The sequence below is a fragment of the Anopheles coluzzii genome, chromosome 3 (assembly GCF_943734685.1).
Source record: "Anopheles coluzzii chromosome 3, AcolN3, whole genome shotgun sequence".
In the NCBI taxonomy this organism is placed as follows: domain Eukaryota; kingdom Metazoa; phylum Arthropoda; class Insecta; order Diptera; family Culicidae; genus Anopheles; species Anopheles coluzzii.
The window spans coordinates 55432716-55568926 of NC_064671.1; the positions used below are offsets into that span (position 1 = coordinate 55432716).

At 39.7% G+C, this 136211-nt stretch overlaps 9 protein-coding genes across 25 annotated transcripts; 5 read left to right on the forward strand and 4 right to left on the reverse strand.

Moving 5' to 3' along the window:
* The first annotated feature begins 12308 nt into the window (after positions 1-12308).
* LOC120959470 (carbohydrate sulfotransferase 11-like) lies at positions 12309-13944 on the forward strand. The gene is made up of 2 exons (XM_040382879.2): positions 12309-12839; positions 12922-13944. Exons 1-2 carry the CDS (start codon positions 12644-12646, stop codon positions 13659-13661), a joined length of 936 nt encoding a protein of 311 aa, XP_040238813.2. The 5' UTR covers positions 12309-12643; the 3' UTR covers positions 13662-13944.
* A 2519-nt stretch (positions 13945-16463) lies between these two features.
* On the reverse strand, positions 16464-19364 carry LOC120957256 (carbohydrate sulfotransferase 8-like). The gene is made up of 2 exons (XM_040379353.2): positions 19011-19364; positions 16464-18945 (listed from the first exon to the last, which is right to left on the reverse strand). The coding sequence occupies exons 1-2, from the start codon at positions 19261-19263 to the stop codon at positions 18209-18211; spliced, it is 990 nt and encodes a 329-aa protein (XP_040235287.1). The 5' UTR covers positions 19264-19364; the 3' UTR covers positions 16464-18208.
* Positions 19365-27409: 8045 nt separating this feature from the next.
* LOC120959618 (uncharacterized) lies at positions 27410-31656 on the forward strand. 2 transcript variants are annotated; one of them, XM_040383139.2, is made up of 2 exons: positions 27410-27632; positions 27708-31656. In XM_040383139.2, exon 2 carries the CDS (start codon positions 27736-27738, stop codon positions 30862-30864), a length of 3129 nt encoding a protein of 1042 aa, XP_040239073.2. In that variant the 5' UTR covers positions 27410-27632; positions 27708-27735; the 3' UTR covers positions 30865-31656. The 2 variants fall into 2 exon arrangements, with proteins under 2 accessions (XP_040239073.2, XP_040239072.2); XM_040383138.2 differs by having other exon boundaries at positions 27410-27563.
* Positions 31657-32761: 1105 nt separating this feature from the next.
* Positions 32762-66103, forward strand: LOC120959617 (putative uncharacterized protein DDB_G0289263). 16 transcript variants are annotated; one of them, XM_040383127.2, is made up of 9 exons: positions 32762-32897; positions 35131-35598; positions 43359-43382; positions 58573-58892; positions 59348-59658; positions 59731-59862; positions 60068-60565; positions 61372-64020; positions 64599-66103. In XM_040383127.2, exons 2-9 carry the CDS (start codon positions 35493-35495, stop codon positions 64939-64941), a joined length of 4383 nt encoding a protein of 1460 aa, XP_040239061.2. In that variant the 5' UTR covers positions 32762-32897; positions 35131-35492; the 3' UTR covers positions 64942-66103. The 16 variants fall into 16 exon arrangements, with proteins under 16 accessions (XP_040239061.2, XP_040239067.2, XP_040239064.2 ...); XM_040383133.2 differs by having other exon boundaries at positions 35194-35598; XM_040383130.2 differs by having other exon boundaries at positions 32766-32870.
* Positions 66104-66265: 162 nt separating this feature from the next.
* On the reverse strand, positions 66266-69194 carry LOC120959619 (general transcription factor 3C polypeptide 3). The gene is made up of 2 exons (XM_040383140.2): positions 67537-69194; positions 66266-67481 (listed from the first exon to the last, which is right to left on the reverse strand). The coding sequence occupies exons 1-2, from the start codon at positions 68992-68994 to the stop codon at positions 66321-66323; spliced, it is 2619 nt and encodes an 872-aa protein (XP_040239074.1). The 5' UTR covers positions 68995-69194; the 3' UTR covers positions 66266-66320.
* A 1113-nt stretch (positions 69195-70307) lies between these two features.
* LOC120958843 (serine palmitoyltransferase 1) lies at positions 70308-77100 on the forward strand. The gene is made up of 7 exons (XM_040381894.2): positions 70308-70498; positions 73597-73784; positions 73863-74350; positions 74427-74754; positions 74849-75084; positions 75174-75303; positions 75378-77100. The coding sequence occupies exons 2-7, from the start codon at positions 73734-73736 to the stop codon at positions 75552-75554; spliced, it is 1410 nt and encodes a 469-aa protein (XP_040237828.1). The 5' UTR covers positions 70308-70498; positions 73597-73733; the 3' UTR covers positions 75555-77100.
* Positions 77101-77153: 53 nt separating this feature from the next.
* Positions 77154-80964, reverse strand: LOC120958841 (1,4-alpha-glucan-branching enzyme). Its single transcript, XM_040381892.2, has 4 exons — positions 80420-80964; positions 79724-79893; positions 78544-79234; positions 77154-78469 (listed from the first exon to the last, which is right to left on the reverse strand). Exons 1-4 carry the CDS (start codon positions 80503-80505, stop codon positions 77368-77370), a joined length of 2049 nt encoding a protein of 682 aa, XP_040237826.2. The 5' UTR covers positions 80506-80964; the 3' UTR covers positions 77154-77367.
* Positions 80965-81271: 307 nt separating this feature from the next.
* LOC120958842 (succinate dehydrogenase [ubiquinone] flavoprotein subunit, mitochondrial) lies at positions 81272-85644 on the forward strand. The gene is made up of 4 exons (XM_040381893.2): positions 81272-81445; positions 81956-83701; positions 84099-84461; positions 84677-85644. The coding sequence occupies exons 1-3, from the start codon at positions 81392-81394 to the stop codon at positions 84276-84278; spliced, it is 1980 nt and encodes a 659-aa protein (XP_040237827.2). The 5' UTR covers positions 81272-81391; the 3' UTR covers positions 84279-84461; positions 84677-85644.
* Positions 84678-89807, reverse strand: LOC120958844 (sodium channel protein Nach-like). The gene is made up of 6 exons (XM_040381895.2): positions 87659-89807; positions 87137-87572; positions 86723-87068; positions 86530-86644; positions 86342-86451; positions 84678-86102 (listed from the first exon to the last, which is right to left on the reverse strand). Exons 1-6 carry the CDS (start codon positions 88153-88155, stop codon positions 85933-85935), a joined length of 1674 nt encoding a protein of 557 aa, XP_040237829.2. The 5' UTR covers positions 88156-89807; the 3' UTR covers positions 84678-85932.
* Between the last annotated feature and the right edge of the window lie 46404 nt (positions 89808-136211).

The window sequence follows — 136211 nt, forward strand, 5'->3', positions numbered from 1 at the left end:
GCATGTAAAGTAGAGGTGTGCCAAATGAACCATAACCGTACGGTTCATTAAGCGCGAGGCCACGGGAGTGACAAAATTCTGACGATTTTTTTCAAAACGTTAGGTTTTGTAAATATTTTATAACCTAGAGCAGCCAAGAAATGAAGTTGTCAAAAAGTGACAAAATTTGTCGTTAGCGAAAAAGCGTTCAAAAGCAGTTATCTGGCGCAGTTGTGATTAGTGCTAATGGGATAAGGTATTATTGATAAAAAAACATGTTTCTGTTTAGTACTTTATAAACAAAATATCGATCGATATTAAGAGACTTTTCTGTCGTGAGGTATAGCCTTTTGTCGTCCAAGGTTTGTCAAGTGTGTAGATTTTTGATGCGGCCACGAGAAAAGCTTAAAAAGCAATTTTGATAAAGTGGTCAAAATTTTAAGCGTTTTGTTACTCCCGTGGCCTCGCACCATTTCAGTTCCCGCGAAAAAAAAATGCATGAACCGGTGTTACAAGAAGAGAACGCTAATTCTTTTCATGCATAAAAACATAAAAAAGAATAACAAAATTCGTGCAAACATTTGTGACCATTTTGAATAAGTCAACAGAAAAAAAACTTGCAATATTCGCTAATTTATATACTTTGTTATTTATTATTTATTTGTTATTTATTCATTAAAATTCAACGGAATTTTACGAGTGGCCGCGAGTGGCCCATTTGAAGCGAATTCGCTTACATTCATTACATTAAGGTTCGTTTACGTTTTCATTTCATTTCAGGTTTCATTACGTTTCGGTCATCCATTTGTCACGCTTAGTCTTAAGTAAAATAATTAACACGTAAAAGGTCGCACGACACGAATACTATTCAGCAATGCGGTGCGCGACATGTCAGACATGTTGATGTCGATCACAAATGACATTAAACTCACGGCACATACGAATAAACGGATCAGAGGAGCCAAAGCGAGTGCGGCGTTCCTCCACGTCAAGTAACGATCTAGCTTGGAGCGATCTCAGCGGGACATACATGTTGAGCTTCGAAAGAAGCGCGGGCGAGTCGATCCGATTGTCAAGAAGACTCGCGACAAACAGCCTCTGAGCGTTGCAGTTCCGTTGGTTCAATGTCTCGATTTAAAGCAAAGCACAGCGTCCCTCATAGTCCAGTTGGACACTCCAAGAGCGCAAAGCGAATCGCGTGAATTTGCGCTGGATCGACTCTAAACGAGCTAGGGGGCGAGCAGCTGTAGGCCACCATACTACCGAAGCGTATTCTAGCACTGGCCGCACCAAAGCGCAGTATAACATCTTGATGCGGACCGGGTCAGTGATGTCTCGTCCTATTTGTTTTAGTCGATCAATTGGTTACCCTCAGTGACAACGTGATCTAGCTGGTCGTGGAAGCTCAACTTTTCGTCAAGGAGCACTTCTAGATCCGTGAAACAGCTTTTGCGCCCAATGGTAGATCCATTTAACGCATAGCCATACACTAAGGGGCACCGCTTTCTCGCAAACGTAACGACAACACACTTCTCGACGCACAATTCAAGACCATTCAAAGAGCACCTTCAAAGAGCGTCGTCCACATACAGTAGGTGGCTGTCAGGAGGGAGCAACCGTGTTACGTCATTCAGGAAAATGACAAACAGCAGCGGTCCAAGGTTACTCCACTGCGGCTCCCCCCAAGAAGCATCGATATGGCGCGACGTATGGGGTCCCATCTTCACGCAGTATGGGCGACCAACAAGATAGGAACGCTTCCAGGCAAAGTAACAAACAGTCGATTTTAAACTTGTTGTGTGAATCGCGTTCTAGGGACAAATGATATATAGTCAATATTCGATTATTTTTCATGCGACCACCAAACCAACGGATTAATCTGTAGTTTTACCAATTTACGAATAGTTTACCTATTATAGACTGTACAAATAACAATTGTAAAACAACGAAAGAACCGAAATCACCTTCATGTTCACGGTAATGAACGATTCGGTTCATTCACGTTCACTTAAAAACTCCGCAATGCCCACCTCTAATGTAAAGGTAGTTTCTGTTTATAATAGACGCTAGCAAAAATTTCGAAATTAAAAAAAAATGGGTGCGATTAATTCCAAGTGGCTAATTTTGCTAACGCGATTGAAGTCGTGAACGCATGTAAGGATGCTCTGGTGACAAACTGGATTATTACGTCCTGTCTGTGGTGACTTGAATCCGTTATATTGCTAAGCTGTTGGAAGTTTAGGGCACTGATGATTCCAGATTCAAGTGTCTTGAAGTACACTTGCGCTATCAATATAGATCACGTTGGGTTCACCTCTGCACCACTGCTATTGGAATGCTTGTGTACTGATCTGTAGGTGTAGATGGTTCTTGTTGTGGACAGACCGCTGCCTCATCCTGAGGGCTCACTGTTGACAGCAAGGCTGTCATCCTGTGACGTCCTCAGTGAGGATCGCGGCGCGAGAGAGATCAGTCGTCCTCTCCCCGCATTGCGTGCGTTTGTTGTATTACACATACCAAAGATTAGTTGTTAAAATAGATATTCTGTTTGTGCCGTACACACCGTGTTTACGTTTCATTTGTGCGGACACAACCGTTCTAATATTTTTTCTAATGGCGATTGCTAAGTAAGTATAGTGATGGCGATGAGGGCTATTACAACGAGCCCAAAGCTGATTGCTGAAGGTCCAATTTATTTGTGATTGGAGGCAATACCAAGGGCAGATTAGTCTGAGTTTCTGTTTCCGTTGAAGGTAAATCCGTCAGCCTATAAGTTGTTAGGTAATTTTTCATCAAGTCAAAATTCAACTTTTTTACCTTCGTAATCCCATATAATCTCTTATCTATTCCTGAATGTTGCCGTATGAATGCCTCTTCTTTTTATTCATTAAAGTAGTCCAAGTCGTGAAAAGATTTTGTGTTTCGTGAATGAGGCATCATCAGCGTCGAACGAGTAGGTAATATAACGTCTTTTTCTCTTCTTGGCCTGCTCATGTATGAGCACGTCTCGTAGACATGGCCAGGTCGCCAATTCGTTTCCAGAAAACTTGGCCCTGGGCTGCAGTCCTCCAACCACGGCTGCATCCGATCCCCGACAGGTTCGACTCCACCTTATCCAGCCAACGATCTCGCTGTGCTCCTCTACACCTCGTGCTGAACGGGTCACTGCGTGCCGAACGGGAACGAGCACCTTCTTGGTGGGGCATGAGTCCGGCATCCTCATCACGTGCCCTAGCCATCGTATCCTTCCGGCTTTGATGACCATCAGGATATCTGCACCGTCAAACAGCTCAGCTAGCTTGTGGTTCATCCTCCTCCACACGCCCTGCTCGCACACACCGCCAAAGATAGTCCTTAGCTCACGCCGTTCGAAAATGGTGAGTGCATTAGCGTCCTCCGTGAGCATAGTCCAAGACTCGTACCCGTAGAGGACTACCGGACGAATCAGTGCGCGATATATGGCGCATTTTGTGTGTTGCTGGAGTCTTCTGGATCGCAGGAGTTTGTGGAACCCGTAGTAGGCTCGATTTCAGAAAACAAGATAGATTTAGCTTTAATTACCATTATTTCACCAGGTTTTAGGGTAATAGTCACGACAGCTCATTTAATCAATATAAACAATGCAAGTTACAGAGATTAAAATCCCAGAAGATCCACAAGGGTGCGCACGATTGGAAATGTGTTTGGTTGATGAATTTAATCAATTTGGCAAATATCATGCCAACAATGTTCTCAAATGTATTTTCATATAGTTTGAATGCTACATTGTTGAGCTAGCCAATAATGACTTTTATCGTGTATTTATGAGACGTGTATATCTTTCCCCCAGTATCCGTCTTTACCTATCTTCCTTAATAATATCATCAGTATTTAATTTAGCAATATTTAATTTTATAAATCATTTGATGTTACTATTCTCACGTCTAGAAAGAGAGATTCTAGAGAGTAGGAGAGACCCGGAGTAACACATGAGATGCCCCAACCATCGTATCCTGCCAGCCTTCGCTTCCATCAGGATGCTCGGTTCGCCGTAAAGCTCAGCAAGCTCGATACACATTATCCTCCACGCTTCATGCTCGAACACACCGCCAAAGATGGTCCGGAGGATGCGTTGCCCAAACACGGCCCGAGCGTATGCAATCTCCGCACGGATGGTCCAGGACTCGTGTCCGTAAAGGACCACCGGGCGAATCAATGTATATCTGACAATTCGTGCGGGCGTATTTATTAACAAACCGGGATTTCAACGTTCTCATTAGATGAAAGTAACTTTAAAATAACCCTGAACTGCGTTATTTGTGAATCAATGCGGTCCTTGAACTGAAAAGCTTGGAAACCCCCTTCCCTAGTAGATGCAGGTTTGAAGTTCCAACGAAAACTTTCATGGTACTGTCTGAAAGGATGCTATAAAGATACGCTGTAACACGTTCTCCGTAGCCACGTACTAAGCTGTTTGAGCATTGCATGGCGCCAGATTCTATCAAAGACTTATGATAAATCGAATATTTCATAGTCAATCGGGTGGTCTTTGGTGTAATGATATTCAATTAACACATTAAATTTAGCAATACATATTTTATTACTGTCCCACAAATACGAAATACTTGCTTGTCGGAAGATCATTAAAAGATGGGTTGGATCGAGAATCCATCCGGCGGCATCCTCGAAATTGTGTAGACCAGTAATTTTCAACTCCTTTTGAGCGACATGGAGGACGAAAATGGTGTGTGTGCCACATTGACGGTGAGTGTAGGGCGGGGGAAAAGGGAGAGTGCTTTAATTTGTAATCGCTTTCTTTTGGGACCCTTAAATAAAGTTTGACACTACTATCCTTTAAGGTATAAAACATAACACGTTGTTTTTTCATTGCTTTACCTTAACAATTTAAATTCATTTCCAAACTAAATTCTTAATGAATGATGAATTTATAATTAATGACTAATTATTCGAAAAAAAAGGTTTATTTTGAATCCTAGATTACCGCCAGTTGGGAAGGTTCAGCTTTGATGTTTTCTACCGGTATTTTGATTTCCGAAACTGAAGTCAATTACAGGCTGTTCCCTCGAGAACATACTGTACACACACTATAGTCTTGTTGAATGTCCAATGTATTGCCGTTATGATGAAAATCCACATTCCGATAGATAGGTGGAGAGGAATGGTAGCAAAGCTACGACTCGCTGATTGATCTGTAAGCATCTGTATATTCTTACTTTTCAGCATCAGCAATTTTTCATAAATTTTATTGTTTAATTAGAATAAAGAAATATTTTCCAACTTTTTCTTTCGAAGATAATAAAGGAAATGAATACATATTTTTTGCCAGTTTGCCTAAAAACTCTTAGGAATGTAACATGGAAACTAACGATAAAGTATGATATCAATATGTAATGTAATTTTAGAGTTACTAAAACAAGAAATCCAAACAACCCTTCCGATTAATTAAATTGTGTTTTGATTGAAAAGGCTGAAAAATCCTTGGTACAGCTAAACTTCTATGCTTTGTGTTGTGCATCGTCGTTCTTTTAATCTGTGCCTCGATAGGCCATCTCCACAATGCCACAATTGTCTAATGATTGTGATGCTATTATTCAGCGGTACACTGTACACGTTCATAACCAGCCTACGTTTACGGCAGACTCTGCAGTTCATGTGCAGTAAAATCCAACCTGGTATAGAGAAATCGGTAACAGAGTTTTGAGATTGTTTCGAACCAGAAGATGAATTTGCATGCATCGTGCTCACACTGCAAGAAAAATACGATGCGTTGAAACACGTGCACACTTCTAACTTTGGTGTTATCCGATACAAAAGGGTTCATCATGGTGTCCAGTGGGTGGTCAGGACGGTGGCTTTGAGCCGAGAAGGAGAAAGGGAGGTGTGGGTGCTGGTGCAGACATGCAACAGAAATCGGATACAGAAACGACAGATGACGTTCAGAAGTCGGATTGGATACTAGCGATAAATGGGCATGCACTGAATAAGTAATGGCATGACACACATGCTTCTCAATTTTTCGTCCATCCAGCATCGCAAATTGGGTGTTGGGTATGCTCATTGTCAGTGCACCGGAGCATTGCCAGTGTCGGAGTGATGTTCAACTTTTATGAACCAAACTAGTTTGCGACTTTGAAACAATATTTGTACAAAAAATGGAAATTTCAAAACAATTAAATGGTAAAATAGGCAAGCCAGGAATACATGGAAGGTGTAAAACCCGGACGGTGGACAAATGGACGCTTGTGGTACAGCTCGGTCAATCCTTTGAATATACACCAGGCAAGGTTGATATCAGATTACCATCTCGGAAAATGATTGAAAATGACAGAAGCAACTTCAATCGTATCTTATAACACCGTTTTTACGTTCATCTGTGGAATAATGACACATTTCATTGTTATCTGTGGCTTGCGCATTTTGATTTTCTTACATTGGTCGTTTTTTGTATGTTAGTAATCTTGTGGTTGTGTTGGATACGTAGATCGGTTGGAAAACATTTGAGAATCATGGAGCATAGATATTGTTTAGTAAATCCAAGTTTGAGTTTATATTATTATCCAACGTGTTCAAGCTCAACATTCATCGATTTTGCTTTGCTTGCGTATTTGTGTATCGTGTATTTTTCTTACATTTTCGAAGATATGTAGATAAGGACGGGCACAGCGTGAAAGATGGACATTTCTCATGAACACAGCATAAAAGCACTTGTAGTCCCCGAGATACGCTGATTTGGAGATACGCGGTTTTCTAAATTTGAAAGCTCCTTGCGCAAATTATACTGATTCGACACATCAATTGTCAAAAGCAAATTATTTCCCTTTTGTTCGAATTTAAAAAATCATTCAAAATGGTTCAAAATTGTAATATTCAGTGAGAATCAAATCAAATAATTAATTTAGTGGCTAACACCAAGTCGATTCACGCGTATATTCACGAGATACGCGGTTTCTTCTCGATCCGCATTAATAGTGTATCTCGGGAACAACATGAAATTATTTAAAAAATCAACAATGTATTATCCAATTTGAAGGTGTAACAAAACATTAGAGAACCCTTGTTTGGGATATTACACGTAGATGCATTTTGACTACGGATTTTACGCACTTTACTTTGCATCTTGCCACCAAAGTGGGGAAGATGGACGGACACTATCGTAGGGGACTGAAGAAAGCATTGAAATCCGAGAGGGACTGAACTCCTGTGAAAAGAGTAGCCATACAATGTGCCAAATCATACGATTACTGTTTTATCTATCTTTTTCGGTTTTTGAGTAAATTGTCAAAGTTTCAACACATTTTTTGATCAAATATTAAAGCTAATTATTAGTTAGTAGGTCAAAACCAGCATCGCGCATAGAAACGAATAAAAAGCTTAATACAGTTTAAGCTGATTGGCATAATTACATGGTCAATTCTATTTGCTTTATTTCATTTCATTTCATTTCAGCTTTAAAAATGCAATAATGGATGAGTAATGAAGGCATGAAGTGGACGCATTATAACAAACAAAAGGGTGCTTATCATACACTGGTGTAATAGAATTTAGAATAAATAACCACAAATTGGCTATTTAGTATAGAGCTACTCCAAAGCTTTCATACTTGTTCCGTACTACCCTCACGCTCAATGCATGTTCCTGTTATGAACCTACCATAATGTGTGCACTAAAACTTCACAAACCATCATACGCAAAAAGCAGCATTGCACAGCTTTGTTGTATTTGAACTACCAAACAAAAGGAACTGGGTGAAAGTCACAGAAAACTACCTCCCCCGGACTTGACCAACTTGATGGGCAGCGGAGGGATGTGTGTTTGTTTTTTTTTTGCGATACGCTCCACCAAATACAATTTGCGAATGCAGGAACAAAAACTTGAATAAAGTTTGTGCCTTGTTGAGCATTTATGAGGTGAATGAGAGTGACGAAAAACGCACACAACAGAGCCGTGCTAGGTGCATAACCAAAAACTAAAGAAAAAAAACACATAATAGATGAAAACTAAATCTACCACCCAGCGGGGCCGGGGAAGTGAAAGGGAAACACAGCTAAGCTTGCATCAGAAGTCCAGCCTCATGAATTTGTTTCCTGCTACTTGCCGTCCGTGTTTGACGAATTGCGAAGGAAAACTGAACGAATGTGGAGCGCGGAAATGAAAATTGGACAAAGTTTTCACGATGCCGTCATGTTTTACCCCCTTTGCTCTTCTCTTCTCTCCACCGCTTCGCTCCGTTTCGCTCCGTCTAGCCATTGCGTTGCACCTTTCTCAGGCACGATTTGTTTTTTCCTATGTTAATTCATTCTGTACGATCACAGCTTTTATAGAAGGTGCATGCTTCTTGCATCTGCTGGCTCAGTTTTCATGGGCTTTGAATATGGTTATGTAGTAAACTGGCAAACGAATCAAATAGTACAACAGTGAAGCGTAAGCAACGGAACAATAGGGATTACTTGAGGTAAGTAATGCCCTTTGCGCAAACAATCGCAAACAATGGTGGCACTATGAATAAGAAGAAATTTAGTGGAACGTTATAACGACTATTGTTGTATATTACGGCTTTTTTACAAAAGAAAGTATTTGTTAATCACGTTGCTACACAACATAGAACTATAATTTAGGAGAAGTAATAAAAAAATGTGTTGTAGATGCACTGGCTCCTGTGCAACATTCGTCGAGGTTTGATGCCCTCGTGGTTGGGATCATTACCCCCAAGGCAAGGATTAACTTACGGCAAAAATTAAGCCAAGGCCTCATGCAAAATTGAAGCCCAGTAAACACACGAACGACTTAAACATGATTTTGTTTATTTATTCTAGCGTTGTTATACGTTTCTATTCATATGTTCTGCATTTTCACAACTAGTCTACCATATTTAAAAAAAACAGTTCTCTTTTTGAACCCATTGTTCTACATATCGGTATTGCAATCAGCACCATGCATAATTAAATAACAAAGTTTGAAATAATGTACCATTTGGGGTCAATACGGCATATGTCAGGCGGTGGTAAAGAGAGACACAACGCGTACAGCCGAAACATTGTGAAATTTCAGCACGTATAATGTGAAACGTATTCTGAAGTCAGACAGCGGAAATACCGGATGATATCAAAAGCCATTAGTGTATTGAAATTGGATCTGGATGATGAAATAATTGAACGTGCAATTGAATGCACGGCCGGGAAGCGAGGTTTAGTGTGGTAGTTTCGCACGAACGACACAGCTGTGCAATAATGACTCGGGATTTGGATCGGAAAGCAGAATTGGGATCGATTGGTATCGGTGGTTTTCCGTTTCGATACAATTACGGTCGATCAAAGCTTTAAAGAATTAGAATCTCAATAGATCATCGGTGACAAAAAGAAGTAACCTTTTAGCAATAGTAATGAGATTGAATGAGATTATTTATTTGTTTTTTTTTTCATCGAAATATTGGTTTCATTTTGTAAGCTTGTAGGGTAGAATGTATTGAAAAAGAACCCGAAGATCTGTCTGTTTAATAGCTTATAAGATCTAATATTTTAGATATAACATAAACAATACGTCCATGGACGTTTGACCCATATAAGTTATGCATTCTTTTGTTCGATGGTTGTTATCATTTCACGTAGAAGCTTGGTTTAATAAACCAACTTACACTTTTTGTTTTATTCAAACAGCTCAAAACCACTTTCTACAAGCTCAAATTTTAAATTAAATTATTCTTGGCATCCACACCAATCCGTTTCCTACCTTCTTCCCAAAGCGTTGGAGAGCTTGTCGTTCGCTAAACTCTTTTTACACTTGTTGGGTGATTTTGTAGCACAAGAACTCATCTGCTTTATCTCTGCATGGTTTTTGTTGAGGTTCTGAGTCGTTTTATTTTTTTTTCTCTCATCTTTTTAGATACCATTTCCATTAGATGGATACTATCAAAACAACAATGCAAATGAGATTATGTACAGTGTATCATCCATGTTTGTCTGCATTCCCGTATTGCCCCGGCCATCTTCCCTGCATATCCCATCGTAATGAGTTTGTTGTGCAGTGTCGTGCTGTCGGTTTCTTGTGTGTTTTTGTGTGTTGAAGAGCTTCCACCTTGCTGTTGATTACGATAATAGATTTGCAAGCAGTGAGTGTGTAGGAACGTAGGACATGAAAACGATTGCACTGGACAAGGCTCTGTTTCAATCTTCAGGATAGTCTTTGTTCGTCCAAAGCAAGCCAATGTGCCGGTCTATTCCATCGTTCATCATTTTCATCGTTTAAGTGATCATTGCTGCTTCACAAGATGAGTTGCGCTTTTGAGTGTTGCCTGCTTTGCTTGTGAATCTTGCCATTGGTTTCGGTTTGCTAGCTACTCAAACTATAGGCATCTGATTTGAATCAGTAGGTTATTATGTTCAACTTATTCCACTTTGCAACCGGCACTCAACGGTGCAGAAATATGGAAAAGGGTATGTGTGTGCTGAAAATTATGCCACTCAGGTAATTTCTGAAAACTGAAAAGATGATTTAATACAGTCGTTGCCGCCTAAGTTTGGCTCTGAGTTTGGCATCAATTGTTTTCAGTTTGCATACATTTTTGACAACGCATCAGTTGTCAGTAAGTAAAAGAAATGTTGACTCTTGTAAGAATCATGATCAATTTACAAGGTATTTGAGCAGACTTATGACAACTGCATTTTTAAATCACAAAAACAATACAAAAAGCGTATAATTTTGTTTTTGTTTAAAAATAATTATATGTAATAAATTCTAAAGCCATTGTTTTCACCATAAAATACATTTCAATTTCACTTTCACCCATTAACGGTTTCGAAAAAGGCATAACACTTTTAAAATTTAAAATTTGATTAATGAAATTATTAACTTTTTCTTCTTTGGCACAACTACTGTTGTCGGTCGAGGCTACCTGCACTACTTATGGGTTTGACTTTCAATGACTTATGTATGACCACGATAGGCAGTCCTATGTACAACCCGGATTACAGTTCCAAAAGAATTGAACGTGAAATGTTGGGGTTTTCTGCAACAATTTAGACTATAAAACATATTGAATTTCACGTTCACTTTCACGCAAGGCGATCTTATGGCGGCACGGTGCATTCGGGGTTTAAACCCATGATGGGCGGGCATATTGTTAAGTCGTACGAGTTGACGATGGTACCACGAGACTAGTCCAAATTATTTATTTATTACTTTACTTAAATCCAATGACTTTGGAACACACAATTTTAGACATAATATTAAATTTCAATAAAAAAGCGATAAATAATGCGATTAATTTACAGTAAAAAATTGATGTCTTCGAGACAGAAATTGATGCCTTACATGCAAAACTTATGACACGCTACCATAAATGGGTGCCTTGGAGACAAAAATAGGTGAGTTAGAGCCAAAATTTAGTGGCAGCGACAGTAAATTTGAACAATATTAATCAAATTAAATAATTTGTATTTTTCTTATTTACTGAAATTAATAAATATGAGGCAATTTTTAAGATCATAAGATAAATTCGGATATCAGGTTATTTTTTTTTTCTCGCCGTAGCTGTTTCCTACCGGCATTTTTTCTGGTTTTCCCATTCTGGATTGATCCCTAAGTGTGATAATCTCCTGTTATGTCAGATAATCGCTAACCTATAATACTATAGATAATATCGATAGTTTAGAACCTATAACTATCTACTATACTTCTCTACTCTTGTTTCAACATAGAACCAAAACACTGCCATGATATAAGCCTTTTAGAAACGCTTTTGGAAAATTTATCCTATAATTTATAATAATCTTTATCCATTTATTCCTCGCAATTAGAGGTGAATTATACTATACGCCAAATAAGCAGCTCAAAATCGTTTCGCAATCGTATTGATACGAAATTACAACTTTCAAATTATCAATTTTCCCAAATGATGGCAAAAACGAGGGAGAATGTTAACCAATATTTAACATAATTCACACTCAAGCTAACGAATCGTTGTAGAATATGCGAAGCATGTGTAATATCAGGTTCAATTGCCTTCCGTACATTTAGTACACATTTAAGCGTGTTTGCTTATCCAAATACACATACCAGGTACCGGGTACATTTTTTTTGCATAGGCATTTGGAAAAAAACTGCACAAAAATTATATTTTGTTACTTTTCTGAAACCGAAAAATCCGACAAACGTAGTTTCTTTACGATCTGCATTAGATCGAGCGTCGTATCTCGAGGACACGCTGTACCAGTGAACATAAAACAAACAATCGATCCATTCGATGATTGGTTTAGTTTATTAATAGAACAGTCTAGATCGGGATTGGCCGTTGTGTTATTTTTTAAACCCAACAATGTATTCCGGTAGTTATTAAAAAGCTCTAGATGTCAAGTTAGAATTGGCCTTAAAAGCACAATAACACATAATAAAAATGGTTGTTTCTATTGTTTACAAGTATCATTAAGAAACGTGAAATGTTTGTCTTTTGATTTACGCAAAACACAAGAAAAGTATTTCTAGCGGGCTATCTAAGGAAGATCAATTGATACAGAGTGGGTGTGTGTGTGTTTGTATGTGAATAAGATGAGCCTAAAATGTTGATCCAATTTCTATCGTCAACCATACAGTAACTGTGTAAACTGTACCATTTCTGCCATACGATGCTGCGGCTCGAGCGTTTCGGTTCAGTTCTATTACAGCTGTCGCAATGGGAACATTAAACTCGTCGTTTTTATTTCGTTCACAGCTAAGACGTGTGATAAGTATTGCTATCGTTGGCATGCTGATATGTTTCTGCATCGTGTTGTACGGTTTCAAACATGCAGATAGAACTGTGGAGAAAATAAATCGTGATCGATTGTTCCACCTACGTGAAGCATGTGAACGTACCAATAATGGAGGAAGTATGTGATGAAGAGGGTGGTAAACAGTGCACGATACCTAACCAAATGCTGATCAAACTTGTATTCTTTGTCTAACTTGTAGAAAACACAATCGAAACTTCATTCTACATCCACGTGAAAAACGAAAGCTTGCTGTACTGCTTGGTGTTTAAATCGGGCACTACTTCCTGGTTTTATAACATCAACCGTTGGGCTGGGATTAGTGAGGAAACAATATTAGACGATAAAACGGATAATTTTAATCTGGCCCGCCAAAAGTATCCATGGGAAAATCCGCGAGTGTTACTAACTAGTATGAAAAATACCTACTCCTTCATTGTGGTGCGTAACCCTTTCGAACGTCTGATCAGTGCCTACGAGGAACGCTTGCTCGGACAGCTGCATCCGTACTTTAAAAACCTTTCGCATCAAATCTACAGACGTTACCATGACGATGGTAATCATTTTGGTATTCCTTCCTTTGAAGACTTTGCGCGATTCGTCGTGGAGCAGTCTCGAAACAAAAAACCATCTGACCTGCATTGGCGACCGATAAACGACCTGTGCACACCTTGCCTGGCACGATACGACTCGATCTTAAAAATGGAAACGTTTGCACAAGACATCGAATACCTTACAAACCGTACCCAATTGCATGGAAAGATTAAGCCGGTGCAAATGAACCGTTCGCGTCGCGATCGAGTTGATCGGTTAATAGAAAAGTATTTTTCTCAACTGACCAAACAGCAGTTTGATGATTTGTATGATGTGTATCGAATAGATTTTGAATTATTTCAATATTCAGCGGAAAGGTTCTCAAAGTATGTAAAGCAAAAAGAATAGCGTCAGTTGTAAATAAACCTGGCAAAAATGTGTCACTTTGGAAGGAATTAGGAACGTATAAGTTATAAGAAAAGTTAGCTGCTAATTGCAATTCCTGATTTGATATTTTCTTAATGGGGTTTCACAAATGTAGATACCTTATCATGGTTTGAAAAAAAAGCTAACACTGAATGGAACATTCAAAGTAGTAGTAGTATTAGTAGTAGTAGTAGTTTCTTCATATACGTTATGTTTCTGTGTGTACAAATGACTGAATAAAGGTATACATTCATTCTAATCGAAATATAGCCTACTGGATTGTGGAAAACCCATATTGATAAGGAATCATCGTAGTTGTTGTGTTATTGGTTGCTTTTCGAATTCGGTTCGCATCGATCGCATAAACAACCATGAACCACCAACAGTGTAGGATTGACGTAGCTTTCATCGTACAGTATTTGTGATTGATCAACAGTCTTGGCGTTGAATCGTGCTATTGATATTTTCAAACCCGGTGGCTCATAGGGCATATTTCGAAACACTTGTCTCATCAGAAAACATTTGAAAACTATCACCAAGGTTGGGAAGAAAAGAAAAAAATGTAATTCTTTGTACATTAGCTTTCAAATTAATTTGCGAAGAAAACAGCAAATGATTGAGTTTTTATAGTTTGTTTTTTATTTAAATTTCATCGCGAATACACGTGTTACAGTTTGTGTAAACATTGTTTCAGTAAGTTTTACTTGTATAGGAGAACATAACTGATTTACTTGTATCATTTTTTAAGACATTCGAAAATCATTTTTGGCATTATTTATTGCAAATTTGTCTATTTAAGAGATACAACTTATTTTCAATCGTTTGCACGCTTGTAGATCCAACACCGGATCTTAAGCTTTACAACTTCCATTGTTTATATTTTCGATTATTATGTAAACAACTTGTGAAATAATAGCTATAAAAGCAATTAAAACCCATGTTTTCTGGTGATTTAAGCATCATGACACCAAAGTGTCATGACATTCTATCGTAAGGAAACATGGCCACGAAAATTTTAAAATATTTTGCTTATGCTATGAATTGTTCAGTAACAGATGTTATCAAATAACCTTACATAAGAGCAACCCGAAGTCTTGAGTAGAGTCACGGAAGATATATCCAACCAACTACTAGAGAAATCATTAAAACCTGCAAAGAACGTAAAATCAATCAAAATAGCAACCAAACATTATTGTGTTACATTATTTCCCCACTAGGTACACCAAACTCGCGGACTTGAATAATTTCCTAGAGGAAAATTATAAGAGTTTTTTTTATAATTTATTGCAACATCCCGAGGTAGATTTTCCTATAAGCTTACTGAGCGGCCGCGGAGTGCCCCGGTCTAAAGGGGACCCAAGTTAAACCTCCACGTGTTAGTTTGCTGTTATAACTGATTGATTTTTTTTTATTAATGCACGTATTAACAATGACTCACTCGTTATGCGAAAAGCTCGTTATGCGGAAGGCTCATTGTCATATAATTTGTATGAAAAGTTAAATAGTTCCAGGTCATGAAAAGTGCAGTTGTATAGGGATTATAACCATCACAACGATACGGAACACCCCCACGTGGCAACAGTAATTCATCAATCAATTCCCCCCTCTCCCACCCCCCGCCAGCAATCCATTAAAGTGTCCAACCAGGGTCCTCCACTGCTTTTAACGCTTAGGGCCCCCAACGTCCTAAATCCACCACTGCATCTTAATATTGAAACTCTCGAAATGATCACGCTTTCTTATCGGGAACCAAAATGAAACTGCTCGTTATGCGAGATTTTAGTCGTTAAGAGGGTTATTTGTAGAACATTTAGATTTGCTCGTTGTGCGTAAAATTCGTTATAAGGGGTACTCGCTATGAGGTACAGTACTGAAATTTTGAATGTCTGGAATTTTAGTAACAACGGTTTCACTATTTGATTCATTTCCATATAAAATACTACTTACTTCGAAAAACGACCAAATTGTTTTGAAAAACTTTTGTAGAAAAAGTAAATTTTGTTACATTGAATAATATTTGAAAATAGTTTTGAAAAATTTGCACTACCGAAAAATAACGACGATTTGAAAAATTAGCACATCCAAAAACATTGCAAAATATGTAATCCTGATTAAACGAAGACTATAGATACCATTTAAATAATGTCATAACTGGCATTTCAAAAGACAGAAAAACATTAATCCTTAACAAATTCAGGGTTATGTATTTGGTATTCGTAAAAAGATATTCATTAAAGTACGACTAGTGTAATGTTTGTTGATATTTATACATTTTGAGGACTTTTATGGAAACTAGGGACCCCATTTAGATTCCCGAGATGGATAAATCCGCCTCTGGCAATTTTAGCTGTTATCCCCGATATTTCAATAATGACTTAGATTCTGTATTTCCTTAATGTATATATCTTTTCCTACCTTGATCAAATTATAATGCTACAAATGAAAAATAACAAGTCTACTGGTTTAAGGCTGGTTGGCGACAGACGTAGCATTTAAAGAAACAAAACAAAAAAACAGTACAAAAACCAACATTCAATTATTTCCAGATCGTGTTTTATTCACTACACAAGAAATAAATAATAAAAATAATAATGATAATAATAATAAAAATAATTATAATAATAATAATACTAATAATAATAATAATAATACTAATAATAATAATAATAATAATAATAATAATAATAATAATAATAATAATAATAATAATAATAATAATAATAATAATAATAATAATAATAATAATAATAATAATAATAATAATAATAATTGTTGTTTATATTGTTTCTTTTTCTTCTCCTTCTTCTTTGGGTCAACAACTGTTGTATGTCAAGGACTACTAGCACTAGTGGGCTTAACTTTTAGTGTCTTATTGATCCACATATGGCAGAATAGATAGGCCTATGTATGGGAGTCGCAAGGTTCATTCGGGGTTTGTACCCTTTAAGGGTATGCTGTTATGTCTTACGAGTAGACGACTGTACCACGAGACTGGCCACTCGCTATTTGTTATTGTGTAGCTTTGTATTTAAAAATCTCATATTCTTTATTATTAAAAATGGGATAAACAAGCATTCGATTAACTACCAAATATCCTATAATATAAACTACAAACTACTACGAGTTTGAGCTTCTTCTATTCGTCTTGGCGTAACAACCTACGTGGTCATTCCAACCTATACAGGCATTCGAGTCTTCTTGGTACCACGCAGCCGGATAGTCTGTTTTGCTACGGGGAAACAGTCCATGCGAGACTTAAACCCACGACGGGCATGTCTTGCAAGTTAATCACTGTACCATAGGATCACGCAAATTCAATATTTTGACAATTTTACATGTCTAATGGTTCATGAAATCCTGGAGATTTATGATTCTTCATGAATTCAATTTTTGAGATTCACGTATCTTTGAAGATTCGTGAACCTTTAGAGATTCGATTCGAGATTCGAATCACTCATCACATCATATGAATGAATCTCAACAAAGAATTCATGAATCCCAGGAACACTAGATTATACAAGCACGAGGGATTTTTTTGTTCTTTGCATACAATAGGCGCGAGGCCACGGGAATGACAAAATGCTGACATTTTTTGTTAAGGTTATGTTTTTATCGATCTAAAAATATTTTATTTTTTTTTTTTTAAATATGTTTTCCATCTAAACAAAATCGATAATAATTGCTTGTCTTTTTGTCATGTAGTATAGCTTTTTGTCGTTCAAGTTGCGTCAATGTGTAGATTTTTGATGAGGCCACGGAAAAGCTCTTTTTTGCAATTGACAAGCAATTTTGACAAAGTTCACAACATATTCAGCATTTTGTGGATCACGTGGCCTCGCACCAACTCCTTTGGTCTAGAGTCAAATTACGGCAACAAAAAAAAAATATAGAAGATTCTCATCGAATTGTCCTTATTCGAAAAATGGTAATATGCATAGTCATCAACAACTGTAAATGATTTTTGTTTTATTTGAATATAAAATACATAACCTAATCCAAGCTTTAGCCTCACATTTTACCATGTTAATTAACAACTTATTTAAATTTAAGGTATTAATTTAATTTTCTTAATTTTTACATATTACACGATTGTTTCATGTTTTAGTTTAACGTTTACACACAAAGCTGTAATTGCTTCTTTTCTACAAATTTTCCCGATTCTCTTGCAATATAACTACAGTGAACCCTCTCTTATTTGACACCTCTCCAATTTGAAAAACCTCTCTTATTTGAACATTTTGCACAGTCCCTTGATTTCCAGTACATTTTTGTTCCTCTAATTTGGAAAACCTCTGAAATCTGTGTCCCTCTTATTTGTGTATGGTGTTGCCATGGTTATTGAAAGATGTATGCTCAAATTAGCGATTCTGTTCGCAGTTTCCTATAGCAACAGTTAAGGCTGCATACTAAATGTTCTGTCTCTTTCTTGTCTTGTATGGACCTTTCATTCACTTTCAACCTCTGTAATTTGAAAACCCCTCTTATTCGAGAGTCCCATCGCCTCTTAAATAAGAGAGGGTTCACTGTATTCACGTCACGGCTTTTGGTATTTGAAAATATTTGTCAGCAGAATATCCGAACAATTCGAAATCGATCTCGTAAATACTGTACAATATTTCTAATTGTTTCTGCGTTATTTGTGAAAAATATTTCATCATCAGAACTTCGACAGGTTCCTTTCTGACGTGGTTTAATTGCATTAGTTTCACTTTACCTTGCAATTTTGCCGCTTTTATCATCACTTCCACATCTTGCTCGTATGTTTCCAGTTTGATTATATAATCATATCTAGCTAAGCAAGGTGTGCAGATATTGTTAACTGGACACCAGTGAATATCTAACCCCATTGTGCTGTTGCGATATTCGACATCATCGATAATGTACTGCACAAAGTCACGGAATGTAATTTTGCCGCTCCCCGTCGGGTGATAGCGGCGATAGATGGCTAGGGATACACGCGAATAGTACGCATTTTTCATACTCACCAGTCGATCTTCAAAAGCGCTTATCAAACGCTCGAAAGGATGCCGTACGATGATAAACGAGAATGAATGTGCCATCGATTGCATTAACGTGACGCGATTTTCTATCGGGTAGAACTTACGCGCAAGAAACAGATTGTCGTTATGCATGATCTCGTATTCCGTGAATCCTGCCCATGTATTAAAGTTGTAGAACCACGTGCTGGTGCCTGCCTTAAACACTGGGCAATAAACCAAACTGTAATTTTTGCTGTGCAGATAGAACGCCGGCTGAAGGTTTGTATCTGAAAGTGTAACATTCTGTGTTAGAGAAGTGTCCTGTGTGCTATACAAACACTGCGCCACGTACGTCCTCCATTGTTTAATCGTTGGCAAACATTTGTCAGGTGTGACAGCCTCCACTTATTGATATCAGTGGCAAATTTTTCTCCAAATTCTGTACGAATCAGTTCGTAGTTTACAACACATATCATTAGCAGTGTGATTATGAATATGCCTCCGATGCACGCCTGAATGTTCGATATGTTTAACGTAAAGAGTCTACATGTAACGCGTCTTTTTACTTTACGATACAAATGTATGACACATGATATACCCATCATAATCAACCCGATACTAATGGACCACTTCGGGCAAGTTTATTTCAGCATGACTTTCTACTATTACTTGCCCGAGTGATGAATAACATGAACGATGAATAACTTCCCTTAGACTAACAAGCATTATAGAAGCATCCAACACACGTGGTCAAACAACAACGTTATAAATTGAGCTTTATTGTTTAAATTAGGATCGTTCGTGCATTTGCATTTTGTTTAGCGGCACGCGCTAGGCTTCACTTAACAATTGGGCAATTGATACAAAAATGTGAAACTCATGTTCACGTCATACGATAACTAAACAGCACCAATTCATAAATGTTGGTTTTGTTTTACTGTTGGCGTTATTATCGTTTAGTTAAAAAAAAGACCGATTTGTTTTGAAATGGCTTTTAGAAACCAGTACAAACCAGTTTGTATCGCCATGTTAAGATCACATGTAACAGTTGAATTTATTTCAATTTAAACAAGGTAATTAAACACATTCTTAAAACGAAAAAGAATGTGAATCTCTTTTGTTACAATAAAATATTAGTAATCTCTATCTTCTTCTGGTATACAGTCAGAATTCAATAATTGAACAATTTTTAGTTTGCATGCTTTTTAGTTGAACGCTCAATAGTTGGCTGACATTTCAATAAAAAAAGCATGCGTTTGTATTGGAAACCCGGTTTTTGAAAATTTCACAAAAATCTCATGGCCTACCAAGAAAAATTTCAGAATTTTTTGTATGGACAAACGAGCCAACTAAAAAGCTCATATTTAATAGTTGGCAAGGAATCGAAGTTCAACCAGTGGCTGGTATTATTGAATCCGTTCGTAGCGGGGACGTACGGCGCTCACAAGAAATTCTAGGGATAGCAACACATTTCTTTAGCCCGGTCCTACAACGCCGCGGTAAATAACTGTAGCAACCATCTAGTACGTAAGGAAAATGAGCGTCGGGACGTACGCCGCTGCTACGAACGGATTCAATCAGCCGTACCGGCAAACTCGTTCGTTCCTGGGAACGTTCGCCGCGACGCTCATTTTCACTCATTTCATAGCCTTCTAGATCAAAAATTAGAAAACCGTATAGATTTTGTACTAGCCAACCTAGTGGTACATCCCTGTCCACTCATGAGCGACGAATGTTTCTCGTCGAACGAATTCACCGGTACGGCTGAATAATACCAGCCAGTGAGTTCAGACTGTCAGCCGTACCGGCGAACTCGTTCGTTCCTGGGAACGTTCGCCGCGACGCTCATTTTCACTCATTTCATAGCCCTCTAGATCAAAAATTAGAAAACCGTATAGACTTTGTACTGGCCAACCTAGTGGTACAACCCTGTCCACTCATGAGTGACGAATGTTTCTCGTCGAACGAGTTCGCCGGTACGGCTGTGTATAAACATTCTAACGCATCAAGGTGCGTTGCGCTTTAGCAGTAACACCGTGGAAAATTTTAGCAATTGCATAGAAACGCGCTTGACAACAAGGAAGTGGTTGCTATAGGCTGGTATTATTGAATCCGTTCGTAGCGGCGGCGTACGTCCCGACACTCATTTTCCTAACGTACTAGATGGTTGCTACAGTTATTCTCCGCGGCGTTGTAGGGCCGGGCTGATGAGATGTGTTGCCATCCCTAGAATTTCATGTGAGCGCCGTACGTTCCCGCTACGAACGGATTCAATCAGCCGTACCGGCGAACTCGTTCGACGAGAAACATTCGTCGCTCATGAGTGGACAGGGTTGTACCACTAGGTTGGCTAATACAAAATCTATACGGTTTTCTAATTTTTGATCTAGAGGGCTAAGAAATGAGTGGCAATGAGCGTTACGGCGAACGTTCCCAGGAACGAACGAGTTCGCCGGTACGGCTGAATAATACCAGCCATAGACTACACCTCTAAAGTTAACATCCCTCTCCTTTTCTCCGTTGCTGTGGTGAAACATGAAAAGTGCTTTTTTCGGGTTTCAGGTTTTGCCGGAAATTCGTGACAATTTTGTTTGAGCAAAAATATATTTCCACTAATCAATACATTTGATTTTATATCCTGAAATTAAAACTGATTAAATTCAATTATATTAATCTAACTAGCTATGAAATATAGCAGTCAATTCAAGAATTTCGGTTGGTCTGTTGGATTTGAGCTGGTCTTGTAGTGAAACCTAACAACATTATAGTCATGAGTTCAGGCCCCGTATGGATCGGGTCTTACGTAGGATGAACTATCCTGCAATGAGCACATCAATGTGATACCAGATAATCAAGGCTAATATTGGCCTAAACGAACATCGTTGGTGGTAAACCAACATCAAAGGAGACAACTTTATTTTGAATGAAAATACGTTACACACCAGCGCCATCTTTTTAATTATTCGCTTACTACTTTGACACTAGCGAAAAACTGCTGGACCTCCTTTTTTCCTCCTAAAACTGCAACGCAAAATGTTTCATCCACTTCGGACATCTTTTGTTGTTATTTGAAAACTTATAAAATGATTTTCCTGCATGTTTTGTCCAATTATTCTCACAAAATATTGCCTCACACTTCCTTCGCAATTTGTTTTTGGAAAAGTTAATTAGCAGCCGTACCGGCGAACTCGTTCGTTTCTGAGAACGTTCGCCGAGATGCTCATTTTCACTCATTTCATAGTCCTCTAGATAAAAAATTAGAAAATCGTATAGATTTTGTACTGGCCATCCTAGTGTTTCTCCTCGAACGAGTTCGCCGGTACGGCTGATTGAGGCGATCACTTCTGCCAAAAAGAGCTCTGCTCGCGGCTGCTTAGATATACAGCCGTACCGGCGAACTCGTTCGTTGAGAAACATTCGTCGCTCATGAGTGGACTGGGTTGTACCACTAAGTCAGGCAGTACAAAATCTATACGGTTTTCGAATTTTTATCAAGAGTCTAGATTTTTATTCTAGAGTATTTTTTTATCTAGAGTGCATTTATCGTTTGTTCCCGGGAACGTTCGCCGCGACGCTCATTTTCACTCATTTCATAGCCCTCTATGATCAAAAGTTAAAAAACCGTCTAGGTTTTGTTCTGCCCAATCTAGTGGTACAATCCTGGGCACTCATGAGCAACGAACGTTCTTCGACGAACGAGCTCCCCGATACGGCCGAATATGTCAGCAAAATTGACCCAAAAGATAATCTGAAAGTAATTTAACAAAAAACTGGTGAAAAAAACACTTAGTTATGAGATTTAACATGAGGTGATGTAGGATATCTATCGCGTTAAAATGAAAACAGAGACTAAAACCGAGGTTAAGATTTAGAAAATGAAAAAAAAAGTTGTCGTAATTTGAATCTTAATACAGTAGAACAACCCGAACGTAGGCAAGAGGCCATGGATTCTTCTTCTTCTATTTGGCGAATGACCAACGTAGTCATATCGGCCTATACAGATGATTTAGAGATTTAATAAGTACCCCCAAGTCGAATACTCAGTCCTTATTGTGAGGTAACGGTTCATAGAGGCTTGAACCTATGACGGGCTTTTTTTAAACCCGTTTGAGTTTACGACTGTACCACGAGACAACCCTATATATTTGGGATATATGTAAACATAGCGTTGTATTGTTTAAAACTTAGTTTCTTTATTTTAAACGCCACAGATGAAATTCACTTTAACAAATATTAAGCGTAGCACGCACGTCTGACCCTTATCGCGGTCCGTAGGAGAGAGCCTCCGTTCGTGTATCGATCTCTTGCATCATGCAGAAGACCGATCACCGATTATCTCTCCCGATCGGCACTCATCCTGTCGGCTTCCAGGGGTAGGCAACCTCTTTTGTCGCACACAACACATAGGATCTTCTCAAACAAATCAATCGATCTTAAAGTGTTTATAAGCTCTCATTAAGTATTAAAATTATGTCCCTGTCCTTCGAACGAAGTACAATATGTCATAGATGTGTACATTCCTGACATTGCTTAAGTCCCGAAGATCTCATACAAATTACAGTTAGAATTCAATAATTGTACGTTTTTCCGAGGTATTTCGAGATTTTTCAGTACATGGGCCTAATATTTGGATTAAGCATAACTAAACAATGTCCTCTACGACGTGCAAGTAAAGTTTTCCAATAAGTGGTCCAAAGAACAGGATCCGGATGTATGAAAACAAGCAACTGAAAAAAAATCTTTTAGGAGTAACGGATCATGCCAGCCTATATAGACTTTCGATGCTTAGTACCACTTAGCCGGATAGTCAATCCTTGCTGAGGGCGACGTTCCATGGGATGGGCATGTTATTAAGATGTCCGAGTTAATGATAGTACCGCAGGACCCCTCGATGCAACAAGAAATAAAAATAGGCAAACTAGACTAGATGTTTCCATTAGTGGTTCAGGTGCTGGTACTATTCAGGTCCCGAAATATAAAAGGAAGCAGTATCAGGGCTCGGAATCAGGATCTGTTCCATGACTGACATGGAATCTTAATCAGTTCAACTATCAGTATGGGGTTCAGTTCCAGTACCGAAAGGTATATGTTGCAGGATCTGCAGTTCAGTTCCAGGACCGTCATGGGTTCATTTTAATACGGACATCACACAAAGCGTGAACTGTGGCGTAAATTGGATTTCAGCCACACAACCCTATAATCTTTTGACAGGAAGTTTACGTTCTTTCATACAAATCAAGTGTAAACTTTTTGCTTTAACGCATCGTGTAAGGTCCCCAATAACCAAAGAAAGCGTCAATAAAGTGCCCCACGGCTATAAAAAATCCTGGAAAACCCTGTATCCTTTACCAAAACCGCCAACGGAATATCTACCAATTCAAATCAAATACGAATGAAAGCTCTTGCCCTCGATAGCTTTTCAAAGCGTTCGTGAAGCATTTCAAGATAAGCTTGAAAAGAAATATTGAATTTCCGTTCGTTTGCATTTTTTGTCAAATGAAGCACAATACCTTGGCTCTATAAATCTTAGCACTCGCTTCGGTCACATCCCGCAGGCCAAAAACTGGTTTTCGTGAGCTCGCCAACGCTCCAAATCGGTGCGATTTTTCCTCGCTAGCGAGCCTTTTTGTAAGTCGTTATGAGGGTTTTTGAGAGTTCAAGATGGTCGCCAAAAAGCTCGCGCTGGTGTGCGATTTCTAACATTCCGAGTAAATATCTATGCGAATGGTCGTGTGGTCAGATACGTGAGTATCATAACCAACGACCATTACTCTAATAACGCTTGCTTCAGTGCTGGTGGTTTACATTGGGGTTTAGTATTTAAACAATCGTATCGCTGAAACCATACAACAGTACAGCGGGTAGGAAAAAGCTCTCCTCCAAGCGAGGAAGCTCCACGGGTTGGGTATCCCACCAACAGATGGCGCCACCAGCATTTGACTATTTTCAGAATGCATGAGTGGTTTGCCGTCTGCTAAACGAAGTATTTTTATATTCCGTTTATGTTGAGAGCTTGAGTCGTTTAGAACCCGCTTAGTGGCCGTTTAGTGGATTTGTCCAAAGCGCCACAGATTAAGCTTAAACGACTGGAAACTCAAATATTGGGGCCCTTTCCATTTGAAGTTCGTAGGCTGAAGTTTCAGTCTGTCAGCTGTTTGCATTGTATACAAGGTGTTATAAATGACAAGGTGAAGTTGTTCAGAGCAAAATGACGTTTCTCGACTTGACACATCTCTTCCGGGGGCTCCGGTATAATAATCGGGGAGGGCTGGTGCGCGGTAATGAAATTTGTATGCAGAGAGTGGCAGATGTCCCCCACAATGTCGCCCAGCAAAAGCGGTAAAAATCAACCTTCTAAATACATTATCCTTGATTCTATAGCAGTTTTCGAGCAGCTATCTATGTGAGTATAATATACAGGTGGGCTTATCCCAAGGTGTATGAATTTAGAAGGCTGATTTTTATCGCTTCTGCTTCTGAATGAAGATTTTAAGAGTGTTTTGAGTATTCGTTAAGCCTCCAGAAAGCTCATTGGAGCAAAAGTTTTCACTCGTTGTGTCAAAAAGTGATGTTCAAAATTGGTTATAAAAAAATGCTATGAGACCACCTGGACTACATACACTTTGATTCCAGATTCCACCACCTGATCTCTTTAATGCACCTTGGGATAATTGTAAACAACACCGTGTTTTCGAGCAGGTACTCGAATCTTATTCTAGCTTTGTGGCTATAGCTATAGCTCTATAGAATAATCTAGACTGAAAATTGCAGGCTAGTTTGTTTGTGTGGTTTTGTATGTAGTGTTTACATGATTTCAGCCTCTAACTGTCAAACTCCATACAAAAAAACTAACTAGAATCGTGAAGGCAGGTTCATAGAAAAAATGAAAGCTCCACAGCTTCACTGATTTGCTCAACAGATGGCGTATTATAACTCATCATTATATTGCTGTACTTTTCTTGCAATGTGTTTCGCCTAGCTTCATCTTATCATGACCTATATAGCCTTCTAACCTAGTATTTAATTTTCCAGTCGTTTAAGCACAGCATCTCATGTTGTTTTTCTGCAAGGTGAAGAAGAGCACGCCTTGCTTCAAATTAAGCATTTTTAACAAATATACCCAAGCGTCTTTTTAGGCCGTCCACAAGGACAGAGGAGGTGTGGTAGGCCCAAATTGAGGTGGCAAGATGGCGTGGAGGCGTCCGCCATTAAGGCCGGGATAACGGACTGGCAGACGAAGGCGCGAGACCGTGAGCGGTTTCGGACACTCCTGAGGCAGGCCAAGACCGCTAAGCGGTTGTAGCGCCGGATAAGTAAGTAAGTAAGTATACCCAAGCAAAATTTTTCGGGAATAATGAACACAAACTCATACCATCTCTTTCTATTCATCAGCCCTACTCTCTCACACGCATCGATGAACTTTTACACATCTCTTTGTTCATTCCCAAGTGCCACAAATCCACTAAACGACCACTAAACGGCTTCTAAACGACTCAAGTTCTCTACCTAAACGGAATATAGAAAGACTTCGTTTAGCAGACGGCAAACGACTCATGCATTCTAAAAATAGCGAAAAAGATGGTGGCGCTCTCTGTTGGTGGGATACCCCAACCAGTTGAGCTTCATCGCTTGGAGGAGAGCTTTCTCATTTCTTCTGTACTGTTGTATGGTTTCGCATTGAAGTTATGCATCGCTAGAACTAGAACGGCGATACGATTGTTTAAATACTAAACTCGAACGGAAACCACCAGCACTGAAGCAAGTGAGATTTGAGTAAAGGTCGTTGGTGTTGATACCCACGTATCTGACCACACGACCATTCATATAGATTTTTGCTCAAAAAGTTAGAATGCTATATAGGTCATGATAAGATGAAACTTGTCGAAACACATCGCGAGAAAAGGATAGCAATATAATGATGAGTTGTAATACGCCATCTATTGATCAAACCAATGAAGCTGTGGAGCTTTCATTTTTTTACTATGGATATTCAATTTTCCAGTCGTTTAAGCTTAATCTGTGGCGCTTGGGTTGTACTATATTTGAAGCGTTTCAAACTGAAAGATAACGATTCATGTTCATGAAGTAGATATGGTGAAATGGTAATGGTGTAATGTTTGTACCACGGTTGACATGAGTTCAATTCTATTTTTACTATTTTCATTGATGATTTAAAGTTTTCTTTTCTTTTTAAAACATCCATTTAGTATCAGTACCCCTTCATACAACAAAACCAGCAAATAGCACGATAATGAATAATGATATGGTGGCGCAACTGGAAAAGTGATTCGAAGTGGAATTAGCGATGTGGTTGGTAGCATCAAGGATGTAGCATGAGCGTTAATTGGAACATGAGGGGAGGGAGTGAATCCGAATGGTTCATTTAATTTAAACCCAGTAATTTAAACCTTTCAGCTATTAATAAAATAACACGCTTACCCATTTTCTCTTGATTTTTGTTCAAAATAATCAACTAAATTGAGCACTTCTATTTCGCTACTATTTCTACCCACCAAGTTGTTTACATTTTTCACGCGACCATGTGCGAGAAAGAGATGGTACGACAAATCTAACGAGAACATACACTCCTCGGTATATGATGCGCGTAGATTGTCACCAACACAACGAAAGGCTTATGGACAAATATTGAGGAAGTTTTTTGAAGTGAAGTGGGAGAGAGAAGCACAGAAGCTCACCTCGAAACGAGCACTGTAAGCGAGTAAAGGACGGTTAGAGAAAATGAGCGAGATGCAGCGATTTTTGAACGTCAAAATCCTTCACCTTGCTCAACGGGAATTCGGGCCATGCGTTTGGCGGGTCAGAAGTTCAATTCTTCTGATTGTAAATAAAAAATGTCGATCTGAAAGGAACGAAACGAAATCCCCTCCCAGTGGTGTTTATAATGGTAAGTTGTGTCGCGTAATGCAAACGTATTCGTGCGAAACAAGTTTGTGCATAGCTAGTATCCACCCAGGTGCGGGTTTGTTTGGCTGGGAAATTCCTCGCCCACACGGGACAAATTAACTTACCCTCTGCTGTTTTCTTCCAGCGCTGGTGTTGTAGTGCACACAACCACGATGAGCGCTTCCGAGGGCCACTGGGAACCCTTAGCCGAGATTTACCTGTCGCATCCATTGGTGAAGGATAAGAAGAAAAGCATTTATTGCCTATGCAGCCGTGTATTCATCAAGAATTATTACGATGTGTACGTGTCCACCTTGGAACGAGGTGATTCCGTGCCCTTGATAACATCGATGGATCCCATAACACAAGCAGAGCAAGGCAATGCTTCATCAGCAATAAAATCGGTGGAAGCGAAGAGTGCGGAAGGCGCTGTAGTCGCAGCTGCACAGCAGCCAGCTGGGGGTGGTGGTGACGAAATATTAGATGTGCTGGACCGTGCCGAAGTGGACGATGTGTTCATTGAGGAACCTTTGGTTAAGCAGCTAAGCTTTGGACGAGATGGTGCACGTAAACTGACGTCCAAATGGGGCGATCGCGATCCGGGGACGACCAGTGACGCCAGTTGCTACTTCAGTGCTAGTGCAAGCCACTCCGATACGAACTACTGTAGCACGGATGAGCATGAGCATGTGCTCTATGCTTCAGGGGGTGGATCGCAGAACATTGTGGCAGGGTTGACGACAGGCAACAGCAGCGTAAGAAACATTGTCACATGCGGGTTGCATTCCAGTGATAGTGGAGCAGACCTTTCGGAACGCATCCATGAACGGAAACTGTCTCTCAAAGATGAATTACTCGAACGCAGCAAAACGAACGCAGAAGACGGCGAGCATGGCCGTGGAAGCGGCGGGCCTATCCCTTCGCTTGCGTCAATGGAACGGAACAACAGTCTTCCAGAAGCGTTCGGGCGGGAAGATTTACACGAAGCATGGGAAACGTACTGGAACAAGCACGGCGAAGCAATAATCTGGGCGTCGTGGATTGAAAAGTACAGCGACTACATCAATCCGGAGTATTTAGAGCCGGGAGATCAGGGCCAGGCCACCGGTACCAATACGCCGCACGATAAAAGTGAAGCAACACCCGGCACGGCCACCGAAGTAGATAAAGATTTTTCTTTCGATAACGATGCAATCACGGCTGCCAGTGCCATGGAAATAGTGGTGTCCGCCTGTTCCCCTCATCCTTACACAAAATCAACGTACCAAATGGCACATTGGTCGCTACCTTTTGGTGAAGGTGCGGGTGGCAGCGGAAGCGGTATCGGGGATGACGCACTTTGGAGCACCCACCGCTCGGGTAGCTGCGAAAATGAAGCTCTCTTAAGCCCACGTTGTGATTCGGTTACCTCAAGCATACCGCTTACGGTGGGCACCACGGACTCCATGACCAATGTCACGCGGATGACAATTTCCAGTTACGATTTTTGCAGCTCGAAGGTTAGCTCGGAAAGCTCGAACCTGTCCGAAAGTCTTAGCTCGGAAATTTCCAACGAAAGCTCGAACAGCTCCGACATGCTCGAAACGGAATACTTGGTCGGGGCGAATCGAGCGACCGGTGCCACGTTACCACCAGACGAAGAGGCTGCGATGGATGGGGAGCAGTACTGGCAAATCTTATGGCAACAGCACTTCCAAGAGCTGTATGCCAAGCAGTATCATCACTTTATGGCCGAACACGCACACGACGAAGCGAATACGGGTTGCGGCGAGCGAAACAGCAGCTCAAAGTACTATAAACGAAAACGCAACAGCAATAATGGTGCATGCAGAGGCGATGCACATTCCTACCAGCTACCACAGCCAGAGCTGCAGCTGCCGGAAATGGTGGCGGAAATGCGCTTATCCCAGGCCGAGACTGCGAGTGAGCCCAAGGATGGGAACGACGAGACGAGCAATAAGGAAAAGAGCGATGGAAAGACTGTGGAATCAGCCGAAGATCTGTCGGCGGTGCTGCAGTCGTACGGTTTGCCGACGGCATTCGGAAAGCAAACGCAGCAACCGGCCGGAGATGGGGGTGAAGATAGACCTCCAAATGAAAAGCCCATCAATCTGAAACGTAGCCACGAGAGTGACAACGAAGAAACGCCGAAAGAACGCTTGAAAGCTGCATTCGAGCTGATGGGGTACTGCTTTTCGGACCCGGCGAATGAGACCGAATCGATCATAAATATCTCCGGAGAGGTTGTGTATCGCAAAAAGCACATTCGCCTGCACAATCGGGTGCTGAAAATGAAACACCACAAACCCAAGCACTCATACTTCGATGACGAAGGCAACGAGCTCCAGACTGCTAGCGGTGGCGATAAGACGGATGCTGCCACCTCGGCAGATGTACTGCTGCTACACTCTTCCTCCGACGACGATGAAGCTAATCCGGGAGCGGTGGGCAGAGCGAGTGTACGATCGAGTACAATCCTGGAGATGAATCAACTACCACCGGCTGTCGTTGGGAAGGAAGTGGACTCGCTGGAAAGTGGCGACGGTACCGAGAATGTGTTGGAAACGCCAGGAATCGCGTCCAGCGAAAGTGGATGCAACGTTCCGACCAGCACGACGAAGAAGGAGAAGAAAAAGAAGCGCAAAACGAAATTTGTCGCCAGTCTGCCAGCAGACATTGCCAACGATAGATCGCTGCTAAAGTATTGGTACAAGCGGTTTTCGCTGTTCTCGCTGTTCGACGCTGGCATCAAGCTTGATCGGGAGTCGTGGTTCTCGGTTACCCCGGAGAAGGTGGCAGCACACACGGCCGAACGGTGCCGCTCGGACCTTATCATCGATGCGTTCTGTGGTTGCGGTGGAAACACGATACAGTTTGCTTTTAGCTGTCAAAAGGTAATCGCGATCGATATTGACCCGCGAAAGATAGAGATGGCCAAGCACAATGCGGCGGTGTACGGTGTGGCCGATCGAATAGAGTTCATCGTCGGAGACTTCATGCAGCTGGTGGATCGGTTACAGGCCGATGTTGTGTTCCTATCACCACCGTGGGGCGGTCCAGGCTATCTGAAGGATGAAGTGTACAATCTGGAGCAATCGCTGCTGCCCGTACCGGCTACGCAGCTGATGGAAGCGGCTCAACGTGTGAGTAAAAACATAGCCCTCTACTTGCCGCGCAATTCGAACACGCAGCAGCTGACGATGCTGGCCGGTCCAAACGGAGCAGTGGAAATCGAGCAGAATTTCCTCGACCGAAAGCTGATTGCGCTGACCGCATACTACGGAGATTTGATCAACCAATAGATTACGGCTTTGGCTTCCATTATGCATTTGCTGTTGACGTGTGCGCTTCGTACTGATGATATGCGCCAGAAACACCAAGCAGAAACGCCGCCGACATGTGCTGTAAAGCGTAGCATTGTATCTGCATTCCGCCATTTTCAAACCCTTACCGTTGATGTTTACATTTCGTTCAAAAATAACTGTAGTGTAGCGTATCGCACAAATGCTAATTATTTGATTCTTCAATTCTTATCGCAAAAACAAAGTCTCGATAAACCCGATGGCAGGTGAAATAGTTTCAAAACCCGAATAGTTTTAAAATTCTTATTTTAGCAATTGATGCAGCCGAAGATCAGTTTTAACACCAGTGTGTTGTCTTGAACCGCGTGTTTTTTAGATTTATGTGGCTGGAAGATATGTATACATTTTGCGTTCCAAATGCTTAGTTTGTGATGTCGCAAAATGCTAGCCTATTTTCGTTAGGACAATCTTGAGCATAGGTGACTTGACAAACTACTAGGTACTTACACTATCGATAGAAAGGTTTAGAAGGATTGCGTTTGCTTTCATTAGGATGAAGTGTTAGGTAAGATGGTTGTGTTCGTTTCTACACCTTCCTTCGTAAGTTAGGAAAGCATATTCTTAGATAAATTCAGTTTTGCGTGTGTTGTTCATGACTTTCTGTTTACGCCACTGCGAGGAGTGAATGATTAAAGTAAAGAAATAATAATATTAAATAAATGGGCAAACCTAGAGGAACTTACAGAAATTTAACACTATTAATAATAAAAACATACTTTATTTGAAATCGAACGCGTGTAATTGTAGTTTTACTGAAGTGTAGTTTACTGCTGCATCACAACCAAGCATGAGTTCGGATTTTTATTTCAGCAGATATCGTTGTAGCGCCTCTCTGTAGTTCTTGTGATTACCGACGGCAAAGAACCATCTGGTGAGGATTGTCGTGTGAAGGAAGTTCATGTTCAAGGTCGAAACTCTTCGCCGATTGGGAAACAGGTTTTATTGGCGACAGGTACACGACACGGAATGAGGACGAAAAGAATGCCTGCATTGTGTGTTTGTTGTTCCTCAGTTCATCAACACCTTTAATTTTTGTGTTGTACGACGATGCTGGTGTTTTATATGTAGAAAAATGCATAAAAAAATTTCAAAATATTTACAGATTATGGGCGTACATTCTGATTGGTGCTGCAAATTATCGATGGGAGGTAACAAACACGATTTACCCGCCGGTCATGCGGGTTGATGTGTTTAAATTGATTCTCGTATCATGCAGATTCAATGCAACTACGAGCTTCAAATGTTGCCGTTAGCGCAGAAGGTCTTCTTAAAGGTTAACGTTCTACTTCTCTAGTTGCAACAGTATGACGAAATCCAAATATATAAGAAATGTGACATCGTTTTCTCGAATTGAATGGAGTTGAGAAATATATATCCTCTTAATATTTTGTTATGTAAGAAATACATCCTCCTTTTTCTATTGGACTAATGTTACGATTGATCTTATAAAAAGTACTGTTGCATATTTTCCCTCCATACAGATGGCAAATAATCGTCTCTGGACGTGAGCGAACACGTTGCCATGGTGTAACAATTCCTTACAATTTCCAGCTACCAGACGCGAACCGCCGTCCCCAACACAAACGGGTTTTGCCCGACCATATCCAAACACACACACACACGTTCGTGCTGTACATCAAACGCACTGGGTACTAAAATCACCTTGCGCATTGATCAATGGGTCATGAAAATGTTGGACGTTCACAAACATAAGCGCAATGGCAAAAAGGAGCTGAGGGCTAGGGATTGAACCCAGCACGCGATTGATTAGAGCACACAACCGTGTGTATACGCGATGGTTGTTGTGGTCGCCAGGCAACGTCGTCGCCATCGTCGCCGTTTCGGTCCGGTTGTCAGTCAAAAGGAAACATCTGAGCGATACAGTCTAACCGTGTGGTCGTCCGTTGTGCTCCGACAGTCATATCGGGAAGGTGGAGAAGAAAAATGTGAACAATATACTTTTTGGTGATAATGTGTGTAAAGTTAAGGAAAATAACCTAGAAGGATAGTGATATCATGATTAAATATTCAATACACACAAAAGTATTTTGAATAGACCTGCGATTTGCTTCTTCGTTCGAGTTTTTCGGTGCGGTTGCAGAATGCGTTGTATGTGAAAAATGTGTTTTACCAACTTTTTGAGAAACTTTACATTTCAATGATTCTTGTGGAGGCATTGTGGATGAAAAATAGATTATTTTTGAAAATATTCGAACAATGTAGTCGGCCACCTGAGAATGGAAGTGAAAAACGTTAATCTACGATTATCCTTCGGTAGATTTTGAACTATGTTAATTTAATTAGAGAGTCTACCTGTCGTGAAACAATTCCTAACCCCAGAAGGGTGCGTTCACTGGCACATGAGTAGAAAAAAAAAACAAACAAAAATTAAATGCAAAAACTTAACGAACTCGAACGTAGTATTGGTAGTCACACGTGTGATTCAGTGCTTGCTACACTCTGTGACACTGAAACTACAAATCATGCATGGAAAAAATGGATATGATTATGACCTTATGGCATGTTATTGATATAATGGGAACCGTGACTATAGCGTCGCCTTTGGCGGAAATACAGACGTCATCCCAAAGTAATTACTAAAGTTCCATTACGTTCAAGTGACACAAGTTTAAGAAAAGAATTTCTAAAAAGTGGAGACAATACTTTAACTTTGCCATAACCACTGTCCATTTTCATGGTACACATATATTATTGTTTATGTATAATTTCCATTAATAATTTTATAAACAATTTATTTTTTATTACTTCTGAAAATATAGCGTGTTCTAAGGCTTTTATAGGGATTTCGCAGCATAGCGTGATGGAATTGTAAACTGCTCTACTTGCAATAACATTTAGCACGCAATAGTTAGAGCCAAACTTTTACGTCCTCTAGCAAAAGTTTTCTAAGCTTCAAAACAGACCGTAGTGAGGGGGAATGTATTGATTGTAATCATTTTTACCACGCTTTCTGTAGTTAAAGAACAAAACGAAAACGTATGCTATCGATCAAACCTAACTGACTTTGCACCGAACTGAAATTCAACACCTTGGAAACGCAAATTGAAGGGCTGTAGGAGGTCCTTCCTCAAAGCACCGCGAACTATGCAACGGAAAGAACAATCCAGTCTTCGATGCGATGGCCCATTTTCCATTGCTAGGTTAACTGAGGCAAGCAGAAATGTTTTGAGTAGCATATTGAGTGTTTCATTTTTTTTCTCCAAAAATTCGTTATATTTTTGATTGGAAATAGTGTCTAACCAGGTGAGATGACGATCTGTTTTGAACAACTATCCTACATATATATTTCCTATATTTCTTAGCAAAAATACCAGAAATAATTCTTGTTTTACTAGCTAAGTTTTTATCCATCAACCCACCACCACCACGACGTTGTAAGCGAAACCAAATCCCACGCAGTAGTTGTTCCGCTGCTAGCATAGCAGAGGGAGAGAACAGTGTTTAGTAAACTGCATCGATTTGGATGGATCTTGGGTGTTTTGTTTGACGTTTGCTATTACTTCACACCGTGTGGGCGGCCGTTCAATCGACCCAAAGTCTATCGGGCAAGATGGATTGAGCAACAATCGTGCAGTATGCTAGTATGAGATCGCGACACCTTTACACGGACGTAGGGACGGGATTCTGATACCGAATGATGATATCATACGTCCGACAGGTACATACCTGTCGCGCATATTATTTTGTGGTGTCCCTCGTGTCTTTTGATGGTATTAGTGATGATGATGATGATGGTGGCTATGTTCATGGACATTATGACGGGTTTTTGGCCCAATCAATGTATGCGTGTTGGTGTGTGTGTGTGTGTGTGTGTGTGTGTGTGTGTGTGTTTGTGTGTATGTGCGCTTGTGGACTGGAATGCCTCCATCCGATCGATCTCTGGCAAGGCGACAAATGGCCAGGTGGAAGCGAGCAAGAGTAAGTGCAGGAAAGAAAAAAAATGAATCACACCGTCACCTTTGTGCGAGAATGGGAAGCAACTATAACCATTCGAGTGAGAAAACTCCATTCAATACTCGTTTGTTCGCTTCACTGGGCAAGCCCAGGGCTGTGTTTTGCTCCGGCAAACAGACCACCGTCAAGCGCGCTTATCCGCGGTCGCCTCGCGATTAGGGCTGTACACGATGTACGAGGATCGAGCAACAAAGTTTAAGAAAAGTTAAAACAATACATCGCATTTTACAGTCATTATACAGACCACCGGCGAGTAGCGATAGTGAAAAAGGTGTTTATTTGTCCACAATATAGGAAGTGTGCGTGATGAGCGATGCAGCCACGACTGTACGCCCGAAAAAGTGAAATGAAATGAGATTAAAATCGAAAAGTGTACCCTTGTGTATCAATGGTGAAATGATTGAAATTGTGCAATAATGTCATTAAAATAATTACTTCACTGTGTGTGGCAAAGTGATTGGAAGCGCGTACCATGTTGCATAAGTGATTAGTGTACGAAGCAGTGACAACAATAGTAAAAAAGCTCAAAATCAATCACCCGCTATCGGAAATTGTTTGATCTAACAGTGAAAACACGACAGTGTGACGCCACGATGGATAGCGATACTGATTTCGAGAGAACCATCAACAACGCCATGGATGCGCTAGAAAACGCCATCGAGAACGGTTTCGACGAAGACTTCAAGGAACGATACGACCGTAAGTTTCTTATCATAAAATTTTCGTTTCCTACGACCTATCGCAACACATTGGTTAGATAACCGGCGAAGGTAACGATGTTGTCTGTTTGGAAAGTAAACAAAAAGATACCGGTTTTATATTTAGTTGTTTGCAAGAAGTATAAAATTTCGATCCGCTATCTATATTCATAGCAATTTTGCCATCAAATCGATAGCGAAAAAAGTAACTTTGCATGTGCAACGATTTCGCAATAACTGATAAGGTGAAATAAATCGAACCATGGCGTAAGGGATAATCCCTTACGATAAGACGGGGGCTTTTTATGTTAACATATGCATTTTGATAAATGCACTGAACTAGAATCTTCTATTGATTTTGTACGTAAATTGCTTATTAAAGAGAGATTAAATGGTCACAAATGTCCAATAAATAACATCATTTATAAAGGCCAGATGATGTTATGATGATGGCTGTTACAATGATGACTACAATGTTATAATGTTATGTTGAAGGCTACAATTTTTAATGTTGTTAAATAATAATGTTGTGATGATGGCTACAATTTTTTTGGTAAAACTGCTCACAAGTGTTGGAATGATTGTAAATTGTGACATATTCGTTTAATAAGGAGAATTTAATTTTATTGCAAAATTGTTAAATTCTAGTTTAAAAAAATAATTAAGAATTAAGTACTGATTTCTATTACTTCACAATTAACTGAATTTAATCCTAAAACAAGTAGTCAAACTTAATGCCAGAAAATGCATTGGAAAGCTGATATGCGCAATATAATATTGATTCCAGAAACGAATTTGGCACTGTGTTGTTCTTTACAGTTTGAAGAAAAAAGGTGCAAATAGATTTATTTAAATACTACAACAGATTGAGGAATGTGTCAAACTTTGTGGGGAATGTATTACATTTGAATTTGTTCTGATCGTCATTTCTGGAGGATAACATTTTCAAATTATCTGTTGATGGTGTTTAAATTAGTGGGCGAAACAATCAATCAGCTTGGTCAATTCAGATGAGACGCTCAGGGCTCGTTCGTTTGGCTAGGTCTCGGATTTTTCAGAGACCAAATTAGGGTAGTCCAAGGATAAGCGAACAATGATGAAATAAGTCCACACCATCGCACGTGGACCACCACCATGGGTGAGGTCTACTTATGTGTTGTGGAGATCGTGCTGTTACTGTTCAACTAAATGGTCCTTAGCAGCATGCACATACCTGTGGCCAAGAGCCGCATGTCCCATAAATGGGAACCGTATTTGCTTGCCTGTTGATATTGCTCACGATTCGGTCGGGCAGTGTTTAAATATGTTTAAACTTACCAGTGTATTGAAGCAAACAAAACACGTTATTCTGAGTTGGTAGAAATATTGACATAGAAACAGACATAGAATCACGGGAAGGTGAGAGACGCTCGTATTTATGAGTCCATTAAATTCAATTGAAAAAAAGAAAATAAGTGACAGGCAAGATTAGGTGATGTGATTTGATTACCGTATGCCTGACGCGTACTAGGTCACATTTGTTTATATTCAACAAAGGCCACTGACTTTACCCAATCAACATCTTGTTCTAAGGATCATAAAACTGGTGAGAAATGCTTTCAGCGTCATGTCATGTAGGCACATATGAAGTACAAAAAGTACGCACGTTTCTAACAAAACAAAAATGGTTGTAGTTATCCTATCTTTGCGGGGCTGCTACACGATGTGTTTCCAATCTTTGATGCTATTCTGTTAGGAAACGTGTATAGCCCTCTAAAGCACACATGCTGGGGACTGCGCGCAATTTATGCTCATATCGTTAGTGGTACTTCAAATCTAGGTTGGAATGCCATTCGTTAAGCTTAACCGTGTTGATCATGGATCGCGTAAGTTCTCTTACCACCTATGTTCGGATGATATTTCACTAACGGAAGAGCAGCCGGTCCGTGGGCACAACTCTGTACGCTCGTGCAAAATAAACACACCACCATTCAAACAAAGACGCAGAAAGCTGGCTGGAATTCGCATTTAGTGGGTGTCAGCTGTGCTAAAGACTTTAACTGTAAGATCTTGCGCCCATGGCGTTCCCGTACGCCCATACAAACTCGCTGCCGTGCTAAACCCCTCCAACACTAGTAAGGGTTATAGCTGTATGGCGCAGTAAATGCCACGCCGCCTCAAAACTTCCATGACAGAAGGAAGAAAAAACTGGTATGAAGAAAAATAGCTTGTTTGGGTGTTATATGGGGCTAATTTATGCACACTAAAAAAATTGACTGGCTGGAACAAAATATTTACCATCGCATATAGCCCCGAACTAGATATACGCGGCAAACATTATCGTGAAATCGTGGAGAAACTTTCAATTCAGTGTCTACCTTACGTAGGAGAGAGTGAATCTTACTCTGACACCTTGTGTGGATTTTAAAGATTTTCGAAATTTATTTCATACAATTTGTATGTAAACGAGCATGAAATTTATATGCGAAAAACTAAATCTGTACTTAAGCTAAGTGTCCATCTGTGCATGAAAGATAAGAATTTTCGAATCTGATTGAACTAAATTTTTTGGAATTAGATTTCACTCTATTCTATTACGAGCTATAGAAATTATTTACAATGTTTTTTTTACATAACTCGTGACCATGCTTTGAACAATGCTTATAAATGAATTTAGTTTCGTCCGAAACCTACACTACATAGCGTCAATCTTCTGAACTCATCTCGAAGAGCTGGCAAAACAGGCAAACGATAGGACAGAGGTCGAACAAATAAGCATCATCGTGGCCAAGGAGAGGTGTGTTTGTTTGCACTTTTCGTAAGATAAGATAATTCATCCGCAACTCGACTACGAACCGGCGCAACCGTTGGTGTTTTGTTAAACGAACTGAAGTGTCATTTAGTGAATTCGTTTTTCTAACCCAAACTCACCAATCGACCGTGTCATAACCCGTCTGTTGGCATTGAAAGATGTCTCTAGCTAGAATTAATTACCAATAATTACCACCACAACTGTGACATCATCTGTTTGCACTGTAACTGCTCACAGCAACGACGTAATCGTTGGAGGTACATGGTATTGCCAAGGGTCGTTGTCAGTGTGTTGCATTAGAGGTGCTAAATAAATCTAATCTTCTATAATAAAAACTGTTAACTTTTGTTGAAAATCTGTTATTCGAAAAAAAAAGTTCTGGAATATTATATCTGAAATATTTATTTGCAATATTTACCGTACGCCTTGTCCTAAAAACCTGCGAACACAGCCGCCTTGCCGCAGCGAGTAGCTTGATGTTTGGCTTAACCATCCATTAACCAACCGCTCGTTTGTGCGTCTAATGAATATTTCAACAGTAATGTTCCTCGAAATTGAGCTCGTCGGTGGTGTATCGCTTCTAGGGAATGCGGTTTTAGCGTGATCTTCGGCGAGGGGTTCCGGTTTGAACGCAAAATGTGGCGGTCAACAATCACGATCATTCATTGACTTCAATCAGAGGAAGGCGAAAACGTTTCATTTCACATCTTTTGCAGCACCTCTCAAACAGTATGCTAATGAATGCGAAGTCAAACAATGCCTGGATGGAGGTGGAAGAATGTGCATCTCATGTAAAGGGGATCAATACTCTGACACAAAATCAGGGGATATGTTTATTTTTGCCTTGAAGCAATGAAGCATTTTCATGCCGTTTGAATACATTCGTTAGTAGAAATAATTATGAATCAATCTAAGCAATGGAAGTAAGGAGCTAAGCAATACTAACTTCTTGATAACACAACTTTTCCACTATATTGCGTAACAGTTGAGAGTCATACTATGGGGCGTATTTAACGAACGTACAGTAAACAAGCCTGGAGCCATGAAGCCTCATGAAGTTACTGTATAAAGGGTATGCATGATGTCAGTAGTAATTTGGTGTTGTAGTTAGCGACCGTAGACATTTACCTTGAATTGTAAATACGGAGGAAAACGTGCGACCACAATCCCCGTACACGGATACTACTATCAATGGTTTGCAAATTCAATTAGCTCATGTAACTCTTTAGCCCTTGCTTTGTTTGGAAAGCTATTGGATATTATATTGGAACCAGGGATTTCTACAAAAATACTGTTCAATAAGGTCTCTTCATTTGCGCGTTCGTTTCATCGCGTATTTTCTCAATATTATTCCACACAAACTTATATGACTATCATACTATTCTCAATCATGGTGTTATTAAACAATGTCCTAGTTGGGATCATTTGACGAGTAAACTTTCTTGAAATTCTGGTTCAATAAATCAATTTGTCCACTTTGTAACATGTAAAACTTATCACAACCCCAAGTACGGTCGCCAATAATTGTTTCTCGCGGCGTTGTTGCTTTGACATTTTAATCGAAATTGGCTTTCTTTTCGCATATATCTTGCCAACAATGGAAAATGTGGCCCGATTGTTTGCCGAAACCAGCCGGCTGCAGTGTTGTCAGCATCCCACAAATATAAAACTCTCGCCCCACTACGGCGCACGCAACCGCAAGAGAAACGCACCGATGATCGATGCAACGATATTGAGCCCGAAAGCGTAATAATCGATCCTACGCAATTCCCCGATTATGGCAAGACTGGTTCTGCCATTAATAGCCGCTTCTTGCGGGTGACTGGCACGTACACAAAAGTGACCACATTGCTCGCGAACGTTTACTACCCCAACCGGATAGTGGCTGTACCGGTTTCCTGTGGTTTAAAATGGTCGATGGGGAAGCGTCATTCGTTCAACTAGCCTACATTTTGTGCGTGACACCGAATTTAGGAGTGAGAGCAGTTTCGGATATTTCCGTGCCTCCCTCTCGCACCATCATCGACGGCATTCACCACCATTGAAGAGTTCGGAGAACCGGAAGCAATAGTTTAGTAGATTAATTAAATTATAAGCTTAGAGCGTGTCCGGCACAGTGTTTAGTTCGTGTCACCGGGTATAAAAACATTGTTAGATTATAGTGTAAAGCAATCTGAACTATTTGGATACCTCTACGCAGATGTGATCGCGCAGGTCTGTTATGTACATGGCAATCAACATATGGCGAATGGCAAACTAGGCCAACGCTGGTTCGCATGTGTTTTTTCTTTTTTCATTTTCAAATCGAACTAGTAAACGTGAGTTGTTGATACAAACAACTTTAAGTTTAGTTCGTTTCAACTGTACTCAAACGATCGAAAGGTGTCGATATATCGAGTTCCATTCGCTAATTGTCCTTCCCGCCAGCAACACCACTGTTTGCGTTGACGAATACATACCCTACGCCAACCGAAACTAATGCTTTTAATTATTACCCTATTGTGAGTCGGTTGATTAAAGACCAAATACAATTGGTGACATGCTTACTTTACATTAATCGTGTGATTAGACGAGTTCGTTTGGCCCGTCAAGCTGTCGGTCGTTCGAACCAACTGCGTGCGACGTCGTCGCAGAGCCGTCAGGGCATTTAGACACTCGCGCACTAAAAGGTGCGGTGTCGGCGTGCTTTTGATCGTGCTGTAACTGTTCAGAGACGCAGTAAATGCCTCGTGACAGCTTGCAACGCTGGGTGGGCCTCTTTGGAGCTTTGGATTATGCTTGCGTTAACGCGCCGGAGCTGTAAGTTTTACGACGAGTAATGTCAAGGTCGGTCTACCGAAACATCGAACCGAATCTGAGACGAATAAATGAATGGTAGACAAGGGTTACATTTTGGTAGTTCAAATATACCATTATTTTAAGTGTTACTATATTTAAAAAAATATGATTATAAATCCATTTAAATGAAGAGGTCTAAAATGCGAGTAAATAAATTCAAACATGAAGTCTTCGTTTTAAAAATACATTGAAACGCGTATTCCTTTTGATCTCAAGCCTTAAGCTGGTCATTCTGAATGAGCATCAATGTAACAAAAGAAATACATCAACCTACACGTTAGCATAAACAAAAAGACAACAAGAAACTTCAAGATACATTTCGTCATCTGGTTTTGTTTATGGGAGCATCGCCGATTTCCGGCCTTTAGCGGTGATTGATGGAGTTTAGAAAAAAAGCAAGATTGACTTTTCCTTCCACGATGCTCTCATAGTGCACTTCTCGCAGAAGTGAAAGTTTTTTTTTCTATTTTTAACTACTAACTGGTTATGTAGCTAAATTTTAGTTTAGTCACATCTCTTGCTACCCAGAGTATTCATTTATTTATTGTGTTTGCGTCTTTGAGCGGTCCCGTGGTACAGTCGTCAACTCGAACGACTCAATAACATGCCCGTCATGGGTTCAAGCCTAGAAAGCCTGTATAGGGCGGCATGTCCGCGTAGGACGTTACAAATAGAAGAAGAAGCGTGTTTGAGCATAATAAGGTTTACAATTTATGTTTAAAATAATAAATATAAGCAAATGGGATTTGATTATTTGAAACGAAGATATAGGTATAATTTGTAATCGTTTTAAATATGTCAATTTGTTTTACAGTCCAGCCGACTCTTTGACCTATTGCATGGACGCGAAGACTCCTACAAGGCTGTACGTGATTCGATTCCCTTCCGGATGGTAGTGTACGCTGCCCGTATACTAAATAAGGTACACGCAAAAACGGGTGCGTGTCATGGGCAGGTTTCATTTACAAAATTATCAAAAGGATGCTTTCAATGTTGGTCACTAACAGTCTTTTCCGACGATAAAAATCTGAACCATGTATGTTTATTTAACTGCGTGCAGTATCTATATTCCAACCAACTAGTGTAAGATTATTCCATAAATTTGTCTTGCCCTGGTGGCCTTCGATACACCATTCATGTGATAATGTATGTAGGCGATTAATGAGTGTTATACTGGTTTGCATGCTAGGTCGCAGCCGCCTCAAGGGATGCTGCTGAAACGTGCATCATTTCCGCCCACTCAATCACCGGTACCGGATTGTCAACGCCGGTTTGGAACTTTAAAACTCTGTCCCGAGCCGTGATCCGCCCGGTGATTCGAAACAGTCGGTTAATGAGTCCTAAGATTACGTTTTCGCTGCGCGCGTATGGTTGAGGTCCCATTGCCGGAGTCGATTCTATTTCGGGGTTGCACTCTTGTTCCGTTCGATAAAATCGCGTTTGAAGTGAGGTTGGCGAGATGGGTGCACCTTCACTTTCCATTGCCGAAGGTTACGCCCGGGAAGAAAAGTGCACCGTCAATGGGACGTAGAAAGTGTCTGCTTGCGCAACGAGCGAACCACAAACAAAAAGTGACATTTTCTATGGAGTTTGACGACGACTGTCACCAGGGACCTGCAGAGTCCGGGCCCGAAATCCAATTAGTTCTTTCTGGGAGCCTACAAAGCGATGCGCTCTGGATGTCAAGCGTTGATTGCAACGGCATAGCTAAAAATAGCGAAAACGTCCGATATCTAGTTTGCCGGCGGGATGAATGTGTGTGAGCATTAGACCGCGGTAACTTGCCGTCATGGAGGCAACTGTTTGATGCTCGCAATTAGTCCAGCCGTGGCATGCGCTGATCGCTAAGGTTGATGTCGAACGAAAGAGTTTCACGGTACCGAAATAGTTGGAGGTAATTTTATGTCTATCTGTGTTCTTGTGTGAAGCAACGCTGAAGAAATCCGGTGTCGCCATTTACCTATTTTAGGGTTTTGTATGTGACAATCATTCTTAAGTGTTCCACCAAAGCTTATTTATTGTAGAAATTTAGTTTCGTCTTCTTAGGTACATTGAAATAAGATGCTTTATGTAAAAATATGTTCAGTTTTGTACAACATATAATAATTATGTTTATTTTTATATTCTTGCAGATCGTTTTGAGGGCAGCTGGTCAGGTAATGTAATATAAAAACAAAATATTGAATAGCATTAGACGTATAGTAAAGTACTTGCAAAAAACAAGGTATTTTCAATAACAATTTGTCAATAGAAATTGATGTTGAATTCCATTTGACAAATATTGTAGTTATTCTCACGAAGTTTTGATATGCAGTTAGCATTTTATCTCAACCACACACCCAGAAATCATCACGTGACTCATAAACACCACATAAAATCTGTCGAAACGACAACTAGGCCAACCTGATTGGCCACCGGGAATTGCACCCATGCATTTGCGGGTAGAAAACGCACTCGGGACTTATAAATAGCATCAACGATCCCTTTACGATCACTTGTAACTTGAATTAGAATAAAATTGTGTGCACAAACGGTTTGTTTTTTGCTTAGCAGAACTAGGTCTCATTCTGTTCTGATATTTATAGACAACGTTTGATGCCTTTGCCTCACTGCTGTTCGTGAAGCCCCAACAGCCGAACAATTTCATCCATACTGTATAATAATCGTTGCAAAGCTAATGCAAACCCATCAAAATGAACGGTAGGCGGCACGTGAGTTTCTTGCATGGTCAATGATTGTACGTGCGGTGCGTGAGATCCATTTCGTAACGTGGGGCTTCCGGTGAGCGGAGGATCGTGTGAGTCGTCGCTTCCTACATTGTTTCCATTGCATCCTTTCTCTTGCGTTCAGCAAGTACCAGTTAGTATTTGCATAGTCACTGTGGGCACTGTTGCAAATTGGCAAACGATTTTTTTTTCTCACCCCCGCAAAACACACGCATCGCGGATGGAAAATTGGAAAGGGCGCAGGAAAATGGAGGAGAAAATGGGGCCTTCAACCTGCGGCCGCGACACCCTTACGCTATCATTATGCGCTGCTACCAACACCCCTATCAATCGTTCACATCGAATCAGATCCGGTCGGACGCGTCTGCAGTTTGGCTGAGGCGATGAGAAAATGTGTTTCGGGCAGCGAACGAAAGCGTCAAGGCTTTAGCAAACTTTCGCTATTTTTCACCGTGCCGTAACCGGTGATCGTTCGCGTGAGGCAAGGTGGTAAGGTTAGGTGTTGTGTTTTGTGAGAAGCATCTTTTTTCACCGGCTGAGAGTCTGTTTGCTTGGCCTAGGGTCTGTAAATACTTACGAGTGACGTTCTCCGGTGAACTCTTGAACTTGCACAACTCATTAAGCGGATTGTTTATCATCTGGAGCACGGAGCAACGGCGGCAATGTGGCATATTTTGTAACTCATTTCCACTAGGCGATCTTGTTCCAGTGAGTGAGGAAGGATTGTTACTAAACGCCGATAATTGTGTTACATGCACCGTGCATGGGGTCGCAGTGCCGTCTGCCCTTGCGTTAGTTCTCGCTTCCGTTGCAGTTTTTGTATCCATGCAAGAGAAGGAAAGACGTCGAAATTCACGATGCTTGGTGGTGGCTTGTTAGGCGCAGCGGGAATGGAGCGTCCGGGGTATTACAGCACCGTTAGCATCCAACGAGCGGCAAATGTGACAAGATGAGAAAACAAACAGTAAAGAATAACCTGCACTGCATCAAACATCCGCTCAGCATGTTGTATACCGGCTTCAATGCAAATTAATTTGGTACGAACGGAAAAACATATGTTTTGAGAAGCATGATGATTTGTATTCGGTAGTAAAATACACTCTTCTGTAGGGGCGCTACGTAAGTAAAACGATTATTTTCTATCATTGTTTAAGAAAGCAATTTCATTTACAAGTGCTAGTTGTTGAAGGATTTTCTCACAAATGTTGTCTGTGACGTTAATAATTTCATGAATTGTTATGAATTCATGTCATTTCATGATTTTTTTTCATTTTCTATATTGACATTCTTGTTTACTGCTATTACTCCCAATAAAACGAAACATTTACACGGCACAAAAAATGATGATCATACATTGTATAAAAATAAATTGTAAAAAAATATGATCATGTAGTGTATAATGATAAATTGTAACATAAATAAGCAATACGGCAAAGCCGTTCCTCCCGAATAAAAAAAAAAAATAGCATAGTGACTACAGTTGGTAAATCAAGAGGACACAAAAATACATAATTGGTAGTTACGATTGCGATTGATTTTAAATAAAAAAAAAATCTTATTTTGCAACCGGTTTATTGGCCCTCAACGAACAATCAAAGCATAGAATCGATTCATTGGACCATCTATCTGTCACGAGTGATGCATAACATGAGCTACAAATTGTGCAATGGAGCTTTACCTCCGGACTTACTTCACTTATGGCGCCACCAATTGTATTTCATGTTTGCGGCATCCCATAAGATCGAGTCCGCAAAGATTTGCAATCGTTGAGATATGTGTTCCGCTTTCCGAACACCGTTCACTGCCACTGCGTGCAAGCCGTTCGTGTGCGATAGTGCAAGTCCATCGGGCCCAAGTATTTTTTCAACCCAACACATTCTTCATATGACAGAAGAACAATTTTCATCAGCAAACTCTGAAGTGTTTAGAACGTACTTTTTATCATAAGTTAGATTGATTTAAAAAAATAACCCATGGTGCATAAGGTAACGTCTTCCAATGAGCACCGTCTTTGTAATTTGCCCACAATCTGCTTAAGAAAATACGCCTCCTCCGGAAGAATATTACTGCATTGGCAGCGCGTTTCTATTTCTGAATTTGTTGTTATGAATCCCTTCTTAATATTCTAAGCCGGCAAAACTGTACGTAAGCCGGGATCGAGTGCAATCTACATCCTATTGCGCTTTGCTAATGCAACATCGTGCATGCCTCTGTGTGGGAGCCTTACGGGAAGTATTTCATTGTGTTAGAAAGGCGCGTTCTAGAATTTCTTGTACTGCCCTTTTTATCCACATGATTTCAGAAACGTAAAGAAATCGAACCATTCCAACGCGGTTGAACGGCAAAATTAAAGGGAGACACAAAAATCAAAACACAACATAAACAAACGGGAGCGCAGCTCACTGAACTGCATCCTCAAAATGCTGAAGTAGCGCGTAGCGCCCGGAGGGTGAAAGAAATGTGAGCAAACGCGTTACGAAAATAAAACGACATCTCCAACGGGAACACTGAGCCAAGATTGCCTCAAGAATACGAGCTGTACGAGAATGGTGCAAAGACATTTTCAGTCAAAAGGTTTTGCTACTTGAGAGGAACGGAGCTTCAAGATTATGTCCGGGATAGTCGGGTCGTTGATTCGTAGCTTTCTAGAAACGAGGTGCAATCTGATTTGTTTAACGTTATTGAATTGTTTGTACAACATCGAACTATGCTCAGTTGACACATGTCTTATATTGTGTAACAAAAGTTAATCTGCTATATTTATGCATCTAAACGCACCCTCGTACAGTGCAGCTATATTAATCGTTTTGCCTTAAAAAAGTTGAACCAATCCATTCTCGTCTTTAGCGATTCTGACGCATCATCGTGATGATGTTTCTTGATATGGAATCGTGCCTACGAACGGGACGGTTTCAGTTGAGAGAACAACACTCCAACTCCAACAACCAGGGGCTGCTCTGTAGATGTGTAATACGAGCGTTTTATTTACATCACTCAACCATAGAGCCATATTCTGTGCAGATGATCGTCTCGTGAACGGTTCCCAATACCATGCCTTGCGCTGGATCGTACTTAAACGTATGTGGACGTCGTTTGCCTGTAATGATCATTAGACATGTTTGCAAAGTGTGGGATCCATCTTGCGAAGAGCCATCATTCGTGTGGGTAGCATGATGTGGATCGTATGGAGAGTGAAAACAGAAATAATGCAACAATTTCAGAAAATAATCTACTGTTACTAAAACAATTATTAAGTTTTTAATTATTATCAGACAGACATGTATGAAAATTTTGAATAATTTTCGTACTGTTCCCTTATTTACCACAAGTTCGTCAACGAAAATCTGCTCATCTGCTTGTTGGAGGTGCGTCTCTTGTCTTGTGATAATCTTGAAAACCGAACGCACCCAGAGAGCTAGTATTTTGCAGACTGCTCTTGAGATTCCTGCGTAGCAACTGAAAATAATCTCTCCATTTGTTTCGCGTTTGGAGATGGTACCCTTTTATGAAACGCCGCTAGATAGAGTAGGAGAGAATGAGGGGGAGAGAGAGAGAAAAAATCAGACGAAGAAAAAGAGAGAGAGAGAGAGAGAGAGAGAAGGAGAGAAAGAGCCCTTTTCTCGAACAGCAAGTCCACGATGCGCAACACGAGCAAGCCAAGAGAGCACGAGTGGGATGATTTGGATCACAAACTGACGAATTTAGTAGCATCGCGACTTCTACGGCAGCAAGATCACCACCGATTTTGACAACGACCACAGTGACGGAAGCAACAGCTGTGGCCCATAACATGTATGGCTTTGATGAGCCGGTTTCGGGCACATAGTTTGTATGTTCGTAGTGTTTTGAGTTGGTGATGGTGATGAACGATCAATAGACCGTGATTTCCCCATGCTGACAGTCTTATGCTAGGATGAAGTGTTACTAAGATATAGTTACTTAACTTCTGGTAGGCTAACAATGGAGAATTCCCACTGTATAGTTTGTCTAGAGCAGGAACCAGCTCGATCCGTGGTGGAAAATAGGTGCATTAAGATAATGCTGCAAATTTCCCAAGTGGTTTGAATGTCGTTTACATTCAGCGATATGTGTAATGAGTGACTAGGTGCAATTGATGGAAAGTGCCAATGTGTTTGCAAATGCGAGGCATGTTAATTGAAGGCTTGATGAATGGTGTAAGCCCTGGTCGCTGTGGTTGAACGGTGGTTGCGGAAGGAATCAAATTTCTCCGCGTCCAGTTATTTAACTTTGGGTAAAAGTGTGTTCAGCTTCCAGCACGGTGAGAACGGTACGGTGTAACGTGGCATTTACATAGGAGCAGCATCCGGGAGATTAAATTTCCCTGCAGCCGGTCGCTCATCAAAGAGCTAGCTTAACTTGTGCAACAATGTTCCCCGCACATAATGATCCCCGTGTGAGAGTGTTTTAGTGATTGATTGTGAATATATGAGGAAGCGTACGTTTGTGGAGATGCTCAATGCTAACCACAGCAAAGGTTCATGACATTCCGGTGATGAATGATCGTTAGCTTAAGTTCATTCTCATGCACATTTGATTGCTGTGCGTTTTTCAACCGACAGAGGATATTGTTTCTCATTCGTCAAGCCGAAAATGGGCTCCTAACTGACCGGTCGTGACAGGTCGCGAGCAAATAAATACCTCAGCAATCCACTACGGGTTATTTTACTGCGCGTTCAAGGCTTAACATGGAAGACCATCGCGTAACAAGCGCAAGGTGTTGATTAACCACGATTAGCGCCGCAATGAAAAGAGTACATTTTGTAATTCTTTAGTTTGAAGTACTTAAAAATTCAAAAAAAAAACCAAAAACAGCACTACTAAAATAAGATTACTTTACAACACAAACAAATTTATTTTGTTCTATAGCTTCATCCAACCAATAAAGCAAATCTTTTATCTTAAGCTGTTTCGTTTCATGCTTCAGTAAACACAATAATCTATATGCTTTCTAACATCTTTTATACGGCTAATGGAAACACGAAAGGAAACGAAAATATCTATTAGGCACCACCGCAAAAACCCATAAGGAAATTGATCGAAAATGCGCTATGCCATTTAGGTTGGGCCCGCCTTTGTAGGTCCGATGGGTGACGGCACTGGCCACTGGGTTACAACGGAGGGAGGGAATTTCTATCCGCTTCCGAAACCAAAAAACCCACCAACAAAAAATGAAGGGTAAAATGATCAGAAAGTAAAGGGAAACTATCGGTTTCGTTGAACCTAAGTGAAGGTAGGGTGAAGAAATTGTGAAAATACGGTAGAAAAACGGCAGCACAATAGGGAACCAATGATGGTAATAGAAACAACACTTAATTATCAACTTACTCTGGTGACAGGTGCCTGGACTGCAAGGGATTGTTTGTCGAGTTCTTAACACGAAATTTGCGTTGTCCCGTTAGAGCTTTGTTGTAGACGAAAAGATAAGTGAAGTGCAACACAGAATGATACTGATTCCTTTCCAAGATCGGCGTAAAGTGATGAAAGTATAAAATTAAGTTAATAGACAACATGACTTGTGTGATTTTCGAAGATTGGCCTGTTCAAAGGAAAGGAAACAACAAGAAAGTGAAATTTTGACCTTTACGCGGATGTGATACGCGATAAGTGAAGGGTGATATTCTATAACAGAAATGTGTTCGTTGAAGGTTTTACTGATTTTTTGTTTGTTTTGTTTAAAGCCATCATTTACATAAGCAGTGCGCGTTATAATATTTAGGCGACTGTGAATCATCTTGTTATTGTGCAACTGTGCGAAGTGTATAGCAAGTTTCTCCACATTATAGTAAATTGTTGCAAATATGTGGAACAAATTGTTTAAGAGCAAGTCAAAATCATCAAAGAACCTGTCCAATCGTTCATGTTCCTCTGGATTGGAAACCTCGTCACCAAAACCTGGCCCATCGAAATCTACATCCAATGGGCTAAATCTGGTATCCCAGTACGAACAGTATGGCAGCAGCTTTGAAGACATGCCAGAACCAGTACGCATGCGAATGCGCCCTGATACACACGATTCAAATGTTCTGGATTTAGCCAGTGCAACGAATCATCGAGATTCTATCGGCGTTGAAATGTGCGGCATACCGATGCGTCGGTCGAAGCTGTCTAGTGCATTTAAAAGCCTAAGTCTGAAGCGAAATGCTTCGAAAAGTCGTCTCAAATTAGTCACCAGCCCCGAGGAGATTTCTTCAGTGCCCGGTTCTGATGGTTACCCCGAAGGACCACCGAAGAAGGATCTTAACGACTACGAAATCCTAAGTGCCAGTAAACGGGCATCGCTGAGACCGTGCAAGTCAGGTATGTTTCGCGGGTAACACGAACGTGTCGATACGAATACTGCAAATGGTCATAAAAGTGCCCAAAGCAGAGATTGCAAATTAAAGCGTAGATAAAAAAAATATAACAGCTGGGATTGGAAACCGCACAGTAGTTGCAGGGAAGTGCCTATCCATTATGTTTAGAGAAAGCTCTCGCCATCGATTTTAAAATACATCAATCACTCGATAACCGACAGCGGGTTAATTAGATTGGTTTATAACTAGAAACTAATAATAATATGTATATAAAACACTGGAAACTCAAATTGTGTGGCCACTATGAGAATCTTTTACTCAACTCTTTTTATAGCTTTCACACGTAATGGAAGAAATCAGTAATATTGCGAAAATGACATCAGAGATAACTCTTATCAGCCGGCGAAAACAACCCCTGATTCATTGGACTATCTTGGAGTGAAAAAAAATGCAATATGGCATAATTAATTTCACGAAATAGTCCACAGTTCAAGACTGATGTTGATACCAACACATAAACCTTGAAACCTTGAATGACACTAACGTAGATTTGCTCAGTGAGCTTTTCTGTTCCCTTCCATCGGTTAATTGCAAAGTAAAACCTACTCGTTAAAAAAACGGTCAATAAAAAAACCTCTAGTAAACACATGAACTCAATCGAGAGAGACTACAATCCATCCCTTTCATAGGCAATTTCGTGCATACTTTTATCTTACCGACGTACTGTCACTGGCGTCAGTATTTGCGTTGCGGACGGACGCGTGTTGCACATGGCTTGTATATGTCAGAGTTGTTTTTTTTCTCACTTATTATCGCCTTATGAATGGTTGAACTGCAAATGTATTCGTTGAAGTTGCCAGGACGGGTGTGATCGAAGGAAATGGGTCAGGACAAATGTATACGATGATAAATCAATCCCGTGTACATGCGCGGTTAAATGCGAGGTACCACAAAAACGTCAGTTTTGTGGCACCCTGCAGCTTTGTAAAGGGGAACATGATGAAAGTAAATATGACTAAAATAAATTTAACATGATCCGATTAAAGCTCACTTCGTTGAACGGTGGAGTGCGTTGAGCATGGAGCGTAGTGTCTAGGGATGAAAAATAATAACAACAATCTGGGAATCAAACACAGGAAAATGGTAAACACTAATGAATAATCCATATGGCACATTTACGTTGGAGATTTAGCCTTTTTTAAGGTTTTAAGTCGAATATCGTAAAAGCAGCCCAATCTCTTATCACACTAAAATCTAGCAAATTAAATAAGGAAACAACTATGAAAACACTATGTCTTGCCACATACGGTTGATTTTGTGAAGGTCGTCACGAAAACAGAGGAATGAAAAAAAACAAATTCCAATACAATCGTTTGGATACTTAACCATAGAATGCAGATAAAGAACATCATTTGGAAGGAAAGAAAAACAAGCCCAAACTGGTTTCGTTCAAGATTTAGTAACAGGTGTACATTATGCAGATTTGGAAACAAAATTCGTTTAAGCGCTGGTTTCTAGCCGGTTCTTCATATCCAATATTCACCAATTTCATACCACAACATGAATATCTTAAATGATCGTTTCATTTAAGCTGAGATTAACCGGTTTGCTTTTTTTAACGTATAATGAATTGCGAGATGAGGATGATTATTGTTATTTCGTTATTGGAATTGGTAAACCTTAAGCTGCATAATTATTTGATATCTTCAGTATGCAGAAAGAAAACAAAACGGCTCTTCAAAACAGGTTGTTTTTTAGCTGTTTTTTCTGACATGAATTAATTGCCTTGTTTGGCAATTTAAGGAAACATTGGCATCGTTGGATTTGCAACAATAAACCGATTTATGTAAATGACCTAAAACCTGAATTCCAGAGACCAGAAAAATTCATACAAAGCATTGGCAGAAAAGTCAAATTTGTTCTTATTGACAAAGACTGTATGATACGGCTTAAACAATTCTAATTGAATTGGTAGATTGGATATACCAGAGGGGCTCGTAATCCTGCCCACAGTCTAAATGCGGCCCGCGAGCTGATATCTTCAGGCCCGCTGTAACATTTTGCTACATTATGTTTTAGTTTGATCTCATATTTTAATACAAAAAAAACTCTCGTTATCTTCACTATGCAACAACTTCAGCAGCTGTTTGATTACTTTTATTAACATTTTACAATAGCTTTTCAATGAACTTAAGTAAGAAGTTTGATATTTTTTTGTAGATTTGTATTTTTATATCGTAATATATCAAGAAAAGCGAGCATATTTTATAAATTTGGCATACTGTCTCTGTAATTCCTTTGAATTATTGAAAAATGTCAAAAATTGTATCTGTACTTGTAAGAAATAATAAAAAAATCATTTCTGTTCTAAGCAAAATACATATTTATTGCTATTAAAAAAACATTTGGACCTTTACTCTGGCTTTGACGTGTGGACGGCTAGGATAGAAAGCATACAAAAAAGATTCTCCAGAATAGCAATACACCGATTACAATGGGCTTCATCACAACATTTAGATTACCTGTCACTGTGCATGTTTCTTGGTCTGCAAACCTTAGAACAGGTATGTCAAACTGGCGGCCCGCGGGCCGCATGCGGCCCGCGTCGATTCTGGATGCGGCCCGCAAGAGTATTTTGAGAATTGCTAAAAGCACTGCAAACCCTAAATCTGTTATTACTATTTGTCAAAGTGTATTAAATTTTCCAGAGAAGGACAATCCTTTTGTTGGTATATGGAAACTAACATGAATGTACCCATAACATCTCATAAACTTATTTTACACTAACGTACATATCAATCGAGACCTTTAAGAATCATTGAATCGAATGCAAGCTCAGTCGTATTATGTTTCGATTAAATTCTGAATATTAGCATAGTTTTGTGCACATTCGATTGCGCATTCTGTATGGAAAAATAGATTTGCGTCAACTGTCTACAAACGAAAAAGAAATGAAAATAACTTGATACACACACTAGGAAACTTCGCAACAACTAGTGATGGATTGTCGGAATCGCATCCACGGCTCAAAACCATTTCCGATTTTAGCTATTCTTACTCCGAATCCGGCCAAAATCAAACCAACAGTTCCGTTCGGTGCCGTCCGAAGCCTATCTTCTTCTTTTCTTTGGCTCAACAACCGATGTCGGTCAAGGCCTGCCTGTACCCACTTGTGGGCTTGGCTTCCAGTGACTAATTGATTCCCCCCATAGCAGGATAGTCAGTCCTACGTATGGCGGCGCGGTTTATTTGGGGATTGAACCCATGGCGGGCATGTTGTTAAGTCGTACGAGTTGACGACTGTACTACGAGACCGGCTCAATCGGCTATGGTCCGAAGCCTATAGAGCCGTTTAAAGCCATTCGGAACCGTTGGAGTCATCGGTTGTCCCACCGAATTTGACAATCTCCATGCCCCCGACTGCCGAGTAAAGGATTCATTCGGCTTCGATTTTTCCGACCTTAGAATGTTACATCATTGATATTCGATTGGAGCCACTTCTGTTTTTTGTCATAATCATGCCACCATAAATGTTAATAAAAATGATTGTAGCCAAGTTGGAATTATTTGTACCCAACATTCTGCAAGACGAATTAATGTAATTTCCAACCTCCTCAAAAATCAAAACCAAAATGATATGATTACGTTTAAGCCTAAAGGATTAAGATTAAGGATAAAAATAATCTAAATGCCGAAGCCATGCAATACAAAGCTTATTAATAGATTAGCTCACACAGTCCTCAATTCCTCAATTCGCGAATCATCTCCCTTCAAGTGTCAAAAACAGATTTGCCGATCTGTATGGGAACACACACCACGACTCTTCGTCAGATAAAATTATCGTAATTTAAAAAAAAAAACTTATTCGTAAAATACGGGTTCTTGTTATAAGAAATGAATATATCACCAGAACACTTGGAACTTGGAAATTAGCAAAAAGTAATGTTTCAACACGTGTTATTACAATTTTTCTCTTGATCTGTCAAAACATTGCAAGCAAATATTTTTGTTATTCATCCAGTGATGGATAGCTCGGATTGCTTGAAAAAGATTCACTACAGGCTGCTAGACTTCTCCTACTTCAGTGAAAAAGTGTGTTTAACAGATATTTTCTAGCAGAACTGCCGTAAGAGAACGCGAGTAATGTAAAATGTCCTTTTTTAGTAATAACGTTGAAAGTACATTAAAAAAATTTTCTCATGTAAAAAGTAGCACATATAAAAATAACATCGCGAATTTGTACATAACAAACGATTCCAGATAAGAAGCGAGGAGTACACAAAAAGTCAATTTGTTTAACAATAAAAATGTAAAAAAGTATTTTACATAAATATTGGGGTATATTTTCCATTCCCAACTTTGCGGCCCGCGAATCACTGAAATTTTGTACTTGCGGCCCTCTGATGAAATGAGTTTGACACAGCTGCCTTAGAATATAGACGTCGGGCATTACAAGCTACTTTTGTCGCGAAGTTAATCAGCGGAGACATAGACTCTCCCTACCTGCTAGAAAAGTTGAATCTTTATGCTCCTGAACGACCTCTCAGGGTACGTGAGCTGTTAAGACCTACGTTCTCAAGATCTGCACATTTTTACAATGCGCCTATTAACCAAATGATATATAGCTTCAACAAATATCAAAGATTCTTCGATTTCAATATTTGTATAGCTCAGTTTAAAACAAATTTTCTCTCATTTCCTTATTGATAGCGCTGTAGCTATGTTTGTAGATAAATTAAGGATTTATTATATAAGTAAGTGTCCCAGCAAATCTATTCAAGATACTAAATGACAAATAAATAAATAAATAAATAAATAAATAAATAACAAGAATGATTGTTGAAATTTTGTTTGTGATACTTAATTTTTAACAATTAATAACTGTTTGTTTGCTTCATTACCAAACATTACAATACGAACGTTTGTATAACAAGTTTGATTGAATTCCTGTATCTCATGTTATGAATCGTAGTTCATTACAATTTACAGAATAAACCGGTTGGCTTGATTAATGCCAAATCTTTCAGAGTTGCTGTAACCATATTGTGCTCTTAAACAGCTGGCACATAATGGAAACTGCAAAACATACACGAAACTCCTGTATCGACGATTCACGTAGATGCCCTTATTTGATGTACGAGTATGTACACAATTTCGGTGGCTCGGCACAGTAGAAAGATATCTCTCTTACTCTTTGGTGAAGCAGCTTTTTATATGAAAATGTTGAACCAAAGATGGTTGGTGGTGGTTGCTCGAGCACCCTTCCATGCATCAATGGAAAAAGATAACAAATATCGATCTCGTCACGATAAGACGAGAACGTTGGACACGTTTTGGGACAGAAACCTGTTGCGAGTTGCATTATGGTAAACTAGTTTTCGGTAGTAGTGAGTTGTCGATTTCAGTTGCGAGTGTTCAGTTGACATGGAATGAGCGAGGAATTGAAAATTCGATTGAGTGTGCTCTATAAGTGAGAGACAAATATTTTCTGTGATGTGTTTTTCTGTGAAAACATCCTCTTTGAAATCAACCTTATTGTGGACTCTAACTTTAAAATGCGGTTTGTAATGTTTTGAAACTCATTTGTTATATAAAAAACAGCATTTTAAAACCAAATGAATGACAAGTGTATGAAAACGACCTGACGCTCTGTGTCAGTTTAACGTGTGTCGTGTGTTGCTGCTTTTGCTCTTAGTGAAAGATCTTTGTTAGAACAGTTATGTATGGCTGTTAACCAAACAATTTTGTGAGACAAGTGAGCAATGATTTCGATAAATGTAGTTAAGGATAAATATGTTAGACGACCTATCCATGACACATAAATACTAGCAGGCAAGTGGAGTTTTACATATACTACCTCACTCGTGATGAAGTGGTAAGTGTTCTAGTAATTGAAAGTTTTAATTACATTGGACAGTTTGGAGCGGGTTTTGCTCGTGGTGGTGAGTTTTAACGTAAAGTGTGAAGAGTAACGCCAACAGAACATCCGTGAAGTCACACCAACGCCACCCCATAAACAGGAAAATAAAGTTGTGTGCAATATTTGTTAGAGTCATTTGATCTTTGCCCGAGCGAAACAGGGAATAGTGGCGAAGTGTAATTAACACCATTTGAAGCATTAACAAACTGATCGTGTATCTTATGGTGATCAAAACACAAAAGTGCACACTTAACAATCGATGTGGGTTATGGAGCTAAAAGTGTTTCGAAAAGAATCAATATCTTCATTAATCATTGGACCAGAGGCTATGGATCTAAATACGAAATATTTGTGCATACAAAAGTACAGTCGCCAACTACGACTTAATAACATGCTTATCACAAGTTAAAATCTGGTATGAATTCAAGCCTTATCATACACAGAAATGGCCATTCTAATGCAACTGATTATATCGAAAGTTCTAGATAACCCTGTTCATTAGTGTCCTAATGATAGGAATACATCCCCGATAAAAGATATTGAGATATCAACCGAAATGAGTACAGGATTCTCCAAATTAAATTGCCTTTACTTATACAAGATAGTATGTTATCGATAATGAACCACTTACTTGGGATTATTGTGCCAAATATATACACAAATAAACATTGAAAGAGTAAACTATAATGTTGACTTAATTTCAACATTACTACATTGAACGACTTTGAAAGTGGAAAAATAAGGCCTTTTATATACCGTTGGAACGAGTTTCACACTTTGAACAGTAAACAAAAACATGCTGCAAGTGACTTTCTTGGAATACTAATCAAACGCCACTCTGAACATGTGATCCAGTGGTTTAAATTCGTTAGCACGTGTCTGGAAAATGAGTTGGTATGTGGAGCGTAACACTATGTTCGTTGTTATTGCAGTCAGGAAGTAGATCAGGTGGAATGGCTTGCCAAATGAACATTTCTATTCTGATAGTGTGATAGATTAAAATGATTTTGAGATTTTTTCGTTAAGTTTCTGGTTTGACATACGTAGTATATGCTAGAGAAGTTATTGTTATATAATGTCTAATATTTAAACGCTTTTCTTCTATCCTTATCAGATGGGAATTAAATATTGATCATAAAAAGCAAACAATGTTATTTTAGTTATATTAATGTTATAATTAATAGTATTCGTTTATCTATCCCTGACGAAAACATGGGTTTAAACGATCTAAAAAATAATTTTTTTTTTATAATACAGCGTGCTATTAGAGCATAGCTATTTTGACACACATTTCCTTTTTCACCATTTTATAGATAAATTACTAAAATAAATTTAACTTATATGAAAGTTTTATTACAATGACTGTAGCGATTTTTTTATACAACATATATGCACACCGATTTGTGGTTGGCCTTATTAATAGGAATGATTACAACGGGTAACGGTTGTGTAATAAATTCGATAATACTAGAGCCCTGGGATGCAATAAATAGTGAAGAGTTGCATTAAATAGAGCAGCACGATTATCGAAATAAATGTTTTCTTATCAGTGGTTTATCGTTGACATATATTAAAGGTTAATCTGGCGATTTTCCCAGCCGAAATGCTGATAACTGATTAAAGTAATTAGCTTATACTCATTTTGAAGTTGAAATGCTGATTAAATTATGTCATCACTTTCAGATTATGTATTAGTCTCAATTGAAAGTGCTTTAGGATAAAAAAGTGATGAAAAAATAATTAATCATAATCACCCACTGCAACAAATAACAAGTGAAACCATCATTCCAACCAGTGAATGGTTAAAGTAATTAATCCTCAACAACAAAATGAAGCTGAGGTAGTTTGATCTCTAAATCGAAATGGCTACGAACAACCGGTCCCGTGCTCGACATCTACATTTGTCTGGTCTCCCACAGGCGAGTAGCAAAATCCACAGGCATTCGATTGCGATAGCTTGTCTTTGATTGAAGCTATACGATATCAAATAGCCTTCGTCTTTGTGTTCACTTACTGTAACAGATGGACAGGCAGGCAGCGACCGAGACCACGATGTCCCGACATGGTTGACTGATGTTTTAATCATTTGCGCCAGGGTTGGTTGGCATGATTAATAATTCTAGCAACAGCACCGAATATAGATCACAGCGTTTGGAATGGAAATAGCAACATACACAGAGAGAAAAAATAATGCTATTAAAAATGCACTACAACAGATTTCTCAGATATGATAATCGAGCTATAGAAAGATGCAGTAGCTACATCATTTTTTTTTTCATTTATAATGTTTGTATGTTGGATAAGAAAGGTTTTATTCACTCATTTCTACAACCTTTTTCTATTTGAGTAAAACAATTCCCGTCTGCTACTGTTACATTTTTTCCAGATAATAATCTCAACGAAAAACAACTATACACGGAAGCCGAAAAGGAAGAGCCTGTCTACATTGAAGAATGCAAGTCTTACGAAACATTTGACCCGTCGTACGAACCACCACCGAACCTTGAACTGCAGCCATGTCCCATCTGTTTGAGAAAGTTTGCACCGGCGTCGTTATCCAAACATACCGGTATTTGTGAGCGAGTTCAAACGAAAAAACGGAAACCGTTCGATTCCTCTCGCCAGCGACGGGAAGGGACCGAGCTTGCGTCTTACCTGCCGAAGAATTTTGGACTCCCTCAAAAGACGGTAAGCTCCTCAAATGAGGTGAGTTTAAAAAAAAATGTTTTTCTTGCTATTTCCGCGACGTTGAAAAATGTGTTATACTTGTATACGTACAATATATAAATGTATAAGTGCCAAAGAGAAACATGAATCCCGGTAAAGTTTGCCAATATATGCATGTTGTCATTTCTGTGTTGCAATATTGCACATTATTGATTGCAGCATTTGCACATAAACATTAATTTTGTTTTCTTTTACATGTGTTGGAATATTTAAAGCTAACATTATTTTTACTATTACTTGTTCCTACCATACTCTTTGTGACTTATGACTGCAACTAACTGTTAGCTATTTTAGTATGCCACGTGTTTTGCTTTATTTGAATGTTTTAAAAATCATGAAACAGTTTTTAATGCTATCCCTGACTGCTATCATTTGTGTCGCATAACCGTCGTGCTACATTTTAATAATGTAATAATTCAAACTACTCATTTCAGGCCATACCCGTCAGGAAACTAAGCCTCAGCAAAACACCTACTTTTGAGCGCAAAGAGTTCAGCCCCACAACGATGTCTACATCAATGCCTAGCGCGAGTACACCAAAGCCGGCTTTAAAGCGTAGCATGTCACAGCAGAACGAACCATGTCCATACTGCGAGCGATGCTTTGGCATGAAAGCATACGATCGACATGTCGAGTGGTGCCGTGAGAAGGCAATACTCAATCGAAACGTTAACAACAACCAAAGCATTTCGGCAGCAAAGGAAAGACTTCAAGCAAGAATTCAATATAAAGCCCCGCAAATACGGTAAGTGCGCCAAAAAGTGACAAGATCAAGCGGAAGTAAATACGTTTTAATCCCCAATAATTTCGACTGTAGATCAAAACGTGCCTTAAACCGGGAAAAATATTCAGGAAGCTTGAGTTGCAGTGGTTCAACAAACAGCCTTGCCGAGTTAGATCTACACATGCCACGCCACAATTCGATGAGTTCATCCGTCTCGAGCGATAAGTAAGTCTGGAAGTGAAAACATATGTACCAGGAGTACAAACGTTCATTTTTGACATTATAATGTTTTAGCGGTTTGCGCAATACTAATTATATGGAATTTAAAAAAAACTAATTTTCATTTTTCATCGCTTTTCTATTGATCTATCTCTTTATTTTCGCCGCATGTTTTTCCCCTTCCACCCGTTACCTTACATCCCATTCCCAGTAGAAAGTTCCATCTATCACCACATTCATTGCAGCATAGCTCCTTGGGCATCGGTGTGAGCATCACCAAGAACCCTAAGAACACTAAACGAGAAGACGCCGACAAGGCTACGAAAAGAACCAAGACATTTACTCTTAGTAGTGAACGACTACTGCCTAACGATACTACGAACAATAACACCAGCATCCACAATAAAAACAATACTTATTGTAATCACAGCAACAACAACATCACCAACAACAACAACAAGAACAACAACAACATCAGTAACAACAATAACAATAACCTTAACAACCGAAATGAACCCGGTTGCCGTACTCAACTAAAAAACCTACTCAACCGTTCCGCGCAAGAGAACAACGGGCTGGCAAACAAACAGCATAAATTTCGGACAGCTGAGCGAAAAGTTGAGAAGTTCGAAATCATTGGTCACAACCATAGCGAGCGAATTGCCCATCGGCCGATCATCACGCAAACCGTACGGTGTACGAGCAACAGGTTCGTTGGCCGTTTATCCGTTTCATTGGCCAGGGTTAATAATCGATTGTGATTAGATCTAGTGGCTATCCAATCCTTACACGAGCCTTCATTGTAACTTGTACAAGAAGTAGTAACGGTATCAAAGGTTGTGTTTGCGCTATTAAAATTCAATTGTGGTTGATTGTACACTCACTTGTGAAAATTAGGCTAGAATAGGATAGTAGGTAATATTTACTTCACGGGAGAAAGATGAAATCTTTTTTTTATTGCACTTAGTATATACTGACGCACTGTTTTATAGTTCTGGGTCCTAGGTTGCGATGTTCAATGGTAGACAGAAGAATATCTTCCTCAAACAGGAATCGGTAATTTTTACTCTTTAGTTATTTTTGTGTATCGATTATTTTTTCTGTTTTTTTAAACTAAAATGAATGTTGTTTGGTTTTATTTTATATACATGCATTTACAATTTTACATTCTGTATGTTGTATTTGCTATTTTGCATTCACTGACACGCTGTTTTGAGTACTAGCACGACATTATTTGCAAAATGTTTTATTGTTTCTTATCATCTGCACTCAAAATGCTATGCACCCAAATTACTAAATGCATTAAACAAGACATTTACGACAGACCTTACCAGTTGACCAACTATTCATCCCATTTGTCCCATTTCATCGCTAACAAAATTGTAAACATTAACAATTCCAAAGATAATTAACTGTATATCGTGCATAATCTGGTTTGGCACTCAATTGGATCAAATTCGAACTACGATTGTTGTTTATTCTTTTTCTCCCCCATACCACCCGTTTCACTACCAGTGGATACAGCCCTGACCGTTACGATCCATTCCTGTCTGCCAGACGACAGCTCGAGGAATTATTTTCCCCTGCCACTTCTTTGATCCATACCAGTTCTCCAAGCAGTACTACCAGCACGTCACGTCTCAATCAAATGAGCCCGAATGGTGGTACTGCAAACGACAAATCAGCGAGTGGCAACGCAACGAAACATACGCCCCACAACTCGAACTTCCGGCGTGCGTACTCCCTACGAATGCCGCGCAAAGTATCTCGCCCAATGTATGTGGAGAAAGCTAAATCAAACATACAGAAGGGCATAACCGATGACGGCCCGGTGTCACCGAATTTTCTGAAATCCTCCGAGTATGACGAACTGCCGATCAAATCGACGTTTAACGCACTGCAGATGGCGGAGCCGAAACCGAAACTGCGTGATTCCAGCACAGTTCGAAAGAATCTCAAGCTGGAGATTAGGGATCCGAACAATCCGGCTGGCGGGGAGATACCGCTGTCGAAAACAGACTCATTAGCCGTGTTTCTGAAGTACGAAAACGAGCTAGCATTAAGTGAAAAGGACATGAAGGACAAAAGTAATAGTCTCAGTAAGCGGACATCATCACTCAGTGCCGAGGTAAATCAGCAAAAGAAACAGGAGGTTTTGAGCGTAGCTCCTAGTCCAGTGAAAGCTAACGAAACAATTACAGTCGACGAAGAGCAGCAAAAACACAAGAAAAATGTCCAAGCGATCGAGGATGAAACAGCGAAAAAGCAAACACAAAAGCTAGTTCCAATAAAACTGGAACCGATCAACATTACCTACAACAGTAACAATGCAAGTGAAGTCACTGATATTAAGCCAGTGGTCATATCACTAGATGCAATTATTGGAAAGCCTAGTATTAAAAAACAGAAAGAACCACAGGTGGACAGTGACAATCGTGCTGATAACAGCTATATCGATCCAAAGCTTATAAACAAATGTGATAATTTACCGATAAATCTTGTCATGCCTTCTACAAAAGATGCTGATGGTAGTTGCAGCAGTAGGAATAGCAACACCATTGGCAACATTTGTTCGGATGGAAACCAGCTCGCTTTAAAAACTATCGAGCCGAAAGTGGAACGATCTGCTGTAATATCGCCACCTCCCAGGGCCTCGCTCAGTGTGGCTCCAAAACCACCAGAACGAACGCGAAACGAAACTTGTTTCGATTATCGAAAAAGCAACAACGAACCTAGCAGCAGCGAACCTAGCACAAGCAATAACAGTAGTCCCACAACGAGTCATTCCTCCAGCCCAGTGGATCATAGGATAAGCAAGAATAGTACAAACTGTGACAAACGGCCGCAGCTCAATCGACAAGATCGAGAAGATTCGGGATACCGCACAGGACAAGAGTCTGGGCAGTCGGATGTGCATGAGCAACCCAAGAAGCCTTCCCCATCGCCGTCAGCATCCAAGAACAATGAGGATAACATGCCCAAAAATCCCGCGTTCAAACCGACGTACAAGCTAAACCGGTTGATATCCCCATCGTCAGCTTTGAATAATTTTAGCAACACGCTACCATCGTCAAACAGCACAGCGCCGTCCACCCCTGTTAACCGTGACCGTCCAACGATATCTTCGGCACTCGAGCAATTCGATGTTGACGAATTCATGCAATCGCTGGAAGATTTGCATAGACAATCACCAATCAGTGCGAGGGAGTACAAACATTCGTTGTTTGTCCATTCCAACAGCTCCGTCACCAGTCGGAGTGTAGCCTCCAGTCAATCCGATCATACTAATAATAACAAGCGAAGCAACAGTCTCGACAGTGGACATGGTAATTCGGTTGCCAACTCGATCCGCTACGTACGCAAACACGAAAGTAGTGGCGTGCCAAGAATGGATGTGTGTGTGCGGAATGGTAGTGGCACAGCCAGTAATAATAACAGTAGCAATAGTAGTAGTAGCTTTAGTAGTCCTAGCCATTACAGTAATAGTAACAACAGTAACTCTTACTACAACAGCAGTTCGACTAATAACAACAATTCACATAATCACAGCACCAGTGCTAGCAATGCCAATGATGCTGCAAAGTGCGCTGAAGTTGTTCATCCGCTGGGCCAGCAAATGAATTACGCTCGAAACTCTCCAGCCATCGCCCATCGGCGGAGAAGCGAGGATGCAGCGGGCATATCGCTTCCTGCTGTACCGCCATTGCCTAGTAGTAACACCGGTGGAAGCGGTGCCTTATCCAGCTTGCAGAACTTACCAAACATTCATAAAGCAACAGCGGCGGATACATTGCTTAATGGAAATAATAAGACTATGCAACAACCCGGAACGCTTCCTTACTACTCATCGCCGAGTCCAGTCAACGGTAGGAAGAACAGCTACAGTAACAAATCATATCACGCTAATAATACCGGTACGTCCGCATCGACTCCGGCATCATCTCACCTAACCGGAAACGTACACGAACCGCGCTATCCAGCGGAATCGTTCGATCATCTTGAGCGCGATCTGCTGAAAAGCGTGCAAGAACTAAATCGCATGTGCGGCTCCTCGTCCTCGGTATGTTCGATCGATTCCGAGGAGTTGTACAGCGTGGAAGACTACCCGCTTAACAAACGATCGTCTGAACGATCGCAAGCCAGTGCTGATTCAGCCTATCGCAGGTAGGTTTTCCTATTAATATGTCAATATTAACAGCATTTTTATAGTAATCCAAAATTATAACCTTAACAGCATTTTATGCTAGCACAAGTTGCATAAGCTGTACCTTAACGTCGATTATTAACTTAAGTTATGAGTTTACGATGTTAGTATCAACTGTGACGCTGGAAATTAAACGATACTCAGAAACTATTGAAATATCTGGCAATACAACATTTTCTCTTTATCATTGCAAACCAAATACATAATCAAAATATAAAACATTGATTTTTTTCTATTACGAAATTAAACAATTCCCATCTACCTAAAGTCAATGCAAAAGTTAATAGAAAACGAAACATTTTGAAAATTCTCAAATAATTGCAATTGAGAAATATGTAATTAAGACGTGCAAAGGTTTGCTATATCTGTGCTTTAGCTATAACTGATTTCGTTTCCAATTGCATTTGCTATTTGTGTGATACAACGTGATGTACATGCGCATCTCAACATAAATTGTATCGCCAACGATTGCCTTACTAACTGCTTTCTCTTATGTCACTTATTTTTGGATTCCCATCATCACTTCGACAATTCATAGCAGTCTATCTACGCAGTCACCACCAGACTACGCACCCCCTGTGCCTATACGCCAAGCACGGCCGAATTCTCGCAGCTCAACTACCAGTCAGAGCCAACCGGCGCAGTCAACGAACGAACCGTTCAATAGCCTTTCGTTACACACAGCCCTTCCACCGATCACGACCGCTATTATCAAGGGCCACAGAATGGAGGCCCATCTCATGAAAGATAGTCCAGAGGGGGGCCCGAATCTGATCATGAATCCAATGTCCAAATTTTGCCATGAATGTGGCGCACGCTTCATGATTAGTAGCGCTAAGTTTTGCATGTCGTGCGGCGTACGACGAATTATGCTGGATTAGATTGAAATATCATTTCTTATATGTAATACACGACATTTTTATTTAAGATTCTGTTAAAATCAACCATCTACTCGAGTCTCGCTAACAGATTAAAAGTTGTACTGACAAGGATTGTTTATGTTACCACACCAAATTATTAGATAATCCATTTAAAACTACTCAAATATATGCAAACAATAAAACAGATACGTGGTAATTGAACTTTTTAAAGCACCGCATATTAACAAAGACTGAACACTGTTCTACCGATATTAAGTAGACCACCTGCTAATGAGAACGCTATGTTGATACAATTATCTGTTTCCGCATTTACTACCACTCTTCATGATTTAGCATTGTTAAGTGAAGAAATGTAATACACTCACACTTAAAACAAATTTAACATTCACCATAAATCACCAAGATATTAGACATTATAATTAACAATGCAATTAAGTTTTAAAATCTGTATTTTTGTTTTTATAATTTAATAATTCACTTGCTAATGATAATACATGGATTGGAAATCGTGCATTAAACAAACCCGACAACTAAAGTGAACATAATTGTTGATTATACGTGCTACAATGGTATTAAATGATATATTAAATGATACAATCATACAATTGAAAAAATCTATCTTCCTAAATTATTTAAACCATTTTAGATCAGCTTTTTAATAACTTCAAATCTAATACATACCAATATAATTCCTTGCAATCTTTCATGTCCTGTTGTTTTTTTCTCTACAATACTAAGCACGGATGATCGTCAATTACATCACGGTGAAATCAAAACATTTGAGAATATATTGCTGTGAGGAACATTACTAATTTCACTTCACATTTCTGCTGAAGTGATGGTAATAAACTACTTTTGCAAATACAAAGTCGTTTGAATAGATCATGATTCATGAAACTAATAATGCTTTCAGCGTGTTACAGTACGGTGGGAATTGATGTGGAATCAACAGAAAAACTATTTCTAGACCTTTGTTGTTAATGACTAATCAAAGTGAGATAACTATACAAGACAAATACTGTCGTGAAAATGATCATACAAAATGAAATGTCATGAATGAAATAACGTTCTGTGGAAAATACTGAATAATTTCGAAACTGGAACTTCTGATAGATAAATCAAGTGTTAATATTTTAACGAATTCAATAAAAAATAACAAACAGTTTTTGGCGGTATTATATGGCAAAAATATCCGAAAATTAGATTAAAGAAAAGAGACAGCATGAAACAAAGGATAATGCAGTGCGATCGTTGCGATGAGAGATTTAGCTTGTTGAAAGTAATCAATTAATCGATAACCGATAGCAAAATCAAACTACACGAATACAAATATTGGAGTTAATATATTTTTCTATTTACAAAAGAAATAGTTGTAACGCTTACACTTGTATGTATTCATATAGATATTTACGAGCTAGCTCATAATTTCCACTTCGCTTGTAGATGAAGCTCAAATTGAACGCTGCCTCGGCCTTTAAATCTAAATACTGCGGATTTTCCTTTACAACTGCACTGTCAAAGCTCAGTACCCGTTTATAGTAATCGACCGCTAGATGCAGCAATCCCAACTGGTGATACATACGGCCCAAGTTGTAAAAGGCTTCGTGGCGTAATTCTTCCGGTCGGCCGGTGAGATACTTTTCCATAAACACGTTTGCCTGTGCGATCAACGATTGCTTCTTGTTGGTGAACTTTTGACACGCGATCTGTGTCAACGTAACGGCGATCATCATCGCGTGCAGTGGATCGTTAGTAACGAGGTATATTTTGTTGTACTCATTTAAGGCATACTTGTAGGTAGAGCAGTTGAGATGATAGTTTGCTATCAGCACCTTCGGATAGACGCCGATGCCCACTGAGCGAAAGAAAACCCTTGCCAAATAGCGATGGTACCGTACGTCGCCACTGATAAAGATGACTAAATTGAACAAATTCCAAAGCTGCGGATGGTTGATCTTTGCTGCGAATGCATCGCCTTTCAAGTTGAACAACGGACGAATTTGGTCACGAATAATGTTTAACCCGAAGGTGGGATCGCGATTGTAAATGCACGCCGTCAATGCAAGCTGCTGTAGTTCCGGTCGATAGTTGTAAAAACGCTTCGAGGTCTGCAAGGTAAATACCAGCTTCATGTAGTAGGTATAGTCGCGAAGCTCGTCAGCCACGGTCAGTAAGCGCAGCACAAGTTCCCACTCAGTCTCAACCGACAAATCGTTCCCGGTTACGAAATCTGGCACACCCTCGCCAGGAGTGCGATCTTTACACTCATGATATTTCACGTGCGATAGAACCGCAATATCTTGACGCTTCCGGATCTGATAGCAATGACGCGCCAGTAGCATAAAACCGGCCGCTAGAAACTGTTGGTAGCGGCCTACTTCGTGCAGCAGCAGACATCGTTCATGCAGTACCTCGGGATCGAGATATTCTTTGTCTGGGTCTTGTTCCAGTGCTTGCAGTGCTTCATCGTATTTGCCTTGCTTTTTAAGCAAAGCGGCCAGCGCCAACCGCGCGTCTAGATGATGCGCAAGGGAAATCACCTACAACCAAGACATACAATTAGATCCGAAAAAGAGAGATGCAGTTTTACTTTACCTTCTCATATCCGACAATAGCCTCATCGTAGTTTTCTATGCATCGCGAACAATCGGCGTACCGCAACCAGACTGCAGCAAGCGAGAACTTTTTACTCTTAATCAATGGCACCAGCAGCCGAAGAGCCTGGTGATAGTGTTCTTCGTTCATCAGCGCTTCAGCAACATCCAGATAGCAATCACCAGCGTTCTCCGGATCGATATGTGTCAGAATGTCGTCTATGGCTTTATCGAAACACTGTTCACACTTCAGATGCACAAGCACGACTGCTAGCTTCGTACGCAGATCGAGCACTATGTCATCCGGTATATCGATGGAAAAATTAGGACTCAGCTGGGTTCCCTCAGCAGCTCCCATATCGTAGTTGTGGAGTTCTACGTTAGCGTGTACTGCTAGAATATCTAACGCTCGACGGTAGTGGCCGTTGGCTATTAACAATTCAACCAGCAGATTTATGTCCTCCATGTTAAACTTCTCCTTGGCCGTTCTGTACGCCTGCTGCATTGCATCCAGCGCAGCACTGACGTTGGTTTCCTTGTGGAATTTTTCTGCCACCCGTTTGGCGATACTGATGAGAAAATCGGCCTGTTCCTTTGGGATATAGGGCAGCATGTTGTAGTAGTACTTGAACGCTTGTTTTTCGTCTCTTGTCTCCATGAGGCGTGCTCGCTTTAGACGCATGTCGATATTTTTCGGATTGGCTCTTATGCTTCGCGTGTAGCATTTCAGCGCTTCGTCAATATCGCCGCGTTCGATAAATATTTCCGCCACACGTGCCCACTGCTCCGCATCGGAAGGGTTCAAGTGGGCCGCAATTTGCGAATACTGCAGATACTTTTCCGGATCGTCCATCTCGTGTATCTGTGCGAGCGTTATGAATGGTTCGTGAGCCAACGGAACTTGTCGGATAATTTCCATACACAGATCTTCCGCCGTGCGCACGTCACCCCTTGCATAGCAAAGGTTTGCCTGTCCCATTAAACCTTGCAGGGCCGCTGGAAGAAACCGTCGCTGGCGACGCAATGTCACCTTGCCCTCCGTTCTTGGAGACCCTTGCAAGTTACCTCTCAAAACATCACGCCGTGCATTGCTGTAGTCCTGAAAAAAAGTGGTCTTTTTCTTATGACTCTGATCAACCTCGGCATCTTCGTCATCCAGGTCGTCATCCTGCTGCATGCGCGCCTGATACTCGGAGAAGGTTATTTCCCGTGCAACAAGCTTCTTGATCAAAACCTCGCGCTGGTGTGTATTTTCGTCGTCGGTTTCCGATTCCGATTGGGCGGAAGAGTTCCCACCGGCAGATGAAGTGGAGGGAGCATTATACGAACCGGTTTGCATCATCGCCGGATGCTGTTGCACTTCGACAAACTCCGATAGATCCGATTCATCAACTTCATCCACCTCCAATTCCTCAATTTCCACATTGGAAGCATCGTATTCTACATCACTATCCGCCATCGTGCTGTAATTAGGCAACTTTTAAGGAAATCTAATCTTTGCGGCAATAATTTGGTAGTTTCTAGTTTTCGAGTGGTAAACAAAAGAACAAAACACGGCTGTTGTCAAACAACCCCGACAGTTCGGGTTAAAAAGAGACCCATAATGGTTTCAACACACTCTGTCCTTGTTGCACAATCACAAGGTTGTTTAGCTCTTCAACACGGATTCTACATAAACCTCGGCTGATCAGGAGCGATATTGAAAGAAAAAAAGGATTTTTTTTTTATGAAATTACAAAATTAACTTGTTCATTGAGCTTAGTAATTATTAATATTTCTGGCATTCTGCAAAAATGAACATAACGAAAATTTTGATAATACAGGTATTACATGGAAATACGCAATTAATATACAGGCGGTCCCCGAGATACACGGTACCTCTTATACGCGGATTCGGAGATACGCGGTTTTCTAAATTTGACAGTTCGTTGAACAAATTGTACTGATTTGACACATCAATTGTAAATTGCCAAATAATTTCCGTTTTGATCGAATGTTAAAAACTATTTCAAAACGTTTAAAACTGTTATATTCCGTCAGAATCATATCAAATAATTTATAAAGCGACTAAAACCGCCCCCTACATGAAAATTACACGAAAATTATTGATATTTTGGATAAAAATCACGAGATTCGACTTACGCGGAAATTCGAGATACGCGGTATTTTGCGGCCGTTTTCGGTCCCCATTAACCGTGTATCTCGGGGACCGCCTGTACACCGGAGGCGATAGCATATCTCGATTATTAGCGTAAGTCGAATTTCGAGGTTTTCAGTGAAACTATAGCTAATTTTCGTATAATTTTGCTTGAAGTGGTAGGTTTTAGCCACTAATTTAGTTATTCAATCTGATTTCAAGTGTAAATCACAATTTTTTTATTTTTTAAAATGGTTTTTAAAATTCGACCAACAGGGAATTTATTTTGCATTCGACATTCGATGTGTCAAATTAGTATAATTTGCTCAAAGAACTGTCAAATTTAAAACATAGCATATAGCGAAATCGCGTGTATCGATTATGGCGTATATCGGGGAATACCTGTACATGTTTGTTTAAATTGAGACAAAATAAAGAAGAATAAAATGTTTATTTGAATGTTCAAAAATTAAAGTTGACAAAAGCATTTCCTTGAATGAGCGTAATTTATCAAATTTATAATACTGCACGCAGACCTTGGTCTTGAGTGGCTTACATTTACATCAAAAATCATCAAACTCACGCTGGAGCTGTGACCGCTACCTTAGGAAATGACGTGCCGTGTCAAAATTCTGCTCACCGGGTAGTTTCAGGCCCGACTCCGCTGATGTGACACCGCTTAGCAATTTCTTCTTCGGGCGCGGAGCTGTGGTAAAAAAAGGTCGTGCATATTTTCACCAGATGCTAGCGTAAAACATCTCTTGTCGCGGAAAACGTGAAAAGAATCACGGTCTCGCTAGTAAATGCTAGTTTTCAACAGTACTGGGTAAGACCAGATATTTATCGGCACTAGCATAACCGGGTGTGCAGGTTTACGTGTCTTTTTTTTTCTTCGGTCGACCAAGTGGATAAAACACTGCAGTAGAATATTATGGTGTGAGCGGTGCGTGAGCGCAATCGAAGTTTTGATTGTGTGTGACTGGATGGAATTTAGAATATACAGTATAATAACGATTTTTTGATTCATTCATGGGCGGGCAGGAATCTACTAGAACGATTTGCTTGCATGCTCGCTCGCACGGGTTCCGTAGAGTTGTTCGGCAGTGAAATCAGGAGGGGGACCCGGTAAACGTGTGACCGCAATAGAGCGGGACCGAACGTGTGGCGCGTGGTAATGTGATGTGTTATCAGTTTTGGATTATTTGGTGAATCATTCCCCCCTCGGATCGGATGATGTGAAGAAGTGTTCGCATTCGCCAATTAAGTGCCCTTGAATTTAAAAGGAAAAACTTGCTTATCGAAAAAGAGGCCCACCAGCGGGCGTAACATGAAGCAGCTTATTGCGAAAGGTTGAAGACAAGGCAATGTTACTTTAAATTTAGACGGCATTAACCACAGCAGGATGGGCTCATAATACGTCCAAAAAGCAGCTCATCGAAAGAAACCGTACAAGTTCGCAGAGGGGCCGCTCTATGTGGAAATGTACGAGCGAACGAACGCTTCACGTGCTTATCTGCATGAGTCCCGATTGGTGGAAATGAGTCACATTTGCACGAGAGGGAACAGGCGTACAGTTTTACGAATACACCTGTCTCTGCTTCCAGCCGGTGCCCCAAACTGAATATTACAACACCCCGTCTAGAAAGCTCCATGGGCAAGCCTTCGGGCGGGCGGGCTGACCTCAAAGATAAACCAAGGGTAGAGATTGGAAGTTTTTTTTTCATTTGAATATCGTAACAGCATTTAACTTATTTTCAGTTGGCTGTCGATTAAAAACGAGTGAAAACATTCTGCAAAACCGTAAACATCGTGCATTTCGAATTTGAGTGAAATACCCAAAAAATGAATGCCCAAGGACGCTTTCGAGAATGCTTTATAAATGAAGCGATACTGTTGTGTTTTTAGTTCTAACCGGCGTGAAAATGGCACCATATCTTGAGAAACAATATAAATAAGTTTGTTTTGACGAACCGTTCATGCAATACCGATTTCGTTGCAAACTGTTCCAAACTTTCTCCCGCTTCATTTTAGTAACCCGCGTCTACTTGCGTGGCCCGGATTTACGACGAACGCACCACGAATGGCAACTAACTAAAAGCGATTCACGTTGATGGTAAATTAAGGGAGCGGACAATATTTTGCTTTATTTGGTTTGATTATTGAACCTTCATTGGTGGTTACATAGTGACAAAGAAAGTTAACTTACTTTCGTCACTATGTATCGTATGCTATCTATAGTTTCTAATCTTCTGGTTAAAAATACATGACCATAAATGAGCTGAATTTCAAGAGAATGTCTGATTGTATTTGTACAGCGACAAATAGGCCTAATTGGAATAGATATATCTTAACGAACGTTTAATCATATGAAGGAGTGTGATATGATCAAATCTGTAATGAAGCGCTTCGCTCCAAACATGCTTCAGGGAATGCTTTCTAAATGAAGCGACGCCGTTCTTTCTAAGCACTTCGCCAATATCGCCTGACGAACAACCGACGAAAAGGAGCAAATGTTTTCATGACAAATAAGTAAAATAATTTAATTTATCCAACGTTGTAACAAATGCTTGTTTATTGTGCAGATTGTTTCAACAATGCGTCCAGTATTGCTTAGTATTGCCGAAATGTAGAAGATTTTATTGTGGTATTCTGAGGTTGTTGTCCATATTTTATGATTTCCAATTACCACATGTCGCTCCGGCCATTTGCTAACGAATCGAACCGAAGCTTGGTCTGAGCTGTTGCTGTTTAGCACTTGCACCTTGAGAAGGTGTTATATCCAGTGATGGATACGTAAAAAACATACGGGGCTTACCTACAATGTTACAGATTTTATGTGACAAACTGGTACCGATAGTAAAAGTACTAACAAATATATATTCAACCACATTTTGTGTATCTATTGAGCAATTGTGTATGATACAGTGGTTAATAGAAACTAACCCGAGTGCCATTACGATCACCCAAGAGCGGGTAACTGACTTTTTTTTGCTGTTTGATAATGAGCTGCATTTTCCGAGCCAAAAAAGCCGACTTACTCTGTAAAGCTGATCGAATTAAAAATGCGTTTAAAATGTAAAATAGAACATTCAACAGTACAACATCATGTCACGAGTTTGCCGAGGTCTGACCACTTCCTGTGTATATTTACATGTTTGCGATGAACAACACGATGAACCCCTATCGATGTTATCCGGCTCAGGCGATGTAGTAACATAGGCACAAATCCGAACACTTGGGTTGGCTAATGTACCGGTAACAGTCTGAAAACTTTCTCTCAAATAAATGATGGTTGTGATTTAACATTTAAATTTATTATTCTCTAAACAGATACATTCAATTGTATTGCCAGCTTCGCTGATTGCGATGGTGTGAGTTTAGTAGTGCGCTGTGATGCCATAAATTTTTATATTCTTTTTTTTTGTATTGATAACGTATCGCATTCTTTTATCCCGCTGATAAAAGGGGATGGTTTATTGCATGATGTGTTACATAGTGATTCAGATTGGGAAGTTGCTGCACATTCGTGCAAGCAGGGGGAACTTCTTTACTATGTTACGTCACTTGACGTCGAAATTAATCAGCCATTAAGATTAGACACCCTTCCTATCTTTACGTCTTTGCTATGTGTTGCTTAAATGTGTGGCTATGTTAAGTCTGCCATCATATTTACCACCGAATACGGACGTCCAATAGCATCCACCGGTTCCTATACTTACGATGCTCTGGCATTCATTGTACACAAAGTAAATTTGCATTGCTTGTTGTTGGTACACACACCACCGTCATCATCCCTGACTAAATGACGCTAATTGACATAGTCTGATGTTGATCTTGAATGCTCTTCAGTTGCCTTTTTTTCGTGCTGTACTACTTGTACATATCTTTTAATCCGTGCATTTTTGTTTAAATATTCCATTCCAGACATCTTCTACCAAGCGTCCGTACTGAAATCGCTGAGTTGCGCGGTGGATATTTAACCCGGAGTGCTGGTTGTTAGCTAACAACGGGTCTCACAACCAATTGCGGGTCAAGTAACGAGTATTGGAACAACGCACAAAATGGTTAACACACCGTACATAATCAATGAAATTTACGACATTCTTCAGAAGGTAATAATGCTTAATTAAATCTGCTATTGTGATGTATCTACGCGATTGGGGCTAATGTTTTTTTCAATTCAATTTCAGTCCTCGCCGTTCGAATTGACATTGGAGGCCTTGCTGGCATTGGGAGTAATATGGATAGTGTTTTACAAACGCACGACAAAGAAGATGCCCATGTCCGAAGAGGAAATTCTTGCACGGTGGACACCGGAACCACTCGTGGCAGAGGTACCACAGGACCATCCAGCGCTGAAAACAAAGATTGTCGAGGGACCAGTCGGTAAAATGGTGAATGTAAATGGCAAAGAGTGCATCAACATGGCCACACACAACTATCTCGGGCTGGCAGAGGACGAAGACATTAAGCAAGCGGCGATAAAGAGCTTGCGAAAGTACGGTGTCGGTTCTTGCGGACCGCGCGGATTCTACGGTACAGTCGATGTGCATCTCGAGCTCGAAGAACGGTTGGCGAAATTTATGAACGTGGAGGAAGCTGTAGTGTATTCGTACGCGTTTTCCACTATAGCTAGCGCAATACCGGCCTATTCGAAGAGGGGAGATTTGATTTTCGTGTATGTACTAAATCGAATGATTGCGGCTCTACTTTTATTGCTGACGGGGTTTTTTATCGTTTTTTTTTGTTTACAGTGACGAGTGTGTTAATTTTGCTATTCAAAAAGGATTGGACGCTTCACGAAGCAAGATTTTTTACTACAAACACAACGATATGGACGATTTGGAGCGATTGCTTCAAAAGCAACAGATTGAAGACAAGCGTAATCCGGCAAAAGCTAAAAAGACGCGACGTTTTCTGGTAGCCGAAGCCATCTATATGAACACGGGTGAGGTTTGCCCCCTGCCTCGGTTGGTGGAATTACGTGCTCGTTACAAACTACGCTTTTTCTTGGATGAAAGCATATCTTTCGGTGTGTTGGGAGATAGTGGACGTGGGTTGATTGAGCACTGCAATGTCGATGTAAGTATAGCCTGGGTAATCCGACCCACATGCGTCGGGTAACATGAACTAGAAAGGCCATGGATTAATGTATGCTCGTGTTACACGGCTTCAGAAAACGGAGGTTGATTTGGTGTCGGCTGGGCTGGAATGGTCAGCCGCAACGATCGGTGGCTTTTGTGCTGGTTCCTCGTTCATCGTGGAGCATCAGCGGCTCTCCGGATTAGGGTATTGTTTCTCTGCCTCACTACCACCCTTGCTTGCACAGGCTGCCATCAGTGCGCTGGATCGATTCGAAAGCAACCCACGAATATTCGTCGAACTAAGAGAACGCTGTCGAATGGTTTCAAAGTAAGTATTTTAAATTAAAAAAAGTAGTGTTCCGTGGTTGTATGCAATGGTCTGTGAAAATATTTATCCTTCTTAATTGCGTGTTTTAGCAAACTTTCTCAACTGAAACACTTCCAATCAAGAGGTGATCCACTATCTCCAGTGAAGCATTTATATCTAAAACACAAACATGAAAGCTGGGCGCATGAAAAGATGCTTCTGGACGAGATTTCTACTGAGGTAAAAAGCAATTACATTGAGTAAAATGCCTTTTTTAATAATGCAATAAACTCTTTCTGGTCTGGTCATTGCAGTGCATCGACAACGGTTTAGCGGTGATAGCGGCAGAGTATTTGGAAACCATGGAAAAGCATTGTCCAAGGCCAAGTATTCGATTAACGGTTAATCGTTTGCTAACGGAAAAGGAAATAGACGATGCTTTCCGAATTTTAGAACATGTTTCGGAGAAAGTTTTTGCAAGTGCGGGTTAAAATAAGGATGGTAAGATATTCCCACTTTATGATGCTACCGGTGACATAAGCTCACGTATACATAACACAAATTGTTGCGTACCAGGGGGCTTACACAGCTACACATACCTTCCTATTCTGCTCCTATTTGAAACAATGATCAAAAAGAATTATGAATAAAATTATCATAAATGGGCCCCCCTGTAAACAGGTGCAGCAAATCTATGACCCTTCGTCCTGGTTGGGTCATTATAAGCATCTCCAAATGCACAATGTAATTTGTTGGGTGGTTTAATTATATTATTGTGAAACATAAACAAAACCCCGGAAGAGAAAATGTCACGATATTTTTTTTAATGATTACAAAAGGATTCAAAAGAAGCTTCTTCGGGTTTGTGATCAAACCACTATGACAAAAAACTAGCGCAGCCAGAATACTAGCCAGAAGGCGCCATTGCTGTAAGAAACAAATAATGCCGCATCTATATTTTAGTGAATTTTCGTTAGACACATTCATCCAGCATTGTATTGGTTGGAAGGTTGAACCTTTTGTGTATGGTTATGTTAAAACATGTTCACGATTTCTGTTTTAAGCGCGTATGTCGATGTATATTTTCCGATACTTTCCGTCAAACTATCTAGCTTTTACCACTATTTTGACAGCATGTCATTCATAACAGCTTATAGTCTAATAGTCAACAATAAGTTTGCAAATTAAAGTAAGTTTTGTTGTTAACATAATCCCCCGATTACTTTGTATGCGAATGTACAAAACAGGCAGAACAACCAGCACCACCAGTATCTTTGATAGTATGTAGGCATTTGCTTTAGATTTTTAAGAGATCAAGAGAGGGTCGTGTTCATGCGAATCTAGAATTAGATGGAAGTGTCCGGTAAAAACAGCGGGCTAGACAGCACTGGAAAGGACGCCAAGTAATGCTAGTATTATTAAACAAAAGCGTAACCAGAAAACAACCCGCAAATATGGCATATTTCCGAAATGAAAAGAAAACACACACACACAGAGAGCAAATCACGTGTGTACAGTTGCATGAAACACATGCGCCCTCTGGATCGATCGAATGATAGGGCCTTAAGCTTCAGAAGCAAATGCTTGAAGTTATTTAATAACGAAAATCGTGAGACGAAATCGACTATCTGTTCTATTGCTTTTTTATCGTCTCAACATAAGCTGATCATTATTCCCCCCATTATCTTTTGCATGCGGTACATCTGTTTATAACCGTGATTTCAACTTCCTATGCTGAGAGGACAGTATTGTTGTTGTCGTCACGATATCACGGTATGTTTGTTTTAGTTTGCCAAAATGTGTACACAACGTGCTTTGTGCGATGCATACTTGTACGCCGGGGTATGTCCACTGTACGAACCTTCTGTTTTTGGTAATAGATTATCAAAAACAACACAGAGTAAAATAAGTAAAAACGCTTTGCGAGATAAAGTCAATACTTAAACAGTGCTTTAAAGGATAAGCTTAAACGGAGGATAAGTTATGTATGAGATTTTCGTAGACACTGGAATAAAAACGGGAAACTTAAAACACCAACACTTTCAGTTTGATCTGTGCGGGGAACGGTTTTTACGAAAGAATAAATAATGTTCACTTTCAATGCATGCTTATTTTATTTTGCTCTCTTTTGATTCTATTTGTAGACTATAGTATAGCCACTGTATCAGTGATATGAACAACCAAGGGCTCGAAAGCTAACTAAAACCAATCAGTCTATACTGCCAAACGGCAGATAGATAACGCTTTCTACCGTCCAGATGAACGTTTCCCATAATGCCCTTCAGTTTAAGCGCGCGCTGCAATCTACTGTGGGGCAAGAATGCAGGCGGTTCTGCAGGGCAGATACAGTTGGATATGATTCCGGCGCCCGGCCCAACCCTCTGGGAATGTGTGATGCTCGACATTCTTATCGATACGATTGAACCCACCAAACTCGGCGTCGTCGGAGCTAAGCAAAACGCGATACTTACCGGCCAGCTCCACGCCGATGCGATAATCCGTGAAGCTTTTGGTGGAGTGAAAGTTGAACAAAAACAGCAGATTGTTGCGCTCGAACGCGATCACCTTATCATCCTCGTGCTTCCAGCTAACGTACGCCGGCAGGCAGTCGAGCCAGTGGTACTTCTCCTCAGCGTGCTGCATCGCGCGGTCGAATTCGTTCAGGAAACGGTATTTCAGCAGCTGATCGTCCACCAAATGCCACTGCCGGCGCGCATAGTGATACGAATCGTTGTTGCCAACGCGCGGAAAATCTAACCACTCGGGATGGCCGAACTCGTTGCCTATGAAGTTCAGATAAGCCTCCCCGCCCAGGCTGTGCGTGATCAGCCGAATCATTTTGTGCAGCGCAATGCCACGGTCAATGATAAGGCTTGGATCGGACACGACCGACATGTGCGTGTACATCTCTTTGTCCATCAGCCAGAAAGCGATCGTTTTATCGCCAACCAATGCTTGATCGTGTGATTCCGCGTACGCCACCGTGCTTTCCTTCCATCGGCGATTCGTGAGCGTGTGCACAATGTTGCCAATGTTCCACTCTTCGTCGCTTTTCGTCTTCAGCAACTGGATCCATTTGTCCGGAATGGCCATGGCGAGACGGTAGTCAAACCCAATGCCGCCCTCCTCCGTTGGACGACAGAGCGTCGGCATGCCGCTCACGTCCTCAGCAATCGTAATAACGTTCGGATCCATCTCGTGCAGGAAGTAGTTGGCGATTGCCAGATAGATGAGGGCTTCCGTGTCGACGTTAAGCCCAAAGTATTCGTTGTAATCACCGGAGAACCCTTCTCCACCTCGCGAGTGGTACAGCATAGAGGTGACACCGTCAAAACGATATCCATCAAAGTTGTACTCATCGCGCCACCAGCGAAGGTTCGAAAGCAGGAACCGAAGCACTTCGTATCTGCGGACGCAAAAAATGAGTTAACATTAGAAAGAAGGGAAACAGAAGGAGCCACACCAAAAACCGCTACTTACTCCGAATAATTGAAAAGCCGGCTACCCCACGTCGGATGCTCACCGCGAGATCCGTCGTGGAAGTAGCAAGCATTCGTGCCATCGAATTGATTCAGCCCGTCCTGCGTATTTTTGCTCGCATGCGAATGAACCACGTCGAGCAGCACAAAGATGCCGTGCTCGTGTGCCTTATCCACCATATACTTCAACTCGTCCGGCGTACCGTACCGGCTCGAGGCAGCAAAGAAGCTCGTAACCTGATACCCAAAGCTAGCGTAGTACGCGTGCTCCATGATGGCCATCAGCTGTATGGTGTTGTAGCCCAGCTTGGCAATGCGCGGAATGATGTTGTCGGCAAAGTTGCGATACGTTCCCACGCCGTACTCCTCCGTTGCGATGCCAACGTGACACTCGTAGATACGCAGTGCCCGGGGCCGGCTAGGCTTCCGGTGGCGGAACATATACTTTTCATGCGCCGGCGGGTGCCAAACACGTTGCTGAAAATTAACCCCCAGCTCTTTCGGCGGTGGCACTACATACTTAGCCCATGGCGATAGGCGATCCACCAGCGCACCGTCCTGCTTGCGAATGATCACTTTGATCTCGGACAAATGTTTGATAGCGCAGGAACCGTCCGGGTTCGGTGGGATCTTCAGCTCCCATTTGCCGAAGGCTAGTTTTTCGTACGGCGTGGCCAACCATTGCCAGTTATCTGTGGGAGAAGAAAGTAGAAGTGAGCACATATTTAGCACTAAAAGCATTACTCAAGCAAATTAAATGCATTTTATTGTTGGGCAATGCGCCAAATATTCTTTCCATCAGTGGGATAAGAAGCACAAATATTACACAAGATCAAATGAAGGTTGAAGGAAAATGCATTCGCAAACGGTTCTGCATGGATCCTTAACGGTAAGATTGATAATAGCATGCATGCAAAAATATTTGTTTTGCTTTTGGATTACTTAATAGGTTTCACTATTGTGTACTAATGACTAAATGACATGATTTAGTATAACCTGTGATAGTGTCGGGTCATGTTTATCAGATCAGAATCGATTAGAGGAGACATCTTGGGAAATGCTAAACGAGAACCAACGCGCGTGTAGAGGTCGTCAATAGGAGGAGAATTCTACAAGTGTCATATTTTACATTTTAAAGCGAAAAACATTCAACCAAAAAAAAAAAAGATCGTTTTACTCACTGAAATCTCCAGTTAGATACACCTCCTTGGCACCGGGAGCCCATTCGCGCGCTACAACACTATTGTCCTGGGCGATGTGCAAACCAAAATATTTGTAGCCCTGGGTGAACTCATTCAGGCCACCTTCTAGGTCGTTCAAACGCTTGATCCATCCACGGAATTCGGTGTTTCTTAAGTAAGCAGCCAAAAGAGATAAAGAATGCCATTTGATTATAAAGTGCAGTCGACGTTTAATTAAACAAGTTCACACAAATGGCTGTGTTTCGTCCCTCGTTCTGTGCTCTGTTTTGAACAAAGCTACTAATCTTCTTAACAGCTGATAGACGATGACCGTCAGTTGAACTTCTTCGTATCATGCTGTCCTTATCTACGTGAATGCACGCATTCTAAGATCGCATCCGCATAGGCACTTGCCGGCCCGACGCTACTGCCTCTGCCCGTCCTGAACGGCAATGACCTTGGCGTGACATTCATTAGATGGATGGCTTAGGAAGAAAAATCTCTCGCTTTCTTGGACAATACAACCTTTGGCGATGAGAGATTTGAAGCCAAAAGCTGAGCTTATCCGCTCGGTTTCATATTACACAGTCGCGTCCGGTTTAGCCGACACACTACACTTTTCCTGAGCCACCGGGTGTTGTATTACCGGCGCGTACGCATTTGCTGCTCGAGATGAATGGAACCGGTTAAGCTTACCTGCGCCGAATTTCTTGCTCGTGCGATTTAAGGTACGGATCCAGCTCAAACAGCTTTTCAAGATTAACTTTAGGTTCGTTAGCCATAGTGGAGGCTTTTATTGTGTTTTCTCCCCGATACGAGACTGGATGCTACTCGATCAGCCACAAACAACAGCCGACTTGATGCACCGCAACGACACTTATGAATGAGCTACTACGGGTGAGCGCGCCTGCGAGGTTAGTCCGATCCACTACGCAACGAGCAGCGAAGTGACGAGCTTCGTCACTAAGTCCGATGAGTAAAGGACGATCAGATTGGAAGAAGAATACTGGTCGGCGGGTTCGGAGGTACGGGACTGCAGCTCGTACTGATGTTTTCCTTTTCGCAACTCACAAGAAAAGTACGAATATTGTTATGTGCTGGCGCGTGATTGTTTGAATGGAATCTGGCATTATTCGAACAGAACATTTTAACAAATTTTGCTGCTCAATGGTATTTAGGTGCGCTAAAAGCAAGAAAACATCTGTAAAGATAAACAAAATAACAAACAGTCGAATCGTCTTTCGGCGAAACGCTTCAAACGCTCGTGTGACACCAATCGGAAACGCTTCCTTGCTGTCATGCAGGTTTGTTCGATCGTGGTGACACTAGAGATACATCAAGATTTTTAATTGAATTATTTTTCAAATTTGCTGCAATTGTTGTGATTGGAAAGCTTCTCAATAAAAATAAAACTTTTTAATAAATTTTACAATACTTTATCTGCAAGGATTGGCTTTCTTGAGTGTACATGTTGTTATTGGCAGCTGTCTTCCGATATGACCGCGCGGCAGCCTTAGTGTGACAGGTTCTTCTGTCGTATTTTTCCGATTCCCGGTGTCAAAAAAATCGCACACGAAGTCGTGCGTTGGAGTGGGAAGATAAAATTAGCAGTTTTCCTTTCGCTGGCAGTGTGAATTTACTTCTCAATCATCTGTGAGTTGGTGCAAGATGAGTGGAATGATTCGACTTCCAACGGTGCTTGCCAAGAACGCGCTTTCAGCGGTAAGTGAAAGTAGTTTGAATGGAGTGAAAAGTTTACCAACTACACCACCGGGCACAGTGGAAATGTGGGCCGTTTTCCGTGCGCGAGACGGTTCCAAGAGTGCGATTTACTCTTGTGCACGAGATGGATTACACAACGTTGTGCAAATTTCGCAACACAGAATAACGGTTGTTACAAACTTGTGCGGTCGGCGCCCGCCGTTATGTAATAAGTTTAGATAAATAATTAGCGATCTATTCGAATCTGAAGGAAAACGTGCTCGACGCGTACCTATTGTAGAGGTTGTTAAAATAAATTTCACATCCTCCAGTAGGTGTACCCGTACCCCTGTACCCGTGGTGGCAAAGCCAACTAAAACAATCCAGATCATTCCGTTTCTCGATTCGTTTGTAGGTTATGTGAGTTGTGTTATCTTTGCTCGAGTGCTGGCTGTTTTGATAATCCAAGTACACTGGTGTGCTTATTTTTATTAATTTCGTGCTTATGTTTCGATATCATTTTACGCGTAGGTTCGAGGCTTGACTGCTGGTACGTCACAGCGCAACCTGCATTTCACCGTTGGACAGAATAATGCAAAATCGAACCCGGATGCCATTTCGCGAGAGTATCCCGTCGTTGACCATACCTACGATGCGGTCGTTGTTGGGGCCGGCGGTGCAGGACTGCGTGCCGCTTTTGGGCTGGTTGCGGAAGGATTCAAGACTGCCGTTATTACGAAGCTGTTCCCTACCCGTTCCCACACCGTCGCCGCACAGGGTGGCATCAATGCCGCACTGGGTAACATGGAGGAGGACGACTGGAAGTGGCACATGTACGATACGGTGAAGGGCTCCGACTGGTTGGGAGACCAGGATGCCATCCACTACATGACGCGCGAGGCGCCGAAAGCGGTCATTGAGCTGGAAAACTATGGTATGCCGTTCTCCCGCACGCCCGATGGCAAGATTTACCAGCGTGCCTTCGGAGGACAGAGCTTGAAGTACGGTAAGGGTGGACAGGCGCATCGCTGCTGTTGCGTTGCGGATCGTACCGGCCACTCGCTGCTGCACACGCTGTACGGCCAGTCGCTCAGCTACGACTGCAACTACTTCATCGAATACTTCGCCATGGACTTGTTGATGCAGAACGGCGAGTGTGTCGGTGTGATTGCGATGAACCTGGAGGATGGTAGCATTCATCGCTTCCGTGCGAAGAACACGGTGCTGGCTACTGGTGGGTATGGTCGTGCGTACTTCTCCTGCACCTCGGCGCATACCTGCACCGGCGACGGTACGGCAATGGTGGCGCGCGCTGGACTGCCCTCGGAAGATTTGGAGTTTGTGCAGTTCCACCCGACGGGCATCTACGGTGCCGGTTGCCTGATCACGGAGGGCTGCCGCGGTGAGGGTGGCTATTTGATCAACTCGCAGGGTGAACGGTTCATGGAGCGCTACGCGCCGGTGGCGAAGGATTTGGCCTCGCGTGACGTTGTGTCCCGCTCGATGACGATCGAAATCCGCGAGGGACGCGGTTGCGGTCCGGAGAAGGATCATGTCTACCTGCAGCTGCACCATCTGCCCCCAGAGCAGCTGGCCCAGCGCCTGCCGGGCATTTCGGAGACGGCAATGATTTTCGCCGGCGTTGATGTAACCCGCGAACCCATTCCCGTACTGCCGACCGTGCATTACAATATGGGTGGCGTACCGACGAACTACAAGGGCCAGGTGCTGACCACGGAAAATGGTGCCGATCGTGTTGTGCCTGGATTGTACGCGTGTGGTGAGGCCGCTTGCTCCTCGGTGCACGGTGCCAATCGTCTCGGTGCCAATTCGCTGCTCGATCTCGTGGTGTTCGGTCGTGCTTGCGCCAAAACGATCGCTGAGGAGAATCGTCCAGGAGAGAAGGTGCAGGATCTGAAGCCGAATGCGGGCGAAGCATCGGTTGCCAACTTGGACTGGGTGCGTAACGCTGACGGACAGGTGCCGACCTCGACGCTGCGTTTGAATATGCAGAAGACTATGCAGACGCATGCTGCCGTTTTCCGCGAGGAGAAAACGCTCCAGGAGGGCGTGCGCAAGATGGGCGACATCTACAAGACCATCAAGGACGTGAAAGTGTCGGACAGGTCACTGGTGTGGAACTCGGATCTGGTGGAAACGCTTGAGCTGCAGAATTTGCTGCTGAACGCAAACATGACCATCGTCGCTGCTGAAAACCGTAAGGAATCGCGCGGTGCCCATGCTCGTGAGGACTACAAACAACGTGTCGACGAATACGTAAGTAAACATATCCAAAAAAAATGCCAATATTCGGTTGATTGAAACGTAACGATGGCGCACATCGAAAAGTGTAAAAGTCAACCGAAAGTCATAATCGAATATTTAAATTAATTATTAACCAAGTAAAATCCATGCATGTACTCAAAGGTTAAAAATTTTTATTACGTTATCATAAGACGCATTTCATTTGGTTCGTAATTACACCTTCCATACCGGTACTTGTTATCGGTGAAAATGAGACATGATGTCGTCACAACACACGAATTTCACCACCGGTAGAAATTGGGCGTTACCGACGCATGATGTTTGTTTTGTTTTTACACTTTTTTTTTATCTGCGACGTAATGTTTTCTTACAATTTGTTCCTTTTTCGCTCGTGTTTCTGCCACAACAGGACTTTAGCAAGCCGCTCGAGGGACAGCAGAAGAAGCCGGTGGAAGAGCACTGGCGTAAACATACGCTGACGTGGATCGATCCAGCCACCGGTAACGTCACCATCGACTACCGTCCGGTCATTGACGAAACGCTCAGCGAGGAATGTGCTACCGTGCCGCCAGCCATTCGGTCTTATTAAACAAACAACAAAACAACAACCGAAAGATGTTTGCTGTCGTGTGATCTATTTCGGGAGGGGGGTATACCGCTACAACGAGGAAGAAAAGAAAATCAGCCTACACCATCTCACGCTATCGCACGTTTTCCTTCTATCGGCAAGAAGCGTGCGCGTTGCTAGCAGCTTGGCTATTGAAAGTATTATGTGAGTATCAAGCGTATAACCCAACACCATGTGATTGTCGCTGAATGACCTTGACCTTGAATAACGAGACAGCAACTTAGTTTTGGATTGTGAGTGAAGTTAACGAGGCAGACAATCAGTCCGCTGATAACGGATGCAGGCGCCTGTTCATGATTTTAATGCACTGTTCTAATCACGGTTTGTTTTTATTTACTTTTTACACACTTTTCTTTCAGTAACAGCATACGGATCCGATCACACCCCATCACTATTTATTGCATCTTGAATGTCGACATTTTACGTAAGAGTGAAGAAGAGAACTGAGTGAAGAAATCTAAAAAACGGCACCTTACAACAAACACAGTAAGGGTAATGTGTGAAAAGGGTTTTGAAGCAATGCTGCTGTAGACGACATACCTACCATCAAGTGTCAATCCTCGCCCCACTGCCAGTGGCATGAATAATGGATCAATTTTGCACAAAATTTTGTGTTTTGCTGGCCATTGTTCCATTGTTCTAATAATGTCTTGATCGTATGAAGATACCAGTGAGCGATTTGAGAGAATAATTGCAACGACGATTTAAGACGGCAACGATAAGTTAGGAGAAGTTTTGTACGCGAAGAAATGAAAAAAAAAACTAACGAGCCGTATTAGTGAGAAAAGCGTATCCTGATTTGGATAATTTATTTAAATCCAAACCTATTCATTACTGTAGGCAACCAGAAACCAAAAGCAAAACAAAAAAACTAAAACCGAAATCTTAATTGGTGTACTTCATTAGATTTAGTATGCGAAATGCATGAAAAAAAAGAACTATTTGCAAAAAAAAATAATAATAAATCCCTACAAATTGAAAATCGAAACTGAACCAAATGGACGATAATAAAAACATGTTGGTGCACCTTGCAGCACAAAATTAAAACACCCATAGGGGGATGTGTTTGATAGCTGATGTCCCATGGAAAAGGTCAGAGAGCTTGCAACTGCCGAAGATATTCTAGCTAGCCGTTGTACACATCACTGGTCCTTGTTTTGATTTTCACAGTTTAAACTTCCGTACCGGAAATCGATCGTTTAGTTTAGGATTATAATTTTTTTTAAACTAGTTTGTTAGTGACGTGAAAGCATGTAGTTATTTGACAGACGTAAAACAAATTATTCAACAATAAAAATTACAACACCACACAACAATCACTACCAAATATGTTCGTTTGTGTTTCTTTCCAAGCAAGAAGAATTGTTAATCGATATGCAATGATAAATACTTCTACCTCATCATATAAAGTGTGTAGTGTGAAATTAGTAGCATTGGTGCGATGCATGAATTTTGCTGGTATAATTTCTTACCACGACGAAAATTGTAACACAAAATAAAAGTTAATACCAGTACAATCAAAACATAAACAAAAACTGTTGAATCATTATTTGCAAAATAACAAACAAACAAACAAAACATTGTATTAAGACCGTCACAAAACAAATCCCTGAGTTCAAAATTTCTGCAACCGTGCGAAGGGAGCAACAAGCTTGATCTGCTGCTCCTGGCGCTGCTTTAGTTTATGATACCTTTTTCTCAACCGAAAAATAGAGAAAAACAACACTTCAAACAAGGAGAGAACGCTAATGCCAAGACACAAGCTGAATGCTCCACCAAGATTGGCTGCAGAAAGAAAAAAAAATACACAAAAATACAGTCAACATGCTTCTCAACCTGGGATGGTATACTTCAGATAACGATAGCGATTTTTGTATCCGATCGTAGTAGCCATGCAGACCCGACATTCGGACACTCATTTTGACTGCTGTTGTTGTTTTAGTTTGTAATATGTTTTGCCATTCGTATGGGTCTGAAGGTGCTCCGAATGGATTCAAAAATCGTTGCCAACGCTTAATACTTACACAGAAGCGAAATCCACGACACAACGACAATTCTTCTGTTGGCTGCCACGACCTGATTGCTCATAAAGATGTGGAAAATGAACTCAAAATCGGTGAGATTCGTTTCTTTACTAGAATTGAGAGAGTGAAAAACCACATACGTTCAATGATGCGGCACTGCATCGCGTATTTCACGGCCAAGTACTCACTAAAACGGATTAATCGAAAAGTTGTAGGCAGAAAAGTTGGAAACAATCGAGGCCGTTTTGTAAGTCACATCACTGCACGACGGTAGGCAATTGCATTGCAATCTTTTAAACATATCTTGTCGTGAGTGAAAAGGAAAAACAGTATTAGCTGTTTAAAGTTGATTTTGGTGATTTGTTGTTCGCATAAACTTACAGTAATTTTCTACAAAACACATCGAATCGTAGACAGTGCAGTTTCTAATACCCTGCCCATTAGGACCGACCATCGGTCGGGGCAGATGGAACGGATGGCATCCGCACTTGCGGTGCACCTCGTTCCGCAAGCATTCGAGCGTGCATGCTGGCTGGCGGTACCTTTCGATCGGCGGAGTGAAGTCGCTCCCGACGATACAATCTCGCTGGCTTTGCGGTAGTGCTAGGACCTGCTCCGAGCAGCGCGAGTCCGTCGGTAGAACATTAACGAACGTCTCCTTACCCAAGCGTATCAAGGTAAGTGGAGACGCCTCGACGGCGAAATCGTGCGGATGGTGTATCATGAGCTAGTTTTTGTTGGTATTTAGTTGATTAGATTAGTAATTGAATCACGGGCAGCAATCGTGACGCTCACCATAAAGCCTTCCGAGTAGAGTGCCCCAGATTTGCCGTCCGATGCCTGCGGGTAGCCGGTGCCGATGACGCTCAGGCCCCCGTGCATGCCGTACGTATTGACAACGAACGGGTCCTTGTTTCCGCGCACGTTGGGGTGATAGTTGAAGGAGCAGCATGCACCGTAATGGCTCGTGGAACCTATCCACCCGAGGAATGCGTGTTTGGCAAAGCAGGGGAACTGCTTGCCCGCCCAGTAGCACACCAGTATGAAATCCTCACAAATCATGCCCAGCTCATCGATGGCCTGCTCGATGGTGTAGTTGTTCAGCTGCAGCACGTTGTCAATCATCCGCAAGTCTTGCGGCCTGGGAAAGGTCCACTGATGCTCGGTGAAATAGCCCAGCGAAGGTAGATTTTTGAGCACCGATTCTTTCGTCGCACCGAGAGGCAGTTTGCTAGATGTGCGGAGAAACATTAAGCCAGCAAGTATAGAATTAGCCCTCCTGTGTCACATTTTCCGAGCAGCTTCACTCCTCCTCACATCTTTTCTACGAATCGTTCCGCCTTATAGTCGACCACACTCTGGGGATGGCACAGGGTTATGCCGGGAAAGGGAACTTGTACGATCTTCATCTCGGACGCAATCGTCATACGCGTCGGCGAATCGACAAACTTCTGCCACAGCAGGTAGATCAGTACGATGCCGAAGACGAAAAAGGCTACTATGATGGCGATCCAAAGCAGTCGCACGAATCCGGTTGTAACCTGTCGCTGCAGATAGTACATGCCATGGATTTTGGACATGGACGCAAAGTCGTAGAACGTATCGCGTACAGCATCCCACACGAGCTGACCAATTCCCTTGGCTTTGCCGAAGGTTGTTCTGTTTTGTTGGCGGTTTCGATAGCGCGGTAGCTGCGAAACACGAACCGGCTTGGGTTGAAATATTCCCGGCGCAGGTGAAATGTTCATGATTGCAATGTACTCGCGTGCGGCTAAGAAACGGTACTGAGCGGTGTAGGTTTCATGATGGATCATATTATATGTCTACTTTCAGAGAGGGATGAACTTTTCTTTATGGACCATGTACTACGGGGAAGGTGAATACATGAATAATTAAACAATGGTTTAGCAGAACACGAGTGTACGATTGCATTATTGAATGAAAGTGGATGTAATTGTTGGCGAGCTCTTACAGCCTCTACCCACCAGCACTATAATTATAATAAGCTCATAAAGCGAAAACACGCACAAAAGCTCTAAATTTATTCATAAATTAGAGTGTACACATCTACTCCGCATACATATCTAAGGACTAAGACGAGCCTGGAGCAGTCCGTTGATCGATTATAGGGGTCTAAATTTTTGAAGTGATACGTTTTAAGTGATTGCTATTGAAATTAAAAATCTCCCTGAAAAGATTTTTTTTCGTAAATTAAAAGCTGTCGAATTATTGGTGTATGAAGAACAAAAATTATTTAAAACGTCATTATTAAACTTGTATCTTCTGGAAAAGCAAACGATTATTCATCCTAGAACTATAGGAAGTTGCTGAAATGTAAATGGAAATTGCATAGGAAAAGCTCTCACGCAAGTCCAAAAAAGGCGATACGAACTGCAAAATTAGCCAGAATGAAATGGGGATTTCGGCAACAGTTCCTGGGTTCATGGGTTCATGATCAGTTCCAAGACCGGTTTGAGTTCATGATAGGTTCCAGGACCGGTATGGGTTTATGATCAGTTCCAGGACCAGTTTGAGTAAATAATAGGTTCCAGGACCGGTACGTGGTTATGATCAGTTCCAGGATCGATATGGGCTTGTGATAATGCTTTAAATTCTGCATTCTGTAATATGTTAGAGGCTGAATGAACCGTCGTTGCAATTGGCCAATTATTGGTTTGTGTACGTATCAGGACGTGTGTAGCATATCTGCTATACAGAACTTATTATAATATACACTATCAGCTATAGACACATTGTAACACACTTCGGAAAGCCAAATCATACCATTGGAATACATTCATTATAACACACTCAGCAAATCAGATCATACCATAACAACGCAGCCAGAGGAATTCAGGCCACACAGTTCATATAAAAACAATTGTGACACACTTATCAGAACCAACCGAAACGTACAACATAAGCAGGAGCAGTTTATGCATTATAACTCAAAGCAGGAACAGTATAAGCATTAAACCCAAAACAGGAACTTAGTGACAAGAACCATTGTTTTTGTCAACAAAAGACCAACGTAACTAGCTTAGTGTAAACAATAACTTTCCAACATACAACCCGGAAGCCAATTGTGCGATACCCTTAACTTCTTTTGAGTATAAATAAAACCAACTCCGATCATGGCAGGTAAGATTCGTTCGGACTGTCAGGATAGGACTATGCCCATCCAACATCTATCGACTTCTCATTTAAAGAGTTTACTTATGTCCCCCAACCCAAGGTAAGGCCTCTAAACTCCAACGTTTTCAGTAAGGGAAACCTCCTAAAGGTTTCTATGATCGCCTGGACGATCGAGTATTGAAAGTCCGCTTCGAAACAGTATCCACCTCAGTTCTGCTTAATTCGGCAAACGATGACCTTCCTTAACGATGTTTGAAATCCACCCTGGCCAACGCCAATTACATGACAACCGACCCAAAATCGAACATACCACATGGCGACCGTGACTATCTCAAAACATACCACACGTGGAAAGCAAAAGGATATGTTAAAATACTATAAACCTCTTCAATTTTCAACATTTTCTACAGGTGTCCATCTTGAAAGAGACGAATGAGGCCAATTGGCTCAAAGTCTCTATAAAAATAAAAAAAAGTAAAAAATGGTGTCCATCTTGCCCTCCATGGAGTCCATCTTTCCCATATCTGGTGTCCGTCTTAAAACATAAAAATCGATAGAGTGTAAGATAAGGTATTTTGATGGCTGTTGTATTTGTACATCTCTAGATTTTAAACATTTTCCTAAAGGTGTTCGTCTTCACCTATCTTCCACTAAATTTATATTATACGGTTTATATTATTAATATTATACGAGTTTATGGGAGTCCTCTTTATGGGAGATTACCATGAGCTGGGTTCAGAGACAACTGTGAGTATCAAATATGCAGACGGAATCGTTCGATGGTCCGATTCGAGGATCAACGCTAATCAATACTAGGCTTGGGCAATTCGGTTCATTTCCATGAACGTGAACGTACTAGTTCTTTCATTTAGATGAACTGAACGTGAATCGCGATTCATTGGTTCATTTCAGTTGAAGAAAATATGGTAAATTGTTTTATTTTGCAAGAAGAACATAATTAGTGTATTGCATCTTGAACATTATTAGAGAGACCAGGAAGATCCTTACTATCCTTATCCTTATTGTCGTCAATACCATACTCAATCCATCCCATGAAAACACAATCCCTAACAATCACATTGTTATTTTAATTAAATAAAAAAAAATCATAGAAAACATTTCATAATGTGCTTTAACATATTTCTCTTTGTAACACTAAATTTTGTACGTTTAGTGATCATATAGTCCATGTCTATTAATATATGTGGATAAAATACGTCAGATTGGTCGAAAGACGAAAGCGACAATATAATAATTAATGATACAATAATGAAGCCGAAATGCTCGTCATAGCTGCAAACCTTTTACGAACTAAGCTTTCTATAACCGTCCATGCCCAAACATGCTTGGAGGCAAAACTGAGCAGTTTTATTTGTACCAATATGAAAAGAAGTGTATCTACGTATAGTTCCATAAACTAGAAGTTTGAATTGAGCTGAAAAGATTGTAGTTTAGCTATTTGTGTAGCAAATAGCGAAAGTGAAGCAATGTTTATCGTCAAAAATAATTTACTAAACCATACCACCGCCATACAACCATAACTTTTAATGATTAAAAATGTGTTGGGTAATAAAAGATGTGTAAAATGACAGTATAAGTGAAACATATGGTAAATATAAGCTTAATTTATACAAATTTGTACATGTTAGTTGTACAAGTATTCGCAAGTTGTATATATTACGTGCATTACGCAATTACCCAAACTTGTCAATTATAGGCGCATATTGTGTTTATTTGAATGATTAAAAACAATAATATATCAAAAAATCTACTTGTTCGAACGATGGAAAACAACGATATTATTAGTGCAAAGCTGCAAGTTTACGCTGTTATATGATATTTTCTTTTTTTTCTCAAAAATTTACATACAACATCCGGTGTTCTACCCCCCACCTCCCCCTTAAATTACACTTTAAAAGCAGAAAAACATTGCAGCCTGCACAAAGGCGCTCACGGGCAGCAGCGTCCTGGCACCGGATGGAATGCTTTATTAGAAAATGGAAATAAAATGCTATTGCCACATTCGATTGCAGCTTCAGTTCATACTGGTCATGATGGGTATCCGATCTGGCCGCAGCCATGAAATTGGTTACCCGTGGAAGTAAGCAAAGTGGAACAGGTTCGCTTCCGCTGTTCGCTCCGGATATGCGCATTGCCTGTAATAAATGTTCGTAATATTGCGGTCGCGGTGGGACATTATGGGAATGCGGATGCGGTAGATGTCTTTCCGGCTGCCGGGACCAACCGGGACGGTATTTGCAACAGGCGACACATACTTTCTATTTTATTGCCGATGAAGGAAATTATTTTCAGCTTCGATTTGAGGTTTCGGCCATCGGTGCCATCGGTGGTAGGTAGGTGCAATGGGAAATTGAAAGGGATATTTTATGTGATAATTCTACAACAGTGGGTAAAGCTAACAAAAAAAAAGGAAAATTCACCCGTAACTAATCGGAAATGGTGTTGGGCATCTGTAAGTAAACTTTTAAGAACAGCAAGAAATATTGACCTTGAGTTTTATAAGCCATAATGTGAATGTGCAATGATATTTGGTTAAATTAGAGATAAAAATTGTACCTTGTAGCATATTTAAAACTATCATTCAACGTTGTCAAAGAACATTGTTTATAATATTTTGTAGGGACCTGGATCCAAATACATTTTTTCATCCCATTATACTGCTCCAAACCTTAGCTTTATGTTTAATACCTTCCTATTTGTAAGGCATTTCCTTCTTGTACTTAATACTAGTAGAACAATGGATAGCAGCGCTTTGTGAATTATCTAACAACCTAACAATAAACATTTTAGAGCTTTTATGTTTCAGAGGCTTCAGAGGTGACATCAAAGTAAAAAAAGGGATTTCTTAAATCAAGGCATAACAGTTGGCTACAGTGTGCAAAAATTTCGGCCGTCCGCGCTCGTTTACTGATACCGCATAAGGATTACGATTCGGGTCCCAGGTGAACCCTCTTGCCCCAGAACCACACTCAATGGAGGTGCTAACGAAGGAAGTCACGTTTATCGATCCTTCAATCTGATAAAATTTATGTAACCTCATTAAACCTATCAACGTTATCTTTAGTTCTGCCGCTCCATGGCGTGGCCAAATACTGGCGCCAAGTGTATGAAAGTGGAAACAGTACGCTCGGACAGGTTATTGCCGGGCTTTTTTCGCTTTGGGGCTGTAATGGGCCGGGAGTGTGCCTCCTCGCTGCGGGCGGATGCGGAAGCTTTATTTTACTAAGGTTCTTTACGGCGTTTGGTTCATTTTTACGAGCGATATTCATAAAATGGACAGCTGAAAGCTAAACCGTTGGCCCAAGATTCCAGATTGACCCGGAGGGAATTTGGCGTCATTTTTTCTTCCCCCTCTTCGTGCAAGGGTCGTTTTCACGCTTTCGTCTTGCTTGGATTATGCTTGGATCGTCGTCGTATTCTCATCTGAATTTTTGTGTTACGATGGCATAAATATGCTCCCCGTGCTGCGACTCCTGGGCCCGGTCCCAAGCTGCGGTCAGGGGTTTCGGATATCTCTGTATTGTTTTTACCCGTGGTTCCATTTATTTGAAAGCATGGATCCATTTCTCATTTTCCGACGTTTTCGACGGGGCAATAGAGCATGGTCAAAACTTATCGTTCTCGCAGGTCCTCGGCAATGCTTGAGTTCTTGCGAATTTAATTCTTCCCCTACTGACCGCTGCTAAATGTGAGGGAAGAGAATTGGTAAATTTATGTAACGAGCAAATATTTGACCAACCAATCCTAAACCCTCGGGGGTAATGCGTGCTCGCAAATCTTTGAAGCATAATTGCGAATGGTAAAGAAATATCCAAATTTAGTTTTGCTCGGCGTTGATTAATGTTTGACATTCGGGAAAGACTGGTGTTGGGACTGCATGAAACGTGATTTGTTTGCTGCGAAAGTGTACAGTAGAGGAAGGAGCAAATGTAAGGGAAGGTAACGAACCAGCACGGATGCTTGTCCGCAACTTAAAATGTACAGATAACATAGTTATATAGTGAACATTATTTGTTTAAGTTTATAACAATATATCTATCATTTCATTTGAATTTCCAGAAACACTTACATTATCGGATTAATGAATTAAAATAAAAAACTAATTTTTGAAGCAAAATTTCAATACAATCTGCATGATGACGACAACAAAAATCTACTTTGCTGATCAATCTGGGTTAAAGAGATATGTTTTAAATATAAAGACTTTCTCTCTTCAAACCACCGTATATTGTATACCTGTTCATCTCAATTTGTTTGCTAAAGCAGCTTTTAGAGCTGTTTCTTACGACCTGTTGTGGAAAAGGCTGAACAGTTTTAGGGTCGTTCTAGAACAATATTCCCTCGACCATTAGCAACAATGGTGGTAAACCAAAGACATAATAGCTTTATATTTGACCGTTTTGGAATGATTAATAGTTTTCGAAGCACTTTGAGGACAATTAAGCATAGTCGTTTAGTTCAGTGACAGCGACGCAGAGGGAAGAAAAAACGTAGTACATTCGAAAACATGTTCTTTCGAGACGGAAATCACCGATAATCTGTAGGCAGCAATGACCGGTAACAAATGGTTCCAAACACGTGATCGACCCGGGCTGACATGTTACCGTGGGGCATGTTAAAGCATCTGCTATACGCGTGGCGCTTTGTTTGGGAGCGTTTTATTTGGCCGAACCACATTCAAGAAGCACAATCGCAGCCGCATGGCAGGAAACCCAATTTATTATTGAACGCAACAACAGGAATCTAGGAATCGACTCCATGCGATATTCGTCAATACAAACGCTGGCAATGCTGGCAGATGTTGTCTCCCAGAAGGACACCATGACCCTTGTTATCACAGTCGGTAGCAGATCACACCAATCACCCATATAAGGGCTTCTAACCAGGTTTGTTTTGTTTTTCAGTGATGGAATAGCTTTGCAAACTGGTTTGCAACAATGTGGGATGCTATTTTGAATCGTGCTTTTGCGTTATGTGTTATGTTGTGTAGTGCAATCGAATGAAGTATGAGGGAGCGCACGGTTGACTTAATTACTATAGGGATTTATATATATTTATATATTTTACAAATTGTCATAATGGTTGACAGTAAGTCTATAAATTATGTTTAAGATATTAGAGCAGTGATTTTCCACCTTTTTTGCAAACAATGTAAAAATTTCTCCTAGAGAGGAGACTCCCAAGCCCCTCGGTTGAAAACCACTATGTTAGATAATTTGTGTGTTCCATTACTGTTAATTTATTCCTGTGTTTGGATGGTCAATATGAGTGATGCTTTAGAATATCGAGAATGCCGATTTTGATAGTACATTTGTACATTTAAATTATTAGGTCAAATTTTTATGATATTTTGTAAACAAGGGTGCAGGATCCCAAAAGTATAATTTTAATTGTTCGTGATTATACAAAGAATATATCTTGGAATATAGTAGCTATTTTTATGGGCGTGCGTACAGGTTTACAAGACCTCTTTCTGAAATGTGATTGAAAAGTCAATCCATGTCCAGTTTTATGAAGTATTGATTATTTATTTTTGAATTAGTAATCCAAACATCGAGCATAGATCGAACTAAAGATGCCAATTGTGTAAATATAAAAATCCATTATTCAATTGCCAATATAATTATTACGTTACAACAAAACGAAAACAATGATACATTCAATTCTGATTGAAAAACTGATTGTGAACCTAATTGCCTTGCTCTAAACATAGTATTGCAGTCCTTAATGCTAAATACTGTCTATTATGTTATTTTTATTTATGTACTAAGTACAGGAGATTTAGTCCAGGGACTTAAACCCATGGATTTCTTCTTATTATTTATACTTATTGGTGACTACAGTGTCTATCAATTACACAAATATTAGATCTCACAACAATATCTTTGTTAAAAATATTTGACTCACTTGTGACCTGTGTTCTCCTAAATTCGTCGAAATATTGTTAAACATTGTTGACTCATTGGTGATATTCACCAGTTACATTTGTATTGTCCTTAGATACATGATACTACAAACGCGACTACTAATTAGTGATATTACCATTATTCTACACTCGCTGTGGAAAATCCTTAGGCCAAAATTACTGCCAACATTCGGTACAACGCGAATGGGTTAGCCTCTGTTTGACTGGAATTGATGACACTGATTTAAACTGTAACTCTCGTCGTCCGTTTCAACGACAAGTTTGGCGTGGAGCGCAGACACCACTCTTTCCACACGAAAAACACCATTCGGAGGAATTTCCAAGCAAACACCGAACCAATCCTTTAAGAACTTCTTCTTTTGCTGCTAATGTCCCCGATATCATCGCAAGCAGCTCCGTAAGGCGCACGGTATGGCAAGTGTCACGAGAAGAAGGATAGCCGAGGAGGTGCAAATGTCCCTTGTCGCAAATTTTTTGTTCGCGTGCTTTCCACCCGTTACCCGTTGTCCGTTGATTTGGTAGTCCGAAAATGTTGCTTTCCCTGCTAGTACCATTTTCTTTTCGGCTTGTGTTTTAACGGTTGACGGGCGCTTTAGCGAAACGGCGTGGGGTTTTCTTGAGAAAGATTGCAGCGCACAAAAACCACAAATCTTAAGAGACTGCAGGAACTCTTGGAACTGAATGCGATGGGCAACGGGTAGTCACAGTTGTATGGCGAATGGTCCGCTGAAGGGCCGTCTAAGAGGTGGAGACAGAAAACTTGCTACAACTGTAAATTCAATTCCGCTGATGATGATCTTTTCGGCGAGTGGTGAGCTGGGTACAACCCGGGGACGCCTGGAACGCCACCGGACCATAGGAAAATGTGTCCTTTCCAGCAGGGCTCAAGGGATAAAGCTGAGCGGAAGCTACGACAAGAAACATACCACGGTGATCGTTGAGTTTCGAATCGTACTAGGGGAGATAATTTATTGCCACTGACGCTTGAAACGGGCCGTGAAGCAAACAGCCAGCAGCCACCACTTGGACAGGTTTTTGCTGCGACCATAGATTGCAGCATGCGAGTGGACGCTTCTTCACGAGGGTTCGGTACGACTCGTTGACAGTTGACTAAGTGCTGCAAGCTCGGCCAACCCAGCCCACCAGTAGTGTGCAGGAACGAGGGAAGACAGCCCGTGGTTTGAGGACTGAAAACGTACCAACCCCAACACGGGTATCTTTGGTTCGATGCGTATGCGAGCAGCTTCGTGCAAAAACGCCATCGCGGGGCGTTGTGAGTCGCGGTTGAAGGTGAATTTAATTACCGTCCAAATGAACTACTTTCACGGATATATTAATGCTAATAGAAGGCATAAATTGTGTGTCCTTGTTTGTTGATTTGAGTCTCGACGTCGTGTTGGTGCCATTTAGTAACGAAAAGCGAGCGGGGAAGGGAAATGCGTATGAAGCGCTGGGTAAAAAAAGTGAATTATATTTTCGGAGAAAACAGTACGATTTATGATCGGTGGTTTGTTTTTCTTCCATTCATACCGAGGCTGTTAATTGCTGATAAATAGTTACCAGGCAATGCTGGACTACTTTACTGTTTTACTGCTTTGAACAGAATAGTTTTTTGTTGAAAAGTTGAAAATGATGATAAATTTTCACACGATGCTTTGTAGTTGCTTAAAGTAGATTGTACTTAATCAATTTATTTGTTTTGTTTGTCATTCTTGTAGAATTATGTACTCTATTTCTCGTAACACAAGGCCTAATTAATGCTATGTAAATTAATATAAAAATTAATGCTATTTGGATAAAATTTGGATAAATATAACTTAATTTAGATATTTTCTACCGATTATCAGATCGTTCGCTTTACTGTCATAGTTTGGTTAGGATTTATGTTATGGCTTAATTAGTTTATTTTCCAAAATTATAGGTTTAGTAATATCTAAATCTATTATTTATGTTGTTTGAAAAATATAACGCATAAATAACAACGATCTTCAGAAATTGTCGCGGGACTTTTTGACAATCGACGGATCGACTCGCCTGCACTTCTTTCGAGGCTCAATATGTATGCCCGCCGCGATCGCTCCGAGCTAGATCGCTACTCGACAAGTAGGAACGCCGCACTCGTTTCGGCTCTTTTGATCCATTTATTCTTATGTTCGGTGAGTTTAATGTCATTTGTGGTCGTCATTAAGCTGACATGTCGCGCGCTGCGTTGTTAAATTGTATTCGTGGCGTGCGACCTTCTACGTTTTAATTATTTTAACCTAAAACTAAACGTGACAAATCGATGACTGATACGTAACTTTATGTAATTAATGTAAGAGAATTCGCTGCAAGAGGGCCACTAGTGGTCCGTTGAATTTGAATTTGAATTTGAATAATTAAATAACAAATAATGCAGTGAAATAGACTCCAAAAGTACACTGGAAACGAAAAAATATTCTATTTTCTAACTAAAAAAACATTTATATTATATAATATACCATCAAGTATAGTTTCTCATTTCATTGACGATGACGTCAATGAGAAATCGAACCTATGCGGGCCTTTAAGAACCAGCACGTCTATTAAATTGATTCGTGTAGTATATTTAAAATTTTAAGATTTTAAACAAGTATCTGTGTGTGGATTTAAAATATACTTAAGTGCTAAATATAAAAAAACACACACAAACCAAAATCTGATAAAATCTAAATGTGACTAAAATAACGAAACGAAAAAAAAATCCTATCAACTACAAGAAATACCAAGGTTGTTTTAAACTAAATTCCAAGCTTTACCCTAGCTTAGAAACAAAAAAAAAAAACAGGCATCTTTTTTTTAAGCGTGTATAACGTCCCACTCCCTTCTGATGAATTATTCAATAGTTTTGAAAATAATTGTTTTTTACTTTTGATGTTGCGAAATTCAATCCATACTAAATCAATAATTCATTTTTTATTTTAAAATTTATAAAACTACTCCATTATATATATAAAGACCCCACTATTCTGAATTTGGTCATTTGGGACAATTTTTTACCGTTATACACGCTAAAAACGGTACATCATGATGATCATCCGTTATCAGACAGATCTAAATCTCCTTATTTAGTCGGAACGCGGAATAAAATGGGAATATAGCAACGAAATAGGAAAGTTAAAACATTTTGACAAAATGGTCCATATCAATAGCATTTAGGTATTGGTCGTAGTTTCCTCGCTTGTGTTGTGAAATGTTTTCTCTTCTAAACTTTTGATAAACTTTTATTTTGATAAACTTTTATGTTTGAATATCGCATTGCCTTGTAAATTGAATAAAAAAAATATCAACCCCAAAATTAAAGCTAATTTTATGTGTTTCAATCGACAATATCGACATAAAATGAGATATTTTATAGCTGTGCGCTTTTTATTTACTGAATGGAACACCAATGTCTCAAAAAGTACGATTTGATACAAGAAACTGTTTACTTTGCTCTATAGATTATTGTCCATGTTGCCTCGGTCGAAGCATTTTATAGTACCGTATTGCTTCGAATTACGGATACCTTGGCATTTTTTCATACAATAATTTCTTAATAATTGAAACTAAATTGGTCATACTTCATTAGAACTCACTTGAGTGAAACTAACTTTTCAAATTTTAGAAGAAAAATATGGATTTCAAATAATTTTATTCGAAACATTGCAAACACTCTTGAAATTGCAACGATATTTTAATCCATATTCTGGATAGTTTCGAGCTCATGTTTCAAGTTACGGACGTTTTGATTCATATTCTGGACATCCACGGGATTTTTTCAATAATCTTAACTTTCACACCCACATTTTTTGTTTCTAACTTATTTTATGGCCCGGACTAGTAATGGGTAAAGTTGGCCAAAATTCGGAGGTGACTTTGATCCGTGCCCGGTAATTTCGGAACCAACTCCAGAAGGTAGATTCGTCCAGCATTATTCGGAGTAGTCAAGAGTTGCCCGGAGTTGGAGACGTCTGGAATCGTCCGGAGTCGTACGGAATCGTCCAAAATCGTCTGGATTCGTCCGGAATTGTCTCGACTGGATTCGGAGTAGCTCGGAGTCGTTCGGAGTTGTCCAGGGTCAATCAAAGTCTGAGTCGTCCGGAGACGTTTGGAGTCGTCCTGAGTCGGCCGGAATCAGCCGGAGTCGGCTTTTGAAACAAGGGCTTTATACGAAGTGCACCCGTAAAGTAAAAGACAAAAAACAAAATCAGAAATTAATGAAATGCCTGATAAAAAGCACATTGCACCGGATGGCGCATGTTGACCCCGGTAGACATCGATTCTGGTCGATGGTCCGGCTGCATTGAACCGAACTACTGCAGCGCATTCGACAATCTTCCCCGAATGGCTATCAAGGTATTCGGAACATCTATCTTCAAATATCGTTGTTTTATTATTATCACTGAATCTAGCTATTATCACTGTGTAAAAACATATGTTTATGCAATTAATCGCAATTTACTTGGGCTGTCTGGAATTAAAAACAATATAATAAATCATTCGTTTAATTCCGGACAGTATTTTAAATATGTGTTTTAATGAATTTCAGAGCACATTATGTTAAAACACAGTTGTTATCATGTGGATAGCTGACTCTACAAATGATTCAGGTGTACTTCAATGCATCTGAATCAGATGAATAGGAGTTACCCAAGAAATTACACTGGCGTCGGTATTTAGCAAAATTGCAAAGAATGCCTCCGGCGGTGAACTGACTGACAGAAAATATTTATATACCGTTTCATTAGGGCCTACTAGGGGTCAGCCACATTTTTAATTGGTTATAGTACATCATGGCAATTATTTAAAATTAAAAAGCTATATGGCCAAAGGCTGAATATGAAAATATTAAATAGCTTTTCGTAATTTGAATCATAACGGTATGTTTGATATTATTAAAATATGTATTTATATTATTAAAAAGACTTGATATGGTTATAGCTTGATTATTTTCAAACTAATGCATCAATATTATTTTGCAGTTAAAATATAATTCATACATCCGTTGATTCATAACGGATTATATAATTTAAATCGTTTTGATAAAACACTCAAAGGATAACATTTTGACTCATTGGGCTCATCTTATCTTTGCAATAGTGTTTTTAATAAAGGGTGCCCGCCACTCTTTTAACGAACAAAATATCACAAAACGAGCACATAACCACTATCGTTGCTTGAACAGTTTCTTTAATTGTGGTGTTTTTATTTGGTTACAGTTCTAATCCGATGATTAATTGCTAAACAGTTTTTTTACTTATTACAAACACGATTAAATTCGAATATTTGATCAAATATAAATGAGGTGACTTGTGGAATATCATTTGAGCCATCGAAATAACTAATAGATTTTTGGTACAAATTGTATGGAAATGATACACAAACGATTTTTCGTATATCCAGCGAGTTTTCGAAACCTGGAATTAATTGAACTCATTGCAAGATAGTCCACTGTGTATTCCAATTTCCAATTTTCAATTGTAATTTGTTCATGAAATGAATGAAGCTTCCAAAAGGACTGCTATTCTATCAGCTGATGAAATTCATCATAATTCATTTCTCCCCACCACTGTCCAGAACGCCTTTGCGATTGCTCATTGGAAGCTTCATATAAAAGCTTTCCAACAAATGAACGTTTTGCATCCAGCTTCCAGTTGTTATACGTAACATGAACCCAGTGCTACATTGAAGGCAACCATTTCTCAGTTCTATACAATCGAATGCTGTAAGGGAGAGCATTCATGGATACCTTGAAACAATTGCATCCGCTCATGTGCGCTACTACTGGACTCGAACCAGTCCGTCACAATGCTCTTGTGATGGTGTCGATGGTTCGAAATAAATGGGTAGAAAAGAAAGCATAATGTTCTTTTTATGTAATGCTCCTAAATGGTATGTCGTATAGCTTTCTTTTTTCTACTAACTGTAGATAGAAAGTGCCATCCCAACGTGCAAACGAGAGAGGATAAAGGGACCAGTGTTTATTGACGGGTCGGGCAAATTGGTGAATAACGTCACGTTCTAAGAAAAAAAAATCACTGAGCCTCCCCTGGGAGCATAAACGCTATCGTAAGGTATGAGAGTGGTATCTTTCAAAGGGGGAGGGCGAAAAGGGCAGTGGGGTAAAATATATCTGTAAAGAAATTTCAGGTCAACAACGGAGAAAAAGATATGGCAGCGGGGCCAGCGGCAAACAGAGATGGTGTTAGCAGACAGCGTAAAATGTTTACAAAGTCCAACCGAACGCCTTACCGCTCCTCATTGACATGGTTTCATGTTGGAAAATGCGCATGTCTTGGGCTTTGACAGTTTTAGTTCGTTCGCCCTCAAAAAAGCCAATAGTCCTTGCAAGGTCAGCTGGATGTTTGGCGAAAGATTTGGAGAGTGCGACCGAGTGAACCGAAGGGCTGGCACGCGAGTCAACATCGGATATCTGATGGTTTGAGAGACGCTAGGGATGTTTTTATCTTTTCAGCCTTCAAACACTCGCACCCAAACGGACGCTGATATATTGGCTGCGCAAACGTTCGCCACCAGCTTGAACAGCTCGGTAAATTGTGAGCATATTCGATCCGCTGACTACACGCAAACGAAATATGCGTTGCGAGCAGCAAGCGAAGAAGCCAGGGATGGGTTGAGCACACAAAACTCAAAAGACGGAAGTTTTCGTAGACGGAATGGTAGCTGGGCGATAGCTCAGCTTTCGATTGAAAGTGGTTACACTCCAGCGCTTTCTAATTAGCTCGAGGCTGTTTGAAGGAAACGGTCAATACATCCAATACGTTTTGCGGTGGCAGGCAATGGATACCTAAAGGTGATTAATTGGGCCCTAGATATGGTCTAAAAATCTGTCAACCGCGCGAAAAGGGTCTGCGTTGCGTTGGTTGCTGTGTGGAAATAAACCACCGGAGCTTGGCTCCCAAACAGCACTCTCAAATGGTAGAGACGAAAGCCAAATCATGGCTCTTCTGGGAAACCGGTTGATAGGGAAGTCTTTGATGCTGCCGTGAAGATTTGAAGAGTCTTCCGGGAAATGTCTTATCAACTGGGGTGGGATTCGTTGGCTGGCAACAAGTGCAACATTATTAACTTCTTCAAATGATACGCCGTTACCGTATTAGATTGGCACGGGCTAAACGAGACGCTACAGATCTTGTCAATGGGTCCACTTGACAGGAATAGGAACGAACTAGCCTCTCAAGAAACACGACTCGTTACAGGACGATCAAAGTAAATGGGCGACATCGTGTGGTCGCATTTCCAAACGTACAAAGAAAGGTTTTGAAAACAGTTCTCGCGGGTCGCGATGGAAACGCACGGTGTTTTATTATTGTTAGAGAATTATATCAGCTCAGAGGTAGGGATTTTTGTTTTGTAGCATTGCGGCCACCCACCTTTTTCATCTTGTCATTGGCAATGCAGCAGGCACCACACCAGGGATACAAAAACTCACAAGTTTTCTTTGATGAACAGGAATACCACGCAAGAATTGTTTCCGTTTATGAGCTTCCCGTTCAAGAGGTGTTTTGTGTGTTTCAGCGTCAGCAAGAATGCTCAGCTCACCTATTCCCTGCATGGCAATTCCCGGCTTGCAGTGGCATAACTATTTCAGTGCATTAAGTTTGCAGAACACCGAACTCATTCGACAGTGGTCCCGCACTGCACGGGTTGCAGAACTTTTGTTTGAACTTTTGAATATCATACTGCTGATGCTGTTTTGCTCTTTTACTTTTTCTGAAACATCATTATGCTATCTCGCACAATAGCTAGCCGCTATAGTTTTCTTTGAGAGCTCGCGGAGACGGACGAGACTGTGGCGGCAGCAAACCACCATCACCACCGAGGCACAGCACGGAAAGGAAACCATTTTTCTTCGCAGCTTTTGTGTGTTGAATGTGAGAAAAATACCATCCACAAACGGCTGCATTGTGGGAGTTATTTGTTGGCAGGAGAAAACAGTTTCTGTTTCGAATTTCCATTGTTTCACGGTGAACATCCTGGGTGTGGAAAGCCGTTTCGGTTTCTTTTTAAACTTTTCTTTTCGCCATTGTCATTGTCAGGCATTCGTTTCGAATTTGGTTCGGCGGTTTTGTTGTTGTTATTATTATCAAATATTTTCCTTCCATTTCAAACGGACACAGAGGTTTTGCGGTTTTTGCTGGAAGAGATTCGAGTGCCTCTCTATTGACTAGGCTGGAGCGTCATTGTTTGTTGAGATAAAATCCCTGCGAGCACGGTGCAAAATTTTATGATGCCACTTCCAACGATGGATAGCGGCGCATTTTCATCAAAAGCCTACAAAACCGGCGATGAAGCGTCAATAGTGTGAATTTAGCAGCCGTGATGGATTTGCTGAAAAAATAAAATCGTTCCTTTATTCAGCCAGCCACTAACCTCAGCCAGATCTGAACTAAAAATTTAAAGAAAAATCAGAAGTTTACTATTATGGAGAGTATGTTGTTCAAGATTTTTGGTGAAAAAAGTAAACTCGAGATGGCAATTTGAAGCCTTTTTAATACGAGCATGAGTGATATTCTAGAAACACTTTGCTGGACGGAGGCATTTTCGGATAACTGATGGTAGTATCCTCATTCTGTGCCAAACTAAAAAAAAACAATAGTGCAGACATAGCACACTTAACCCGGTAAATTAAGTTAAGCAACTATTCGTTTTAGGTGCATCGGCTGTGTTTGCAATACGGAATATGTAATTCATTTTATTAAATATGTACAAAAAATATAAAGTTTTATAGTAGATATAAATAGCAGTGCATGAATATAAGTACTAATAATGTATTTATAAAATTATTAAACATTACAAAAATAGCAAACTAAAAAACAAACAAACTTTTAAAACCTCAAACGATATTTTTTGTATTAAGAACGTGAGGTGTAAGCAACGTGTAAAGGAATAAATAAGCACACTGTACAAATGCTTCAATAAGTTTTTACCACACATATAACAATATATTTTAAAAATGCGAAATTCCTGTTAATAACACCATAACAATCTTTTTCTACACAAATAGAAAGGGCAGATACATTGCTTTTCTCATCTCATCATTTCTGCATTTGGTGATTTTACGCAGAAATTTCTTAACCAATGGCCACGTAACGCTCGAAACGATATTCATTTAACTCTCCAAGCATGATTAACTTCAATATCGCTAGTTTCATGAAACTATACATAATGCACCCATAATTGGATACTTATGTTGAAGATCTTTCACTCTCACGGTCGGAAGCTTTTTCGCAATGTTGTCCTGAATCAGGCAATCGCCGTAAGGCTGTCACTCATTCCAAGCCACTGTAGTTCCCCTCGTTACGGCCCAACCAGCCCTCTTGACCATCTACTTACACTCTCGATAGTTGACCTCATTTTGATAAGACGATTCAACGAAAATGACGGCAAATAGAAAGAATGGTCCACTCCGAAACCTAATCTGCTTCATCATATCCTTCCCCAATCTCGTCGAGGTTGTTGTTGTTGTTGTTATCTGTGAGTGTGTATGTGTGTGTGTGTGCGTGTGTGGGTGTATCGTGTGCTCATTTTCATTCTCCTGTTCTGCTTTTAGCTTTAGTTCCAGGTTCTTGTCTGAATTGTGCTCAAGATGATGATTCCATCGAAAGACACGCGTTTGTCAGCCGTTTCCTTCTTCACGGTCCGTGGTCGGATTTTCGATGGACACGATAATCGATGTTTACGAGCATTAGCAGTAAAATGTGGTCGATATTATGTGGTTAACTACAATCTCCTCGTTTCGGATGTAAGGAAAATGGTGCCGGAGTGCTTTTTTCGCCATGTTTTTAGCTTTCCTCTTTCAATCTTGTAGAAATGTTGGTTTTGCTAAATCTAGATTAGATACAGAGGGCAAGGTTGATGTTTTGTGCGAATGAGTATTTAATTCGCCGCGGCTTATCGTGCTGTTTGGATAATATTCTAAATCGGTAACAGGGGAGGGGGGGGGAGGCAGGGGGGTACAGAATTGCCCCAGTAGATTAATCTATCTAGTGTGCAGCATCAGATGGCCAAAGGGAATGGGCAATTCAACCTAACGCAGGCCTTCCTTCGCTACGCATTTCGATGAGACATTTATTAGGCTCTACGAAAAGTTTTAACCATTAGCATGAATTTATGGAGCACGTCGATAAAATTCTTTAAGAGAGTGTAGAGTGTATGTGCCGGTTTAGCTGTGCGAATTTAGCTTGTTTCGTTATCTGTTGACATTGGTGATATTAAAGGTGAGCCTAACCGAGATAGGCAAAGTGTCACCTTGGGGCTTTGCAAGCGAATTTGTCCGATACGGAGTGTGCAAAGAAAAAGATGGATAAAAAATTATGGCCCAAACTTTCATCTTGAGACGCGCCTGCTGTAAAATGGAAAATTTATGAATATATACAGCACTGTCGGCTCATTCTTTCATTGAGCCCGTAAACATTATAGCGCTTTGCTAACTTGGCGCGATGCTTTGCTGCTTGTGTGTATGAAAAGTTGTTTATGACCATTTGGGTACTTTCATTTTGACGATGCGAATATGCCTAAGGGTGGAAACACGCAGATGTGTCAAATTAGTAGCTTTCTGAAGATAATAATTCACTCTCCGGTGACGTTATGTGAAGATTATTAGGATCAACAGAAATCAATGCAATGTTTAACTACCCAGAGTAATTCTTAGCACAGGGGAGCCTTGGTATTTTCTTCTCCGTAACATGAAAGTTTACGGAAACTTTTAATTAATTGTGTTATTGTAATTGTTCGTTTTGTTTATAAAATGTCTAATGATAAAGTAAGTTGTACCATATTTGTCTTCTTGGCCGGTATTAAAAGAACCTATTGAGTTATAGTTAGTCCTTGCTAAAGCAGGAGAAGAGCTGTCGGTCCAAAGAAGAATCGAACCAAGTCTGGTTTTTATAAAATCTCCATCACACTGCACACTAAATGTGGTTTTTAAAGCTTATTTGGTATCGATTGTGACAATACGAGCTACGGGGCTAAGTGTATGAGTTACGTGCCGTTGGAACTGTTCGTTTGTTCTTCTGCACTGCTTGTTAAAACGGTTGCCCAGCGTAAATTTTAAATGGTGGAAGGAATCAGGTTTGAAGGAATGTGTGAATGAATTTCTAATTTGCTTTCCCCAGCGAGGCACGGTCATCGTTCTCCAAAAGTCCCAACGTTTATCGGTAGAAGTGAAAATATTTTGCCCTCAAAACTTTCCCTGCCTGCGGTCTAGGGGATGCTCTCGCAAAAGGGAGAGAAGCAATGTGGAATGGTATTTCGTTCGCATTCTGATTTGATCTCCTTGAAACCATCGAATGAATCTCGGTCGCATCGTGCACAGAAGAATTCGTGTCGTGTCTGGTTGTTGGCGTTAAGCAGAAAGTTTTCTTCGCACTTTGCCAGAGTGACGTTCGGTGGTTATGCACTTAGGGAACGTGATGAAGTCATTTCAATAATTTCAATAGAAATTCGTGTGATGTTCTTTCATTTGCTCGTTCGCATTGGTCGCACCGGTGACAGCGTTTTTGGGACGGATGGGCTTGAAGAAACCGATCTTCGAGGCTCAGTTCGACTTATCGTAGCAATGTGGATAATTTAGGAAAGGAAAGAGAGCTTCAAAAGCCTGCAAAGCATCTGCGGGATAAGAATGGTTTGATTAACATCCCAAACTTTTACCCACAGTCCTCCCAATCAAACATCGATTGTTGTTAGGTAAATTAGTCTATACTTGGCAAATTTGTGGGAACGTTCAAAACTTCAAGAGAGCAAATAACGAAAACTTTTCGCTTCCATTTGTGTGGTTTTGTGATAGGATTAGACTAATTGTCTTATCAATGGCATTTCAAGTGAGTTTATGTTTTAGGAAAACATATATTGATTTATATATTTAAAACATACTTATCATTTCAGGGATTAAAGCCGCATCTGGTTAATTTTAATCTTATACCTGTTTTATAACTAATTCTACCTGGTGTAAATGACACCATCGTACAACATGTTTTGCTTGAGTTTGAAAAAATGAAATTTTTACAATTGAACAATTTGTTTGTTATTTTTAAAATAAGGCTTTTAGCAACATTTCTTCAAACTCCCGCTGAGAGTCAATGTAATTTGTACCAAAAACCATTAACACCAACAGAGCCTCGAACGGCGCAAGTGTTGTTAGATGAGTTATTACATGCCGCTGTTGGAAACAGGATATGCCTCGTAAACACCGCTGTCAAACTGCGGTGTACCGGATGTCATGAGCAAAACTGTAGCATTTTCCGAAATTAATACAATTCTGGTTATACTGGCTGCCTGCAGTCAATGATCAGTGTTACGAAACATGAACGCCTCGCACAGCAAAATGTAACGTAATTTACAATTCAATTATCTTCGTACAACTTCCTTTATGGTTTGCGCTGTTCCATTTCTTTTAATTTTGAAGCGCCGAGCACATATTGGTGCAAAAAAGCTAAGCAAAAACAACGAAAACTCTACACTTCACGGCAGTGCCGAAAACGCTCTCTATGTAATTGTTTTCTCTTCGCTTCTGTACAGTTTACTTGTTCATGTTCTTGCTTTCCACAAGGGTGTTCATCATCCAACGTTGGTAGTATATTTCATTTGGTTAAACCATCCGGAACACCAAGTGCTGTACATTGCACTAACGACTGCACTGGGAAGAGGAATCCTGAGGAACGCTTGGAGCGGTATGAGATTAATTCGAATGTGACTGTTCCAAACATGACACGAAACGTAATAAATTCCTTGCTAAAACTAAATTAAAACTTTGATCGTAATTAGCAGCGCTCGTTAGCAGCTAGGAGCAGCCGCACTTGACTCACTCAGGCTATGCTGCAATCTTCGTTTATCTGCGTTGATGCCTGGCAGAAGGTATTTTCTCCACCGTGCAATTAATTTAACAGTAAACTCTTCGTCACTGGCACAGAATTGGAGCTTTACTCTTCACTCCATGGAACACGTGGCTTTAGAGCGATCACTGGTTGTATTTATACCCGTGTATTGGCCGGGTTCGTTAGCATTCGTAATGGAGAAGCACTATCGAGCAAAGTTGTGTTGCTCAGAAAGCACCAATCCATTTCATCGGATCCTCGGAACGATTACACGGTTCAGGGTAAGAGAGGAGCTTGCAGCTTGTGGTAGTAGCGAGGATGGCAGTGGGAGCAGGTGGCTTGTGGAAACCACCAAAAAGCAATGAATAATTCTTTACTGGTTGCATTTATCAAGCGAAGCTCAGAAATGGAATAAAAAGCCGTCGCTTTCGAAACCCGCATGCTTCTGTTTTCATTCGAGATGAGTAAATCATTACCATTTGGAAATGCCTTTCAGGCGCTAAGCTAAGCAGCTGTGAATGTGGAATGGAGCCCATCGTTCTATCAAATTTAGTGAAACACTCCCCAGCGTAGCGAAGAGTAATGACCCATGAAAATGATATTTTAATTGACGGTAAAATTGAAGTGCTTTACGTTTCGTGCATGATAATTGAACTATCACGTCTAAAAACAGTCCATTAGTGTATTCGTTTAATGAAACGTTGTTAATTTTAAAGCGTAATGAATGTGTTAAGCTTTCCAATTAACTCAGAATGTCATAAGGAAAATACTCGGTTTCGCATCGTACTAAGTTCGGTGGCCCCACAAATGAATAACATAAGTTAATGGATTGAAACTTTATTCAATTGTTTCTCTATTAGACAGAAGAGAATGTAAGTAAACTGCAGTGGAACCCCGCATAACGAATTTAATCCGTTTCAATGTCTCACTCGTTATTCGAAAAACTCGTTATGCTAACAAAACTAAGAGACTCTTTACCATATAATTTGAATGAAAAACGAAAAAATTGTTTCCAGGATCTAAAATGTGCTGGTGAAAAGGTGCATGCAGCTGAAGGATATGCAGCTGAAAAACTGAAAAGTATCTTCATAATACTAGCAATTGATAGATAATGTTTTTATCAAATATTAGTATCCAAACGCAAAAAACTCGTCAAATTACTACACTCTTGTCTTGTGCTAAATTATTCGGCACTTCTCCTCCTGGCAATAGTTTTATTATGAAACAAATTCGAAACTCATTTGCCTGAGCGAAAATCAAAATTCTTCATTCATGTTCCCGGTTTACAAAAATGGAAATAGAAATGATATACGTAATTACCGTGGTATTTATATGTTATGTGCAGTCAGCAAAATTTTTGAGATCACCATTTCGAAACACCTATCTAGTGGTTTTAAAAATATAATCTCCAATGATCAGCACGGCTTTCTACCCAACCGCTCAATTGAAACAAACCTTCTCTCTTTATTGAGCACTTGCTATCCTGCAATGGACAATGGTAAACAGGTAGATGTAATCTACACCGACTTCAGTGCTGCCTTTGACTCCGTAAATCACTCAATGCTAATTTCAAAACTATCAAGCTACGGAGTAAATGGGGCGCTAGTTCATTGGCTCTCCTGTTATTTAAGTGATAGGCATATAACAGTGAATATTTCCTCCTCTATATCTGCACCATTCACCAACACGTCCGGGGTTCCACAAGGCAGTATTCTCGGACCTATTCTTTTTAACATTTTCATAAACGATGTTATTTATGTTATACCAGATTGCGAAAAATTGTTTTATGCAGATGATATGAAAATGTTTCTACCGATATCAGATCAAACCGATTGTTTTACCCTTCAAAACTGCTTAACTCGATTTAACTCATGGTGTAATTCAAATTGTATGCGTCTTAACATATCTAAATGCTCTGTTATATCCTACACTAGAAAAAGAACCCCCATTGTTTACGATTATAAAATTGATGATAGATCAGTGCCGCGTAAAAATGTGATTCGCGATTTAGGCGTCCATTTAGATAGCAGACTAACGTTACAGAACCACTATGAAGCAATACTTTCAAAAGCCTTCCGTTTGTTAGGATTCATTTTGCGTGTTGCGAAAGACTTCAAAGATCCATTCAGTATAAAAGCTCTGTATTGTGCAATTGTCCGTCCTACCTTAGAATTCGCTAGTATTATTTGGACTCCGACACAGCAATATTTAATAGATAGGCTAGAATCGGTTCAACGTAAGCTCACTCGTTCATTGTTTTACCGTCTCCCGTGGTCTCGTAATTCTGTTTGTCCCTCTTACCGTACAAGGTGCCTGTTATTTGGACTAGAACCACTGCAACATAGAAGAAAGACGGCACAGTGCTTATTTATACACAAACTTGTTACCGGATCTTTAGACGCCCCGTCAATTCTGAGTAAATTGAACTTTCAGGCCCCCAGTAGAATCTTAAGAACCAGGTCATTATTTAACATAGAATTCAGATCGACTAATTTTGGATCTAACGATCCTTTATTAAAAATGATAAGTGCCTATAACTTGCTAGGAAACAATGTCGACTTGAACTCAAACTTAAACAATTTACGGACCTTTTTACATAGCTTAATATGACGCTTCCACAGTTTATGTTGTTTTTTTATTTTTATTTGGTTGATTGACAGTTAAACTTGTTATGTTTTTTGATGCGTTTTTGTTAGCACTGTTCTTTAGCATTAACTATAGAAATAAGTTTGTTATGTAAGCTTATGCCAGCTGGATAACTTTCGGAATAAATAATAATAATAATAATAATAATAATAAAATTAAAGAATTGTTCAATATTAACTCATCGTGATCTAGATATCAGCTTAGCTCCTAAAATAGATTTGCTAGGCACGAATTAAAATACTCATATGAAGTACTTGTTATTGAAGTGTTCTTCAACATGAAGCTGTCCGAATTACAGCAATTACTTGGAGGAAATTTTTAAATCAGATTGAATTGTTGCAAGCATTAAGTAGATATATGCAATCGTTTGGCGGAATTTATCAACCGAATAGCAGAATGGTGCAAGTTTATTATTGATTTAAACTTTCATTTGCGGGAATCGACAAAAATTGTTGACAGTTGTAAATTATCCCGGTAAACGCTGTCTTTTCAATAGATTATATAAATACAACCGAGGATAATATTTGAAGTAATTTCTTCAATGCCATGTTCAATGTCAATGTTTACAATTATTGAATTTTGGTTTAAGTATCATACCAAGTGTGTTAAATTTAATTACTTAATTAAATTTAATTAGCAGAGACGGAGTGTCTCATTTTACCAAATATAAAACACATATTTTACATACATATAAACAACATAAACAAACTCCAGTTTATTTGTCTGTTGTCACTGAGAAGCTTTATTTTCAGTTTCGTAATGTCGTGTTTCGTTGCGGAGAGTTTTTGGTGTGTCTGGTAGCGATCCCTGAATCCATAAAGAGGGTAAAGTTCGAATTAGCAGAACTCACATATGGAACCTCTGGAGCATCTTATTTAATGTCAAATAATACAGCATTGTATCTCATCCTCCCTGTGAAATAAATCGTAATACTGGCTAGAAACTTCATCTTGACAAACCGCTCTACGTGACTTTACATATAAATGGAGATAGATGATGAAAAAACAAACAACATTGGCATCAGCTTTCCAAAAATCGTTGCAAAGATTTCATTTAGTTAGAATCATGCCTTAAAGTTAGTTTCATAAAATTCTTGGAGAGCTACTAGGATTTCATAAAGTTTTTCAAATTATTATAATACGAGTAAATTTCTTTCGATTTAGCAAAGTGTTATTTGCATTTAAAATGAAGAGATCTCGGCAGGTAAGCTAATATTGCAGTTTGATTATATTTTGTATTGCCATAAAGTACGCTCTTGTCGTCAGAGCTCGTATTATAATGTACTTGCAAATTTCTACGGCAGACTTTTTTTTATGAAAAAAACAACTGTTCGAAAACTTTGGACCCATAATGGAAACGTAAACGTATTGCGACCGTAAATCGGAATATCGTACTATTTCGCATGTTGGACTGCAAAACGACAAGACATAAAAAATCATTTATTAAAGCGATATGTCAACCAGCACGACTCTTGATTCGTATTCATATCGGAGTGACGCATTGAGTTTGTGTACGTACAGCACATACCACGGGCCTAAATAAGATTTACGAGCCTACCAGCGATGTTGACACGTTGGAAAATGTCAAGCTGCGTTCGTTACCTTTTCGGTTCGCTACAGCGTGTTACCGTTTTGTCGCTGTAGTGTTCCTTGCGGCTTTACTCCTTGTTTCTGCCGTGTGCCGAGGTAGGTTGTTTTTGTTAGCAAGATGAAGAAAGAAAGAAAAAAAGGTCACGTCGTCCTGCGTCTTATCATTTCTCCAAGGATTCTATGTAGCATCGGGGCAGTATGTATCTATCGCTTTGGTGGTTGCCAGATGTGTGACAGAGGGAGAAGGAGAGGGGGGGGGGGAGATTTGTGAAGCTATTTCCGGTAATTTATCGGTGTTCGTTTTATTTGATGCAAACAAATTTATGAACGGAATGGTGCGTGCGTTCTTTCAAACAAAGGATCAGATGGTGATGTACTATCGAAGACGTTTTAATTTTTATTGTTTCTGATACAATTCAATGATTTATTATATGTGAGGACTCAAACAAATCGCAATAAATCAAATATAAATAGAAAGAGCAATGTTCGTCAATCGATTATGATAATCAGCTTGGTTTAAAAAAAATTGTTTCTTCCAATTTTCAAGTTTTTTAGACTTTTTGAGAAAATTGGATCTAAATGGAGGATCTGAGATTAAATGTGAGCATCAGTGAATACAGGTTTATTGTGCAGGTTTCGTTTACATCAATAAATTGACTTCGTAAATGCGTTATAATGAAACACCATTATATTGCCATTTTAATTCACAAAGCATTACAGCATTCATACGTACTAGGAAAAATAATATTCGGAGTCATGGCATATATTACAGAATAGAGATAACACTCAATGGCCATTAGCGAAACTATCCAGTTTACTTAGAACTGCACTAAACTTATGGGCCCAACATGCCACGGAACCCATAGCGATGGGCATAATTGGGGATATGGGTCGATACGATCGTCTTCGTTCCAGTATAGCAGTAATGTGCACTGAACTCGTAAAAGTTCATTCGTGACACGGAAATATTATCTAATGCCGGAGGTCATAAATCCTTGAAGGCTTTTATGCTCAATTTACGATAAGATACTTATCCTATCCGTGCGTTGAGAAGGTTTTGGGGATTCATGTTCCTGTGTCATGTGTGCTTCTACCGGCATAGATTTTCACGATGAATTTTTAGATATTCTAGCCGGTGCTTCGAGCATGTTGCAAAGTTTCGGGTTTTGTATGGTTGTTTAGTTGCATTGTAGGGTTAAAGTTTAACAAGTGAAATGAGTTTATTCTGTATTGCATATCTGTGCACCGTTTGCTTTTGTATGGTAATTGTATTGCAAAACATACTTTCAATTGTTCAATACAACTGTAATTTTCATAATAATAGTACATAATTTTCAATAATCTTTATGTTCAAATCGTTATTTTTGAAATTATTTTAGAGTAATTAATATACATATAGTACCAGATGTTCTTTAGATTCAAAAAAGCATGAAGCAAATTTGTTGCATAAAGTTTACATAAAATTAACGATAAATCAGAGCAAAGGTAAAACGCCATAGCGCAATAATATGAATAACATTACTTTGTCTTGCTTAAGATTGTTTTTGTCTTTGACTCTAACTTTTGGCTTGCATAAAAACAGCCCAAAAAGAAAGCAATTGTTAGGTAGAGTAGCAATCAGAAGACGAGAAGAAGTGCGAAACCCTCAAGGTATATTAATCAAACAACAGAAACATTTTGTTAACGCTACGCATGGCTCTGTCTATGCTCTATTCAGCCGTTCGTGTTGAGTGACAGCGTGGACCGTGTAGTACTAGAACCACACAAAAAAAAGTCACAATGACTCTTAAAACTGAATTCTTGAATACTGGTCGTGTTTTTTGTTGTTGTTGTGTGTGTATGTGCGATGTCTGTGTTGATTTCTCTTTTGATTGTTCTTTTCGATTTTTGTACCATGGTCGGAGAAATGGTACTTGATCATTTTTCAAATTCCCTCCACAAGACAACTTTAGAACCGGAAACAACCGTGGCAGCATTCGTCAACTTGATGGCAAATGGAACACTCCCGGCAGCAGGCACAAGTATCGTTATTTTTCACATGCGCATCGAGGGTGTTGTTGTGCTACATAACAGTAGTAAAAGCGTGACAAAACATTTCCCTTGAGCCGTTGTTTTGAAAAAAAAAGAAAGAAAACGGCATAAAGAAATTGTCATTGTCCCTTAGTCTTCAAACCATCCGCCGGATTCAGAGTGACGTAATGGATGGCACATTTTCAAAATGGCATGCATGGAATGTTTTCTTTTTTTGTGTTAGTGTTTGCTGTCACCATGAAGTACTTCAACAATCAGAATCAGTTGTCTTTCTGTGTCATTGCCCTTCGGATCGATTCACATACATATTCAATGCACTAGACGTCAATTCAGCAAATGGATGCTGTTTATTGAAATCTTTTCATCTTTTGTTTGGTAGTTGACAAAAGATAAGCAAATACTTTGTGGGAAATCCATCGGGAAGCTTATTTTTGACGCTCTGTGGCAGTCAAAGCATTACATATGTTCCAGTACTATGCTTTAATAACTACTCGGTATTTCAAAATGTTACATATGATGGAATCGGACCAAAGAAAGCTGATTTTGACAAACACAAACACAAACACCACTCTTCCAACAACTTGACTTACATCTTAATTCAAGAGTTTCCATCGAAACGTACAGTGTGTGCGCATTAAATGTCAATTTCTTTCCCACTAATTAAACAAGGCTCGAGCTTTTCAATTAGAACAGTACAACTCATCAACATAAATGGCTGCAGTGGGACCACTTGAATCGTGCGGTAAACGATTTTACCCCAGTACCCACCAGGCTGCTACTAAAGCATGGTATTCAACACAATTTGACTTTTCTTGGGATAGTGTTTAATTAATGACATCGGCATCGTAGGTTTGAACGCATAAAGGGTGTACCGTGAAAAACGATAATGCTTTCTCCCAGAAGGAATAGCTTGTTTGATTAATTATTGCCGATCTAACCTAAACCCGGCGAATATGTGCGATTTTTAGCAGTGGTTATTGGGGAAAGTACGAGTAGGAATAGGCTGTTTGATTTACTACTATCATTTCCCCAAACAGAAAATGGAGAGCGAAGAAAGTGGAGCAAATTGTGGGTTCCGTCACCTCTTGTCAAATCGCGTGTAAAAACAAATGCGAGTGCTTCCCTTACCTTCAGGTATGTATATGTGTGTTTGATTGCTGTTCTTTTAAGGCTCTTCTTCTATTTAGCGTAACGTCCTACGGGGACATGCCAGCCTTTACAGGCTTTCGAGACTTATTCAGTATCACGCAGCCAGATAATCAGTCTTTGCTACGGGGCGAGGTCCATTCTAGGATTGAACACATGACAGGCATGTTATTTAGTCGTTCGAGTTGACGACTGTACCATAGGAAAGCCTATATCTTCTTTTAAGGTGTCACTTATAAATCGAATACATCTCCCCATGGTCGCTTATGTGTAAAATTAAACAGCATGGTTCTTGCAAGATTTATTGCTCATACACGAAATGTCGTTTCAAAAGATAGAAACATTAGATTCCACGACAATTGTCCATATCAGCTAATTACTATTCTGTATTTTCAATTCACATGATCGTTCACAATATTTAGATAGATTAAAATGATCCTTAGATCCTTAGAACACATAGATTAAAATGATCCTTATCGTTGTTGTAAAACTTTTTATACATAGAATTAATACAAGATTTAAATATCAGTTTAAGTTTAATGAACAATTTACTGTACAATGCATTTAAAAAATACTTCAATGCGACTCCTTACTTGTATCGATAGCAATCCACACGCCTGGGAGATACGGCCACTAACAACATAGGCTTGGCTTACACTGACCTACAGGCCTATAATCATCACATTGTGTAATGATGAAATTTTAATCTTCACCATCAGAGATTATAATGCGCGGCCATATTTGAAAGCAAACTGGGAACATTCGCAGCAAGTGCGCACCAGAGAAGCATGGCCAGTTATTGACCAACTGAATGGAGTAGTATGGATCGAGGTGGTAATATCTTACGGTAAATAATATGTATTGGGTCATGGAATCACGGAGGGTGTACATTGTGTACATAATTCACTACCAGTTCTCTGCCACCGAGGCAGGTTCGGAGGTTCAGGTGCAGTAAATACATGGTGACAAAATTAATGGGCTCGCGTGCATCCGTTCCCGCCCGAAAACTGATTTACGGAGCTGGAGGAAAAGGCCTGGTGCTCGCGGGTCCATGGAAGTGTATTAAAAATTCTATTCATATTAATGAAATGCAAGTAATTTAGGCATTGGGCCAGAGCTTAAACAGCAAATTTAGATATGTTGGTCATTGCCGTTCATGGCGTACACCAATATTATATAAATAACAGAGCAGCAGGAAAGTCCATGCAGAGATGTTTGTACTTTACCTGAATTATGACTAATGATAAAACATTGTAAGACATAGCGGAAGCAAATAAAAGTTGAATTTCTAAGTTGGAGCAAATTTTCTCAATGCCTTGGAGTATGTGGAAATTGTGTCGTAAAAATGTGTTGCGCTTCTCCAAGGAAATAACATTTGTTCACCTGTTATTTCCTTGCGCTTACATGACTTGAAAATCTCTAGAGCTGTGCTTGCAAATTTAGATGTTCTTTCAGTTCGTTTTTAGGAGTATAATGGGCGGGATGGAACAAACTTCCTAAAAGTCTCTGGAGTTTCATACCTGCTTAGTTTCTGCATGGTGGTTTGGGTGATATGGGTCACAAATCTAAAAAGCGTTGGGAAACATGGTTTGAAATGTTGACCATAAATCTTTCAGTTTGTTTTGTAGTGGGTAAGCTCTTACAGTTGGGTGAATAGTGTTGGGGAATTGTCACCAGACATGGCCATGTAATGGTTCATTTTTCAAATAAAAATGTTTTTGGGGACTTTTCTAACGCAAATGTTTTGGGGAGATTCAATGCCACCTTAGAGATGAATTATGTCCAATCCGATTCAAGGTATTGATTTGTGATTGAAATATGTTAATATTTGATAGTGGTCAGCATTTTACTGCATATTGAAAAAAAGAAACCAGAGTGCTTGGTTAGGGAATCTTGTAGTTTTGAATTGGTATGCATTTTGCAAAAGTTCCTTTCCCTTGCAAATTCAATCAAGCAGGACCGGGTCAAAGATCATCTGTAAACAAGGTTTCCAATTCTTATCTAAGCACTGTATGCGGTGATGATATCGACACAACGAATGAAGGAATTGCAGGAAGCTTGATTCCTCTTTGACAGTGGCTGATGGCATAAGGATATAATACGATGAGCGAGCGTCATCGACAATAAGAGACTGTCGTAAAGTTTTTTTTCGTAACATGATTTAGTGCTTTACTGCTTCGTCGCTAATGCAGCCGGGCGTTCGAAGACATGACACAAAAATACCAACCGGTACCGTCCGCTCGGGGTCCGATTCAAGATGAAGAACCCATAAATCATAGAACAGCGTCCTGCGGACGAAGGATGAGGAAAAAACTTCTTAACAACAGTGTTACGCTTTCAAACGCTCATCTTCAACTGGAGTCTCTGGTGTAACGACCGAACGAGCCTTCTCCAATCGCGCTCGGTATATGGTTGATGCGAAAGGTTATACGCCGTTTCTATGGGGACGGAAAAGCCCGAGCCATTTGATATCCTGCCATTTGACAGGCAAGTACTGATAGATGGTTAAATACAGGGCATCATGTAGTCAAGTCGGCAAGAAAAAGTTGAAGCAGATGACTACGTGTTTGAAAGGGATTAACTTTAGTATATTCTTTTTCCTTTGTAGTGGTTTGTGCACTTTTGTATGTAAGGTAGGTACAATTTGTAATTGCTATAAATATTAAAAAAAAGGTTTTCTAATTTATTATGTTTGGTTATGCAATTTACGTGAAACTGCACAGCACTATCTTAAAGCATGTCTAAAACATACAACGGAAAAAAGGATTAGACAACATAAAAACGCTTATTATTATACTATAACAAAGTAATCAAAGCTAATTTATTATGTTTGGTTATCCAATTTACGTGAAACTGCACAGCACTATCTTAAAGCATGTCTAAAACATACAACGGAAAAAAGGATTAGACAACATAAAAACGCTTATTATTTTACTATAACAAAGTAATCAAAGCAACGCAATGAAAACATAAATACATACAAAAATTACTTACCCATTACTCATTACCCAATTACTCGATACTTGAAAATAAAGTGAAACAAATTATAAATAAAAAGATAAGTGACAAAACATAAACAGTAGCCACGATATACAGAAATATGTCCTCTAGTAGTGTAGACCTAATTTTCGTACCAGAATAGATCTAGATTCGTACCAGGATAGACCTAATAATCGTAACAGAAAAAGGAACAATAATTTATGGTTGTTTTCTCCGAATAAAAAACATTAAAACATAGATTTAAAAAAAACCATGCAAATCAGTCTTATCATGATACAGTTACTGATTAGATGATTCGTTTCCAATAAAAAGAGTTGAATAAATGAAAGTAATCAACACCTTCTACGGTATCGTATTGTTTTTACATTTACCTCTCTCTTGTAGCACTAAACCATTGGTCGTGTTTATATTTACACTTGCTGGTTTATTCCCTTCCTCGGATGAAATGCTTCATCAGTTGATAAACTGTAGGTGAAAGTTTTTCTTTCTCACACAAACAATAGGCCGTATAAAAGGTAAGGAACCTTAAACAAAAAACTCGTTACTTTAAATAACAAACGATACTTTTTGATCCGCTTTCGCTAGCAGCACCTATCAGGTGTGGTGTGGAACCTTGCTACGTGTTTCCAGTGAAGCGGGTGTTTAAAAAAAGAGGTTAGGCGTGTGCTTTATCAGTTGGCAAAAACAAACACGCTGCCTCATTGTCCGTCAAGTGCGTGCACGGGGCACATGCCGGAAGTAGTACTACAAAGCCCGTCACCGTCATGATGAAGGTCGCCTGACGTTTCCCGATCGGCGTCGTTTGGATGGTAGGACTTGATTGAAAAAGTTTTTTCATTATTATTTGCGCGCTATCGATGACGGCTTCCTCTCGTGCGAATACCGTCAAAGCTGGGCTGGAATCGGGCGAAAATGATTACTGGCATAGCGGCTGCAAGTAAATGATGTGGAGGGCTTTGTTCGTGTTGGGTAGGTAGCATACTTTTTTCATTCTTTCTTGTGCGTTAAAACAATTCGTTCGTACGCATTGTTACAAATTGTGAGTGTAACCTTTGTTCTCGTCTGACCGTTTGTCGGTGATGGCTGTGCATTGATTACTTCAGACAGTAGATGGTGTAGCTTTTGAACTTTTACTTGTACTTTCCTGGTCCTTAGTAATGAACAACTTATAATGGAGTGAGTCATGTTAAACTGAGCCCAATTTAATAGACTGTAGCAGACCTATTTAGGATCATGTGAATGAGTGGTAAAAAGTAATACAAACGAATACAGCTCATTTAACAACAGTAAAACAAGAGTAATGTTTAGGTTTTATGGAAATAAGTTGTGCCACAGACAGTGTTCCATACAAAACACAAAATAAAATAAATCATGTTGTTACAACTTTTACGTGTACTTTATAAAGATTTTAACCTTAATCTGCGACTTTTACAATGCTGTATTATTATTTCCGGATTTCTATGGTTATAAAACTTAAAAAGCTTTCCGTAACCAAGTTACCTGGTCAGAATCATTATGCGATTTGTTTTCCCGTAAAGAAGTATTTCCAAAGAACTTTTACTTGGCTGTTGCTCTACAATTTAAGGATTACTTTGCATTTCTTTCAATCGTGACTCTTTCAAGTTTATTTTTCTCCACTTTGATTGATAGCCTTTGGCAATCATAAGAAATCGTAGCGCCGGTGAAACTTTTAACCGTTAATTAGCCATGGCCGGCGCCGTCTCCTCTGCAGCGGAGTTATTACTTGCCATTTTAGCTGGCAGCAGTAAAACAGGTTATATTTTTTTTCGCTTTTGCCCTTTTTTAATTCTTTTCCTCCAGAAGGCTTATTCATCATTGGCACGAGAGGCTAGCGATCGCAAAGTGCTGGTGCAGTAGGTTTTACGTCATGGCGATGAGAACGAATTGTGGGGAAGTTAAAATTAAACATTTACCAGCTTTACCATTTCTGCGCATCCGTCCTACGACATTCGACGAAAATAGGTTAACATCGCTTCTGTTCAGACCTAACCTCACGACCTAGCCTCTTCCTCCTTTCTTCCCATCCCCATGATGGAGCTGTAAGACCAATTGTAAGCTACAATGTACTTAAGCGATTCAGTTCACTATGCTGCCCTGCGTCCAGTATTGCCTAGCTCGTGTCATGTGATGAAAAGGGCGAGAAATCGGGAAAGGTTTCACTGCTTCAGATATATTGCCACCTTCATTTTCCATCCGAGTTTCCGACGGTTTCTTCCGTCTTGCGCTAATTGGATGTCACAGTCGGGTTTCCGGGTGGTAACAAATGAATACAATTAGCAAATCTGCGCGATAACCACGGACGGTAGTACGGGGGGCTTGTGACAGATGATGCCCGGAATAGCAACTCGTTGTCGACGCTGTTTTCTGACCGTCCTGTTTCGTTCTGGTCGGAAAACGGAAATAACAACAATTAGTAAAATTGTCACTAAGCGAGAAATGGAATGTATCATAAGAAAGGAAGCTGAAGTGACTTTTTCCATGTTAGAAATTATTCTTATTCAATATAATTAAAAACCGATAAAAAGGTTTTACATGTTTGGTGATATGATAAACGTTTTCATGATATTTAGTGGACATTCGTTTGTTAAGTTAAAAAAAATTAATCGATAGCCTGTACATGTAGTACTTGCCTGCGATTGACGAAAAAATATTTGTTTTTAAATAAAATATGATATGCCTTTAATGTTTATTTTTTTATTGCAATTAATGGATTATTATTGGGTACAGATGTATTCAAGTGCTATGACGATTGAAAGGAAATACGGAAAAACGAACTGCTATTACAGATTCTTGGATATAATAGAGATCTTACTCATAGTTATACTGTTGAGTGATGAAAAAAGTTTTTCAATTTATCCCCTAGCCCCGTTCGATGGAATGTGCGTTCAAGAGTGCACAGTTTCACCAGTTTGACGTGGGACTAACACTAACACGCAATTTCGTTCGATGACAGTTCGGAAAAGCTAGATATGATGATGAAGGTACAGTCTTGGCAATTTTCAGCTAACTTTCAGAAGCTGGCGTGAACGAATAAGATTAAAAAGAGCCTATTGCACGATGGACGTGACGGGTTGTCACTTTCCTTTCCCCAAACCCATAGACCAATTTTGTTTGCTCTAACTCAAGCTGAACCCGTTTTTGAGTGCTGTGTATAGTTATCAACCTTGTCAAACCTGGCGAAGGCGTAAAAAAACTGAACTACCCTGTTGCCCTTAGCCAAATTTACGTTAAAGTCAAAAACTTTAGGACTGCTCGTTAAAAAGTAGCGGATAGCACGTGTTTGGACTGGTCTAGTGTTGACCAAGGCGAAAACGTATTTTTTATGGCGATGTGAGTTGGAATGTTTGATCGCCAAATCATGATGGAGGATAATATTTTGATAGTATTAATGGATTTAAGCTTCATTAGTGAGTCCATGAAGTCTGCTAAAAAAAAGGCAAGGAAATGTTCAGGCGTGTTAGTTACTTTTAGTTTAAACAAAAACAAAATACCATCATTATCGGATACGTTGTTGATGAAAAACTCAATCACAAAAAGAGGAATTTACAGCAATTGTGTGTGAAGATACATCAATCACGAATGGAGGTGAAGAATTTAACTAGTTTTGCTGCTTTGATAAAAACTGACATCATTAAATGCTCGTTAGTGTTTAATCTGCTAGTGTCCATTGGGCTGTTTTTCGTTTTTACTTTCTATTCATTATGATACGCTGATCATGTTTGTAGAAAGTTATACGGTTTAAGATAATTATTTAATTTAATGTGATTTAGGTTTTGGTTGTATTTTCAAATTCGGTTTCGGATAGTTAAATAAAAAACGGACAAGCTAAATGGACAGTTCTAGCGTGACTGGTATTTCTACCGACACAATTGTCTGAAATAATTGAATAATTGAAATTTTATATTTTCCATTCTGGCTTGTTACATTTTTCGAACCAGCTGCATTCAATTTTTCTGCATTTAAATTTTTCTTTGTCATCATATGTTGCTTCCTTTTCACACCTCATACAGTACACAAAACACAATTTACTGTGTAAGGTGTTTGGAAAGCATTCCATGTTGCATACCAATTCAATAGGAGCATTGAATCGAAGCGATGACCTTTCTCTACCGTCGGTAAACAAGAATGAGCTTGTTGACCAACGAGCTCAGTGCGCTGCTCTTGGTGAAACCTTAGATGAACGAACGATTTATCAGGCTTTTAACAGAAACCCGAAACCGAAACCGACAATTCTTCACCGATTCAATGCTAGATCTCGGACGCTACACATCCTACTTGAGGAAGGTTTAAAGGGCAAGCATGTGAAATAGCAGCAATCTTTTGCACTTGTCGAGCAATACTGTGTGCCTGTAGAAATTGAACCCGTCTAGAAGGAATTCAGATTCCTACATTCACATTCACATAGGTCTGGTTCCTGCACATATGAGGGCATGAAACCGTAAGATGCATATGATTGTTTGATACACGATTTTGCTTACGAATGGCATTGAGACTGACACTGTTTTGCTGAAGAGATCAAGAGGCTCTCTTTGCTGTATTGCATTCGATTTGAATGGACAAAATAGAATATTGGCTAAATGCTGGTTGATTTTCAATCCGTTGAATCGGTTGAACAAACTCATTCAATTGATCGCTTCACATGATACTGGTGTTTATTTAGAGAGGCAATAAAAAAAACTTTTGACAAGTTTGATGACTGTAATGATACATATGTTATTCTTTCGTTATTTAGGTACACCTTATTATCTTAGGATTGATTTTACCTTATGCACGTAATAATTGTTCGATGTTATCACTAAAGTTTTAAATGAAGATCGCGATGGTTTTTGAGAAAGCGGATCAAATATCTTTCCAAACAACTAATTTCTTCTTGTTGGCGTAACGACCTAGGTGGTCATACAGGCTTTCGAGGATGATTAAGTACCAAGCAGGTGGTTAATTCATTTTTGCTACTAATTAAACTCCTTTTTTTAATGTAAAAAAAGTTTCGCTAGCTAGGTTATAAATGGTAATAATGAATATAAAATTCTAAAATGTATTATCCTTACATTTTTTGTCAAAAAAAACATACTCCCTAAGTTCCTGCTATAACAACATTTTTATATCCACTGAATTATATGAACCGGATTTCAATTTATATCGATGTTATGCACAATTCAGCAAAAAACCACTCTACTACTTGTTGGTTTTACTGGTGGCAGTACCACCGATACAACCGAACCACATGAAGTATCAGCAGATAGCAGAGTTCAATTTTCATTAGCCAAAAACAAACTACAAACATGTTCATGGTTTTGCAATTACCTTCCTCCTGTATCAAACCAGGGGAATAGAATGCCTATGACATGAACGGTAGGTGGAAACTATGTACATACTAAAGAAGTGCTTTTGGAAGCGTTGGCACTACTGCCGGGTTGTTGCTTCGATAATTTATGCAAAACTTGCTAGAACTATCATCATCGACATCATCGTCAACTGCGGCACCTTTAGCGAGTTAGTAACCACAACGCTCTGTTCATTTCAGTCGCTGGAACTTAAGGGAACAGTTCGCGGTGTTTCGCACGGAACTAAAGACCCGGAAGAAATAATGCTCAAGACATGATAGAGGGAAAAATGAGTAGAGAAGGAAACTGAATTACCAGTATCTGAAATTCGTCGCACGTTACTTTCCTCGCGCCTCAGTCACATTTTACCTGGCCTGGTGCTGGTCTTTAGTTTCATATCACACGAGCGGAAAGCAAACGTACTGCATATGATAAAAATATGCTAATTTAATTCATTTTCCACTCAGCCGTAAACCTTTCGTTCGCTTCTGTTGATATCGAACGCTGTTTGTCGTTTGGGCTGATTCGACTTTACGAATGAGAATTTCGGTTTGTTTTTCTGAGATGCTTTCCCTCTGAGAGTTTAAATTCTCAAAAATATTTCTCATTTAAATGCATGGGTGGCTTGAAGGCTTCCGTTTGAATTGGGAACGGGGAGCTTCCGTTTGAATTGGGTTCCATATTTATATTGAACGATTATGGCACCTGTTTTCATCATTTGCTTATAAAAGGTATGTATTTTATCGAATATCAATAAAAACGAAACGGATCACTATTAGCGCGCATGGCTGTATGTTTACCATTTTTTTCTATTCTGGCTGTATACAAGGCATGTTTTTTCTTAAATATGAAACAGGTTTTAGCTTAAAATATGATTGAACACACAAGTAAAATGAGAGGACGAACATCTTCGTGATAGTTGTATTTGTGTGAGCTAGTAAGTTATTTTAAGAATCGTTTGGAATCTCCAAGATGTATTCCCGTCTTTATGAAATTGAGACATCTCAATGGTATTTTATAGAGCTGGTAACATTGTAGTTTTGTACGTATATTTAAACATTGCTTTTGTTACACGTATGATATGATAAAAGTTATGTGTCATAAATTGAAAATCCGATTTGAAGTCATTCATAAATTGATTCTTTTGCCTTGTATGTAGTGAGGTCATTTTTACGAACATTCCAGTATGCTACATTGCTTGCATTCCCCATACACTACGCTCGCCGTCAAATGTGCAGCTGCAAGCAACCCTACACCATCAGAACCAAATTTATATTGCTATAAATTTTACCCCAAATCCTACCAAACTAACAGAGCCGTTATTTTTGTCCGACTGTGCCCAATCTAAGAAATGCCGGGCTTCTTTACTCTTTTCACTTACCAAAATGGTGGCAAGTCTGCACATCGGATGCTGGGATACTTTTTTTTATTTCCAACGCTCTGCTTACCTTGGCTTACCGAACAAACGTACACCATGCCATCTCTGGGTGCATATGGCCAGGTGTCCGAAAGGAATGCATGCAATTCTTCTGCAATGCTTTTAGCACACATTATAATCCAGTTCCCATTACTAGTGGTGATTGCAGGACGGGAGCAGAATATTCCCACTGGGTTGGCAATACTCAGATTGCTTGGTGGGAGCTCTGTCAAGTGTAGGAAGAGATCGTTACAAATGGCTGTTCAGTTGGTGAAGTTCATTTCTATTGCATGACAAGAAAGAGGATTCCGCTAGAGGTAAGATTTTCGAATGGAATCCAGAGGGTAGATAATCAAGACACACTGAACCACTATCATTCACAGATAATAATTTTATGCTTGCAAAGAAGCTTGCTGATACGCTTTTTCAGAGACATAGGTACGCGAATAATGCTGTAGCAGTCTATGTAAATTATAAATTCGTAAACTTGTTAATTAAGATTATATTAGTTCGCAAATATTGTGAGGTAATCAGAGCAGTAATATTTATACTGGAATCAATTATTCAGTGTAGTAGTATCAGTTCATATCACAAATGCTTAAAATGTCGTCTTATATTGTCTAGCGCAACTCTAATGAAGAAAGAGAGAAATTTATTAAACAAAAATGTAGCAGTTTTCGTCTAATTGTATCATAGGGAAGCTCACTTATAACAATAGATGGTAGTTTGAATTCTTGATAAATTATTATGGTTCTGCATAATTCATTCATGCTGTACTATGGAATTAACCCGTTGCTTTTTATCGTACCAATATCCATAAAATCTTCCGGTTGAAGGAATCCGTTTCATTTATTTACCTTGCCCGGAAAAGCTGCTACGAATAATAATACATTCTCATTACGATCAATCCAACCGCTCGCCGAACGATGCAACATGCGTTGGGTCTACGTCCATCCATACGAAATTAATTCCAGTCCAATTAATTAAGCCATGTATCACCATCACGATGAAACAGATTTACCAAAACGCGCCAATGTGCAATCTATATTCATTATTTCCACTGTCCATGGTTTTGTCCATCGAGGAGAACGAAGGATCTCGCCGTTAACGGAAAATTTGTTAGAGTGAGCAAATTCTATGTGCGAAGGTCTAGAGTACACAAGGATTACGTTGAATAGTTATTGTGAAAGATGTGAATATGTCCGTGTTAGGAGGCCTGTTTAACGGATTGTCGGTAAAAGCTGGCGTTATATTATCGGAAACAATCTGTTAATTGCGAGCAAGAATGCATTGGCACACTTACCTAAGTTCTAAATAAGTCTTAAAGTCCCGTAATGGTAAATGAACTCGTGATTTCATTTTAATTCATTGTGCGTTCATATCAACCAGCGATAAATATATTAATATTGTATTATTGTGCTTATGTAATAATACTTCTATCGTCGATTATTTAAACTTTCTCAGTTTTAAACCGGACCATAGTAATGGTATGACGTATTAATTGATCCATAACATTAATAAATTGTATAATGAAAACACTTATGTTTCATCTTCTTTTCTTTTATTTGGCGTATCACTCATGTTTCAATGTAATATTTTTATGTTAAAAGATACATATAGTTAATAACAAAAAAAAAATATTTCCTTCTAAGATTCAATAACATGTCCGTCATAAGTTCAAGACCCATATAGACCGTCCTCTTCTAGCAAGGACTGACTATCCTGCTGTGAGTAATCAATAAGTCACTGAGAACTAAGCTCACTAGTGGTACAGGCATGTTTTGACTGATAACGGTTGTTGTGTCAAAGAAGAATAAGATACACACAAGAATGCCTATAAAAAAAGATTTTCGATGTATTATGAAAGATGCAATTTAAAAAAATCATGCTCAACACGTACAGTCTTAAAAAATAGAAATGGAGATGCCCAGTAACTGTTATTGTGCTTTTTGATGGATGGGATGCTGAAGATTCAGCTTGTCAATGGAAATAAGTTCATTACTCAATTCACTGTTGCAAGATGCTGCTGAAAACTTCTAAAAATCTTTAAAATAAAATGCAAAAGCATTTTTTACCGCTAAACAGTAATACAACGTGTAACACATCTTAAGGCATCGTCACAAATTATGTTTAAGTAAAAAATATCATGCATGAATTATGTTTTAATTTGTTACAACCACAAAAGTCTAGGCTCCGGGTCTAGGTCCTAGTCTAGGGGGATAATTGGTTTACCTAGTTTACCAATAAGCGTTGTTTACCAATAAAATAGCCAAAAGACTTCAAACGAGAGAAAAGCTATTCAAATATTCATTAATCATCTCTCCAAACATTTTATGAACGATCTGAATACATTTCAAATCAGGTATGAAGCCCGCTCTACAAAATTATTTAACTTAAGCTATAGTGGTAACTCTAAATCACTTATGCAAATTTCCGTTTATCTTAGCTTCAATGTTATATGATTTAAAAATTTGTAAAAATTTAGTTTTACCAAAAGCAACTACATATAGAAAAAAATAAAATCAATTCTCAAATAATAGGCTTCCGTACAAGCCAGCATAACATTCAAATTTATCCTTTGTCTCATATTTTAGACGCATTTTTTGTTATTTCCTTTTCAACGTAACACTGTACACAAGTGTTATAAAACAAAACAATTACCAGCTATGTTCATGCTTTGTTTGGTTCTTATTTAAACATGCACAAATTTCGATCGCTGGATGAAAGAAGCCATACGGTAGCTTTTACTGCTCTGGCAACGCATTGGAACGCTAGCCCCATCAGGCGTAGGTTGTTTGTAGCCGAATATAATGGTGGACCTGAGAACCACAAATTTTATGTTCGCGTTCCGTAGTTAGTACTGTTTTACGACCAGGAACGGATACATTCATATAGTAACAACCGGTGATGCCTGCTGCTTATGCTTCTACTAAATTGCTTTTCGCAGTTTTGCAAAACAAGTTTCTTCCGAATAAAGGAAGTGTTTTCCCCATTATAAATATTTATTTATTTATTTATTTGTTTATTTATTTATACAAAGTAATGATGAGTAATGATTTATACAAAGTAAAATAAGAACTTTGATGAACATATTTAAAATATATATATTTCCTTGAATGCCATACATTACCGATTAAGTAATAAAACACGTAATGTTTTATTAAAAATATTTATCTGATTTTTCGTTCACTATTACATGAGTGGCAATTATAACTAACAGTGTTGTTCACCTGATAAGAATCCGTTTCACAGCAAACTCATTTCTTCAATAAAAGTACCTCGTTACCGTTAATGAGGTCGAATCGATAACCATCGGAACATTAATTACCATTAGTATGATCCTTGATGAGCTTGTGAAATAGGGTGTTAAGATAGGTAAAAATACCGATATTCTACTTACATGTTGACGTCGACCGTGTGCGTACCATTAAATAATGAAAATAAAACGAGGGTGTTATCATGTTAGTTTTATCACTGAATAAATTCAGGTTTATTATATTTATTTAGAAAAATAATAACTCTTTGATTGGTTGGAATAATATTCTTTATTATATTACATTTGAAAACTATTTGTCAATATTTAAAAGGTTAAAGTGTGATTGAGTTTTTGTTTAAGGCGTAAATTACGTAGTTTGTAGCATGCTTTAGATAAAGTTAGATAGCTAAGATAGCTAAGCTAATATGGATAGCTATGTCGATGATAGCAATGATTAATCGAAACTCAAACATTCTTTTGTATATGTCTCCAGATATTAAAAAAAAGAGAACCATAAAGTTAGGGTGAAATTACCGCTTTATATTTAGAACGGCTACAGCAATTTTCCTTATCACATTTCAAGCACTTTTTTGAAATTTTTGGACTTCATGTATGCAAAGGATGATGGCTGGTGGATGCTCACTATTCATGAAATAGTTTAAACGATTCACTCTGCTACATTGTAGAGTATTAAGAAGAATCTATTATAACATAAAAAACATTAAAAAAGGAAGTACAAGTAGTAGACAATATTACAAAACAAAGTAAAATATCATATGTCCGTCAATGTATATAACATTTATCCAAAATCAAACGAAATACCAAAAACAGCGAAAAATCGATGTCAAAATTATCTCGAGTATTGAGTTGAAACAGATTTGATAGGCATTTTACCGAATATAAATTGACAGTGACGAATGGCGTTTGCCGGACAGTTGATTTTACGCTGATACCTCGACCAGATTGAAATTACAGATTTAGCAGCAGAAAAGCAGGATGTTTGTCATGTACGTGTCGTTGTTGTGAACAAAATGTGAGTTTGATGGCGTAGAACGAAATATTTACATTTGGGCGAAGATTTTTGATCATTTGATTGCCGAACAAATTCGAAACATATTGATTCAATGCGTTGATTGCGCGCATGTGTCATGTGAAGGTTCTGTGAGCTTACTATAAATGTTTATGCGGCGCCACATTGGGTTCGGGCACATTATGTGCGTCTATATTTTTGCACGTATGTTAAACTGTGTGTGTGTTTTTTTTTAATATTTTGTTTAAATGATGGTTTTAATGATGTTTTAATGTTGCTGTTGATAACTTGTGAAAAATTGAGCACGCAGTTTCAGGCAACATACAGACTTTCGTGATATATTTAGTACCAAGCAGCCGAGCAGTCAGTCCTTGATACGGGGAGACGGTTCATACGAGGATTAAACCCTCGACGAGTATGTTGTTAAGTCGTGCAAGTTGACGATGGTACCACTGTACAGACCTTGAAGCGTAGAACTCGTGCAAAAAAGTAGTAATAGTATGACACAAAAACATCCGCACAAATACGTAATTAAAGAAACGGGACATACGGAAAACTGCCAGGAGACCACTCAATGCTTGTAATGTATTATATTCCGGATGAATCATATAAAAGAAATGTCTATGTATGTATAGAAATAGGATTTTGTTTGAACAAGGGAGTCACCTCATTTGAGACACCCGATTCTAGTACGGGTGTTAATATGGCTCGATTTGTAAACAATGGACCAAATCAGGCAATGCAAACATGCACCAACCTCAAACAACATGTAGAACGGAGGCAACATGTTGCATTGTCACTTGAGGGTGACAATGTTGATCTAATTTGGTGACGACGTACAAATAAATCAAATCTCACTGATGTTTGCTATCATCGCTAATTGATAGCTTTGAGTCGGTATTATATGTTTCGCCCCATTACATCTACAAACCTGCCACGGAGAATTTGTTGTATCTGTTCACACTGATACCAAGCATAATAAATTGTTATACAAAAGTACTTAGAATGTTGTAAATGTTATATATAAATTATTTTTGATTTGTTACATTGCTTCGAATATGATTTTATCGAATCATTGTATCAGAATAGAAATGGCCTGCCTATCAACAGCAATAATCCAAAACCCAACAGCAAGTTCTATTTTTAAAGCAATAGTTAGTTCTTAGTTGGTTAGCAGTCAGTCCACAAATAAATAAAAAATACAGCAACATAAACTGGAATAATGTATAGCGTAACAGAAATGGCGAGCAAATTGAATTCTTAACAAAAAAGCTCTATATATTTGTTAGCAAATGAAAAGATATACACGAAGGAATAAAAAGTACAAGTCAAGTACAAATTAGCAAAAAGTCTAAATTGTGACAAGTATGTCATGAGAGCTAGTGACACTGTGCAGTAGCAGAAGAGCTTAAATTTAAAGTACTGTAGATAGAAGTAATTAATAAAACCAGAACATAAAATGAATAGCGATGAATGAAAAAAACTGATAAAATTATTGAGCAATTACGTGATAGGTTTAATGAAAAATGAAATTCGCCCGTAGGTAGGAAATGAAACAAGAAATGAAGCAATTATTAGATTTAGTTTAAAAATATTAAATAGATTACATTTAAGTGAATGTTATAATAAAACCGGAACAAATTGATTTTATAAAAAAGTGAACAGTTACCGTTTCTACCGAGCTGCATTTTCTTATTTGTGATTACATTTTCAGGTCTTTTTCCAGTTTTTAAGCGTAGTTTCTTTGTCAATCGATTTTTAACGTTTTTTATTGTTTCTATATTTTACTCATTTACGTTTAAGATATCTAGACCTGTGTATAAACAAAGCTCTGTATAAAATCAAGGGCATATCTATATACTAGTAACCGTCCCTGGCTCCCTGGGCAATGTCTAACGCGCTTTCGAATGGCTGCGTCTTGAATGCAGCTCCGGAATACATAAACCATACCATTCTCGCAATCGGAAGGTTAGTTCAATCGTTCGCTCCCTGACACGGTCTGATTACGGCATCAATTCTTCCCTGTCATTAGCTTTCTATCGGATGCCATTCGAGAATGAAATCATCCGCACTGGACGAATACCGATTTCATTATTCAATTAGTGCCTTCAATTTATTGGCAAAACTCTTCCACCCTCGACTCGGTGCCGTGCTTTATCGTTCCTCATCTGGTGTAGGAATAGCGACCCTCAAAGTTCTGTATTTGACTTGCTGTCCACGACGACCCCGAGCAACACAGCGAGGTAACCTCGTGCAGCGTCATACTCTTCGGCTTGCGGTTCGGTGTCACATTGCGCTCCGACACAATGCGATACACGATCCGTACCGCAAACTAGCGGGAAGAAAACCTTTCCTGAAAACTGAAAATACCGGCATTGGTACGAGCTGCATTTTGTTGGTGCTTCGATTTTTCTGCACTTGCTAACGTGGGAGCATTTGTACATGAGCGTTCATTGCCAACGGCTGTGATCTACATAGCACTCCGGATACCCGATTGCGAATTTCACTTCCCGATTCAATGTCTGTGTTTCCCGTAGCTGTCTGTTTCTACCTCCACTGCCCAGACTCCATGCACCGTGTCTCTTCAATGGTGCAAACATGATACAATTGGGGTGGATGGTAAGGTGGTATTAGTTCTTGTTTGCATAAGCAATCCCATTTTCGGGCTACCCCTTTCGTGCTAGTGTGACAAGCTGGAGAGCAACTGTACGGTATGTCCTCGTTTGAGCGCATCTACACTGAGCACTCGAAACACATGGAACTATGGAATCCGGGTCCATACTTCATAAGAACATACTGACGCACTCATCCCGGCAATCTCATGCCATTATGCGCTGCCTCGCCCATCGCTCTCCCTACCACTCTGGGACACAGTGGTGAGGTTGATTCAATTATCCTTGGACACTTCTCACAAGAAGGCAGACCCACAGAAAAGCATAGAGTGGAATGGAGTAACAGAAACAGAACTCGAGTGCTTTGCTGGTGCGGGTGAAATCAATTAATGTGGTCTTCCTTTTTGATTTACTTTTTTTGCTGGCTTTGGGTTTTTGTTTGTTGCAGCTTTTTACCATTTCTTGTCATGTAAACAAAAATTAATCTCACGTTTCTACCAGACCAAACCGTTAAATAATAATTCAAAGGGAATAGCGAGACTATTCCTGAATACAAACAAGCATATACAACGTTTTTGATGATTCCGGTTGTCGTGTGTTTCGTTCAGTTATTCTAACAATCTGTAATTTGTGCTATGCTATGATTTCTTGAAATCACGCTCCAGTTCAAATCGTTTCTGGTACAATCAAACAAGCAATCAAGAAAGAAGGTCACGCATTTTCTCATATACAACATTATGTGTATTAGCAATTTTGTTTACGAAAAAGCTGCATGGTGGAACTTTACAAATAGATAAAATATAATCCTAAATTGCAGTGAAGTTTCGATTATATAATTTCATTTTTGCAAATGAAAATTCAGCAAGCATATTGTGCAAATGAAATTAACAGGAATTTTACAAAAATAACGCATGAATGTTATTCATTCCTACTAGTGGTGAAATCTATTTGAATCGGTATAATCGCGGTATCGCTTTAAACTAAACTATGCTAAACTTTCTCAATTATCCAAACGAAAGAGGTAAAGTTTTTGGGATTCGATAGTTATTTAGCCAGAAATAAACTTGCTATAATCCAGCAACAAATAGTACGTTAGGTACTGAAATAGCTTCAGAAATTAACTGACATCCGTACCATGTTATCATGTCACTAGTTTTTTTTAGAAATAATACTTGGCAGCTGACTCGAATCAGACTGTAATGCTTGCCCATGTTATAGATGGTAAAAAACAATAATGAAGGCAATCTTCATTAAACATGACCGTTTACTGAAAATGAATCTCACATTTACATCATATGCCTTTTACATGCGTTATAAAATAGTTTCACCAAGTTTTTAGTGCATTTCAAGGGACATATTTATAATGATTTTTTACAGCGGTTCCGTGGTACAGTGGTCAACTCGAACGGCTTAATAACATGCCCGTCGTAGCCTAGAATGGACCCCGTCCCCCCGTAGCAAAGACTGACTCTCCGGTTGCGTGGTATTGAATAAAGTCTCGAAAGCCTGTGTAGGCCGGCATGTCCGCGTCGGATGTTTACGCCAAATAAAAGAAGAAGAATGATTTTTTTTACAGTTTGATAGATTTCAGTTTCCTAATTGAATTAATTGTGACAGTGCTGTGGAAGAATGTTTTATGAGAATTGTAGATTTTTTTTCACACACACTGCGTGAATCTGCGCAATCAGTTCATTTTATTCAGTTTAAATTAACAAAAATAATTGAAGGTAAAAGAATAACATCATGAGGGATTTAGGAATTAAAATACAAATTTTCTTCTTTTTTAACTTAAAGTTCAATTTTAATAACATAATGGTAAGTATTCGATCTTGCGATGGTAAGTGCACCTTGCTGTAATGTTTGGGCAACCACCATATCATATTCTTTCTATTAGATAGAGTGTAAAATCGGGGAAATCCTAGGAAGCCTGTTTAGGCCGGTATGACGTTATACGTTTTTAAAACAAAGAAGCTGCATATTTAAACAAAATAGGAAAATTATGTAACGATTAAATGTTACACTACCGGCAAATCATGTTGATTGATCATATTGATGGTTATTTTATCTATCTATCTATGTCTATCTAACAAAGTAAAGGTGCTAATGTACAACATCTTTTATTTAACAAGAGATGTACTTGTTTGCCGAGTCAAATTCCCATACTTAAGTAATAGAGTAATAGCTTGAAAACTAACACACATATTAACGTTGTCAGGTGGTCCAAATTTCGCAGCATTTGGACCGTATCCTCAACCAAGCACCGTTCGACACGAAAAACCACTTCCCTTTAACCTTAACCAAACAGACAATGACTATGAAAACAGTCTTTTGAGCTACAGTTACTAAGTTATCGTTAATTTTATGATGATTTTTACTGTTATTTTTATGTGCTACCAAAACTGCTACCCGTCGCCAGTCTTTTCGGTTTGGTACAGATCCTTCCCTCACTTCATACACCACGGTTCATTTGTCCTTGCTGGGAGGACGAAAAAAAAGCTTCGAACGATGTACGGAGATGGAAAATCTAACGTTAGCAATCTCGAAATAAAAGCAAAAACTCGCCAGCACGATATGGTACCCTTAACGATCATTTCCGCTGAGAAGCGCCACTTTGACGATGCCTCAGTGAGTGCTTAGCGAAGCAACTGGAGCGTTGAGGTGAGACTAAAATCACCTCGCTAGATGGATTTGGGAGAGGTTTTTGGGTCCCATTTTTATACCAACTCAATCCAACGAACATTATCTTAATCGACCGTAAAGCTTTCGTCCGCCACTTCGAATCTGTCATCACTGGTGATGGTGATGTTCGGTAGGTAGCTATGTTCCCATAACTACTAGGTGTATTCCCCGTAGGCAGCGTTGTGAAGCAGAATGGCGTTGTACCTGCTTCTCGGCTAAATACCCTTGGGAGATTATTTCATACAACTCACCTGTTTTTTTCTTTCTTGAAAGTACAACCATACGAGCAGCAATGTTGGCATAGAACGATCGATTGTCAATTCAAGCATTTCTAAATAGCTACCATATCTATAACACCTTACCTTCGAACTGTAAAATTAACTCTTTTGCTATTTTTTTATATTTTGTCATATACTTAACACACCAAATGCAATTCGCATGTCCCTATCCTTAGTCGAGAAAATTAAGCAAATAGTTTATGAAAAGTGTATTTAATGATACATTTCTATTGTTTCTAAACTGAAAGATTCCTCAACTTAAGCAATACAGTTGTTTTTTTAACATTTGTTTTATATGTTATATTGTACCTCGCAACAGTTAAGCAGCATTTTTTAACCATTTCTACACGCGTTGAATATTTTCTATCCAATTGAGTTACCAAAACTTCATCGCAAACTTTACTCTGCGTAGTTACAATTTGTCGAAGAGTTGCAGACAAAAGCTATACGAAAGCCTAAACTGTGCAGAGCAAGTTATGGGAAAGTATACGCGTAACTTCGGCCAAACGTGACCATGGAGGACGTGGGCTTTCAATGTATGCAGCTTTCTGACAGACCATGTTTGCCCATGTCGTACGTACTTGCCGTTAACTAGCGTGTCAACAGAAAAGTTGTGCTGCGTATTCTTGGACGAGGTGGTAAAGGCCATACTGTACACACGCACATACTGCTGCCCAATTCGGAGAAGCAAGTAAGTTGTACCGTTCGATGCATCGGTTCTATGTGGCCAGCGTTTTGAAGATTTTATGGCAGCCAACGTCACCCACTGAGTCGACTGATTCGTTAGACTTTGTGGTTATTCTGTTCTGCTCATCTTGCAGCAGTAGCAGCAGATGCAGCAGGAGCTAGCACGGTGTGATAGGGCGTCACAGAGTTCGACATGATTCACAGGTAGGAGTCGATGTAGTGAAAGTTTCTTACGC

Bases quoted from the DNA above. Each gene is read 5' to 3' on its own strand.
- LOC120959470 (XM_040382879.2), top strand. From the start codon at position 12,644: ATGGGAACATTAAACTCGTCGTTTTTATTTCGTTCACAGCTAAGACGT. The intron at 12,840-12,921 runs GTATGTGATGAA...TCTAACTTGTAG, and splicing joins ACGTACCAATAATGGAGGAA to AAAACACAATCGAAACTTCA.
- LOC120957256 (XM_040379353.2), bottom strand. From the start codon at position 19,263: ATGATGGGTATATCATGTGTCATACATTTGTATCGTAAAGTAAAAAGA. The intron at 18,946-19,010 runs GTACGTGGCGCA...TTACACTTTCAG, and splicing joins ACGATTAAACAATGGAGGAC to ATACAAACCTTCAGCCGGCG.
- LOC120959618 (XM_040383139.2), top strand. From the start codon at position 27,736: ATGAGCGCTTCCGAGGGCCACTGGGAACCCTTAGCCGAGATTTACCTG.
- LOC120959617 (XM_040383122.2), top strand. From the start codon at position 49,772: ATGTGGAACAAATTGTTTAAGAGCAAGTCAAAATCATCAAAGAACCTG. The intron at 59,863-60,067 runs GTAAGTCTGGAA...TCCCATTCCCAG, and splicing joins TCATCCGTCTCGAGCGATAA to TAGAAAGTTCCATCTATCAC. The intron at 64,021-64,598 runs GTAGGTTTTCCT...GACAATTCATAG, and splicing joins GCTGATTCAGCCTATCGCAG to CAGTCTATCTACGCAGTCAC.
- LOC120959619 (XM_040383140.2), bottom strand. From the start codon at position 68,994: ATGGCGGATAGTGATGTAGAATACGATGCTTCCAATGTGGAAATTGAG. The intron at 67,482-67,536 runs GTAAAGTAAAAC...TCTTGGTTGTAG, and splicing joins CTATTGTCGGATATGAGAAG to GTGATTTCCCTTGCGCATCA.
- LOC120958843 (XM_040381894.2), top strand. From the start codon at position 73,734: ATGGTTAACACACCGTACATAATCAATGAAATTTACGACATTCTTCAG. The intron at 74,755-74,848 runs GTAAGTATAGCC...ACACGGCTTCAG, and splicing joins TTGAGCACTGCAATGTCGAT to AAAACGGAGGTTGATTTGGT. The intron at 75,085-75,173 runs GTAAGTATTTTA...TGCGTGTTTTAG, and splicing joins CGCTGTCGAATGGTTTCAAA to CAAACTTTCTCAACTGAAAC.
- LOC120958841 (XM_040381892.2), bottom strand. From the start codon at position 80,505: ATGGCTAACGAACCTAAAGTTAATCTTGAAAAGCTGTTTGAGCTGGAT. The intron at 79,894-80,419 runs GTAAGCTTAACC...TGCTTACTTAAG, and splicing joins GAGCAAGAAATTCGGCGCAG to AAACACCGAATTCCGTGGAT. The intron at 79,235-79,723 runs GTGAGTAAAACG...CTTCTCCCACAG, and splicing joins GTATCTAACTGGAGATTTCA to ATAACTGGCAATGGTTGGCC.
- LOC120958842 (XM_040381893.2), top strand. From the start codon at position 81,392: ATGAGTGGAATGATTCGACTTCCAACGGTGCTTGCCAAGAACGCGCTT. The intron at 81,446-81,955 runs GTAAGTGAAAGT...TTTTACGCGTAG, and splicing joins CCAAGAACGCGCTTTCAGCG to GTTCGAGGCTTGACTGCTGG. The intron at 83,702-84,098 runs GTAAGTAAACAT...CTGCCACAACAG, and splicing joins AACAACGTGTCGACGAATAC to GACTTTAGCAAGCCGCTCGA.
- LOC120958844 (XM_040381895.2), bottom strand. From the start codon at position 88,155: ATGATCCATCATGAAACCTACACCGCTCAGTACCGTTTCTTAGCCGCA. The intron at 86,645-86,722 runs GTAAGTTTATGC...ACTCACGACAAG, and splicing joins GTGTTTTGTAGAAAATTACT to ATATGTTTAAAAGATTGCAA. The intron at 86,452-86,529 runs GTGAGTACTTGG...TCTCAATTCTAG, and splicing joins TTTTCGATTAATCCGTTTTA to TAAAGAAACGAATCTCACCG.